Source organism: Phocoena phocoena, chromosome 6 (genome assembly GCF_963924675.1).
Source record: "Phocoena phocoena chromosome 6, mPhoPho1.1, whole genome shotgun sequence".
In the NCBI taxonomy this organism is placed as follows: Eukaryota; Metazoa; Chordata; class Mammalia; order Artiodactyla; family Phocoenidae; genus Phocoena; species Phocoena phocoena.
Window position 1 is genome coordinate 81442645 of NC_089224.1, and position 144179 is coordinate 81586823.

The window sequence follows — 144179 nt, forward strand, 5'->3', positions numbered from 1 at the left end:
AGATATTTCAGTTTTTACAAAATGAAGGTTTGTGGCAACCCTGCATTGTCAGATGATAGTTAGCATTTTTTAGCAATAAATTTTTTAAATTAGGTTATGCACATTGTTTTTTTAGACATAATGCTATTGCACACTTAACAGACTACAGTATAATGTAAGCGTAGGTTTTATATGCACTAAGAAACCAAAAAATTCACGTGACTCACTTCATTGCGGTGGTTTGGAATTGAATCCACAACATCTCCAAGGTACGCCTGGAAATACTGCAGCTTTTGCAGGCCATAATGTCTCTCTTGTAAATACTTAATTCTGCCATAGGTCATATGTAAATGAATGGGTGTGGCTATTCCAATAAAATTTTATTTACAGAAGGAGGTGGGCCAAATGCCATAGTTTTCAGATCCTCGTCTAGTGCTCTGAGGCTAGCAGAGAAGAGAGAAGGGTAGGGGTAGATGGCAGATTGACCTAAGGGGCCTGGTTCCGAGGAGTCCACTTCCAGGGCCACAGCTTTCACATTCTGCCATCAGGATAGACAGGTTTGCTGATGAGAAAAATGACTACTCCCAGCCCTGCTGCATGGCACAGAAAGGGCATGACCTGGTCACCAGGCTCAAGGCTCTCTCCCTCAGCAGCTTTGGGATCCTACACAGCTCACCTTTTTCTGTGCTCTAGCATCTTCTGAGTCAGAATGTCTCCAGTAAGAGGTCAGCACCCAACTCCCTCTTCCCTCCTCTTGTGAAGGACAGGTGGCCAACATGGTGACCAGTTGGCCATGGTGGCTCTGGCAGCACTAGAGTTCCCTGTTTCTCTGCTGGAACAGCCCTAATATTCTCCAATACATGGTCGCCCCAAACCTAGCTCTGTGAAGGATTGGGGAAAGGCAGATGGGGCCGCTCATGTAAGCATGGCCCATCCTCATCATCACCTGGCCTGGGCCCCGGGCTCGCAGGGAGTCGCCCCTGCTGTAAGAGCTCCCTGGGTACGCGTAGCCGTCGGGCTGTACACTCGCATTCCTCTTTAAAGCTGCCCTGGGCTGGGCTTGCAGCCTGCCTGCTCCCTTTGTCTTGACACGTGACACAACAGGCTGTGAATCCTTGTCCTTGGCAGGCAGGGCAGGTCAAGACGAGCTGGCGGCACTGGGGAGTGGAGCACAGTTTATACTGGTCCCATGGGGCCCCACAGTATGAACATTCTGGGAAAGAAAGAAAAGCCTTGTTATAAAGACACATGAGCACACACGTGTACACACAACAGACGTGTACACACACACACATACATACCACATGCACACGCAGACGCAACTCTCCAGTTCCTAAATATAACCCTTAGCTCATCAGCATCTAATGTACCTTTTGGGTCTGAGGAAGGTTTCTAAATAGTGTAAGTCTCCTGTCTTCTAACAGACAAGGTTCCCCCACCCCCACCTTTTTGGGGGGAGGTTGCTTCTGGGAATTGTCTTCTGATTCCAGCATTCACTGACCCATTTTTCTTTTTCTCATTTAGAAAACAGGTAGTAACGTTTCTCTCTTCCATTCACCAGTCCAAAGCTGGCCAAGCACCCTTTGTTGAATGGTCTTTTTCCTTTAGATCATTCCCTTTTGCACTGGGAGACCACACGCCTGAATACAGATAATCCCACATTGACATTTGGCTTCTGCAGTCCACACTCCTCTTCCCCAGGCCTGAGGTTCTCCTGCTTTTGCCAGAGGACACTTGGCCACACAACTCCTAAAACTTATCTACTTTCTCAGCCCCTTTTCCCTGCTGACCTCCTATCACCATGGATAACATCATTCTTCAAGTCTCCTTACCTAGCTTATCTAAGCTACCTTTGGGCCCTCTCTCTCCCCTTTCTGCTCCATCTAGCTCCGTAAGAGATCTGAAGTTGCTTCCAATAAGACACAAATATAAGACCATTAAAATGAATAAAAAGATCAAGAAGAAAGGGGAGAGGAAATCAGACTCCCACCTTATTCATTATCTGAGTGTTAATTCAATCTCAGCCTCTGATCACAGGAGTTCTAGAAAATTCTGACAGCCACTAGGGTTGTCTGCCTGTGATCTTTCCCGTTCAAAATGGTGGCATCCAGGGGGAGGATCCATTTTTCTTAAGGATTATTTCCATCCTTCTCTTACTGACTGCCCTCATCTGGTACCATATGTTAGTGTGGACTCCAAACTACAGTCACAGCACAGGCTTCCTGTAGCCAGCCCTGCCTCCTGCCTTGGCCCTAGGCTCAGCTCCCCCTTGGAATGCCCCACCCACCACTCGAAAGTGCACACCACACGTGTCCACAGACCGTCTAATTAGGGGCTCTTTTACTTGTGCAATGATTTTGACAGTCTAGTGAAGACTATTCTGTCTTAGAAAAATGTTTTTACAATGCATAAAATAAAATACATAGGATCACAAAGGAAACCAATTATATAGAAATACAAAATAACGAAATATTCTTTAAAGTCTGGGATACAGTAAAATACTTGTTAACACATTCTATAACAAGACTTAGTGATGCGCCTAATAACTATTTCCATTTTGAAGCAATGATGGACATAAATGCTATCTTGAAATATTCACAGCAGCTGTAATATATGAAAATACTGTGATTTCTAGTGATAACAAAGTCACAGGTACATCTAATACTACTGATTTGCTGCTTACATTCATAATTGAAGGAAGTACTATATTTAGTGAGGGGTTATGAAACTAAAGATAAAATTATTTTCCATTCCAAATCCTGTCTGCTCCACTGCTGCATCTCCAACTCTGTTAGGAAATGGTGGTACTACGTACTCCTTTTCCCTTGCTTTATTCTTCAAGTAATCAGTACTGGTCTGTCTTCCAGAAGGTTAATACAGAGGGTGTGCCTGATCATGAATGTAGGTTCTGTGTCTGTGCTGACCTACCTGACACTATGTCACTGTTGAAGGATAAGGCATAACGCTCATCAAAAACGAACAACTTCCCTTTGTAAAAACCATCAGGAAACTCCTCCAGGTACTTGTGGATGCCACCCTTGAGCTGGAACACTTCCTTGCACACTCCCTATGTGTGGAAACCCAAGAGGAAATTTGAGGAGACTCGCAGAGACCAGTAGGAAGCTCCACAGAGGAGCAGCATGCTGTAGGAATGCCGAAATGGGGCTCCTGGCTCCCGCTGCGGGACAGTGAAGAACTGCTGACCAAGGGGGCAAGGAACCAACTGGCAGATCTTGCCTACTAGGGTGATGGGAGGGGACAGCAGTCAGGGCCTTCACTCTCTAGAGCCTGGGAAGCCCAACTATTTTTGCTGCTCCCTAAATATAGGAAGACACCTGTTAGGACATGTAATGTTACTGAATTTGCTCTTCTCAGGATCAAGCAAAAGGATTAGGAAAAGGGAGATATCAACTAATCTTTCCCTTTTGTACTTGATGAGTCTCTAAGACTGTTGAGTGCTTTTCACATCTTGAGATTTAAGAACTTCAGAGTTTATACTTAGAAGCTCTATGCTGGGGAGAATAAATCCCTGGCTGGCTGGGTGTGGGAGAAGGAGTGAAGGTGGGGATTGGAAAGTTCCACACATGCTGTGGGTGGAGCCTTCTTCACTTCCATGCCTGCAGTGCCCTAAGGGTGGTGACTCACCTTGGCTTTGAGGTAGGCTGAACCCCGCTCACAACGGATGCCCCCAGTGCAATACATCAGCACCCTCTTCTCTTTGAAAAGTTCTAGATTTTCATCAACATAGCTAGGGAAGTAACTGAATTTCCTGATGTCTGGGGCTAAGCAGCCCTGGAACCGTCCCTACAATATAGGAGCAGCAGAAAGAAAATGATCAGAAAAACATACCTGGTAAGAACAAAGCTGCTTTCTGTGTCAAACACCACTCCCCACCCCTGCCTTGGCAAGGAAGCACTTGCTCCCTGCTGTTTTCATCCCACACGCTAGCCTTTCAAACTTCAAAATCTGGAACTTAGAAACAAGGCTGGTGGGCTGTGGGTCACCCAACCAGAGACCTCAGGGGAACTGGAGAGGCTGCCCAAAGCAAACTTGACAAGATCCTTGACACATGTCAGGGGTAGGCATATGGGAGCCAGAAAGTCCATTATGTGCCAAGATGTCTTTAATCCATATTTTCTTAGACTTTCTCACCAGATTCTGAGTTTGAAGTCTTGGGTTTTCTCTGATGCTGCTAGTAGTGGGAGGAGAGCCACTGATTCAGCCACAGGTGGGCGCACAGCGTCCCCTTCAGAAACATGCTATGCTGTGGGAACTCAGTTCTGGTTCTTACTTACTATTTTGCTTTCATAGAAGTTTCTGCAGTCCAGTAGGATAGTATCACTTTCTTCTTGATTTGCCTGAGACAGAAACTTTTCTACTTCTTTATGAAATTCACCTGGGGATAAATGGATTCCTTAAACCAAACAAAAAAATCAGTTAAAACAAAACAAAAACAAAACCCAGTTACAACTGGCCCAGCCCGATGACTTCCATTTGCTTTGTTTCTCCCCACCTAAACCTTTCCTCTCATAATTACAATTACGTCTGAAAATGACACTATCTGATGATCATAATGGAAGAATTTAGTAATTCCATGTATCCTCACTCTCCCTCCTCCTAAGATGAGCACTGTGGAGACCTGGCAGTTTAGAAACAGAGAATTTTGCATCCTCATACTCGGCCTAACCCAATAATAAAAGCCAGACAGAAGGGATATAAACTGCCATGTGGGTTTTCCGGTCCATGTTATGGCCAGTGTTCTACTGTCACTGTATATGGAGGAGCCTGGGCATGTACATGCTTGACTATAGGCTTTATAAACTGTTCTATACCAACGTCAAGTCCGAGGCTAAGAACCCTGGCACAGGTAGGTGTGAGCATATGGTTATGGAACAAAGTTGGAACAAGTTTTTTAAAAATACAAAAGAGTAAGAAGAATGTGTCTAAGTTTGTGTGCATGAGTAAAAGAGAAAAGGGCGGGAGGGGCTGACAGCAGGAATGAAATATGAGAAAGAAGGCAAGAGAGAGAAAAGGATGAAACGCTAGAAGAAGGAGGAGAGAAAGGAGATGAAGAAGATAGGTAACATGCAAGGAGACTAAAAGGAAAGAACCTGTCCGGTGAGGCCCTCTGCCTCCTCTACTCTCTAGGATAGAAATACTCCTGTATCTTTAGGGTCCAGACATCTCAGTAGTTTGTGAGGAACTTCTGGTGAATTTGGCCACCATACCTCACGTGGTGGCGGGGGGCGCTCTGGTCCTTGAGTCACCACTCATGATACAGCCTGACAGCTCCGCTCAGGGGTGAATCCCAACAACCCCCTGAAACTGCTGGGTACCCAGATCGGGCTGGAGACCCAGAGCACGGCCAAGGAATCTGGACTCCTACCTGCTTAACCTAGGACTAAAGGGAGAATGTAACAAGGCCAGATTTTCTATAAGTTACTGTCACATAATTTACACAGTCACCAAAACAGTGGGGTGGAAAGGGAGGTTCAAAACTGTGATGAGAAGCATGGAAATCTGCTAAGACTTCTCCTTACAGGGAGCTGCAGGGAACCCAGCCTGTTCCTGCTGCTGCTATTACTGTGGCTACTTTCCTGGCCCTGTGGAGGCCTGACCAGAGAGTGACTCACATGAAGTGCTTAAAAGAAGTGCCTCCAAACAACTTGGCTCAAATGAAAGCAGCAAAGCACTGCCTGGAGCCCACTCTCCCCTAAGCTCCGGAGCAAGGTCCTGTAGCGCCAACGAAGAGCTGTTTGTGGTCATCCTGCCTCCTGCCAAGGTAGGGACACTAAGCAGACATGGCCCTTTTTGGCCCTTTTCTCCTCATACATGAGTCTCTTTTCCCAGATGCTTGTATCTTACTCTCATTTCCCTCTGGTTTAACCCTTAGCCTTCTTTTTAAATATTTACAAGTTAAAAAAATGAACATAGAGCCAGCCAGACCTTTCTGTTTCCTGATGAAAGGGGACAATACTACCTATGAAGTAGACTTGGGAAAAAAAAGGAAAGAAAGAAAAAAGGAAATCAAACCTGAACCTGATCAAGTCTAGACATGAGCTATCTAATGTGGTAGCCACTAGCCACATGTGGCTAATAGGCACTTTAAATGTGGCTTGAGATGTGCTGTAATAAGGGTGACATAGATGCAGGATTTCAAGGACTCAGTATACAAAAAAAAGAGTAAAATATCTCATTAATAATTTTTTACACTGGATACAAGTTGAAATAATATTTTGGCTACATTCCATTAAATAAAGCATATTATTGAAATTAATTTCACTTGTTTCCTTTTACTTTTTAAAATGTGGCTACTAGAAAATGTAAAATTCCATTGTAGCTCACATTATATTCCTATTAGACAGCACTATTATAAATCTAACTACAGTTCATAGGAAATACAGAGGACAGAGGAACATCCCATGGAGATGCAATCAGCATTATACTGATTGTGGGAAATGCTATAAGCAAAATGATCTAATTCCTTCAAAAAATAAACTGCAGGGGAAAATAAAAGATGGAAGTGAATCTCTAGATTAAAAGGGACTTTAGGAGACATAGTGATCAATCACAATGAGTGGACCTTACTTGAATCCTCATAGAAACAAACTTAAAAAAGTATGAGATAACTGGGAATTTTAACCACTGGCTGGATATTTGATAACATTAAGAAATTGCTGTTAAGATGTTTTAGATGTGATGATGGTTTTACAATTATTTATTTGTTAAAAAACCTTTATCTTTTAGAGATATCTACTAAAATAGTTATGAATGAAATGACATGACATCAGGATTCTCTTCTAAATGATCCAGGATGGGAGAAGGGGGTGGGGACAGATCAAAGCTGGCCATGAGTTTATAGCTGTTGAAGCTGCGGGAGAGGTACAAGGGAGTTCACTGTACTGTTGTCTCTATTTTTTTTTAATGTTCGAAATTTTTCATAGTAAAAAGTAAAACAAAACCAAAAAACCCAGCCAAACAAATGTCTTTCAACCATCTACGGTACCCGTGAGGGAGGGGCAAAGAGAACATTCTAGAGCACTTGCAAACAAACTGCTTTGGTGTTGAAAGCCACTTGCTTCCTGTAGCAAAAAGCCTGTGTTTTATTCAGTTGGTGAACTATTTACAAGTAATTACACTCTTTCCAAATTGTTATCTTTGGAAAGAAAACAACTTCTTGCCAAACCATCACCAAAAAGAATAACTAAGCCAAGTCATTCTAAGCAGTGAGTCTCCAATCACCGGAGCACCAAAGAGAAGAACCAGTTTAAGCACTGAATGACCCAAGTGTTAGCCACCCCACAGATACTCTGAAGAGAGAACTCATCACAACTCTTGCTGATCAGAATGTCTAGCTTTCACATTTGTCTCTATATTAAGATTTGTCCCTATGAAGAAAAGGAAAATACTTCTTCTTAAAGCAAGCATACCAGGCTTCTTATAGGAGATCCTACTGGGACTGATCCCCATGGGCACAATCTCTGCAAACACACCAACACGCAATTCTGGAAAACAGCAAGCTCCTCCTTTGCTGGTCTAGCCAATGAGAAACAAAACAGAATACAGTCTTTCTGTCCCATTTCCAGGTATAAGATAATTTATTCAGTTAAATTATCTGGAACATTCTATGCTCTAACTCCCTTTTCCCACTGAAACAGTTGTTCCTAATTTGAGGCTTCTTAATACTTCAGCTACCCTATTATTACACAACAGATATAATTCTTATATTTGGCACTTATTTATTGTGTATCTACCATGTGCAAAAATGTCAAATTGAAAAGGTGTTTCTATAGCAATAAGCAATGCAAAAATGTCAAATTGAAAAGGTGTTTCTATAGCAATAAGCATTTAACTATAAAACTGAAATACCACTGAGCAATTTCAACATGTAAGATTACAACCCAGCTTTTAAAGCTACAACCTTTTCTTTTCTTATCATCATCACCAGCACTAACACTAGCGAGGTATTCCCCACTACCTCTATCACCCATGATGCTAGAGCATAAAGTCACTCCAACAAAGCAGCTCTCTTGGGAGAGCAATAGCTTTATTCCCTGTGTGGTGTGAAGTGCAGATCTGATCCCACCAGGTTCACTAAACACGTAGTGATCCTCTGATACAGCCAGGTGGTCTCTCAAATGAACAAACACGGCTCAGTTTGAGAGTTTATAGAAATATATAAGCTGTGACGTCCTTATCCTATAAAAAAGGAGACCGAGGCCCGTGATCACGTGGTGACGTGGTGGACGAACTGGAACGGGCATGCTCCTTCTCCTGCACTGCCTCGGGACCTAGCCAGAAAAGGGTGTTCTGTCCAGCACCGCTTACTTCTCTATAGTGATCCTCTTCATAGCCTGGAGTGCGAAGAGGCACTGAAGCAGAAGCAAATGGCTCTCGATCCATTTTATGTTCAATTTCTCTTACCTTAAAATCGTCCTTACACAGATAATCCTTAAACAATGGGCAGGAAAGCATGACTTCTACATAGAGTCTGGTGGCCAATTTGCTTCCACCCACTGTCCCATTGATTCCTTCTGTAGCAATTCGAACCTGAGACACAAGACAGTGAGAGAAAGGGAATGCAGGCTGTTCTTAGCTCGGTTCAAATCTCTGCCGGGCAGAACAGGTTCATGTGTGTCAATGAGTTTAACAGGAAAAGCAGAAACATTGCTGTGGACATGAAAGTGTTACCACACACAGGATGCTTGTAGTTTTCTAAAATGGCACACTGCCCATAGTTCAGACGAGGTACTCAGTTAACGTGTGCCAAACAAGAGAATGAAATGGATAGAACAACTGGAAAGTCCCATTTGCTATGGAGCTCCAGCTGCCCAGTGGCCAAAACTTAAATTCAGGTCAACAGATGTAGGATCAGGATTCAGCTTTGCCATTTACTTGCTAAGTGACCCTGAGAAAATTAATTCTCCTCTCTGAACCTCAATTTCTTCATCTTGATAAAACATGAAAAAGAATCAACAATGAAAAACTGCTGTCCTCAAGTCCTAAAGCACAGAACACATCTGAGGGCTGGGAATGCACGTGAGCACATCTCGGCACAGTGTTGGAGGTAAAGCCCACCACTGCAAACCCACCCGTTGGAATACAAATTCCACAAGGAGGAGCTTGTGTCTCTTCTGTTCTTTGTTGCATAATCGGTGCCTAGAGTAGTACTTGCCACACAGTAGGCATTTAATATGTATTTGCTGAGCAAATGAATGTGTATCCAAATCTGAGGCTTTTTGGCTTCTCAAACCCTCTATTCTCTTTGAAATGCTTCACTGGTTAGGGGACATTAAAGCCTGGGTTAAGGCCCCTGCCTTAAGAGGCAATCCTCTGGAGGGCCTGCAAAGTTACTTGTTCTGGTACCACAAAATCCTCTGGATAAGTTTAAAGATGGATCATCTCTAGACAGAGCTAGCTTTCTAGGGAAAAGTAAGAAAGTGCAACACTGTATATCATGGTATTCTCTGGAAAGAGATGTAATTTAAGTCAGGGTCTTATATTGTTACCACTTCGTTATATATTGTTATTTATATAGCAATGATACCTACCAATGCATTAGAATTTGAAAAATTTTAAAAGCTCCCCTTTTATTAGGGCCTAGAGAAGATACTTCGTTTGTTGCCTCACTTGATTCAATTCTTTAGGGCATGGATGTAAATGGGATTCATTTCACAAGCCAGGGCCAACTCACTAGTAGTGGCTCTCCAGAGTTCCATGATGAGCATTCTGAGTCACATCCAGGCTCCTTGAGAAAGAGGAGTGCAGTCTATTGAAGCCTGTTCTGGGCTGGGAGAGGAAAGTAGGAAGCATATGCCATCTCTGCTGTACAGACTACTGCACCTATTACCGACTCGTATTTTTTTAAGGGACAACATAGAAAAATAGAGCTGAACCAGCATAAGGGTCAGGAAATCTACCCTAAAACTGTCTCTGACGGGGGCAAATATGATGAAGAGGTACATAGGTCTGTGTACCTGTCTCCTAAGTAGGTCAGAAGACCCTTTCCTATGCTATTTTAATCTCAGAACCCAAATAAAAGACAAGCACAGGCACTCCCTAAATACCTGAGGCAGAGCAACCTCTAAACTCATGCACTAGACTTTCAACTTCTGTTGAAGGATTCTTCAACTGAAACCTTCAAAGTAGCTGCTAGGTGAGGAAGGCCTTATACCTCAGAGATGAAGAGCAATAGTTAGCATTTATTGAGTACCTAGTATGAGACAGGAACTTTACATTATACTCCTGGAAAGTAGATATCAAAATTCCCATTTGACAGAAAAGGAAACAGAAGCTTAAAGAAATCAAGTAACCTGCCCACGGGCACAGAGTTGGTAGGTGGTAGATCTGGGATTCAAAACCATATCTTATTGGGTCCAAATCTTGCAATTTTTCCTTTCTAAAGCCTCTAATGCATCCCCTCAAATTTCTTGAGGCAGTAAGAAATGTATAGCAAAGGGATCAAAAGCTTCTTTCCATAATTCTAGAATTTTCAAGTTCTCCTCTTTCCTTACAAATGCCAACATTCTGCCAAATCTCCTACCAACACAAAACTTGAAAACTTGGCTGAAGCCTTAAAATTTAGAACTAGATCCAGGCAGGTGCTGCCACCTTGTGGGCAGAGGCCCTCACTGCTAGGTCACCTTGGGCTGGGCCAAGAATAAAAATCGGCCCCAAACCAAGGAAACAAATTGATTTCCTATTTTGTAGGCTCAGGTTTACTGTGAGAGAATATCCATCTTTCAAGGTGTTCTCTAAATAGAGATGGTGATAAACATATATACGCCACAAGTGTTTACTGAATTTTTTTTTTACAATGCGCCAGCAATTGTGCTAGGAATTGGGTCATAGTGGTTAAAAAATAAATAGTTTTTGCCCTTTGGGAGCTTACAGACTTAAGGAAGATCACAGATATTCAGACAAAAGTCACACATTGACAAGTGCTATGAAAAATCACTGCAAGAGGCAATGAAAAAGTGTATTTGGAAAACTGAATTTAGATTAAAGGTCAGGAAGGATGTCTTTCAGGAAGTGTCATTAAAATTGAGAACTGAAGATTGATTAAAAATTATGATAGGAGAACCCGAGTGGGTGTGGGAGAGTTCCTTGTAGAGAATTTTCTTACAAAAAGGCCCAAAGGCACCAAAAAACTTTGAGGGCTCCAAGAAACTAAAAGGCTATTTTGCTGGAGTGTAATGAGTAAAGAATGGTATCAGATTAAGTGTAAAAGGCCTAAGGGGCAAAATAATCCAGGAAACTAAGGGCACGTTAAGGATTTGGGTTTTACTCTAAATGCACTGGATAGCTACTGAAAGATTGTGAGGAGGGAGGGAGGGAGATGATTTCATTTACCTTTTAAGATCATTCTGGCTGCTGTGTGGAAAATGATTAAGTGCGGGCAAGGATGGAAGAATGGAGAGCAGTCTGGAAGCTGCTGAAATGAACTAGGTAAGAGAGGGTGGGGCTTGGTTTAAGGTGGTGGAAGCAGAAGACAGAGTGAACGGAATCAAAGGATATTTTAGAGGCAGAAATGGCAGGACTTGGTGATGAACTGAATGAGGTAAAAGAAGCTTTCAGCCACTATCTATAAAACAACATGGGTATGAAAAATATCACTGACTGATCAAATAATTGCCTTAGGGAATTAAAACCTAGGACATGTGTGGGAAACATAGGCCTAAGACAGTACAGCGTCATAACCAGAGGTGATCTCAGAGGGAATCTAGTTCACCTCCTTTTGATTTAAAATACATATACACACATATGTGTGTGTGTGTGTGTGTGTGTATATATATATATATATACACACACATATATATATATATGTAATCATCGAGGATTTGAAAAAAAAAATCCATAGTCCTATCACGTAGAGATAATCACAACTAACATTTTGATATTTACCACTCTCTCCATCTTTTTACACACACACTTGTGGTTTTGTTACAAACATACATTAATCCTTTTACTCAACATTCTCCAAATATTTACCGTCTGCTATGTGCTAAGCCCCGTTCTAGCACTGACAATATATCAATTGATTAACAAAGTTCTGTACTCATGAAGCTTATATTCTACAAGGGAGATAGATTATAACAAATTAAACAAAGATTATACTCTTCAATAGTAGTACATTTTTTGAAATTCTTTGAGCAGAAGGGAATAGAAAGTGATGAGGTTTGGAGAGAGGAATGATGAGGTTTGGAGATTATACTCTCCAATAGTAGTAAACTTTTTGAAATTCTTTCAGCAGAAGGGAATAGAAAAGTTTGGAGAGAGACAGATTAGAATTCTCAGGAGATAACATTTGAGGGGAGATCTAAAGTGAGGAACAAGCCATGTGAAGATCTGGGGGAAAAAACATTCAAGAGGGAAAGGAAACAGCAAATGTCAAAACCACAAAATGGCAAAAGACTGACATGTTCTAAGAAAATTAGGAAGCAACTTGATATCACACCTATATGTACAGTTCTATAAAATGTTTTTCCAGTTAATATATCAAGAACATTTCCCCATGCAAGGGGTCAGCAAATTATGCCTGCTTTTACATAGGTTTTACTGGAATATGGCCATATCTGTTCTTTTATATATTGTCTATGGTTGTTTTCATATTACGACACCAAGTTTGAGCAGCTTTTGTGCAAATCCTAAAATATTTACCATATGGCTCTTTAAGAAAAAGTTTGCTGATCCCTGGTCTATGCCTTTATGTAGTCTTATAAAACACCATTTTTTTTTAATTGAAGTATAGTCGATTTACAATGTTGTGTTAATTTCTGCTATACAGCAAAGTGATTTAGTTATACATACATATACATTCATTTTTTAAATATTTTTTTCCATTATGGTTTATCATAGGATACTAATTATAGTTCTCTGTGTTATACAGAACGTTACTGTTTATCCATTCCATATATAATAGCTTACATCTACTAACCTCAAACTCCCACTCCATGCCTCCCCCAATCCCCTCCCCGTTGGCAACCACGTCTGTTCTCTATGTCTGTGAGTCTGTTTCTGTTTTGTAGATAGGTTCAGCTGTGTCATATTTAGATTCCACATATAAATGAAATACAGTATTTGTCTTTCTGACTTACTTCACTTAGTATGATAATCTCTAGTTGCATCCACATTGCTGCAAGTGGCATTATTTCGTTCTTTTTTATGACTGAGTAGTATTCCTTTGTATGTATGTACCACATTTTCTTTATCCATTCATCTGTTGACGGACATTTAGGTTGTTTCCATGTCTTGGCTATTGTGAACAGTGCTGCTATGAACATCTGGGTGTATCTTTTTGGATTCGGGTTTTGTCTGGATATATGCCCAGGAGTAGGACTGCAGGATCCTATGGTAGGTCTATTTTTAATTTTCTGAGGAACCTCCATACTGTTTTCCATAGTGGCTGTACCAACTTACACTCCCACCAACAGAAAACATCATGTTAATAGCTATTTAGTATTCCACTTAAATGCCTAGCAGGAATTTGCTAATTTCTAAGAACCCAACTGGTGAGGTCTTCAAGCACAGCCTCTGCAAACTAAGTTGGAGGCAAGATGAGTCCAGTGAAGGATAGGGTGTGGGAGAAGGTGTTACCTTGCCCGTGAGGTGCAGGTGCTGACACAGAGTTGTCTGCCAGGCACAGATCCAATCAGGATCCTCCAGGTCACAGTAGCAGTAATAAAGTAGCACCTCCCCTTCACCATTGCTGTGGCCACTATAAAAAGAAAACCACAGGGGAAAAAGCATTTGAGTCACTGGCATAAGGAAAACACAATTCATAAGTGTACCCAGGCAGACTCAGAAGAAAGGCCTAATGGAGCAACTCATGCCTGCCTTTGCTCCTAACTATCATTCTCCCCCTGAAATGAGAAGCAATTCCTGTCTGTATTTGCTCTAAAGAAGACAATACCTGCACTGAACTCCTTCCTTTATAAACAAGTGAGCTTACTTTGATTTCCTTGTTTAATCATCATATCCATGAGATAGGTATTAATAACCCCTTTTCATAAGACAGCTGGAAATTTTAATCCACTCTGGCTTATACTCTAACACAAGGCAGTATCTGTTTTGAATCTCTCTCTGTACAAAAAGGTTTCACTTCCATTTTTTCATGTAATCCTGTTACCCATGAGACAGGTTATTATCATCCCCATTTTATAGCTGAATAAACTGAGCCCAACTCATCCCAGGTGAGACAGCTACAAAGTGACAGTCAGGACTGGAACACCAGTCTTCTGACACTAGAACCCATACTCTTTCTACTGCACTGTGCTGACTTTAACTAACTAGTTATGGGACCTGGGCAGGCGTCTTATCATCCCTGAGCCTTGAATTCCTCATCTGTAAAACTGGAGGACTGAAATAAACTGCATTTCTCAAAGTGTGCTCTGAAGCTGTTCTATGAAATCACATGTCTGAGAAATCCTGCAGATAATATCTCCCCTTTGAGAGTCACAGTGAAAGCCCCTCATTTATTGAAGGCTCTGGGCAGTCCTGCAAAAAAGAACATTTTAACCTAATGCTTCCCAAACTTAATTGTCTTTAGTATCTCTTTTCAACACCTGATAGCATCCTCCAGAGCTAGTGTTATACAGACATATTTTAGAGAATGATATAACAGATGATAATTAAGGTCCCATCCAGCTCTGGAATCTGTGACTGTCTCCTCAGTGCCCTCTTCATATTTCAGGGCCGAGTCTCCGAAACCTGCTTATCTATTTCAGAGCCTATCTATTTCCTGTTCTCTAAATTCCTGTAATGAATTACTGTCTGAGCCATACAACTGTAAGTGATAATTATATAGCCTGTCTCGTACCATCTGCTAAATGTTTCATGTATCCTTTTCTTTGTCTTTCTAACTAAAAAGCAGGGCCATGCAGAAGTGAAGAGACCACATTTGTATAGCACTTTATAGTTCACAAGTGCTCTTACCATCATCATTTTATACAATTCATATAGCAATTCTGTGAGGTAGGCAGAGCAGGCATTATTATTCCAGTTTAGAGGCGAGAACGTAAAGGTACAAAGAATTTTAGTGACTAGCTCAAGTCTGACTCCAAGTTCAATTCTCTTTCTAACTTTCTCTTCCTCTTTCTGATAAACAAAGGGAACTGGCATAACATGGGTGACAAAAATGTATCAAATTTGGGCATTTTCTATTCACCAAATAGTTTAGGAATTGCTTAAAATGAGAAATCTGTCCTCTAGAATTATGTAATATTATGATTTGGTGAGGTTTTCAAAGGCAGATTTAAACTTCTAATCCTATGCCTCAGTTCTAAAACTTAACATAGGGACTTCCCTGGTGGCACAGTGGTTCAGAATCTACCTGCCAATGCAGGGGACACGGGCTCAAGCCCTGGTCCGGGAAGATCCCACATGCCGCGGACCAACTAATCCCATGCACCACAACTACTGAGCCTGTGCCCTAGAGCCTGCACACCGCAACTACTGAGCCCGCATGCTGCAACTACTGAAGCCCATATACCTAGAGCCCATGCTCCGCAACAAGAGAAGCCAGCGCAGTGAGAAGCCCATGCACCGCAATGAAGAGTAGCCCCCGCTTGCCGCAACTAGAGAGAAAGCCCGTGCACAGCAACAAAGACCCAACACAGCCAAAGATAAATTTTTAAAAAATAATAATAAAATAAAATAAAACTTAACATACTTTATAAAACATTCAGCTCAGAAAACCACATTTGGCAACAAAACCCCCTTTTTAAGTTCTGACATTATTCAGGGTACAGGAACCATCAACATTTCTGGGCCTTCTGATTTCTCTTTGAAAAAAATACAATTTTCTGTTCTTTACCTCTGCCTAGAGAAGATAAGATTTAGGATGGCTTCCGAGAAACCCGGAGAACACTGTAAGCTGTGCGGGTATATGCTACCGCATAGGCTATGGTCTTCTATTATACATAGAACATGTTTATCGGCCTAGTTTAGGCGGTAGAGAAATTCTGTGCCTTAAGGATTTGCCATTTTAGTGGATGGGTGGTATCTCACTGTGACTGGAAAAACATTTTTTAAATTAAACGAAAGGTATAGAATGAAATTCTTACCTTAACAGCTCATCAGGGCTAAAGCAGCTTGTATCAGGGAGCCAAGCAGATACTTCATGGTTATGGGTAAGGTCTTCTTTGAAAGGGTTTCTTTTGTCTGCAGATTTAAGAGTCTTTGAGGTGCTTGATGTCACAGTCAGCTGCTTTAAAACAGAAGCAGTCTCATGGTAAATCTCATCAGCATGTTGTGTTGCCACATGTCTGTGGATGCTGGTCTGGTCTGTGAATAGTTGCTGACAGCATTTCCACCATTTTTCTTTATACTCAGAAGGAGGTGCTGGAAGTTCTTTAGTTTTGACAAAAAGGGCAAATGCCTACAATTAAATTTCAAATATGTCACTGTTAAATAACCTTAGGTTTCAGGCTAGAATGAAAGTCTCAGTGAAATCCCTTATCTTTCCACAGGGATTTCTAGTTTTACGTCCTACTGTTCTATAGAAGAACTTCCCGAGAGACTGAACTTCCTCCAAAAAGGAAATGGTCTAGGAAATTATGGAGTATACTTACTATGGAATATTAAGCAGCCAGTTTTAAATTACATGGGAAAATATAATATTAAATGAAAAAAACTGATAAAATTTGCTTATACAATGTAATCTCAACTACATTAAAAAGTACATTTTAAAAGACTGGAAAGACTACCAAAATGTTTTGATTTGTATAAAGAGGATTTAGGCTAATTGTTAAAAAAAATTTAAACAGAAGAGAAAATTATGGATGCACCATAACTCCTTTAACCAATTCTAAATGAGCGAGCTTTTTTTGTTTCCAATATTTGCAGTTATAAGCAATGGTGAACGAACATGCCATGCACATATCTTTCCATACGTCTTTACCCATCTACTTAGAATAACTATTTAGAAGAAAGTTTTGGAGGTGAAGAAGCATGAAATATTAAACTGTGAGAAATAGTGACTACCTGGAAAATCATACCAATTTATACACTCACCAGCAATGCATGAGGGTTCCATTTTATCCACAGCATTTTTAATCAGTATTTAATTTTTGTCAGTATTTTTAATATTGACCCAAATAAAAGGCAAAAGAAATATCCTGTTTTTATTTGTGTATCTTTGATTTAAGGTTGAATATTTTTTCATATTGATTTGATATTCTTTTCTAGCTTACCTGTTAATAGCTGTTGCCTATTTTTCTACTGTGGTATTTATCTTATCTTCTTACTGATTTGTAAGTGGTTTTAGTGACCTTTTGTTGATCATAGTTATCCAAATTTGTTTCCCAGCTTGTCATTCATTTTCAACTTTGTTTATGGTGTTTTTTGATGTATAAATGGAAGTTAAATGGTATCTATGATTATCAGCCTTTTTTCAAGGCTGAAAAAAATGGAAAGGTATTTTTACATATATATATATGTATCTATATATATTTTAAACAATTTTCTTAATGCATCTGAAGACTATAGTACAGCACCCAAAATTGGGCACTCTGAAGAATAACAATTATAAATATGGAGCATCACTTTTGGACTTTCCTCAGTCTGTACACAACCTTATCTGGACTGTCCCAGACTGAATCAGGATGGGGTCGTCTGAAATTACACTGGAGGGCATTTTTTAGCCTCTCCTGCAGTTAATCCTTCTGTATAGGCAAAAAAGAGAGAGAGAGAGAGATGGTGTGTATGTCAACTTAAGTGTTTCTTTGTATTATACTTAGAACTAAGGTGTATGCATCCAAGCCCTCATTATCATCGAGGCCTCAAAAAGTCATGGTCCTTAAAGAAATACTGTATAAAATCTGAATTTTTTCCTTCTTTCCTCCTTCCTTTGTCGAAAAGCCATCAGGCAGGCCTGAGCAAGATGGGAGGCCCAGTGTAAATGTGGCCTGCTGCTGGTCTTTTAGGGCCTCGGAAACAAAGCACTGAGGATCCAGCAGCAGCTTGGCCCGTGTGAGGTCTGTTCAAGAGAGATGCAGGCCAAGGCTTCCCTGGTGGCGCAGCGGTTAAGAATCCGCCTGCCAATGCAGGGGACACAGGTTCAAGCCCTGGTCCGGGAAGACCCCACATGCCACAGAGCAACTAAGCCCGTGTGCCACAAATACTGAGCCTGCGCTCTAGAGCCCACGAACCACAACTACTGAAGCCCACGTGCCTAGAGCCCGTACTCCGCAACAAGAGAAGCCGCCGCAATGAGAAGCCCGCGCACGGCAACGAAGAGTAGCCCTTGCTCGCTGAAACTAGAGAAAGCGCGTGCACAGCAGCGAAGACCCAACGCAGCCAAAAAGAAAATAAATAAATTTTTTAAAACAGAGAGAGAGACAAATTACTTCTCTAAAAAAAAAAGAAAGAGATGCAGGCCAGAGCTAGGAAGGCAGCTCAGAAGTGGGTGAGGCCTGTGTGGGGAAGGCAGGCCCTGGTGGAGGAGGCAGCTTGGCAGAGTGGGAAGACTGCATACAGGGAATAAGCAAGTAAGTCAATATATTGGGACTAAATGGAGCTAGGTTCTCCACCAATATGAAAAGGAGAGAGAGCGAGTTCCCTGGCCGTCCAGTGGTTAGGACTCCACGCTTTCACTGCCGAGGGCATGGGTTCAGTTCCTGGTTAGGGAACTAAGATCCCGCAAGCTGCACAGCACAGCCAAAAAAAAACTGGAGAGAGAATAAACCTTGTGATGTTGGAACGGAACTGAAAGTAATGGTATGAACTCATTTGATTTACACTGATATAAAAGTAAATATAAAAGTATGTGTATGATACATATGGATGTATGTATATTCATCTCTCTATATTCCTAGCTCCGTCCACCAGAGGTCCTGGGAGAAGCAATGAGCTCACCTAGCCCCCAGGTTTTGGTTTTTGACAATTCTCCACTAGAAAGAACCAGGGCTCCTTGAAGAAATGTCTGACTCCAGGGATGAGACAGGGAAAATACAAATGACCCTGAAACATCTTGTTGAATTAGAAAGTAAGGAAATGCTCAAAGAATGATGAGGGCAAGTCAAAAAGACATAGATACTAGCTTGAAGGGGCTCCCAGCCAAATCTGAGATAATCTGAGCATCAAAATAAATAATTATAGTAATGGATTATAGCCCACTGAATAAAACAGAATTCTTGAATGCACACTGATACAAATAAATTGGGAGGAAAGAAAGCTCTTCCTTACAGAAGAATGCCAAGTAAGAAATCTAGAAGGAATGAAGCAATTAGAAAATCACCATTTAGAAACCATCACGGTAATAATTCAGCAAAGAAACATCAATGGATCTAAAACTAGTAGATGAAAGTTGGTTGAGGAACAGGCTATTTACATAGTCTCAAAGTACTTCCCCCCAAATACTGAATAATTAAAAGGGAAAAAATAATTTTATAGCAAAGAAATCCGACAGGCACTTCCTTAATCAAGTACCCAAAATTAACATTGCCAGTAATGGGACAAATTGGCACTGTGACTGCATGACAGAACGCAGCCAGATGAACACAGCATCTTTTGTGGGGCAGTCTTATTAACAAAGCCATAACTTGAATCTAATCACAAGGAAACATGAGTGAAAATCATGAGACGTTCTACACCATAACTCATCTGTAATCTTCAAAAATGTCACAGTCATGATTTCAGGGAAAAAAATGAGAAAGTGGTCCAGATTGAACACTTATGAGACATAACAACTAAAGGTAACATGTGACCTTAGAGTGGATATGTAAAAGCCATTTGAGGCAACTGATGAAACATGAATGGAGCTGCTGGGCAGAGGGGAGTTGGGGGTCCTCTGTACAATTCTGGCAACCTTTCTATAAGTTTGAAATTATTGCAAAGTAACTTAAAAAAAAACCTTTCTGTACCCTTTGGGTTTCATTTTCAAGGAAATCTGTGTGAGATGAGGGTAGAAGGATGGTAGATAGGAAGTTATAAGCAGAGACATCTATTCTTCATTGACATGGAGCCAATATAAGATGATTTTGCAAAAGAGGGACAACAGATTGGAGGTAAGAAAACTAAGTCTCAATTGCACTTCCTCAGTCAAGTCATTTTCCTTTGAGCTTCAGCAGGTTTAGTCAATGATCCCTAAAAAAAGAATAAATGGCATAGAAGAATAGCATCCATACCACCCCTGTAACCCAATCCTCAGTAAGCCTGCAGCATTCCGGGCTGCTCTGTTCCTTCTCCCAACCAACGGAGCCCTGCCAGCTGGACTGGATCAGGAGTCTTAGACAGCAGTTGCCCTAATGCCTGTCTGTTCTCCTTATGACTAGGTTTCCCGGGTTCCTGGGATTCTTCCCATACCCTAGGTGGGAAAAGGAATCCAGCCCGTCTGTCTAGGATCTGTCCTCAAGTACTCCACCATAAATAAGTGTTCCAGAGCCACACCTTGCCTATGATTCTCCTTTGCTTGACACTGAACTAAGATTACTGGCTAATGGCTCTGACTAGACCTTACCTTGAACATGGCATCAGTCTAGTGTCTCACTAGCCCTCCACTCCCTGGAGGAAAACCTTGATGAGTTACTTCTAGGTATATCTACATTAACTATACCTACATGATCCTGAAATATCAACAGCAATTTTACCTTTTTCTTTGCAAATGAGTATTTCTTCTTTGTACTGACATCTAACTCTGCTTTGATACTGCTACTGGGATTGATAAGACTTGTGTCTTTCAAATCCAGGTCTGAAAACCTTAAAACACAGGCCTCCAGGTCATCTCCTTGGTCTGGTGAAGTGGAAGAAGGCATCTGGTTTGGTTCCAGCAGTGAGGCAGACTCCTTTCAGTTAACTATCTCCTAGGAAGTAAGCAAGGGAAAAACAACAATGTCCAAGTCTTTGATTACTACTTGAAGTAAACTTGAAGCTAATCAATCATGCAAATGAGCATGGGTCCAAGTAGCTCAAGCTATCCATCCATTCATTTACTCGTTCATCCAGGAAATATTTATTTAGCACCAATTCTATGCCCAGCACTGTTCGAGGCCCTGGAGATATAGCAGTGAATGAAGCAGAAAAAGTCTCTGTCTTCTTAGACCTCACTTTCCAGTGGGGAGAGAGAGAAGGTAAACAAATGAATAAATTGTTTTTAAAAAATAGTCAGATGGTAAAAAGGGCTATGATGACAACTAAGCAAAGTAAGGAGACAGAGTCACCAAGGGGTTCTTTAAAATTCAGAGGGTAAGTAAAGTCTTTCTGAGGCAGTAGCATTTCAGCAGAAACCTGAATTAAGAGGGCAAGCCATGCAAACATTTAGGGAAAAAGATACCAAAAAAGCACCAGGTGCAACCAAAATCAACCAAGCTTCCTGTTAGTACCTTCAATTATAAATGTTTTGTTCTTTTTTGTCCCCTAATTTTTGAGCTGGGCAAATTCCCTTACTTAGAAGAAATAACTACCAAAAGAGCCTCATTTTAATGAGCCAGAAGAAATATACAAACTGCTATTGTGGCCAAATCTTGTCAAAATGGACACAGTACAACCAACATGGTGTTTTTTGGTAAAGCCAATTTTACAAGTGACAAATGTGAAGAACATGAAAGACTGGGGAAAGCATGGGCTTCGGACTGTGGTGCAGCTGGGTGCAAGTGTGTGAACCTGGGCAGGATATTTAACTTTTCTGAGTTCTAATTCCCAAATGTGTAAAATAGAGATGACAGTATCCTACCTTGCAGGACTATAGTGAGGACTGGAAAGGACTATGTAGCCTTTGACACATATGTAGTTCCCCTACCACTCTAGGCTCATCTAAGACAACACTCTCCCTCCTGTATCCTATCCTGGCCATGCTGGACTTCGCCTAGTTCTGCAAACGAGCCCTGCTCTCTCTTGCCTCAGGGTCTCCACACATGCCTTTCACACCACCCCAAAATGACCTCCCCTCACTCTAAACCCTCTTTCAGTTCTCACTGTAACTTATTTATGTATTCTTAATTATTATTTGTGGGGACTCTGCTATGTGCCTGACAGATAAAATAGTGATGCAGATGCAGGTCTTAATGAAACTGTTAAGGTCCTTGTTAACTTGGAGCTTATGTTATAGTAAGAGAAGAGACACTACGTAAACAAAAAAACATGAAAATATCAGTGATAAGAGCTACTGCTTCTCAGTTTTCTTTGTTGCGGATCCTCCTTATCATCCCAACCTCTAAATGTTCAATCACTCTATCTACACTCACCTTTGAGGTGATCTTCATCTAGTCCCAGGGACTTATAAACTATATTTACTTCAGAATAATCGGGCAAGGGGAGAAAATATAGGTAAAAGTAGATGGGACATTAGTTGGTAATTGCTGAAGCTGGTTGATAAAGTCCATGGGGGTTCATTATATAAATTCCTCTACTTCTGTAAATGTTTGAAGCTTCCATGAAAAAATTAAAAATGGAAACAATCGTAAAGGAAATTTTATGTTTAGAACACTATACGCTAGATGACTCCAAATTTATATCTCCAGGCCAGGCCTCTCCCCTGAACTCCAAATTCATATAACCAATGTCTACTGGATGGCTTCAGCTGGAAGGCTAGGAGGCTGTTCAAATGCAACTGTTAAAACCAAACTCTTAACTTGCTCTTCCTCAGTCTTCCTTACCTCAGTAAACAATTCCGTTCTTCCTGTTACTCAGACAAAAAAACTTTGGGATTCTCATCTCCTTACTTTTTCAGACTATTGAAAAGTCTATCAATTCTGCTTTTGAAATACAATGACATCAGACCACACTGCACCACCTTCACTACCAACCTCATTCAAGCCATCATTTCTTGACTGAATTACTGCAGTTGCCTAACTGCCCTGCTCCTGTAGAAGCCACAGACGTAACTATTAAAAAATAAGTCAGATCGCCCTCCAAAGGCTTCTAAATGTACTAAGATAAAAGTCCAAAGTCCTTACAAAGCCCCTTCCACCACCTCCCTAATATTATCTTCTCCCACTTTTGCTCACTACCTCTGATTGCACTGTTTGCTGGTTCCTGAATGGGTCATCAGCACTGAGAAAGCAGGGGGTTTCCTTTGTTCACCTCTGCATCCTCAGCATCTAGAACACTGCCTGGCACACAATAAATATAACATATTTGTCAAATTAAATAAAGAGTGATTGGGTGGCCAGGGAAGCCTTCACCAAGGGCCTGATGTTTGAGCTGAGACCGAAATGACAAGGAGCCATCCATGCAGACTTAGGAGCAGAGATATTAAGACAAAGGAAATAATAAGTATACATTCCTCAAGTGGGAACGAGCTTGACTTACTGGAGGTACAGAAAGAAAGTCAGAGGGGTTGGAATACAGTGATGAGAGAGTAGAACCCTGTAGGAGAGGTTATGGAGTTTTTTTGCCACGGAAAGCTGTAAACAAAGGAATAACGTGATCTGCTTCTGGATCAGTTCGGAAAGTAGAGTCGGCAGGGTCTACCGATAGATTGTTCCATAGGAACAATCCTACCTACATTTTTGGATTAAGCAATAGAATGGATGGTGCCATTTACTGAAATGGGTAAGACGGAAGGAGGAATAAGTTAGGCCAGGAGAGTGAGACATAAGTTCCATTTCAGACGTGTGAAATTTCAGATGGCCATGGACAAGGCAGTTGGATAAGCAGCTGTGGTGCTCATCAGAGATGTCAGGGCGGGAGATATTCACATACACGTATGGAGATATCCAATAACTACTGAAAATATTACTAAAGCAATCACCCGTTCCTTCCTAAACAACTCGGAGGCGCGAGAGGTCAGATGACAGCCAGAGGGTAGCCCCGGAGTAGCAAGCTCACACTAGGGAGGGTCTTTCTGTCCCCGGGGCGGCTAGAGCGGCGCTGCCTCCCACCCGGGCCCCACCCCGCGCGCCGGGCCTGGCCCAATCTCTCCGCCCAGCTTTCCCAAGCCGGCAAAGGCCCGGAAGTGGGAGAAGGATGAGCACGTACCCGCCTATCCTGATCCTTTCTTAAATCTTTCTTCACGGAAAGGTCTCCGCCTAGCAACTGTCACCGCTCACTGCCCTCGCACCTCCAGCCCCAGCCTGTGTTTAAGTAGGAAGGAACGCCGGGGACCTCACCTAACTCCGGAAGTCTAGGCCGTTAGAGAAAGGGCCGCCGGGAAAACCTCCGAGAGGCCCAGGCGTGGGAGGGTCTGAAGTGGAGGCGGGGACTAGAGCGTCCTTCCTAGACCATTGGCCGCCTGGCGTGGCTCGCGGCCGACGGGCTCGGGCTGGCTGAAAAGGCGGTGCTCTCCGCCTGGCCCCGGAAAGACTTCGAGGGAAGGCGGGCGAAGGAAGCAGCCGAGAGGCGGAGGTAGCCCGAGAGGGCGGTTGGGAGCGGAGCAGACGCCCGCGGCCTGGTGAGCTTCCAGACGCCGGCCCTCGCGGATCCAAGCCCGCATAGCCACCAGGCCACCTCTCCCTCTTGTGCTTCCGGGAGCCGTCGCGAGCGAGTGCGCCTGCGCGACGGCCACTCCGCGCGCCTCACCGCTGTCCTCTCGCCGGCCGGCTGCCCGAAGGTTCCTGCCGCGCTTCCCGCCCGGCGTTTCGGCTCGGCGGCGCACCGGCGTGCGGCATGTCACGGCGACGGCACAGCGACGAGAACGATGGTGAGTGCCTTGGGCTCGGCCGCCGAGGCCGCGCCCAGGAGGGGTCGAGCTTTGGCTTCTTTGGTCTTCGGGTCTCGAGCGAAAGGATGGGAAGCCCTTCCCTCCGGGAGCGTTCGGGGAGCCGCGGAGAGAAGCGGGTGGTACAGCGAGAGTGTGGCCGGGCGACTTCTGAAAAGCCCCTGCTTCTCCCCACCCCGCCTCCTTCAGTCGTCGGCCGAGGAGCGGCCTGGTGGACCCCTGGTCTCTAAGGACTCTTCAAGATTTGGCCCTTAGCACCGCCGAGCAGGGAAGTACACCTGTGTCTGTGCCGCCGCCTCTTAGGGATAGTGACAGGGACCCACTCATCCCCGTGTCTCGTTTTGACCCTCAAACTGCACCTAAAAAGGGCTCCCAGAAGACGAGAGACCTGATGAATCGCAATCTGAGCTCTCTCCTGTACCGGTCATCCGTCGTTTTGCCTTTTTTGAAGCGGCAAGGAAAGAAATCGGTTTCTTATCCACACCCAAGAGGTCTCTAAAAAAAAAAAGATGTACGTAGGTTGTTGTGTTAGATTTTGAACTGGCCGTAAGCATATTTCTCTCGTGTAAGAAAAAGTGCTGGAAGACTGGAGAGCTCGTAGAGATTTAGATCTAAATTCTCATCTCCATTTGCATGGTTGCGCTCGTGGGGATCATGGAGTTGCCATCATAAAAACCAAGAATAATTTTGCTAGTTAAAAATAGAAAAAGTGCTTACATTACAAAAATCAGTCAAGAACACACATCCAAAAAAAGAAAAACTAACAGTAATTCTGTTATTAATATTTTAGGGTATTGTTCTTTGAAAAGAGTGTAGTGTAGTGGTTAAGAGGCCAGACTTTGGAATCAGAGGGCTTAAGTTCAAAGCTGGACCCTGCCATTTACTTTGTGATCTTGCCCAGGTTATATCACCTCTTTAAACCTTAGTCTGTAATATAGAAGTAATGATACATACCTCTCGGTTTTGTGAGGATTAAACGAGGTAACACATGTGACTGATTGCTCATGATGGCGTGTATTTTATCACCTGTTAATGCTTAAGAGGTGATAAACATTAGCAGATGTCGACAATGTAAGAAAAAGTACAGAACAGAACATTTGAATTAATTTTCTCCACTAACATTTTTCTCTCCTTGAATGTTGGGGCACTTTGGGGCAGGAGTAGAATCCCACTAATTTAGTTTTAACAGTGAAATATCAGATTTCTGCTAGGGCATGGCTTGAGAGGATATATTCTAGTTCAGCCTTCTCATCTGACACTTAAGGGTCTAAAATTTTAGTGTAATTAACATGGAGACACCATTAGCAGTGCCCAGGCACCAGTAATACCTGGAATACCCTGGAAAGCAAGTCCAAGGTTCTTGTCACTACACAGGTATTACTATGCTGCATGCTTTGATTTTTTTTTTTTTTTTTTAAACACAGGAGGCTTCTTTGTATAATGTACATACAGGGCACAGAAAATAGTTTTCAGGTGCTTTGCCTTTGATTAATTAAAAACTTAATCTCCTAGAAGTCATCACTTGGGGTTTGGAGAAGTTGAGGCTTTTAAAGTTCTTCCCATTTTCTTTGCTCTTCTCATGCTTTCTCTACTCTTCTTCTTCTCTCTTCTAGGGCATCCCTAAAGGGAGAGAAAATGTTTCCAAGGGGCAGCCTGGAGAAATTGGGTGTGAATATGTAGGAAAACAACTTTGGCTTTGGTTATTGGGATGCTGGCATAACTTTCTTAGGAGTTAGCTTCTGGCAGCTAAATCACTGTCCATTCGGGTCTTGCTGCAGGAACCTCAGAATAAATACGTAAAGAAAACAAAATAAGGAGTTAATTAACCAGAGTTTACTATGAATAATATAGTAGTCGAGGGGCAGTTTATAGTGCCTCTTAGATACTACACCAAGTCTGGAACTTTTGTAAATTGCAGAAGTTTGGGTAATGAACAACTAGGGTTTATCCTAAATGGTGATCTGAATCAAATATTTTAGATACTTTTCTTTTGGTTAAGCATCTACTAATTTTTTTAAAAATCAGAAATATTGGAAGCTTAAATACTGCAGAAAGCTATTTTAAAATAGGCTGAATTATTATTGTTGTATTAAATAGATGCATCTGAGCATTTCTGGATTATTGTCAGCTCTTATCAGTCACTGACTACCATGGCTTTTCATATGGCTTGACTAGATATAATAATTTATTCAACAAATATTTAACAGTGCCAGGCACAGTTCTAACTACTGACAGTACAGCAGTGGACAATATAAAGATGCCCTTTTACAGGCAGACAACAATCAAGTAAATATAGTGTATCATATGGTGTTAAGTGCTATGGAGAAAAAGAAAACTGGGTAAAGAGAGTAGAGGCTGCTGTCGGGGAGGAGTTGCCATTTTGTATTGGTTGGTCAGGGAAGGCCTCACTGAGAATCGCATCTGATCAAAGACCTGCAGGAGGTGAGGGGGCAAACCAGATGGCAGTGTGGGGGAAATGCAGTAGTCTAAGCAAATGGAGCCTGAAGTGCAAAGGCTTTAAGGCGAGAGTATTCCTATCATCCTGAAACAGCAAGGAGGCCAGTGTTGCTGTAGCAGAGTGAGTGAGGGGGAGAGTTGTAGGAGAAAAGAGGATCAGCTCACAGAGGGCAATTTTAAAATTGTATCTCTGTGCTGAGACTAGAGTGTCCTTGATCCAAGGAGATAAGTTCCGGAAGCTATACCAATGAAGTTCACCTAGAGATGGATTTATAGACAAGGAAAGGAAAGTCCTAAATGGAAATTAATGTGTATGGATACTGGTCCAGTGCTAAATCTAACTCATTTCTTAGACGCTTTTTAAGAATGTCTCTGAAGCTTTTCAGTTATTTTGGATATACATACAATAGATGTTCAATATATTGCTTTGTTCTTTTAAAGAAGTTTTTAGATTGTCCATAATCTTGGCCAAAACCCCATATTAGTCCCTTTTAAGCTACTTAGAATTAGGTCCTTACCTTTTAGGTGGTGACTGTTCTTTTACCTAACTATAGAAAATAAAATGAATAGAAGGGGCTTCCCTGGTGGTGCAGTGGTTGAGAATCCGCCTACCAATGCAGGGGACGCAGGTTCATGCCTCGGTACGGGAAGATCCCACATGCCGCGGAGCAGCTGGGCCTGTGAGCCATGGCCGCTGAGCCTGCGCGTCCGGAGCCTGTGCTCCGCAACGGGAGAGGCCACAACAGTGGGAGACCCGCGTACCACAAAAAAACAAAAAAAAAGAAAAAACAAAACAAAACAAAAACGAATAGAAGTGAAGGGATTTGTAATTCTGACAAAAAGTATAGTTTGTTTCAGAAGTGATGGTTACTTCTTTAAATCTGCAGGATCGAGGTGCTTTACTTTTCCCCTTTCCCTTGTTTTTGTTACTTTCTCTTTTACAGAGTTGGTTTTTGTTTCCACTTTGTGGGTCTAAAATTTTTTATAGTACATATAATTCTAAATAAGGATATAAGATGTGTAGTACAGTGTATCCATATAGAATAAGGATCACCTTACAGGCGAAAAATTATTTGGTGTATTAAGATTCTTTCTGATGGCTTTTTTGTTCTGATGGCGTTTTTATTTGGCTGCATTGGATCTTAGTTGCTGAGCATGGGCTTTTTCTAGCTGCGGTGCACGGACTTCTCTTGTTGCAGAGCACAGGCTCTAGGCGCACAGGCTTCAGTAGTTGTGGCACAAGGGCTCAGTAGTTGTGGCTCGTGGGGTCTAGCGTGCAGGCTCAGTAATTGTGGCACACAGGCTTAGTTGCAATCTTCCCAGATCAGGGATCGAACCCGTGTCCCCTGCATTGGCAGGTGGATTCTTAACCACTGTGCCACCAGGGAAGTCCCTTTCTGATGGGTTTTAATAGAGACTTGCTTCTCTCTTCTAGCCAAGGTGTCAGAATGAAGTGCTAATGTATAGCTTTAATTTACATTGTAAAACTTCTACTTAGTTAACATGTTAATATAAAATCTGTTGTTGTTTTGGGAGCTACCTTAGATATGCTTTCTTGAGGGTAGGTGAAAACAGCTCATTCCCAAAATTTTATTCTTCTTTAAAGTGCTTTATTCTACTTCCCCATGCTCTTGCCCACATTCTCTTGAGTTCAGTATCCTGTTACTGTGCATGAGTTCACATTGTGTCTGTACGTCCCCCTCCCACCCCTCTTTATATTCTCTCCAATATCAGGTGAGTGTGGGGCATCTCTTACTTCTTAATACTTTCTGCCTCTTCTCATTCTCCAAGCATAGTAAAAATGAGAAGAAGAAGAGAAAAGAAGAGTTACACTTCAGAGATAGGACTGTATACTGTATTTTCTAGTTTTTCTTCAGAAATCCTACCTTCTCTCCCCACAGCAGTATTTTCTTCTTTTCAGTCTTACAAGAGGGCCTAGGAGGGTTGCTTTAAAGACTGGGGTATAATTCTAAACTGATTTGAGAACAAGCCAGCTGGATGGTTAATTTAGAGAGGGTGTGGAGGTGGGATGTGGGATAAAGGGTTTTGGCATAGTAGATGGGCCAGAAAGAAAGGAACAATGGTTAAAGTTTAAAAAAAAAAAAACTGCTCTCATTCAGCTAGTTTTTTAGCATCTGCATTCTCCCAGCCTTATCAGAATCTGGTTCTGAAGAACATTTAGTATATTCTGCTTTCTAGAACAGAGTTTCTCAACATCAGCACTGTTGCCATTTTGGGCTGGATTATTCTTTGTTGTTGGGAGTTGTCCTGTGCAATGTGGTATGTTTAGTAGAATCTCTGGCCCCTGCCCACTGGATGACAGAGTTGTGACAACTAAAAATGTCTCCAGAGATTGCCAAGTGGCTCCTGGGGGACAAAAATCCAACCCAGTTGAGAACCACTGCTTTTGGAGAAGGCTATTTTAACGTCCTGGCTGATAGCTTATATAAACATCGCATCAAATATGTCATTTTTTTCAATGAATGAATCCTGGAAATAGAAGTCCTTTGTGTCGAATTTGGCTCTTGGGGTGGTGGAACCTTTATAGAGATCCTGTGACTTCAGTTTAATGTATATTTGAGAATCAAGGTCACTGATCCCACAATACCACACATGTCCACAACTTTACACGGACACATATCTCCAGGAATACATCACAGCTGTCATGCTGCATGTGTATTATATTTTTTATGGCATTATCCCTTCAAAACTATCCCTTCAAAATTCAGTGGTTATTTAAACCAGATCCTAATGATAACTAAGGGGCTGGGGGGGGGGTCAAAGCACACAGTGCTTTGCCCTGTGGCCTTTTATAATACTTTGTTTGGCCCTATCTAGAAAGTAATAGATCAGTTTTATTCACCTTGAGTTCAGGTGGTAAGTACCTGAAGATCATTTCAGACATTGGAAAAATTTTTAACACCCCAAGCTTAGAATAGCCAAGTGCTGTGTTTTATGAAAATCATTGTATTTTTCAAGCCAAATGTTCCAGTGGCAAGTAAGTAATTATGAACTCTGTAAAAATGGTTCAGTTCCTTTGGCTGTACAAGTCTGGAGAAGATTAAAAATATAACTTGCTACTGAGTAATCCTATATCTGCAGATTTTCATTATTAATACAGATCTCCAACACAGTTACAGATTATTGCTTCCTTGTTCACATGCCATCCTAATAATCTAATTGGTGGAAGTTAAAAATTGAATTATACTGGGAGACTAGCCAACATTGTGTGTAGCAACAGCATCATGTTCCATATTTAACACCTTATTTGAAATTTTTTCAGCTTTATGTTAGTCCACAAAAGGATATAAGGTGGGTATGTTGAGGTTTTAAACAAAATATTGGTAGTAAGAGATCACTAACAGCAAGACCGAAAATACACAGTCCAGTGCTTAAGGATGATTTGTAGCACAGCTTCATTCAAATTGAACTCTTTAGCGACCAAAATGACAGAGAGAAGACTGCTGATGATTTCAGAATGGTAGTTTTTATTTGTTTGCACAACTCTGAATGACACCGTTTTTGAACATAATAGGATCAGTAAAGTACGGAACCAAGAGCTGGTTAAAGCAGGAAATCATAAAACATATACCTTTTCCCCACTGATTGTTTGATATAGTTAGTACTCAGGACTTTTCTTTGAGTATGTCTGCTGATTGTAATTCTCATTGTTTGGGATGAACTAGACCCTAGTGCTGCAAGGTCTGTAGAACCAAAACCATTAATTGAAGAGTTAAGAGCTCAGACATTTGTAAAAACTAGTGAGGAATCCTAATGTTTTATGCTCCCTTTCCCATCTTTTGAAGTTTTCCTCTTCATACCTTTCTTTTTTAAAAACTTTTTTCCCCCCAATCAAGTCTTTCCACAGCATTCAACTTGGTTTTTACACCCATATTTCATCAGTTTACATAATTTTCATTATTAAAATAATGAGTACTACTGGCACTGACAGGTTTCAGGAACAAGTGACTAAGGATGAATAAACAACTCAAGTTCAAAGAATGGGAGTAGCCATACATGAGTGTTACAGGGAGTCTTCCAACTGCTAGTGGTTAGCATGTTATGGGCACCTTTGCTGCCTATCCATAGAAATGGACAGGGCTGCTGCATTGCGTTGCTTCATGGGGGCACTATAATCACAAAATTTAACATAAATAATGCTTCCTGGAGTTATTATGGTGCCACTGGGTATGGAGACTGTTGGTTGATCTAGCCTTGTCTGAGAAGTGGAGGGTCAGTTAAGCACTTCTACTGTGTGTAAATAGTAGGGCTTCTGGTACAAAAGTGATTATAGCATTAAAAAAGTTAACGTTTTTGATAACAGATTCATCGTGTAATGTTCACTTTTTTACATTGTTGAAACAGGGGGACAGCCTCACAAAAGAAGAAAGACCTCTGATGCAAATGAAACTGAAGATCATTTGGAATCTTTAATATGCAAAGTAGGAGAAAAGGTATGATCAAAATAAGCAGAGACTGTGATGGGCTTAGGGTTGTAGTTAACTGTGCTTGATTAGTTTCTGCATCTGCAAGCTCAATGATCTAAGTTGTGGGCAAAGTTTGTATTGCCATATATCTATATCCCGAAGTAAATGCATATTAAAAGCCTTGGAATGCAGAGAGTTAAATGTTATTAGTAATTTTCACAGGATATGAGTCTTAGAAGGGACCTTAGGGAATAGTCCACTCAATTTAAAAATGAAGACCAGGGGCTTCCCTGGTGGCGCAGTGGTTGGGAATCTGCCTGCCAATGCAGGGGACATGGGTTCGAGCCCTGGTCTGGGAAGATCCCACATGCCGTGGAGCAGCTGGGCCCGTGTGCCACAGCTACTTAGCCTGCCCTCTGGAGCCCGTGAGCCACAACTACTGAAGCCCGCGCACCTAGAGCCCATGCTCCGCAACAGGAGAGGCCACCATAATGAGACGCCCACACACCACGGCGAGGAATAGTCCCCGCTGGCCACAACTAGAGGAAGCCTGTGCACAGCAATGAAGACCCAATGCAGCCAAAAATAAATAAATTAAATAAATAAATTAAAAAAATTTTTTTTAATGTATTAAAAAAAAAATGGAGACCAAGGAAGTTCTGGATAGGTGAGGTAATTTGCCCAGTCATACAGTTAAGTGAATTAGTTAGAGAAGTAGAATAGAGCCCAGAATGTCCTCCCATTTCTAATACTTGTTTTGCTGTCTTAGATTGCTTTTTTAATTTTATTCGTTCTCTTTTCATGGTTTTCTAAGGAATAGTAACAACCTGAATTTATTTATACTAAACTGTCAGTGCCTTATGTGTAACTTTTTTATCGTCACCTAGAAAATTTTAATGCACTAATTGCTGAGTACTTGACAGGTATTTAATATGCTATCCTCTACAGAGTGCCTGCTCTTTGGAGAGCAACCTAGAAGGCTTGGCTGGCGTTTTGGAAGCTGATCTTCCTAACTATAAGAGCAAGATCTTAAGACTTCTTTGTACAGTGTATGTATACAAAAGATTTATGAATCCAGGTGATAATGTATTATCTACTCTTAAATGCTTGTGAATGTTCAGAAGATGTGTTTATGTTTCATATGTCATCTCCTTTCATTCTGTGGGGAATTTGTCAAATGAAATGACCTTTTGCCCTTTGGCGAACTCAGCGATAAATAGGATGAAAATTGAGCATTTTCTTTGTTTCGTTTCTTGTATCCTTAGAATCATTTGAGTTGACTACTTTTAAGTGAGAAAGTAGACAACTTCACATTCACGATTTTCTTTTAAGCACATACAATTAAATATATATAATAGAGTTTAATTTATACTTTAAATCAGTAGTATCAAACATGTTTGAGAACCAGTCACTTGAGTAACAATAGCCCTTCTTAGAAGGCTGAAGATACTTTTGAAGCTATGACATATAATAGGCATAATCTTTCTCTGAATTAGGTTAGCTAGAACGAGTATCAGCATTTAATTTGTAAGGACATTAGAATGGGAAAAGTCTCACATGAAATCATGAAACAGTCTCTCCCAACAGTGGAATTAGCAATCCAGACTTCCTCATCACTCAGGTGGACATTGGTCACTCTAAACTGTATGCTTTGCAAAGGAGGATCTATGACTTCTGGATAAAGGAGTCTTCATTATAAAGGTGCCTTAAAATGTTATTTCAGTTATTTTAAAATAATGGGTTTTTTAAATTGCTTACAGCCCAGTTTTGAAATTTAAAAATGTACACACAAATTGAAGCTATCTGTGGATTTCACTTTAATATCTCATAAAGTACAAATAATTTCAGATACAATTTTTTTAAGGAATCTAGTTAATATTCAAGAAGACATGTCCTTAGACTAAGAAACTTAATACTAAGAAAAGTTATTTGGCTATAGTTATCCGTAGATTCCTTCTGTTCTGAAAGCATTTATTAGAATAGAGTAGATTTATGCTTAAACTCTGATGGAAGCCATGACTTTGAAGCAGGGGAGGGTTGAGGAGGAATTGTTACTGTTAATGCAGTTATTTTTTTAAAACCTAAATTGTCCCTAACACTCTTTGCTAGGAACCTTGGGAAAATGCAAAAAGTATAAGAGAATCTGAACAATCAGGAGTTCCCATTTGCTTTTCTTCTTTGAGCTGATTTCTAAAGGCTGCCTAAAATAGGGATCAACATTTGCTTTTTTCAAAGATTTATTATTGTAATCCTCTTCTCTGCTTTTCAAATAACTTTAATGAAAATTAACACACTTGAGTAAGCAAACTGGATGTAAAGAAATCTTACTCTGTCAGAGTACCATGTTAAAAATTCAACAATTTAACTGACAGGAACTGGTTTTAGTTCTGAATTTTTTCTAAGCAACTAGAATAGTGTTTCTCAAAGTGAAATTCTGATCCCATGACATTTGGTCGGCTAAGTTTAGCAATGTTGATTGCTCCATCTCCCCCTTAATGATTCTGCATTAAAGAACCTTGTTTCACTCAGCAATTGCCAGATATTTTACCATGGAAACCATTTTCTGTAGACCTGCTATTCAATTCCACTAAGCACATTGGAAGAAAAACTGGTTTAGTGTCAGTTATATCTATTTTAGTTTGATTTCACAATTAGAGTGTTTTACTTTCTTAACTCTTGGATTAACTAATTAGAATTAAAATGAAAAAATTGAGGGAGCCATGTCTGCAACTCTTCTCAATATTTTTGCCTTTTCTGACATTGTTTTAAAAACATAGCTAAATGTCATGCTTTTCTAAAGTTAGTAAAACAATTTAAAATTTTATATAGTATAAAATTCAGCAATTTAATGCTGTTGTTTTGGGATCTTCTTATTGTGCTGGGTTCTCAAATCAGTGCACGTCTGTTACCTGAGAAGTTGACAATTTATACAACATTAGTTGGACTACTAAATGCCAGGAATTACAACTTCGGTGGAGAATTTGTAGAAGCCATGATTCGTCAACTTAAAGAATCGTTGAAAGCAAACAATTATAATGAAGCTGTATATTTGGTAAGTTTTTTGTTTTTTTGGCTTTGGGGGAGCTTTTTGGTATGTTATGACTTAGTGTTGGGATGAAGGGGAGAGGTGAGCTACAACCAAATAATTTATTTTTTCTCTTGAAATACAGTTCCCCACTCACCACAACAGCTGTTCTTTTGAAACCATTCTTTTTTTTTTTTAATCTTTATTGGAGTATAATTGCTTCACAATACCGTGTTAGTTTCTGTTGCACAACAAAGCGAATCAGCCATATGCATACACATGTCCCCATATCCCCTCCCTCTTGAGCCTCCCTCCCATCCTCCGTATCCCACCCCTCTAGGTCATCGCAAAGCGCCGAACCCATCTCCCTATGCTATGTTGCTGCTTCCCACCAGCCAACTGCTTTACATTCGGTAGTGTATATATGTTGATGCTACTCTCACTTCGCCCACCCACCCCATGTCACCAAGTCCATTCTCTATGTCTACCTCTTTATTCCTGCCCTGCAACTAGGTTCATCACTACCTTTTTTTTTTTTTTTTTTTTTTTTTTTTTTTTAGATTCCATATATATGCGTTAGCATATGGTATCTGTTTTTCTCTTTCTGACTTACTTCACTCTGTATGACAGACTGGGTCCATCCACCTCACTACAAATAACTCAATTTCGTTTCCTTTTATGGCTGAGTAATATTCCACTGTATATATGTGCCACATCTTCTTTATCCATTCATCTGTCAGTGGACACTTAGGTTGGTTCCATGTCCTGGCTATCGTAAATAGTGCTGCAGTAAACATTGTGGTGCATGTCTCTTTCTGAATTATGGTTTTCTCAGGGTATATGCTGAGTAATGGGATTGCTGGGTCATATGGTAGTTCTATTTTTAGTTTTTTAAGGAACCTCCATACTGTTTTCCATAGTGGTTGTATCAATTTACATTCCCACCAACAGTGTAGAAGGGTTCCCTTTTCACCATACCTTTTCCAGCATTTATTGTTTCTAGCTTTTTTGATAATGGCCATTCTGACTGGCGTGAGGTGATACCTCATTGTAGTTTTGATTTGCATTTCTCTAATAATTAGTGATGTTGAGCATCTTTTTATTTGCCTCTTGGCTATCTGTATGTCTTCCTTGGTGAAATGTCTATTTAGGTCTTCTGCCCAATTTTTAACTGGATTGTTTGTTTTTTTGATTGAGCTCCATGAGCTGTTTGTATATTTTGGAGATTAATCCTTTGTTTCATTTGCAAATATTTTCTCCCATTCTGAGGGTTGTCTTTTTGTCTTGTTTATGGTTTCCTTTGCTGTGCAAAAGCTTTTAAGTTTAATTAAATCCCATTTGTTTATTTTTGTTTTTATTTCTGTTACTCTAGGAGGTGGGTCAAAAAAGATCTTGCTGTGGTTTATGTTTGAGTGTTTTTCCTATGTTTTCCTCTAAAAGTTTTATAGTGTCTGGTCTTAACATTTAACTCTTTAATCCATTTGGAGTTTATTTTTGTGTATGGTGTTAGGTAGTGTTCTAATTTCATTCTTTTACATGTAGCTGTCCAGTTTTCCCAGCACCACTTATTGAAAAGGCTGTCTTTTCTCCATTGTATGTTTGTGCATTGATTTTGTATCCTGCAACCTTACCAAATTCATTGATTAGTTTTCTGGTGGCATCTTTAGGATTTTCTATGTATAGTATCATGTCATCAGCAAACAGTGGCAGTTTTACTTCTTCTTTTCCAATTTGTATTCCTTTTATTTCTTTTTCTTCTCTGATTGTTGTGGCTAGGACTTCCAAAACTATGTTGAATAAGAGTGGCAAGAGTGGACATCCTTGTCTTGTTCCTGATCTTAGTGGAAATGCTTTCAGTTTTTCACCATTGAGTATGATGCTTGCTGTGGGTTTGTCTTATATGGCCTTTTTTATGTTGAGGTAGGTTCCCTCTGTGCCCATTTTCTGGAGAGTTTTTATCATAAATGGGTGTAGAATTTTGTCAAAAGCTTTTTCTGCATCTATTGAGATGATCATATGGTTTTTATTAATTTTTTAATGTGGTGTATCACATTGATTGATGTGCATATATTGAAGGATCCTTGCATCCCTGGGATAAATCCCACTTGATCATGGTGATCCTTTTAATGTGCTGTTGGATTCTGTTTGCTAGTATTTTGTTCAGGATTTTTGTATCTATGTTCATCAGTGATAATTGGTCTATAATTTTCTTTTTTGTGATCTCTTTTTCTGGTTTTGGTATCGGTGATGGTGGCTTCGTAGAATGAATTTGGGAGTGATTCTCCCTCTGCAATGTTTTGGAAGAGTTTGAGAAGGATTGGTGTTAGCTCTTCTCTAAATGTTTGATAGAATTCGCCTGTGAAGCCATCTGGTTCTGGATTTTTGTTTGTTGGAAGATTTTTAATTATGGTTTCAATTTCATTACTTGTGATAGATCTATTTATATTTTCTACTTCTTCCTGGTTCAGTCTTGGAAAATTGCACCTTTCCAAGAGTTTGTCCATTTCTTCATGGTTGTCCATTTTATTGGCATATAGTTTTTTGTAGTAGTCTCTTATAATCCTTTGTATGTCTGCAGTGTCAGTTGTGATTTCTCCTTTTTCATTTCTAATTTTATTGAATTGCGTCCTCTCCCTTTTTTTCTTGATTAGTCTGGCTAAGGGTTTATCAACTTTGTTTATCTTCTCAAAGAACCAGCTTTTAGTTACATTGATCTTGGTATTGTTTTCTTCATTTCTATTTCATTTATTTCTGCTCTGATCTTTATGATTTCTTTCCTTCTACTGACTTTGGGTTTTCTTTGTTCCTCTTTCTCTAGTTGTTTTAAGTGTAGAGTTAGATGTTTATTTGATATTTTTCTTGTTTCTTGAGGTGAGATTGAATTGCTATAAACTTCCCTCTTAGAACTGCTTTTGCTGCATCCCATAGGTTTTGGGTTGTCATGTTTTCGTTGTCATTTGTTTCTATGTATTTTTTTATTTCTTCTTTGATTTCTTCAGTGATCTCTTGGTTATTTAGTAGACCACTGTTTAGCCTCCATGTATTTGTGTTTTTTACAGTTTTTTTCCTGTAATTGATTTCCAGTCTCATAGTGCTGTGGTCAGAAAAGATGCTTGGTAGGATTTCAGTTTGCTTAAGTTTTCCAAGGCTTGATTTGTGAACCAAGATGTGATCTTTCCTGGAGAATGTTCCATGTGCATTTGAGAAGAAAGTGTATTCTGCCACTTTCGGGTGGAATGTTCTATAAATACCAATTAGATCTATCTGGTCTATTGTGTCATTTAAAGCTTGTGTTTCCTTATTTTCTATTTGGATGATCTGTCCATTGGTATAACTGGGGTGTTTAAGTCCCCTACTATTATTGTGTTACTGTCGATTTCTCCTTTCATGGTTGTTAGCATTTGCCTTATGTATTGAGGTGCTCCTCTGTTGGGTACATAAACATTTATAATTGTTATATCATCTTCTTGGATTGATCCTTTGACCATTATGTAGTGTCCCTCCTTATCTGTTGTAGCAGTCTTTATTTTAAAGTCTATCTTATCTGATACGTGTATTGCTATTCCAGCTTTCTTTTGATTTCCATTTGCATGGAATATCTTTTTCGATCCCTTCACTTTCAGTCTGTATATGTCCCTAGGTCTGAAGTGGGTCTCTTGTAGACAGCATATATATGGGTCTTGTTTTTGTATCCATTCAGCCAGTCTGTGTCTTTTGGTTGGGGTGTTTAATCCATGTGCATTCAAGTTTATTGTCGATATGTATGTTCCTATTACCATTTTCTTAATGGTTTGGGGTTTGTTTTCGTGGGTCTTTTTCTTCTCTTGTGTTTCCCGCTTAGAGAAGTTACTTTAGCATTTGTTGTAAAGCTGGTTTGGTGGTGCTGAATTCTCTTAGCTTTTGTTTGTCTGAAAAGCTTTTGACTTCTCCATCAAATCTGAATGAGATCCTTGCTGGGTAGAGTAATCTTGGTTGTACAGTTTTTCTCTTTCATCACTTTAAGTGTATCCTGCTACTCCCTTTTGGCCTGCAGAGTTTCCACTGAAAAATCAGCTGATAACCTTATGGGGATTCCTTTGTATGTTATTTTTTGTTTTTCCTTTGCTGCTCTTAATACTTTTTCTTTGAATTTAAATTTTGTTAGTGATTAATATGTGTCTTGGTGTGTTTTTCCTAGGGTTTATCCTGTATGGGACTCTCTGTGCTTCCTGGACTTGGGTGACTATTTCCTTTCCCATGTTAGGGAAGTTTTCCCCTGTAATCTCTTCAGATATTTTCTCAGACCCTTTCTTTTTCTCTTCTTCTGAGACCCCTATAATTTGAATGTTGGTGTATTTAGTGTTGTCCCAGAGGTCTCTGAGATTGTCTTCAATTCTTTTCATTCTTCTTTCTTTATTCTGCTCCTCAGCAGTTATTTCCACTGTTTTATCTTCCAGCTCACTTATTCATTCTTCTGCCTCCGTTATTCTGTTATTGATTCCTTCTAGTGTATTTTTCATTTCAGTTATTGTATTGTTCATCTCTGTTTGTTTGTTCTTTAGTTCTTCTAGATCTTTGTTAAACATTTTTTGTATTTGTTTTTTGGTATGTTATGACTTAGTGTTGGGATGAAGGGGAGAGGTGAGCTACAACCAAATAATTTATCTTTTCTCTTGAAATACAGTTCCCCACTCACCACAACAGCTGCTCTTTTGGAACCATTCTTTTTTTAAAAAAATTAATTTATTTTATTTATTTATTTTTGGCTGCGTTGGGTCTTCTTTGCTGCATGTGGGCTCTCTCTAGTTGCAGTGAGCAGGGGCTACTCTTTGTTGTAGTGCATGGACTTATCATTGCGGTGACTTCTCTTGTTGCGGACCACAGGATCTAGGTGCACAGGCTTCAGTAGTGTGGCTCACAGGCTCTAGAGCGCAGGCTCAGTAGTTGCGGTGCACAGGCTTAGTTGCTTGCGGCTTGTGGGATCTTCCTGGACCTGGGATCGAACCCGTGTCTCCTGCATTGGCAGGTGGATTTTTAACCACTGCGCCAACAGGGAAGTACCGAAACCATTCTTATTAAAGATGCAGAGCTCATTACCGAGTCCAGTGGCTTCTGTTAACTCAATCCTAGTTGACCTCCCTGTAACATGGGATGCTTTACACTACTTGGTTTCTGCAGTACCACTCTTTTCAGGACCTCCTGCTGCCACCTACCTTCTATTCCTCAGTCTCCTTTTACTGGGTAACCTTCCTTTGCCTTAAATTTTTGTGTTTCCCAGGATTCTGTCCTCACTTCACTTTTTTCCAAACATTCTCTGCTGAAGCATTCTCATTCTCTCTCATAGCTTCATAAACTACCTTTATTTTGATGACCTTCCCCCCTACCAACTCTAATCTGTATCTCCTGCTTCAGCCATTCTCCTGAGCTCCAGACCTTTGGTCCAAATACTACCTGGATAGCCCTAAGTTATCTTGCCTGGAAGTCCCTGAATTAATGCATTCTTTATACCTCCTTTTCTGTACCCTCAGTCCAACCCACACAAGTGGTTGCTATTTACTGGATAGCCCGTCCAGAAACCTGAGCATTAATTTTTGTCTTGCCTTTGCCCTCTCATACTCTAAGCAGTCTCCAAGCCCTGTCTGTCCTACCTCCTAAATTTCTCTCCAGTCTGTCCCTTCTCCTTGTCTCCAGGGCCTCTAGTGTAGTTCATGCCTTCCTCGTAATGTCTTAACAGCTCTTTTTGCATCCAGATTCTCTGCCTTTCACTTTATCTTCTGTAGTGGCACCAGAATGGTCTTCTGTAACTAGGCTCTGTTCATGTTGGTTACAGGTTAAAAACCTCAGTTCCTTCCCATTTTCTACAGTGGATAGTCTTCAAAGCCTGGTGCACAAGATGATGCAGGAAGTAAATATCCGAACTCTTACTTACCTTAAATGGAAATGGAATTAAGCCTTATTAATACATAACACATAGATTGACAGTGGGCCAACTTATATATAAGTAAATATTTATGTGTTGAGGTATGTGATCAAATTCTTTTCTACTGAGTACATAATCAAAAGAGTTTGGACACTCATCAAACTATTAAGTTCAGATTCCATTAAGTCTGATCCTTCATGGTTGCCCCAGTCTGTTTCTCTTTGCCTCCCATATACCCTCCAGCTCCATCTGAATTACTTGCTGGTCCCTGAACACACCTTGTTTTTGAACCTTTCTGCCTAGAAGCCTCTCCTTGCTGTCCACGTGAGGACTACTTTTTTCATCCTTTATGATCTAGCCCGATTGTTACCTCCTATATGATGTTTCCCCTTACTCCCTTTGTCCCTATTTCTAGAACACTTTATTTATCTTTTAGTATAGGATTTATCCATCTGGGTTGAGATTGTGCTTGTCCCACTAGTCTGTGAGCTCCCATGTGAGAGAGACTTTAATAGTGCTCAGCAGTGGCACACAAAGGGCACCCAATAAATATCTGTTCATAAATTTCCATTTCTGTGGTCCAGTGAAAATTTTTTCACAGCCAAACAGAAAAGAAGATTATTGGTTGTAATAGCTAGAATATTAGAGTTTAGGTTCTTAGTTTAGTATAAATGTAAAGCTATAAATGCAGATTCCTGTCCTTCCTACTGTCTCTGTCACAACTATTCAGCTCTGCTGTTATAGCACAAAAGCAGCCACAGACAATATGTAAACAAATAAGCATGGCTGTGTAAAAGTCGATTTGTGGACAATGAAATGTAATTTCATATAATTTGTATGAATCAAAATATTCTTTTGGGTTTTTTTCAAGCATTTAAATATTTAAAAACCATTCTTAGTTTTCAAACTGCTTAAAAAACAGACAGTGGGGGCTTCCCTGGTGGCGCAGTGGTTGAGAGTCCGCCTGCCGATGCAGGGGACACGGGTTCGTGCCCCAGTCCGGATAGATCCCACATGCCACGGAGCAGCTGGGCCCGTGAGCCATGGCCGCTGAGCCTGCACGTCTGGAGCCTGTGCTCCGCAACAGGAGAGGCCACAACAGTGAGAGGCCTGCATACCGCAAAAAAAACAAAAAAATCAAACAAACAAAAAACAAAACAGGCAGTGGGCTAGATTTGGTCCTTGGGCTGTAGTTTTTCAGAACTGTGGTTTCAAACATTACAGAATTGCTTGTTTTATAATTATTATAAAGGACATTTAGATTTCATAGAAATTGTTCTCCCCACCAGGTCCGTTTTTTATCTGATCTTGTGAATTGTCACGTCATTGCTGCCCCATCAATGGTTGCTATGTTTGAAAATTTTGTAAGTGTAACTCAGGAAGAAGATGTGCCTCAGGTAAGAAAACCCCTTGTGCTGAATCTCGTCCATATAGTACCAGGAATTTTTCACTAGTAACCCTTTAGTAATAAAAACAGAAGATTAACAGTAGATTTATCACATTGTAAATTCTTAATGTCTAACAGTTAAGTCAACTGGTATAATGGTGAGTTCTTGTGACATCTGTACATTAGTTAAATGATTCTGTCTAGTAAGATTAAAGCTAATATATCTAAAAATGCTCTAAATGAGCCAAATGTCTTTGTTAAGTCCTACTGAATTGCATCCATAGGATTTCATTCAGGAATAAATATAATATGAATGAAAATTCACTAGCACCTATTTTAAATGTACCTTTTTTAAAAAAAATTCTTCAGGTGCGCCGGGATTGGTACGTGTATGCATTTCTATCATCTTTGCCCTGGGTTGGAAAGGAGTTGTACGAAAAGAAAGATGCAGAGATGGACCGAATCTTTGCCAACACTGAAAGCTATCTTAAGTAAGGGAACAGCAGCTTGGTAATGATTTTGTGTCCCCTTAAGTTTTTTCAGAAGAATTTTGTTATAAGTTTCATTTTCTATTAATAGGTAATTCTTTGGATATTGTTAATATCTACTTAGTTACAATAAAGCTAAAGGAAGTCTAAAGATAAAAATCTGCTTTCTCATTACACTAAGGTACCTTTCAATGATTTTTCAAATGTTTTATATTTTTTAAAAGTTGTACTGTTTTTTAATAATATATAGATGTTTGCAAAAGAATGAAAGTAAGAGTATGAATATGCTAACATTTGAATGTCATTCCCCCTTTTTATACAAATGATAGTCCAGTATACACATTGTTCTTCTATACACACTTGCTTTTTTTCCCCTCTTAATATAGTTTGGATTCGTTGCATAAGATATTTAGCTCTACCTCATTCCTTTTAACAGCTGTATGGTAGTCCAGTCTTTTAATGTACCATAATTCCTTTAACTAGTCTCCTGTTGGTAGACATTGAGGCTATTGCAAGTCTTTGGCTATTTTAAACAGTGTTTCAGTGAATATCCTTGTACATACGTCTTTATGTGCACGTACAAATATGTTTTGGGGTGGCATGTACAAATATGTTTTGGGGTGATGTGAGTTCTTAGAAATGGCATTGCTGGGTTGAAGTGTCTTTAACAATTTTAATTTTGATAGTTAGTCAGATTGCCTTCCAAAGAGATTATACTCTTCCATATGTCGTCTAAAGAGATTATATCAGTTAGCCCTCTTCCAGTGATGTTTTTGAAACCGTGTATTTGCCTACATTTTGGCAATGCAATACATTATCAAAGATTCTAATATCTGCCAATCTGATAGGTTAAAATGTTTCACTCCCTTAATTTGCATTTTATTAATTATGAAAGCAACTGAATATCTTTTCATGTTTTAAGAACCTAAATGTAGATTTTCATTCTTACCTTTAGAAGACGCCAGAAGACTCATGTGCCCATGTTACAAGTATGGACTGCGGAGAAACCGCATCCACAAGAAGAGGTAAATTGATTTCAGTCTCTTGTGATACAAGCACAGAGTAGATTCTTATCTCTGTGACATATTCAAATCATCCCATTTGTATACCTCAGCTGGGTTTTCACATTTCATATCAGGGGTTCAGCTCCTCATAGTCCTAGGCATATAGTGGATTTTTAATAAATGTTAGAATGTCATCAAAACATTCCCTATTCTTTGGGATTCCAGATATCATAGAGTTGATGTATTTTTTATTTAAGTGCCCAATTTGAAAAAATAAGAGGTATCAGCCCCAGACAGACTTTATAAAATAAGTAAAACAAAAACAGAAACTTCGCAGTATTCCTTAGTACTGTATTTAATTGGAAGTTAGCTTGCTTTTGTATCCTGTATTTTAGAAGGCAGTAGATTTTTGGTTTTGTCTAGTCAAAATGTTATTTCATCTAGCCTCCAAATATCTATTAATTGTTAAAAATTAATCTGTCTTTAGTATTTAGATTGCCTCTGGGCCCAGATTCAGAAATTGAAAAAGGATCGCTGGCAGGAGCGGCACATCCTAAGACCTTATCTTGCCTTTGACAGCATCCTGTGTGAAGCACTGCAGCACAACCTGCCTCCTTTCACACCACCTCCTCACACTGAAGATTCGGTGTACCCGATGCCAAGGGTCATCTTCAGAATGTTTGATTACACGGATGATCCTGAGGTACATGCATGACCAACAAAAGTGCCTTTCAAAGCGCCTGTGTTGTGTTGTAATTGTGGTTTAATCTTGTTTGAATTATGCCTATGGGACATTTTAATTTTGAGTTGTTTATTATCTAAGAGGGTCATTGACAGCGAAGTTAACAGTTTAATTCAGTGAATGGTATCACCTCATTATTCAAGAAATCATATTTAGGCAGTGTAAATTGACAGCACGGTGTACAATTGAAGAGTGTAGGTTTGAGAGGCCAAGTAGGTTTGGGTTTTAATCCTGGCTTAGTCATAGCCCAGCTGTGTGATCTTGAGTGAGTTATTTACCTCCCTACCTTAGTTTCCTAATGGAATAATAATAGTATATATCTCATAAAGTTGTAATGAGGATTAAATTATTAACACGCATAAAGTGCATAGAACAGTATGTGACACGTTATGAGTGCTCAATAAAGTGTTTTTAATTTAAAAATCCCAATGATTAGTATAAGCTGACTTTATAGTTCTTAAATATATGTATTTTTTATTATGAGGTCAGGTTGTTGATAGCTGTTATACTTTAGCAATTAAGAAAATGTATAATTTTGATATTAACATTTGATATAAAAATTTACATTTTAACTGTGCTTTAGTTACTTTATACCTTTGCATTTGAATGACTGTTTTTTTGGGTTTTTTTAAAATTTATTTTTGGCAACGTTGGGTCTTCGTTGCTGCGCACAGGCTTTCTCTAGTTGCAGCGAGCGGGATCTACTCTTCCTTGCAGTGTGCGGGCTTCTCATTGCAGTGGCTTCTCTTGTTGTGGAGCACGGGCTCTAGGCACACGGGCTTCAGTAGTTGTGGCACATGGGCTCAGTAGTTGTGGTTCACGGGCTTAGTTGCTCTGCGGCATGTGGGATCTTCCTGGACCAGGGCTTGAACCCGTGTCCTCTGCATTGGCAGGTGGATTCTTAACCACTGTACCACCAGGGAAGCCCATGACTGTCTTAACTTTAATGCCCAGGCAGCAAGCACAGTGATCACTGGGCTGGTTCTGAAAAGAAACTCGCCTGGCTAAAGTACTATCTATACCTGTTGCTTAGTACATTCCAGTCAGCATAGAGCAGAGTTTCTCAGCCTCAGCACAATTGGTGCTTTGGGCTGGATAATCCTTTGTTGTGGGGCTGTCCTGTGAATTGTAGGATGCTTAGGAGCATCCCTGGCCTCTACCTTCTAGGTGCCAGTAGCATGTCAGTTGTGACAACCAAAAATGTCTCCAGAGATTGGCAGATGTCCCCTTAGGGGCAAAATTTCCCCCAGTTGAGAACCACCGGCATAAGAACCAATGTTACCACCTTAGGTCAAACTTGAGTTTTCTTTCCCTATCTTCTCTCTTCTATGGAAAGTTGCTTATGACCAGGGAAATTTTAGTGTATGTATACTCTATCTCAGGGTAACAAGTTGTTGGATAATTGATTATATATACAAAATTATGAACTTGCTACCCACTTGCAATATTGCATATATAATGCTTTTAGTTAACTTTATGTAATGGTCTAATTAGAGTATATATAATTGGAAGTCTAATTTACAGTAAGACTGTTAGAATCTTTGTGATTAGGTATTTATTTGTACAAGGGGAACATTAGAATGGCACCTCAAAATTTGCTTTTCCTGTACTATTTGTACTTAATTGGTGTTGCCTCTGTAATGTGCCCATCATCCTTTGCCAGAAGAGCATAAATATGCAAAATATCTGTTTGAAGAGGATTTGGTTTTTTTGTTCTGGGCTTTCAAAAAATGTTTTGTTTTTAATTAGAAATGATAAAGTAGATTAAAGTAAAAGTCACCATTAAGTAGTAAGTAATAAGTAAATAAACTCATTGAACCTGTTTGCTATGCATTTTTTTTTAATTAAACAATATCATGTAGATAATGTTCTTCAACCTTTTGTAAAACAGCATAGTGTGGATATCTTTCAATGCATACATGATTTTTTTATGTCTACATAGTGTTCGAGACAAAATTTTCCCTCTCTCCATGTTTTTTATAGAAGTAATCCAGTCCCATGGTTTCAAAAAATAAACTGTAATGGCCACAACGGGCGAGAGCAAGCCGCGGCCTGGGCCCCAGGGTGATCTCGGGGGCCTGGGGCCCCGTGCAGCCCGCTCGGTAGCTTTTCCCTCCTGCCCCCCCCCGCACGCGGAGTCCTTCCTCCCCTGGCGGGGTCTCCAGCTTAACCCAGACCAGAGGAGGCTTTTCTTTGGGTGGGGGACACGAAAGTGCATTGAGAATTTCTCAACTCGGGAAGCAGAAGTGCTGCTCCTAGGTTTTACAGGGAGTAAGGGGGGAGCAGTGAGTTCATGGATATTGAGTGATGATAATAGCTAACCTTTTTCCAAGCCCTCGCTGTGTGCCAGGCATTGTGCGGAGCAACTTGTGTGTCTCTTCTTTACTCCCGAAATGCCCCGATGAGGTTGAATTGACCAAAGCAATGGTTATGGAGAAGCCTAGTCCCCTGCTGGTCGGGTGGGAATTTGTGAGACAGTATTACACACTGTTGAACCAGGCCTTAGACATGCTACACAGATTTTGTGGAAAGAACTCTTCTTATGTCCATGGGGGATTGGATTCAAATGGAAAGCCAGCAGATGCGGTCTATGGACAGAAAGAAATCCATAGGAAAGTGATGTCACAAAATTTCACCAATTGCCACACTAAGATCCGTCATGTCGATGCTCATGCCACCCTGAATGATGGTGTGGTGGTCCAGGCTTTGAGGAGATTCATGCAGACCTTTGTCCTTGCTCCTGAGGGCTCTGTTGCAAATAAGTTCTATGTTCATAATGATATCTTCAGATACCAAGATGAGGTCTTTGGTGGCTTTGTCACTGAGCCTCAGGAAGAATCTGAAGAAGTAGAGGAACCTGAAGAAAGACAGCAGACACCTGAGGTGGTACCTGATGATTCTGGAACTTTCTATGATCAAACTGTCAGCAATGACTTAGAAGAACATTTAGAAGAACTTGTTGCTGAACCAGAGCCTGATCCTGAACCAGAGCCAGAGCAGGAACCTGTGTCTGAAGTCCAAGAGGAAAAGTCTGAGCCAGTATTGGAAGAAACTGTTCCTGAGGATGCTCAGAAGAGTTCTTCTCCAGCACCTGCAGACATAGCCCAGACAGTGCAGGAGGACTTGAGAACCTTTTCATGGGCATCTGTGACCAGTAAGAACCTTCCACCCAGTGGAGCTGTTCCAGTTACTGGGATACCACCTCATGTTGTTAAAGTACCAGCTTCACAGCCTCGTCCAGAGTCTAAGCCTGAATCTCACATTCCACCGCAGAGGCCTCAGAGGGATCAAAGGGTGCGAGAACAGCGAATAAATGTTCCTCCCCAGAGGAGACCTAGACCAGTCTGTGAGGCTGGTGAGCAAGGTGACGTTGAACCCCGAAGAATCGTGAGACACCCTGACAGTCACCAACTCTTTATCGGCAACCTGCCTCATGAGGTGGACAAATCAGAGCTTAAAGATTTTTTTCAAAATTATGGGAATGTGGTGGAGCTGCGTATTAACAGCGGTGGGAAATTACCCAATTTTGGGTTCATTGTGTTTGATGATTCTGAGCCTGTTGAGAAGGTGCTTAGCAACAGGCCCATCATGTTCAGAGGTGAGGTCCGTCTGAATGTGGAAGAAAAGAAGACTCAAGCTGCCCGGGAAGGGGATCGCCGAGATAACCACCTTTGGGGACCTGGAGGCCCTCGAGGTGGGCTGGGTGGTGGGATGAGAGGCCCACCCCGTGGAGGCATGGTGCAGAAACCAGGATTTGGAGTGGGAAGGGGCATTGCTCCAAGGCAGTGAATTGCTCTTCACCGATCTTCAGGCAGCAGTACAAACCCTAGCTCCCACAGAATGGTGATTTCTTCAGCCAACCTTTGGTATCTTGGAATCTGATCCTAGTCTATGATAAACTGCTTAAGTTTGTACAGTTCTACTTTTTGTGTTACTGGTGTGTGCTCGTTCCACTCTCACCCCCCCCCCCCCCACCTTTTAGTCCTTCACTTCCAGTTTTGTGGAGTGATATTTTAGGAAAAATTGATTTTTAAAGAAGAAAAAAAAAAGACTGCATTTCCTTGATCTATTTGCATATACAGACTGGATTTTTTTTTAACAGTTTCCCCAAAGGATTGTGTCTTGCTTATTACTGACATTTGGTATGTTTCATTCATTGGAATATTTTTTACTTATTTTCTACATGTTTCAAAAGCCTGTGAGAATTACAGGATTTGATAAACATTTTGAAGGCAGGAAGAACCCAAATTGTCTCTTCTTTGAGAGTCATGACTACCTTCTGGTGTGGAAAAATTGCTGTTAGAAAAATTGACAATTTAGATTCTCTCTGGTATGGTTAAAAACTGAATAAAAGGTGTTAGTAGAGTTTTTCTTTGGATACGTGGTTGCAAAACAGTTCCAAAACCTGTTTTTACCATTGAAACTTAAACTGTGAGATAGGTTTTAAATGTCTAGAATGCAACTGATAAGCTTTTCTTGAACTGTTAGATTTTTTTTTGAAGTAGAGTTTTTTCATGTTTAATTTGTATTTGTAAAAAAAAAAAAAAAACCAAAAAGACCCCAGAAATTTTCAAAAATCTGAATAACACAAAACCGGAGCAAAACTGTTGTGCCTTCTATTTATCTTTGATTCCAGTCTTGGCGATTGTTTAAAGAAAAATAATAAAAAAAATAAACTTAGGTTTGTTCTATTTAAAAAAATAAATAAAAATAAACTGTATAGGACTAATAATACACAAAAATTACTTAGTTTGCTTCATTTAAGACTTGAAGTGGGCAAGGATAGTACAGTGTCAGATGCAGTAGAAAAAACACTATAGCTGACATTCTAATTCTCTTGTAGACATAAGTGAACAAATTTGCTGAAATACAGAGCTTTCACACTTGTGAACTTTTATCCCCAGCATCCAATACAGTGTCTAGAACATAATAAGCTCTGATATATTTGTTGAATAAATGAAAAATAATATTTTGTCTAGGTCTGGAGTATATGTATTTGGTTTTCTTTCCAGGGTCCTGTAATGCCAGGGAGTCATTCAGTGGAAAGATTTGTGATAGAAGAGAATCTTCACTGCATCGTTAAGTCCCACTGGAAGGAAAGGAAGACTTGGTAAGATGCATTTCATGGTACTTTTAGTAGAGTGGAGAAAAAGTAGCAATCTTGATGATTTAGTAAGAGCAAAATGTATGTTAAGAGTAAGAAAATCTTCCTATCTTCCTGATGCCCTGTCTTGCTAAGACCGATCTCTAAAACACTTGATTTGCTTTCTGGAGGCACTTCACCCTCAAATAGTACTTTCCTGGATGCTATATAGTACTGTAGTGCTTTATAGTAATATGCATATGATGCCTGCTCTTTTGTATGGATGTTTGCCATGTGCTCTGGACAACTTAACTTGAATGGCAAGCTGTTTTTGGTATGAATGTTGTGGGAATAAATGAATACTAATGGTTTTGCTGTTTCCTAGCAGTTAGACATCAAGCTTTGGAAAAGTTTATTTTTAATATTTTCTGAAACCTTGGAAAGTTTTGGTTTAGATCTTAAAATGGAAAGGAATATAGTATTTTGGGAATGGTCTACCTTATAAAACATTTTAAGTTAGTAGATCTGAATATACTTACTTACTATTATTACTTATATGCCTTTTTTTTTTTTTTTTTTGCGGTACGAGGGCCTCTCACTGTTGTGGCCTCTCCAGTTGCGGAGCACAGGCTCCAGACGCGCAGGCTCAGCGGCCATGGCTCTCGGGCCCAGCCGCTCCTCAGCATGTGGGATCTTCCCAGATGGGGGCACGAACCCGTGTCCCCTGCATCGGCAGGCGGACTCTCAACCACTGCGCCACCAGGGAAGCCCACTTACACTCCTTTTGATCTTCCAAGGAGTTTTGCATGCATTAAAGAGTTTCCTTATAGTAGACAAAATAATCTGTGCTGTAGTTAAGTAACTGAAATCTAGAACATTTCAGAAAAGATTTCCTTTATATCTACATACACTGTTTTTGAAACTGCTTATTTAGTTTTTCATGTATCTGTGTGTACTCATTAAACTTAAATTATACTTTTTATAGTGCTGCACAGCTAGTGAGTTATCCTGGGAAGAACAAGATCCCCTTGAACTACCACATAGTTGAGGTATGCATTCCAAATGGAGCTTGTTTTTAAGTTTCAGAATCTTTCTGTTGACTGTAAAGTGTAATCTACTCTTGGCCTTTTTGTTGTTCTTGCTACTTGGCAGGTGCTGAAAATTAATAGAGAAGAGAGGAAATTGCTTTCAATTTTGGAGCTCTGTTAGCCATGTTAGTAAAGAGAAAAGAGGAGGTTAAGCCCAGTGTACAAATGGAATTTTGAGTTGCCTATAATTTATTTATATATTCATGAATAGTTATCATGGATAATGTAAGTTACCTCTAACTCTGTCAATACATTGTCCACTTAACAGATGTATAAGAGGCTTAAATATTTTAAAATATTGTATTCTTTAGGCAGATAACCCTTTAACTGTGTTTATCTGGCCTCTTATTACTAGCATACCCCTGACTACTGTATTATTTCCTGTATCACAGGGTAGGGATAAGTAGGAATCCTTATTTATTCTTAGAAATCAAAAGAGCCAGTTGTTTTGGAAGTGGAAAAAAATAGATAATGCTTTTGATTCCATTTGAAGTCATACAGAAGGATGATACTAGTAGCATAGTTGAACACCTTGTAGAGATTTATTTCCCAAAAAACAGTGTTTTCACTTGACCCAAACTGTCAGTTGCATTATTCATTTATGTTAAAATACTCAAAGTGAGCATAATTATGTATCATTTGATTCACTTTTTATTCATACTATACCTATGTACTTCCTTAGAAATGCTGCATCTGTTCTCTTTATAGAACTTGAGAGTGTGGTTAGGCTATGAACTTGACTCACTGACATGTCAGTTGAAATGCAAAACATAAGTCATATTTTTAAATGTGCAAAATGTGTAGAAATTCATACAGAAGTGTGGGAGATGGGAGTGAGAAGAAGGAATGCAGACCAGGCTCTAGAAGTCGAGGTAGATGGTCCACGCATTATATAAAGAGGAAGGAAACAAGTTTGTGAACGAGAGCATGGCAAAAAAGTCTTGGAATACCAAGAATATAGTAACAGTGTAGAATGAGTTAATAACTATCTTCTGTTCCCATCCTCCGAGTCTACAAAGGACTTTTACTTCTTATAGGAATGAAACTCTGGTGGATCTGTGAGTCCCCAGTAAACTGTACCTCCCTGAATTAACTCTGATACTTCCAGAGTTGAAATTGGGCAGTTCTCTGGAAGTATCAACTAAGCATTAATTTTTGCATATTCTTACTTGATTGAGTTATAGAGATAAGAAATCTTCATTACAGTATTCAATTGTAGATCTTTGTGTTTTAAAGAGCATAATTTTAAAGGTTAAAAAGTAATTTTTTTTATTATGAATACCATAGAGTTAGACTTTAGAACATTGAGGTGTTTCTAATAGTAGAAGTGTGTAGATAGCTGTTGAGTTGAGTTCTGACTCGTGATTCCTTTGTAGGTGATCTTTGCAGAGCTGTTTCAACTTCCAGCACCCCCTCACATTGATGTGATGTACACAACACTTCTCATTGAACTGTGTAAACTTCAGCCTGGCTCTCTACCCCAAGTTGTATCCTTTCCTTTGTTTTTAATGTACTCTCCTTGGCCTGACTTTAAGAGATTATTAAATATTTCTGCTTGTGGGTTTAAATCACTTCTTGAAAACAGTTTGGCATTTCTTTAAAAGTTAAACATTACGTGTACTATACAATCCAGCCATTCTGCTCTGGAGTATTTACCCAAGAGAATAAATGTTCATAACTTTATTTGTAATAACCCAAAACTGGAAACAATCCAAATATCCATCAATACAGAATGGATAAGCAAATTTTGTTACAGCTATACAGTGGAATACTACTCAGTAATAAAAAAAAAAAAAGACAAATTTTCAATGCAGGCAGCAACATGAATGAATTGCAAAATAATTATATTGAATAAAAGGTGCCAAACAAATAAGAATTCACACTATATGATACCATTTACACAAAATCCTAGAAAATGCAAAGTAATATAGTGACAGCAGACCAGTATTTGCTTGGGGGCATAAATGAGGGGAAAAAGGGAGAATGGGGAACTTTTGGAGATAATGTAAATGCTCATTATCTCGATTTCATGGGTGTATACAGATCAAATGTACATCACTGATACCTCAAAGATCAATTACTTGAAACGAAGCTCAGCATTATTAGTCATTATATAGACTTCTAAGAAATGTTATTTTTTCTACCACAGCTTACTTTCAAGGAGAGTATAGTTTTCCTTATCCTGAAATTCACAGCTTGCACAGGCAACTGAAATGTTATACATGCGTTTGGACACAATGAATACTACATGTGTAGACAGGTATAGTAATTGCCTTATTTCTGTACTGAGTGTTAGCAGCTTCTGCTCCCTGTACTTTATAAAAGAATTTGATAAGGAAAACAATCGCCTTTTTAAGAATTTCCAAGTTGGTTGTTCTTTCTTGCCTCCCGCAAATAATCCTTTATATAATAAAACTCATAATTGTTATAGCATTACACTTTCTAGTTTAATTTTCAATATGAAATGATGCCCATACTGAGGTTTTCTTTAATTGCATTGTTTAGTTCTTTGGTATGGTTACACTTTTCCCTCTGTAATTGGGTAGGTAAGCTTTTAAAATAGGTTTTATGCTAACCCATGTGTAGAAGCAGAGTCTAATACTGTATATTTATGTTTATATAATATGTATTTTTGTTTATGAATAGTATCTGCTTCTAAAATAATTAGCTACTATGTAACTACAGCTCCAAGACTCAGTTTATACAAAAGCCCATATTGGATTTTTATAGCTGTGGTAATTTCATGCCTGTTGTCGTCTTCTGGGTGAGGTCTATATACTACCTTTATTAGCTGGTGTTCTCTGTTCTGTCAGTTTTCCAAAGTAGATCAGGACAGATATTGAACATTTCCACAATCTGTCATGTCTACTGTTCAAATGCGATATTTGAAAATTATCAGTAAAGGCTATCCTGTGTTGTTGACCTATTATCTTGAGTAATTTTAATGACTGAAATTATAGATACATAAGGGATGTGCTTTAAGAAGGTGTCTGCTGAGATTTTTTTCCCAGTCTAATTAATAAACCATCAGTTGTGCTGGGCATCCCTATTATGCCATTCATTCAGCAAGTGTTCATTGGGCTCTTAAAAATTTCACAGTGTTATACAGTCTACTAAGATGATCCCTATCTAGTCAGATCAGATGTGTTTTTAAGAGAAAAGGGGGCTTTGATGGTATATTTTGTTGTTTGTGGTGAAAGGGTGTGGTATGATGATGAGAGACTACTTTGGCTCGTCCGTTTATAAAACGTTTTTAATCTTTTTTATTTTTACACCTCACACCTCTGTTTCGTTGTCAGTTAAATGGGGAAAATAATACATTCCTCAGAAGTTATTGTGAGAATTAAATTATATAAACATATATAAGGTACTTGATATAAAACAGGCACTTGAATCATATCAATTATTCACTTAAAAAGGATAGCACTGTTAGGAGGAGTGAGATGGGGGACTGTTACTTTTTGAAGTAGAAGGTGAGTTACAGGATTTGCACAGAAAAGGGTAACTGGTAGGAGAAAATACAGCTGTAGGTAGGGGTAAATCGGGTTTTGTCTGAAGGATTATGTAAGTTCCTGTTATAAATTGCAAGCATTCATCCTTTTCTGTCCCCCCCACCCCACTTCTCTGTATAGGTTTATTAATTGGTTTTCCCATCATCTAAGTAACTTCCAGTTCCGTTGGAGCTGGGAAGATTGGTAAGCAGTGTTGTGTATATTATATCTTTCTTCTCTCTACAGTCTGCCATTTTTTTAAAAAAGTTAATATTTAAAACTATAATATCTTCTTCACGGTCTGAAAGATTTAGGGTTTTTTTGGTATGTATATAAATGTAATAATTTAGGTAGAAGGGAACTATTTGTAGCTAAGTACAAGTTAGGTATAGGTGCAGATCATGTGTAAGAACTTACAAAACTATATTTCCTCATTAGGTCAGATTGTCTTACTCAAGATCCAGAAAGTCCCAAACCAAAGTTTGTAAGAGAAGTTCTAGAAAAATGTATGAGGTAAGTTCTTTGTGTTTTCTCCTTGGCTTAGGTCTTCTAATTTCTGTGGGGGTATTTTTCCCTTCTCTGCATTTGTGATATATGTCTAGAATATTATTTTTAAAATCCAAGTACCTACCTCTCTTCCCTTTCAGTTTGTAATCAAGATTTAGGCTGAAAAACTTGGGCAACCATGCCATCTGGATTCTATGTGAATTAAGCCAATAAGGTTTTTTTGTCAAACAGACTTTGAAATCATTTCAAATTTCAGGAAAATTGCCAAAATAGGGCTCTGTATAGTGTTCATCTAGATTCCCTAGTTAACATTTTACTACATTTGTTCTAATGTCCTAGTCCTTTTTCCCTCTCTGTGTATGTAATCTACCCTTTATATTGGTCTTTTTCTGAACCCTTTGAAAACAAGTTGCAGATGTGATGTCCAAGCATCCTTTAATGGTCGGTTGTATATTTCCTCAAAACAAAAACACTCTCCTACATGACCAGCATACAGCTCTCCAAATCAGGAAATGAGCTCTGATACAGTAATACCACTATACGATCCACAGATGCTGCTGAAATTTTGCTAACCATCCCAACAATGTCTTTTCCCTTTCTGGTCCAGAATTCTTGGATAGAACGTGTGTAGCATTTAGTTGTCATTTTCTTCAGTCAATCTTTTTTTTTTTTTTTGGCGGTACGCGGGCCTGTCACTGTTCTGGCCTCTCCCGTTGCGGAGCACAGGCTCCAGACACGCAGGCTCAGTGGCCATGGCTCACGGGCCCAGCCGCTCCGTGGCATATGGGATCTTCCCAGACCAGGGCACGAACCCATGTCCCCTGCATTGGCAGGCGGACTCTAAACCACTGCGCCACCAGGGAAGCCCTCTTCAGTCAGTCTTGAACAGCTATTCTTTATCTTTCATGTCCTTGTCAGTTTTAAAGAATGTAGGCCTTACTTTGTTGTGTTGCCTTGATGGCGCCCTCATGACTCAAGTCTTGCATTGTCCCACCACTAGAGATGTTAACCTTGATTACATGGCCATGTCAGGCCTCTCTAACTTAAATTCACCATTTTTCCCCTTTGTAGTTAATATTTTGTGGGAAATACTCTGAGGTTACATCCTGTTCTTCATCAGACCTCCACTGACAACTTGTACTTTTATCTATCACCACTGTGGTAATTGCCAAGTGATGATTCTCTTTGTCTATTATTTTTTCTACATTTATTAGTTGGCATTCTACTGTAAGAAAGAGCTTTCCTTTTTCACCCATTTATTAATTCCTGTTTATATATCAGTAGGGACTATTTCATTCAGTGGGTTCTAATTCATTACTGTCTTTATTAATTATGATGCTCAGATTGTCCCTGATTTGTCCATTGGGAGTCCCTTGTGGCTCCTGTGTCCTTTTTTTTCTTCTTTAATGTCCCCCTCCATTCACTGAGCATTTCCTTATTTCTGGCACAAGATATTCCAGGCTTATCTTGTGTTTCCTTGCCCCTTTCCTGAAATCATCTATTTATTCAAGGAGTCCGAGTTTCTTTTAGTGGAGCATGGCACTTAGGAAGCAAGGTCTGGACACTTGATGTGCTTGTTGCTATTGGGGTGTCATTGGTTCTAGGCCCTCTGGATGGACAAGGGTAGTGAATGTATTTCTACACACACACACACACACATCTGTAACTATTTTTATATCCACTTAGATGTGTGTATCCCTCCAATTCCAACCAAACATCTCATTTTTTTCTTAGCCTTCCCCTTTGCCATGATTTGTAAATACCTTTGCAGGCATTAAGAAACCTGGTTCCCATTAGCCTCAATAAGTATTTATTTGCTGCAATATAACCAGTCTCCCAACCATACAAACGGTTTCCTCTACCTCATCCCACCCCACCATCACCACCCCACATACCTGGCCTCCAGGCTTGTGGACCCAGTGGCCCACATCTCAGTGCAAACCAGTAAGTTTTGAAGAAGGCCTGAGTTCTCGTGCTGGCCTAGACAACAGTTTAAAAGACTTGTTGTCCTCTTTTATTTCTTGGTTGTCAGCTGAGTCCGGGGTGTTGGGAGATTGTGACCTTCTGGGTAAGTTGGATGTTACTGAAGAATGGAACTGATGAATGATATTTTCTGAGGCTCTTATTTGTATTGTAGGTTGTCTTACCATCAGCGTATATTAGATATTGTCCCTCCTACCTTCTCAGCTCTATGTCCTGCAAACCCAACCTGCATTTACAAGTATGGAGATGAAAGTAGCAGTAAGTAATAAAACAAATCCTGTTTTTAAAAGGTACTAATGCAAGTATTCTCTTAAGTCAGTTATCTAAGGTGGAGAAAGTGAACTATTTCTCTTCTTGGGTTTATATTTTCTGTTTGAAAGGTGATTTCTCACTAACCTCTATTGTTTTATTTGCTGTCATTTTGAAGGTTTATTATGATTTACTTAGTTATTACTGGCTTGTTACTTTTTTCTTTTAATATTGTTTATAATGTTATATCCATGACATTATTTTAAATGTTGCTAAGTATAGCAAGATGAATTTATAGACAGAACTTAATAGAATGAAAATACATTTGTCATGGCAATGGAGATTACTCGAACTGATTGATATCTGGTAACAGTTCAGGTGCACATAGACTGTATTTTGACCAGCAGTATGCCGCTAGAAGTAAATTCTTAAACATGCTTTTCTTACTTTTTGGTCACATCATTTCTGAGGTTGCACTATAAATCGGGGGGGGGCTACATAATTTGATATGCCATTTTGTGCTTCACACTTATTGGTAAGCACTGGTAGAGAGTTAGGTGTGGAGTTTCCAAGTTAGTCTTTTCACATGGCACTGAACACAGCTCCTCCAGAAGCCTTCCAGTTCGTGTTGTGTAGCAGTTCTTTGCATCTTGAAACTCACTCCTCTCCCTTGCCTTCTCATATTGTACCCCTGGTTCTCCACCTGCACCTCAGACTACACCTGTTTTCCTTGAAATAAACTCAGTTGGTTCCAATGCTAAGTACATTTCCTATGTTACTATGTCACGTATTCCTTAAAACAACTCTGAGAAATAGGTATGTTTATTTTACAAATTTTACAATGAGGAAATGGCTTCAAAGAGAGTGAGATTGCTTTGAGTGGTAAAGCCCAGAGTCAGATACTGAGCAGCCCTGCTCTTGACCACTGTCTTTTCCTGAAAAAGCAAAGCTTGATGTGGTACTTGTAAGTGCCAAGTTTTGATTTCTGCTTTGTACTGGCTCAGAGAACCATAAGGTACAGTCTTTGATATCAAAGAGTTCAGACTTTTGTTGAACACTGAGCTTTCTTTTTTTCCATAGAAATAACTCAGCCTAACACTTAAGGCCCTCCTGTCATTCCTACTTTATGATTTGTCAGTTCTTCTCAAACGAACCTCCACTCCAGCCAGGCCCACTTCTTTATTTTTTCTATGCTTTCTTGCGTTTGCCTTTGTGCCATTATCCCATTCTAGAAAGCCCTTTCTCTTCTGATTCCTGTTCTCTTTCCAGGGTCTGGCCCAAGCTCCAGTCTTTTAAATATTTTTTAACGCAAGCCAGTTTTGTGTTGCTCTCTGGCTACTTCTTATGTGAATATCTTGGTTTTCCACCTAGAATGTAGACGTCACAGTGGCAGAGGATTCTTTTTTTCTTCACTATTTTCTCTCCCACTTTCAAGAAAAGCACACAGCACATGTGACCTGTTGTAATTGACTTTATTCATTCCAAGTGCTTAGTAACTCATGTTCTATGTCAGAATTGATTTTTTGTTACCTCTTTGTCTACCTTACATTAAAAGTAGTTGTTCTGGTGACGCCATACAGTATATCAGTATATACTAGTACAATATAATACAGTAAGGACTCAACAGGTATTAACCACCAGTAAACATGTGGAGTCAAAGCACATGAGCATCTGGCTTACACAGATTCAAGTGTGTGGACTCAGCAGAAGAGAAAAGCAAAAAATCTGTCTTAAGTTGGCAGCCTTCACGTTGTTCAAACCCAAATTTAGTTTCCACTGTCTTAGGGAAAGGGAGGAGGAAGGGTACATTGACCAAAATCAAAGAGAATACATTGATTCTCAGCTTACGGAGGCCTAGGGATTTGAGGACTGTCAAAGGACAGCTGCAGCTGTGTCCCCTCACCCTCATCCCTGAGGAAGATCAGTACCCCTCATACTCTGAATTTCAGTTAGCTCCGTGTTAAGGAAGTATCAGGGCAAGAATTACCTCTTATGCTTTATTTTAGGTGAAAAAACCATTGCCCTATTAAATGAAACTTTCACATGTGGTTATCTTTATACAGAATATTGATCTTAGGATAAAGAGTACTCTATTTTAAAAGAAAAGAATTTTTTTTTAAAGTTTCTCAGTTATTTAACTAATTGCAACAATAGTCTTAAAACCTGGTCTACTCTCCTCCCCATTCTGTGCTTAGACTCTCTTCCTGGACATTCGGTTGCCCTCTGTTTAGCTGTTGCTTTTAAAAGTAAAGCAACCAATGATGAAATCTTCAGCATTCTGAAAGATGTACCAAATCCTAACCAGGATGACGATGATGGTAAGGGAATTAAATATTTCTTGAATGGAACTCTGTATGGGCCATGTTAAAAGTATAAACATAATTTTCTTAAATCTCATGGGATACTCATAAAGCAATATATTTGTTTGGCCTGTCCAGCCTGACCATTGTTCCCAGAACCCAGCTATCTTCTCCCTTAAACGTTCCCTCTTTTCACTTTAGAGAGTTTCCTGCCCAGAAAGACTTGGTATATTATAAAGTTGGATTTTCTCTCCAAATTAAACTATAAGTTTATCATCAACAGATAGATAAGACAAAAAGAATGAGAGGGACTTGCTTTATGTTGTATTAAAACATCTTGAAAATTACAATAACTAAAACAAAAAAATCAGTAAAAGAGATGAAAAGTCTACTGGGACAACTAGGTTAACCATTTGTTGGGGGGCAGATTTTGTTGTTAGATGTGTTACATAATGACGTGCACAGAAAAATGACACAGTCAAAACATTAATGGTGTTTGGGTTATTTATTATTGGGATTTTGTTTGTTTAGATTTTTTAAGAAACTTGTATTATGATGTTAAAGAAAATGTATTTAGAAAGTATAATTCAAAATGTTAAATTTAGACATTCTCAAACATCTTAGGACATAGACCTAACTGTTAAGGGCTTACTGTATTTTTTTCTTTTACTATATTTATTATCTTGCCACTATGTAGAGAGATAAGAACAAGGAAATCTATGTGGTATTTGTAAAAAGAAATGGATCATATAGAATTAGGGAAACAATCCCCAAAAATTTAAGAATTAAGATTATGCTTAGTTTTATATTTTGAGTATTTGAAATCAGTGATAGTCTTTTATCATCTATTAGTACTCAAAGACATTTGCTTGAATGTCTCACTTGGTATTTGGATGTGAGTGTGCCATCTGTTTAGCGATTCAGGCAAGGGACCAAAAAATTGCTATACGTAAGACATTTTCCTAACTCTCTTACTGTGGGCTATTTTTCAGATGAAGGATTCAGCTTTAACCCATTGAAAATAGAGGTCTTTGTACAGACTCTGCTACACTTAGCAGCCAAGTCATTCAGCCACTCCTTCAGTGCTCTTGCAAAGTAAGTACAACAAGAACACACATGCTGTCTTGAGGGTTTAGGACTTTGTTTGGTGAACATCAATGGCATCCTGATTTTTACCTAAAATTATTGACTGTGAAGATCTTAATAACAGTATTATCATATAATTTGATACAATGGGTTTTGGTTTGTGGTAGCTAAAATCCCCATCCTATGGCTCCTAGTCTGTTAGCACAGTTTGCATGTATATATATTCAATACATTTTTTCATATAAACCTTTAGAGAAACAAGTGAAAAACCTGGGTCCATAGGACAGTCATATATACAGTCAAGAAGTTGCCACCTGGGGACTTCCCTGATGGCACAGTGGTTAAGAATCCACCTACCAATGCAGGAGATGCAGGGACTTCCCTGATGGCACAGTGGTTAAGAATCCACCTACCAATGCAGGAGATGCAGGTTCGATCCCTGGTCTGGGAAGATCTCACATGCCGCAGAGCAACTAAGCCCATGTGCCACAACTACTGAGCCTGCAAGCCACAGCTACTGAGCCTGTGTTCCACAACAAGAGAAGCCACCACAATGAGAAGCCCACTCGCTACAACTAGAGAAAGCACACACACAGCAACACAGCCATCCATCCATCCATACATCAATAAATAAATATATTTCTTTAAAAAAAAAAAGTTGCCACCTTGTCTAAGCATCTTCCTAAAAAAAGGTTAGCAGAATTGAGAGCCAGCTACATTTTTAGGAGCCACCCAAAGGTTGGCATCTAAAGACAGAACTTTCTAACTCGTCCCACAGTTCCAAATGAAGAAAGAACATACAGATATTCCTTCAGTTGAGCAGAGAAACTAGACTCCTCACCCCATCTCAACTTCCAAGTCTGTATATGACTTGCAGGATTCTCACAGAAGGCACAGTCAGAATACTGCACCTGTGTTTGGAGACAGTTCCTTAGCCCTCATCTATAGATACACAGTAAACTATAGTCCTAGGCTAATGATAGTATAATTTTCCTAAGATTTTATGACAAATTCCATACAAACTGAAATCCTAGTCATACCTTTTATATCCTTAATGGTTAACGTTTTGTTATTTTGCATTTATATATTGTGCTGTAAACTGAGTAGCACTGTAAAGGCTTTGAAAATATTAAAATGTTTAATAAGTTTGTATGTGGTGTTTTTCCCCCCACTGTCAAAAGGTTTCATGAAGTCTTCAAAACCCTAGCTGAAAGTGATGAAGGAAAATTACATGTTCTAAGAGTCATGTTTGAGGTCTGGCGGAACCATCCACAGGTAAATTAAGACATATTGAGGTGCTGATTGTACAGGTATAAAAATAAGGCAGTTAATACCGTCGCTTCAGTTTGCAGAACATGAAATTTGACTCTTGCCTATAGAACAGTTTTTAAATCTGTAATTTTAGTGCTATGAAAAAGTAATGATGTTTGAGTCATTCTTTAAAGAGCAAGTGTTATGATTTGGTTTGGTATTGTAATATCTCAGTGCATTTTAAGTACTTAATGAGAATGCTTATTTCTTGGACGTTCTCCAGTTGGGTAGGAAAGAGTTATCTAGTCTAGCCAGTTTCTAAAAAACAAGCTCCAGATTTGTCAAATCTCGATACACTATTATCATACCATGTATTATAAACAGGCATTAAAATAAATTTCAGAGTTATATTAAGACTTTTGTGATAAAACTATCTTGTATTTCTAAATTTTAAGATTCGATGGAAATTATATATTTTGTATATATCATCTGAAATTTAAAGAAACATTGTTAATATTCAGAGTTTTTCTTTTTGCTCAATCTTTGTGTTCTTGTATTCTTAAAATAAGTACCAGAGCCAAGCAGAAGGCAAAATAAATCTTAAGACCTAATGGTTAAATTGTTCAGTTCCATAGCCACTGAAAATGAACTTCAGTTTTGCAGCAGTGGGATTATCGTGGCCTACATATAAGTGTGATTTACCCTAATAATTTATTTTCTCTGATTGTAGATGATTGCTGTACTAGTAGATAAGATGATTCGTACACAGATTGTTGACTGTGCTGCAGTAGCAAATTGGATCTTCTCTTCAGAACTATCTCGTGACTTTACTAGGTAATACGGATTATTTTACAAAGTTCCTGTTCTCTAAGAATTAGTTTACATGTGGTCCCTTATACATGAGCTCCAAATTCTGATCCAAACCAGGTTGATATTAATATAATGGTCCAATCTGGTAGGATTGGACTTGGCAAAGATTCTTGCACAATGGAAATCCACACAGCCAGTCCGGCTGCAGTGTCTCTTAGGGATATACGTAAGTTGAATTAGGACTCAGCCAATCAAGGAGAAATGCTTATAAAGGATCCAAACTATTGGGAGGGAAGATCAGGCTGTATGTCAGGGTCTCAACTAGACAATGGGACATGGGCAGGAGTTCCAGCTCCACTGGGGACCTGAAATGCACCCCCGGAACTGGTAGAAATCACAGTCTGTCATAGATTACACATCATGGAGGGACTGAGGAAAGCCTGGTGGGCACCTGAATGCCCCTGGGGAAGGGAGGTCTCACCTCAGTCATAAAAGTCCTTGATTTAATACACAGAAGATTCATTCTAGACTCATTTCTCCTAAAGGAAAGAGGCTTTTCATTAAGTTTGGTTCTTATACATGAAGTTGAGTCCATAGGCTTTATAACTGATCAGGACTGGGACAGCAAGAGCTGACACAAAACAGGAAACAAAGGAAAATTACTTGCAAAGACATAAATATCCATCACAACCTTTATCCTCTTCATTGTATGTTATTGGCAGAGGACACTAGTCTGAAATAAACTGAATCCTTAGGGTGAAAGAATGTGGTCTGAGGTTATCATACCAGCCAAGTAGGTACTCACAAATGAAGGCAACATCAGACCATTCTCAGATTTGCAAAATCTCAGAAAACTGACAACTCAAGTAGGTGTTAGCCATTATCCTGAATGATTTACATCTGCAACTCTAACTCTGCAAAGCCTTCCTTGACCACCCCTTCCAGAGTTAAAGTACTGTGCTCTTTTATCCTATCTGCTAACATTCTAGACCTTGAGTTTTATGAAATGATTGGTTTATTACCTTCCACTTCAACTGTCATTGTCCAGATCAAAATCTGTAGAAAAAAGTACTCTTCTGTACTCTTCTGTGCTGTATATCCTGGGGTTAGGAGACCAAATGTATAGACATACAAGCAGTTAAGAAGCTACTTAAAAAGCACATGCATATTTATGCAACAAACATTTAAAGCACTTACAGGTGATCCTGGTATTTGAGCAAGTAGTTGACATAAATATCTCATTCTTAAAAGCCTAGCAGTTGATAGCTATTATCAACTAATGAGATTCTTAAATGTGTCAAGAGAATTGGCTGAGTTTGTGCTAGTTAAATATCAACAGTATAAACCATGCAAATGAGCCTGATTGTTTCCATTTCAAGCTGCAATAGTGTTTACATTTAGAAGAGAGAAAATGTATTTTTGTTCCTAACCTGTTTTTTCTGGTTTGCCATTTCATTGAATATGTACACATACCTTCTATGTGTGTCTAGTAGGGGATGGAAATAAGAAAAATGACAAGGACCCAATATTGCCTTCAGGAAGCTCACCTGAGTGGAGCTAGATGTTCTGCACAGTTGACAATACAAGAAAAATCGTAATTGTTGCTGGAGAGATATGCCTTATTCTGCCTTATTCTGTCTGCCTAAATAACAGAAGGCTAGGGCTTCCCTGGTGGCGCAGTGGTTGAGAGTCCGCCTGCCGATGCAGGGGACACAGGTTCGTGCCCCGGTCCGGGAAGATCCCACATGCCGTGGAGTGGCTTGGGCCCGTGAGCCATGGCCGCTGAGCCTGTGCTCTGCAACAGGGAGAGGCCACAACAGTAAGAGGCCCGCGTACCGCAAAAAAAAAAAAAAACAAAACAGAAGGCTATATAAAACCTGAAGAATGAGTAGGTTATAAAAGTTGAGAGGTCTTATTTTCTATGAGTAGAGTTTAACATATAGTAATCAAATGCCTTATTACTTTAAGATTGTTTGTTTGGGAAATCTTGCACTCCACAATTCGTAAGATGAACAAACACGTTCTTAAGATCCAGAAGGAGCTAGAAGAGGCTAAAGAAAAACTCGCAAGGCAACATAAACGGGTAAGTTTTGTGTTGATTGTAAATGGTCAAAGAAAGTATACCAGAAACTTTTGCGAATATTCATTACCTTGATGGGAACTTACTTTTTCGAGACCAAATCATGCAGAGCTGTTTGTAGAAGTGGAGGAAGGGACAGACCTGGGGTCTGCTGTTCTCTCGTTCTGCACGGTGAACCTGTTTAGGAAGCCACAAACCTCACTTCTCCATAGTTCACCATCTCTGGATCAGTTTCATGTTTGCCTTCCCAAAAAGGGAGGAGAAGGAAGGAGGACACTTGTGTTTCTATAAGAGTTTCTGATGCAAGAGGGGAAGAGGGAGAAGATTGTCCGTGTTCACCACTCCCCCGGTAAGGTTGGGGGTAGTGGGGGGGGTCACTCCCAGGCCTATAAGATACTTCTCATATTAATAAGAAGTATTTTAGCTATTTGGCAGAAACAGTGAGTTGGCTGTATCCTGTGATTTAGCAAACAGTGCTGGTATTGTTCATGACAGAATTTTCCAGTTATGCACATTTATCAGAGTAGAGGGTAAAAGCAAGTTTAATGATTTATATGAACTAGAGCAGGTTCAAGTGCTAGTCTCCATCTAGACATTCATATATACCTGAGTGTAGGTATGTAAACACACAGATCTAAAATACTGTAAGGTAAATGGTATCATCCCCATTTTATACATGTACAAAAACTCTAGAGACTTGACTTCACACCACTCTGTTCTCTAGATATGTGGTGTCCAATATGGTGACCACCAGCCACATGTAACTAGTTATAAGCTAATTAAATCTGAATACAATTTAAAAGTCAGTTCTTCAGTCACACCACATTTCAAGTGCTCAGGTGTCATGCGCGGCTGGTGGCTATTGTGAGGGCAGCGCAGATCTACGGTGATGAAAGTGTTGTGATGAGAGGCTCCCAAGACCCTAACCCTGTATTTCCCCTAGGAGCAGCAGTTCAGTGTTCACAAACTCAGGGTTCCCAGCAATTTCATAAAACAGACTATGGTGAATAACAAAAATCAGCTGTATATTTTCCTTGGAGCTCAAAGCTGTTTTCATTTTGAATGGAGGAAAAATGTGACACATATTTCCTCCTTGAGTGGGCTGTCTTATAAAAGGCATAACTTACTTCTGCTTTATAGCAAATCTACCACGATTGCCCAAGTGCCACTGAATTTCCCTGGCCTAGATAAGAGGTACTCATAGGACTTGGGACATTTTGCCTGTATGTTTGGGACACTGGAGTACTTTTACTATAGAATACAAGTCTTCAAATAGCATTTGACCAGACATAGTAAAAATCCTTAGATTTGCTTGATGGGATTCAATACACTGCCATCCTAAATGGTGTTTTCCCTTTGTTCCTTTGCATTCGGTAGCGAAGTGACGATGATGACAGAAGCAGTGACAGGAAAGATGGGGCTCTTGAGGAACAAATAGAAAGACTGCAGGAGAAAGTGGAATCTGCTCAGAGTGAACAAAAGAATCTCTTCCTTGTCATATTTCAGGTATCTTGGCTTGGGACACTGATATGTTCAAAGAAACAGTACATTTCTTTAGTTTTAAAAAATGTTTTTATCACAGAAGTAATACATATTCATTTATAAGATCTTAAATATATAAAAGTTTACAAGGGAAAAATAAAAGTTCACTAACTGGAGGTAATTCTGTTATTTACTTAATGAGCATCTTGCATGAGCATTTCTCCTTGCTTTAAAAAAAATGGATACTACTGTTAAATACCTCTTTCATATTTAATTATTCCCAATTGTTGATCTATTTATTGATAGATTGTTTTCCTTCCTGAAGATTTTTGTGTATACACTCCTGTTAACATTTCTGATTATGTCCTTAGAACAGGTTCTAAGAAAAATTACTAGCATAAGTTAATCTAGACATTAAAGGTCTTCGGGTATGGCCAAAAACGATGTACTACCTCATTATCACTGCTTTTCTACACTGACAGTATTTATTGAATTATGAAAGTTATGGATACACACCACAAAGGGTGAAACAAGCAATACCTTTGAGGTCTCTTGGTCAAAAATTTGATTGTTTCCGAAGTATAAGAATTTTTTCTGACACCTCTGCAACTTTGTACCCCATTTCCAGCGTTTTATCATGATCTTGACTGAGCACTTGGTACGATGTGAAACTGACGGGACCAGTGTATTAACACCGTGGTATAAGAACTGTATAGAGAGGCTCCAGCAGATCTTCCTACAGGTTTGTGGAAAACTGACTGTATAATAAACATCATTATTCTCAGCCACAGGGATTTTCCATTTCAAAAAGTCATCAAATCTGTCAGGAGGTTACGTAGTACCTGTAAGCCCCTTAGTGTCCATTTGTTCCTACTGCTGCTCATCACAATATTTAGGCTTAAATTGGCTCTGTATCATTCAGACTCCTAATTGCCATTCTCTTTGGAGAGCCTAGCTGTAATACAACATATAGAGGAAAAAATGCTAAGGGAAGAGTAATCAGATTTTAAGAATCTCTGTAAATTCAATGTGCAGATGATAACCTTGTTTCTGGAGGCACTATTTAAGTTCTCTGAGGTCCTTATAGAAAGCAAAATGCAACACCTACTCTCTGCTAGATTTAAAGATCTGTAAGAAAAAAAAAAAAAAGATCTGTAAGAGAGTGAAACTAATCCTTTGTATCTTCAGATACTAACACCCCAAATCCTCATGTTTGTTCTAGAAAAGAGTGATTAAAGCAGAAGGCATAAAAGGCGGGGTGGGGGGGGGAGTTCTTTACGGCTCCAAACAAAAATTTATTCTAGATTTTTTAGTTACTGTCAAATTAAAAAGCTTTAACAGCCCCTAGTTAGTCCTATAGGAATCTGAGTATAATAAAGTTCATATTTGTACACATAGAAGAAACTATTTCATTTTCTGACATTTTTTTTCCCAGTTAGGCTCAACAAGTCACTGATTTTCAGTAAGACAGATGACCTCTTTATTTTTAAAAGATTTAAAAAAATGAGGTTTTCCTATTTTGTGGAATACTTCACAGATCACTGGCTAATATCACTGGCTAATTCTCTTAATATTTTTTTCTTTTGCAAAGAGATACGTTAAAGCCCTAACCAAAAAAAGGAAATGATTCCAAATTTTTATGTTTCAGGGACCATGGTTAAAACCATGGTTACTTAGTAACAGTGCTATTCTTATTTGTAATGTATACCACCTCCCCCTCAATACCCCCCCTTTTTTTAAAAATCTTCCTAGATCAGTCCCTGTCCTGACAGCTTTTAAAAAGTCATACTGTATTTTGTCCTGATTAAGGAAGAGACGCATTTGAACCTCATCTAGAATAGTAGCAGGTGCTGCTGCCACTGCCTTGAAGTATGAATTGCATTTACACAGAAGCAGGCCAGAACTGGATTTTTTAAATTATTGAACGTCGTTTTTGTTTTGTTTTGTTTTGGAACTCGTTTACTCCTACATTTTCTTAATGTTGAGGCTTTTCAGGGGCCTATTATTCCTACCAGCAAAACCACTTTTTTTTTCCTGTTCTTTCCCATCATTCCAGTGTGGATGGGCTGCTGAGGAAAATGTTCTGTAAGCTTGCTTATGTGCGTTTTCTCCTGACCTAAAACACTTATCCCCTTTTCTGTGTCCACAGCATCACCAAATAATCCAGCAGTACATGGTGACCCTGGAGAACCTGCTCTTCACTGCTGAATTAGACCCTCATATCCTGGCTGTGTTCCAGCAGTTCTGTGCCCTGCAGGCCTAAGGGTCATTTTTTTTCCCCTCCTGTCAAGATTTTTTTAAGATCTCAAAATAATGTCTTATTTTTGATGGTTTGAATGCTTGCTTTCTTGTAGCATCCTTTCTTGAAGCAGAGGGGGAGGACAGGACAGTGAAGAATATGGTATTAATTACCTTTAACTGCCCCCTAAAAAGCAGATATTCCCTAGTGACAATAATGTGACAATGACCATAGGATGGATGTATTATATATGTGACAGATACAACTTTTCTCTGATATTTTTTCTCCTTAAGGCACAAAAGATAACTGATTTGAGGTATGTGCAACACTAGAGGTCAAGCTTACAAAGTAGTATATAGAACTGATGGGTTTATTATCAAGTAGCATAGCTTTTCACAGCTCATGGGTAACCTAACATGGCTGAAATAAAACTGAAAATATGTTTTTTAAACCTTGGTATTTCATGATTTATCATCTCAGTCTACTTTAAAATTAGTGGTTTCTTACTAAAAGTGAGGTTTCTTACCTCCATCTGAAATTTTCTCTCCAAAGTATTTTAAGACACTACTGTTATTAAAAGATGTTACTAGAGTAGAAGTTCCCAAATTCATCTGAACATAAATCACCTGGGGCTCTTCTAAAGTTTTTTTCTTTTTTTTTAATTAAACCACACTCTCTGGGGGTGGAACACAGACATTGGTAGTTCCTTAAAGCTCCCGGGTAATTCCAATGTGCAGATAAGTTTTGAGCTATCATCATCTTAGAACATCTGGTCATTTCCTCAAATCTGAGACATCTGTCAGGTCATACAGTGAATTACATGCTAAAGTGGGATTTAGAAGTAGCTAGATTGGCTAAAACTATACTTGGCATTAGATGTAGGTTTGGATTTTTTTTCTATGGAGTCTGGGTGGGCCAAGTAATTACTAATTCCGGAGCCTGTTTCTTAAGATGATAAAAGTACACTGTTAAATAACACACAAGGGATTATCTGACATTCCAAATCCTAGCAATTTTAGACTTTTTTCATTAAACCTTCAGAAAAATTTACCAGTAATCTCACAACTGTAAGCACCTTTGTGCATTTGTACAGTCTTTTTCTTAGCTTAGTACATCGTAAGTTTATGATGCATCAGGTATTCTCCATATTAATATATGGGGGTCTCTTTGGTTTATCATAACATTTAGTGGCTACAGAATATAGTCTACTCAATAGATGGAAATTCCCAGGATTTTTAAATACCATACCATTTAACAAATAGTCACAGGATTAAGGTTGCATGGCAAGTTACTGGCAGAAAGGGAACTAAAAACCCAGGTTCTTTGCTAAATGTTCTTTTGTTTACACTGTTCCTCCTTCCCACAAACTACGTAATTAGAAAAAGCTCCTATCCTCAAGAAGCTAAAGGATAACCATTTAAGGCTTTGGTTAACTTTGATCCTAAACTGCTTTGTAATCCTTTCATAATGTATTGCAAAGTTTGGCTAGTTATACTTACTTGATCCAAATCCTAGAGGAATTTCTAGGTTTTCACCTCCTTTGTCTTGGACCCTCTCTTCATGTGTAATGGTTGCTTCTAACAGTTGCTCACTGATGTAACCCTGCTCTGACCCAGTCTGGCAGCTAGGTATATGAAAAAACTGAATCAGAGACTGAATTTTGAAGAAGTAAAGGTACAAGAGCAAACATTCAACAGTTGCTCTCCCCACTAATGAAGCTCACACAGACAAAAGAATGGCATGTCACTGTAACTGTACGTCGTACCTTGCAATAAATCAATATTCTATTAAACTGTGCTGATGCCATTTAACATGCTTTTGTCAAAGTGAACATATACTTTTCCTTAACTCTCAATCTCCCAGGAATTATTCAGAAAGCAGTTCATATGAAGATAAGTTTGTTTGCTTTTTCTGGAAAGTATTTAGCAGTGATTTGTATTAACTTACTAATCTGCATTTATACCTGAAAATGAAAGATGAGGACAGAACTTGGCAACCAAAAGCAGATCTGGCTGTCAATGATAGCTGGATACCAGGATTGTCCTAAATTGATGAAGGTGAAGAGTGACTACAAGCCCACCTCAACTGGACAAGTCTATTAACTACACTGGTCTTGATGATATGATGTGCTCATTAACAACTGGCTGTTACGTGCCAGATGCTATAGATTCACCGTATTTAATCGTCATGAGAGTCCTTACATTATTATACCCATCTGATAGATAAAAACAGGCCCATGGTAACTTACCCAAGGTCCACAGGTAGTAAGTGGAATCTGAAACTATGTCCATGTGGTGGTTTTAGGGCTTCTTGTCTCCCAGTAGTAATGCTGTTGTCAGCAGCCTGAACCCCTAGTTACTTGCTGGGAAGGTGTTTTTTTTTTTTCCCCCAAGAAGTTCTTGCCGCCCATTTGGAATCGCTTTTTAGTGAGCTGTAATATTCAGCATAACACATTAAAAAAAATCAACACTCGATAAATATATTAAACATTTCTGTATTGAATACTTATATAGAGAACAATTAGTAATTATAGTCTCAGGTCTTTGGATTTGACTTGTTTTGACTTTTGCCCTTCTTCAAGCATAATCTCCAAGAGCTGATCTAGAGAGAGAAATGAAAATGTACAAAAACTTCCTATTTATTTGTAGCAGTAGGATAAAAAGTCCTGTCAAAGAACCTGAAAATATCTAGTTTATCATAACTTGTATTTGTTTTTATCAGGAAAAGAATGCATAGACCCTGTAATCAAGCACTCGGGATCAAATGCTCTTACTAGATATAACTACCTTGTAATCCTTTTGACAAGATAAGAGGAATATTTGACTACCTAAACTTGATCAAGATGTCTGGGGTGATGTCAGGTTGTAGGTTACCCCTCCTTTAGAAGTGTTAAAACAAGCACAACAAGCTGTCTTCCCTCCCAGGATTAAATGAGAATACCTGTAAGGCACTTAACATAGTGTCTGCATGGCACGTGGTAAATGCTCAGTAAATGTTAACAAGTTATGATAAACTTATTACTACCTTTGATCAACAAACAATATAGCTGTTTTTCCATTTTAATCCAGATTTGAAAAGGGCTATCTGGAAACTAATATTAAGATCTATAGTAGTAAACCCTAAGGGTGCAGAAAACTTATCCCAGCAATAGCTCCCTGCTCCCTGACTTGCAGACAGTAGTAGTCTAGAAGACCTGGCCCAGCCTCTGGGGTGCAGTGGTCTACCACCATCCCTGCTGTTTCTTGGGATAAGAATCCAGTTCAGCCAGTTTTTGCCTTTACTACTAAAAGCTCTTCCTCCTACCCCAATCTAGGGTTTGTCTTGGTTGCTTCTCAATTTTAGCTCTAACCTAACATTTTTGAACCTATCACTCAGCTCCCATCCCTATTGTAGAAAAAATGGTCACAGACCCAATATTTTGCCCACAACCAGACCTGCTGGACCTTAACTGAAACTTGTTCTTAAGCCATAACATACATAATTATTTAAGCATTATTTATACAAGTGTTTCATTCATCTATGAAGACTTTACATTTTGATGAATTTTGAACAAGACCAATCTAAATTTCCACACTATAAAACATATCACTTAACTAAAAATCACATTTTCTCGTATGTCAGTTCATGGCCACACACAGTACAAGTCTTCCGGTACACATCATCCTCTAGGTTTTCTTCTGGTCCATACTCATGTTGATGAGCAACTGTCTCCTTTTTCCATAGACTGCTTCTTACTGCTCGCCGTAATTCTAAGAGAAAAATAAAAGCCAGTTTTTCAGTGGTGCTATTTCAGCTGTGTGTGTTTAAACCAAATGTGTTTTACACCGTAATTTTATAACAAATCAAAACTGCTGATACAGATTTGGCAAGCTTACTTACCTCACTTCACTGGTTTGGCCTGTGAAATCATTCATGTGATTGTTGGAGTTAGTGTGAAACAGGAGATTCAGAATTGAGGTATATGGACTAGAGGAACCGCAAAAGACTAGATTCAGAAGACAAGCGAAAGAACAGGGTTTGTTCGAGCAGCTGGCTACAGAAAACAAGATGCCACAGCAGGAAAGGGCAATCAGCTGGGATGACTGAGCATAAAGAGCATTTTAAATTCCTTGTAAGTCAGGAGCTACTTCTCTAAGAGGCAAGTCAAACTTTGCTTGCAAGAAAACTAGAAAGCCAAGAACCCCGCCACTAGTTCATGGCTGATGTTAGAAAAGCTGCTCATGCAACTGACCTTATGTCTATTATTATTTATCCTATAAAATGAGAGCAACAGTTTAGGACATAAATTGCTAGTAATCATGCAAAGTACAACATAAATAAAAGAATCGCTGACTATTAAGACCCGGAAAGAACCATGGAGTTATTTTACTTCATTTTACTTTGCAGGTAAGGAAACTGAGCAAAGATAGCATGGGAACCCAGGTCATTTATTCCAATGTTTAGAACTTTTCCCGCTACATCACGTTAAGATGTCATTTTCACAAAGAAAAGTTACGTTGGATGCTCTGAAAAGCGACTAGGACATTCTAAAGTTCACACTGCATGTTACCTGAAGAAACCAAATGCTTTGTGTTAATCAGAAATTAACAAGCTAATAACATCTGTTTCTAGTTTAATGAATAAAAAGCAACACGAATTGTTTTCATTTTTCTATTCTGACCAATGATCCATCAAGCCCTGCACTTCTGACAGCAGCACTACCTAAGGGAGGGTATGATCATTATCTTCTATAATCTCAACCTTAAAAATCAAAGTACACCAAGTAATCACACACATTTTGTTTAATCCATTTTACTATGATAAGTACTATCAAAATAATACTTGAATCTTTGTATTTTCAGCCTTTATTTGTACCATGAGGATAAGCAAGCAAACAGGGCTATGTATCAGGCACTGTTCTAAGCACTTTATAAACATTTAATCCTCACAACACTTTGCAATAAGTACAACTATCAACCCAGTTTTACAGATGAGAAAACTAAGGCTCAGAGAAGTTACGTAAGTTGTGCCTAAGATCAGGCAGAGGCACAGTCTAGCTCAGGCCATGTTCTTAACCACTAAGCTGTGATGGCTTTTCATACACCTCCAACATGAAGAGCACTTTATCTGAGGCATTTTCAAGCTTCAGTGTACATACCTCTAGACAGTTTCCAAACTAGGGAGAAAATCATGTTCATCCAAACTCTAACCTTTATTCCTATATCCTCTCATATTCTGAAGAACCCTAATTTTTCTAAACATACCTGGAATGCCCTTTATCCTTTTATTTTTCTACCTTGGGATATTTTTAAAATAAAAAATAAATGATATGCTGACCAGAACTGCACAGATGCCTCATGGTTTCAGATAATGACAGGAAGATGTCTCCTGTCCAAGTTCCAATACCTACTTTTCAACTTTGCTCTGATATAAGGTATCCTGGCCACTTTCCCTTTACTACCCCACGAGGAAAATCTCTCAAAATCTGACTGCATCCCAGTCGCTAAGCTAACTGCCCAGTTTGTGCATTATGTGAACTTAGTAAGAGAGAGAAGAAAATTTTCTTAACACTAGAAGAATACTTAAGAAAAATCCAGCTTACTAGCCATAATTGTCACAACTGAACATACGGTTTTATACTGACTTTATGGCTTTTCTTCCCATCCTTCAGCTAACCTATCAAGATGTATAATGACAATAAAGCCGTATCTTTAGTATTTACTAGACATTCCTGGAAAAACTTGTGCTAGGAGGCACTAAAACAAAACAAAACAAAACTGGTATATCTGTCATTTTCTTGCCCTTCTTTCCCCACACGACCGATCTAGTCTTAAAGCCATGAGGTGGAGCAAGTGGGCATGGGGGTGGGGGGAGCCCAAGATAGATAAGGAGGGTCTCCTAGAGAGGAGGCAGCAACAGTGAAGGGAAATTAGGTACATTCAGGGGCACTAATCAAATAACTATATATTATAAAGGATAATGGGAATCAGGTTTCTCACTGTCAAAGAAGGAAATTACAAATAAGGAAGAAAACCAGAATAAACCCTAAAATTTTGGATTAGAACTCGGTATAGTGTAAACTCAAGGATTTAATTATGTATTAGATACACACGTGTTTTAAGCTAGAAAGAAGTGGTCAAAGATTGATGAAGACATGTCAAAAGGACACAAGACCTAGCCTGAAGATACTCCTATGGGCCCAAATCTGAAACAATTTGAGCACCAAAATAATTGAGGACAGAAATGAACCAAAAGCCACTGAGAAGAATAGGAATTAATGAATCCATACCAGTAATAAACAAATGGGGGAATGATGCTATAGAATGCCGATTTCCAACTGGTTAAATGTGGAGTGAGCGCTGAAGGTAGAAAACAATTTTTGCAACCATCATACTAAATACTGATTCAGGCAAGAACCATCCACGGATGAATGTTAAATTTAGGGTGAAGTGTTGAGGAGAAGCAGGACATTTACGTGGTCTTACAGGGTTTTTTTTGCTTATCAAAAATAATTATTAACATCACCATTGATAGCAGATGGATATCACATGCCTCCAGATGTGATGCCCTAGAAAAGTCACTTCATTTATGTTCTATCCAACCTGAAATGAATAACCCGAATCTAACCACCAGGAAACATCAGAAAAACCCCAAATGAAAAACATATTACTGCAAAAAAGGCAGGCAGGGGAAGAGAAAAGACTTCTTCAAAAATGTCAGTGTCGTAAACGATAAAGGCTGTGGAAATATTCCAGAATAAAGTAGTTTAGGAAGACTTGGTACCTAAAGCCAATACCTGATCCTAGACTGGATTCTGTACTAGAATAAAAAAACTACACAGGACATGACTGGGTCAACTAACGGAATATGGATGACAGATTAGATAAAAATATCAGTAGTATACTTCTGTTAGAGAATATTCCTATTCTTAGGAAATACACACTGTAGTATTTAGGGGTAAAAAAAAGGGTGGCAATGTATACAACCTACTCTTAAATGGCTCAGAAATAAATGTATGTGTAGAGAGAATGAAAATGACATAAAGTTGTTAATAGGTAAATCTGGGTGAAGAATCTGGGTGTCCCTTGTACCATCCTTATCCTTGCAATTTTATGTAAGTTTGAAATTATTTCCAAATAAAAACATTTTTAAAAGACAGTAGCTAGATTGAAGGGGCTTCCAATGGCCAAATTTGGGCATCAAAATGAATAATCAGGAATGGACAGACTGTAACAGTTACTTGAGAATAAGAATCCATGAATCCAACTAGTACTAAAAAAAAAGCTCTTCTTTCCAAAAGAAGCCAAATAGTAATTGTAGAAATAACAGAAAAAGAAAGTCACCATTTATATCCACCCTAATAATAACTGACTCAGGCAAGATTCAACCTGGGTGCTAAAACCACTGAGTGAAACTTAAGGAATGAGATGTTCACATAGTGTCAGTCACCCCATAGATTTCTTATTAATTACAAAGGGGAAAGGGTACCTTTACAATGGAGAAATCTGGCAGACACTACCTTACCTAAGCGATACAATGTGTCTCCTGAGGTAACCGATCAGAATCTAATTGTGAGACAACTGCTAATAAACCAGAGACGATGGATATGCATCATCCTTGATTGGCCCCCGGATCCAACAACTAAAAAGCTATAAAGGGACACTGGAACAACTGGGGAAAGACAAATAATATAGATTATATACTAGGTAAAAGCATTATATTAATGTTGTTTATTGAGTGTGACTATTTTTTGGTTAGCAGAAACATCCTTATTTATAGTAGATAAATGCTTACGTATTAATAAGAATCACAATGTCTGCAAGTAACTCTTAAATGGCTCAGCAAAATATGTGTGTGTGAATGAGGGAGAAAAAAGCAAATGTGGCAAAATATCAACATCTGGTGAAATAAAAAATTTGTTTAAATAAGGATTAGAAAGTTTTTCACATTACTTCATTTAAGCAACTTAAAACTTTGGAAAGTAGAGGTCAACTACCTACTGCTGAGAATGAGAAGAAAAGGTGGAAAGATCAGAGACTTTAGAAGGGTGAGAAAAGGTCTGCTAGGCCTTGGGAAAACTAAGGAAACCTTGGGAGTGGAGCGGGGACATACCAAGCAGCCCAGAAAGCCTAACCGAGGCTGGAGAACAGGACAGCGGTTACCGCGTTCCAACCTCCTGGCCCCACTGGCCTAGGATTTCACAACACAAAAAGCTGTAGACTACTTCTCTGGGAAGGTTATAAAACTGTTCGTGATAACCATCAGTCTTGCTACTGATTATCTTCAGGGACTGTTTCTATTTTTTACCCAAAGAAGTTTTCCCCTAAATCTTTGTTTCAATGAAAAATGTATTTTATACCACTCTAAAACTTGTATTTTATCCAGCTTAATATCTTAATTTTACAAAAGAGGCAGCCTGTATTCAAAGAAGCCCAATGCTGTTTACCAGGTAAACTTATAAAAGAACTAGTGGAGAGAGACCAGATACTTCTGAATACCTGATGGGAGGGCAGGAAGTTTTGACATAGGGTGCCCACTGGTAACGAGAGGGAAAAAAAATCACAAGGAAATAACATATGAAGCTTTGATCTTACTTTGTCCTCCAAAACTAAGGATAGGAAACTGTGTCCTTCAAACTCCCCTGAGAGAAGCCCAAAAATAGTCATAAATATAACCACAGGCCCAGAATGTAAAATGTTCACAAACTTACAAGGAGCCTCCAAATGGGATTTTCTCACCCACCTCTTTTGGGGAAAAAAGTGCATACTAACAAACAATGAAGATTAATTGTTCTTTGTTTTTAGAAGGCTATAACCTCTACCAGTATTAAGAGAAAGCTGAGTATAACTTTAAAGAAAAGCCTTACAGCCACCTTATCTGTGGAAAGGAGCCACGCAAACCCAAAATGTTCTGTGTATTTGCACCAATTCAAAGTTCCCATCCAATATCCAGGCCAACACACACTGCCTTTTTAAAAATCTAGTTAAACTAAGCACAGTGATGCCATCCTTTCTACTTCTGCCTTCTTGGATCTAAGAGATCTGTAACAATTTGAACTTGCCGACAAGGAAATTCTTTGTCTTTCACCTTGTCTAAATTTATATATACACCTTACACTATCTATAATTTCCTTCTCTAGTAAGATCAATTCTTTCTCAAACTGATGAAGTAGAAGATCATATTCTAAAAACAGGTAAATGTAATCTCGTACCTTTCCATAGAAGTAAACTTTGTGTCAGCTTCTTTGTGGATCAAAATCAGAAGACCAAGAGGAACCAGGTTCCAATTTCTTTTGAACTAAAAAAACTTTTAGACTTGCTTTTATTCCTCTCTGTTCTGAGCCTTCTGAGCAAAGTGCATAGTAAGCTCCTTGTTTCTAATTTCTACAGTGTCTGCTCCACTCTCAGCCCTTTGTGGCCTAGTCAGGAGAACAGGAACATATCCACCAACCTCTAAAGTAAATCAACAAGAAGAAGCCATAATTAAAGAAGGCATGGCACTGACCTCTGCACATTAAAGACCAGAAGACAATGGAGTAATGTTTATACAACTGAGAGAGAACTCAGGTTTTCATATGCAAGAGAAACAGAAAAACATTCTTAGATTCGTAACAGGGTCTTAGAAAATAAACCATTCTTGTAACCACTTGGAAAATTTCCTCAAAAAACATGCTTCACCCAAACAAGAAATAAACTGAATTAAAGAAACCAGTCTTAAGAGGTCCAAGAAAAAATTTAGGGCAAATTCAAACTCTTCAAGGATGAGGAAAATCCACAGTAGTTTATCTGGTGGATAATAGCAGCAATTTAACATAGCGAGAAAAACAGCCAATTATGTTTGAGTTTATACTTCTTTAAAAAAAATACCCATATGAACTGTGTAAATCTTAAAAGAAATGTTCTATTCATGCTAATATTTAAATAGATATGACTATTTTAATAGAATTGTACAGAAAAAAGCATGAAAAAATTAAACAGATGCCATCATCTGTTATTGTCAGTCAAATTATAGAATTTAGTCCCCTTTAGATGACATCTTGACCAAACTACAGAAATATTATAGTATCTAATAAAACTACAGATAGACCCTCTTTTTAAAATATTTCATCACTTTGAAGGTGTAAGTTTCTAATTCCTTTATCCATATATTATTATCTACAGCAAAATACCATCAGGAGAGTGGTTTGAGGAGGCAGCAGAAAGGGAAGAGCTGAGGTGATTCAGGGAGCTGGGGCTGACAAAAACTCTAGGCTGGTATGTGATTAGTCTATAAATGTGCCCTCCTCTTTCACACCCCTTAAGGTGCCTTCTGTTACCTGATCCCTCAAGGCTTTCCTTGATGTTGGAAGAGAAGAAGGGTCGGGGTAAAACATGGAAGAGATTAAAGAAAGGACCAAATTCAAAAGAGTCTTTCCAAATCCTCTCAACTGGCCCTTGCAGGTGATTCTGGAAGACTGTGGTACAGAAGTGGCTAATCTGGGGACGAATCTTCAATGAAATGCTCTTACATGGCATAGTTTGCTATAGGAAACCTCTCTACAAAGGCATATATATATATGTGTGCTTATTACCCTCTGATTCAGGAAATGATATGTTAAGTAATTATAATTTATATAAAGATGTATATAAGGATGTTTATCATGGGGTTGTCTGTCTTTGATAAATTTTTTTTATTAAACTTTGATTTTTATTCCTTACTGTTAAGTTGATCAATTTTATATATCAAAATTTTCATTTGTAATCAGAATTAAGAAAGCTGAATTAGAAATTTGAAATATGCTCAACTATTATTCTCTTCCTGTAATTAAAGAATAAAGCAATCATTGACAAATATTTGAACATTTACACCCAAGTCCAAGGATATATAAGTGGATCTTTTACCTGCCTTCATTATATAATATCTACAGGGGAAAAAAATAAAACTTTTCTCTAAAGAGTATCCTTGTACAGCAACACATGCAGAACTGCCATATTCTTATAATAGGTACATAATATGCCATAGTAATACTACAATCTATGGAATGTCACTCTGCCCTAGTTCTCATCTAAGCAACTTACGTGTAATGTCTCACTGATTCCTTACTAAACTTTTATAAGGTGGGTGGTATTATCATCATTTTTATAGTTGAAGAAACTGAAATACAGAGAAGTTTTTTTTCTTTTTTTTTTGTTTTACAGAGAAGTTTTGATAAACTTCATTAATGTCCAACTGTGCTCCCATTTTTATAAAAATTTTTTAAGGGTCTATGCATAGAAAAGAACTGGAAAAATAGACATTAAACTGTTACTGACAATTGTCTCTGGGTAGTATAATTATGGGATAGAAGTTCTTTATAGTTTTCTAACTTCTCTGCACTTCACATGAATTACTCTTGTACTGAAAAGGGGGAAAGAATTCCCTCACAATAAGAAGGAACAAGGTAGGCTGACATTCAATTTTTTTTTTTTGCTCTTTTGTTTTTAAGACACCTGAACTATCTTCATTCACCCTCCAAAACCTCTTCTAAATCCTAAACACATAAGCAAAATTACTTATTATGGCTACGATACTCATTTTAAATGGATCAATTTATTATATGTATAACCCTGTGTATACAGAGAATACATGTTATCTATATACACTTGACACCACACTGGCACTCTACTGTATGAAGAACATTTATGCCTACTTTTTAAGATTCTCTGTAGGGAATCTGTGATACAGCCAACAAGTGTCCTTTGTGCTCCTATAACACCCTATGTTCGTCACTGTCACGGTACTTATCACACTCGATTATGACTAAGTTTACCAGTCTTTCTCTTCTGACAAAATGCTGACGCCAGCATTTGTGTTAGCACAGAGAGTGGTACACAGCTGACACTTAGCAACTGTTGGATACACTGGACGGACAGACAGACTTCTGCACATATGCATACATGGATGAATGCATGGACAAATGAATACAGAGATAGATGGACAAAAGAATGGATAGTTACATGGATAGACAGATGTATGGACAGAGGAATGAATGTACCAATGCAGACTTTCGGTCATGAAATCCTGGCTCCAGTCCCAACTCTCTAGCACCTATGTAACAAGTCACTCTACCTTTCCAGGTCTTTTATTCATATATAAAAGTGATTAGACTATCTGACATTAGAAGGTTCCTTCTAGCTGCTAAATTAGATCACTGAGACTTAGGCATTATTTTTTCATTTTAGGCAATTAGAGAGGTTTGCTGGTGGAAAACTTCACTTTTGATAACCGTGTGGGTCACATTTAAGATTGCATTGAGGCCAAACCCTTAACCAGGGGTACATTCCTGACCCTACCACCGTTCCTATAAAAAACATGACTCACTTGAAGACGAGGGCTTACATGCTTTTTTAGAATTGCAGTGAGGTTTGGACTAAGAGTCTCAAACACCAACTTACTGAGGGCAAACTTTAAGTCTTTTGTTCTTCAATTTATGGAAAAAAAAATTTCCAATCCAACAGTGACACTGTATCTTTAAAGTGGAAGAACTTAGCTAAAGGCTCTTTGCAAAGCAGTAGAGCACAGTCCTTCATGATATAAATGTAGCCACTTACCTTTTACTTTTTTATCAAACTTCTTCTGTTTCATTTTTTCTCGGTTTTTCTGTTGAACTTCCTTCGCTTCTTCTAATGCTTCCTGACTACCCCAAACTTCAAGAGACCTCTTCACAATCTGAAATACAGAATCCATAAATTAGTTGTGATTCATTGTTGTAAAATAGTTATAATTATTAAATCCATAGGTGCCAAAGAGTGATCTAACTTAAGTGCAATTTTATAAGTATTTATTTGAAATTTAAAAGTTTTTAAATATTGATAAGAAACAACTCTAGGGCTTTCCTGGTGGCACAGTGGTTGAGAGTCTGCCTGCCAATGCAGGGGACACGGGTTCGTGCCCCGTGCTGCGTCTGCACGTCCGGAGCCTGTGCTCCGCAACGGGAGAGGCCACAACGGTGAGAGGCCTGCATACCGCAAAAAAAAAAAAAAGAGAGAAAAAGAAACAACTCTAATAATATCTCTATCTATAAACCTATGAAACCGTCAGTGAATGTATGATGAATGAGATTACGTATTTGCAAAGCACAATAAAACTAGGTGTACCTGTGTAAATAGAAAAGCTGTCCTCTGACTGCAATCACTTCTCTGCTGTTTTCACGTGAATCAAGAGAACTACATGTAGTCAGTGGGTTTGATCGAGTTTTGGCAGGATCACCAAAAAAAGTCTGCTGACCAATTAGCCGTATCAGATCTAAATATGAGGTCATCTCCAGAAATCTCCCATCACAGGAAATCAATCACTACTACTCTTCTCCTGAATCAATAACAGTTTCCATCTACTTGACTAATTTCTGATCTTAAAAATATGAATTTTCTTTAAAAACTTTGGTAGCTGAATGACCTAACAAGTCTTTATTCTAGTTTAAAAACCTTGGAATATATATATATATATGTACTCTTTATAATATTTATTTACATGTAGGGAAATAATATACACACTGAGAATTATGCTCGGGATATCTCTCACAATATGTTACAGGGACCAAAATATCAATCAATAAAGCCAAACTGAAATTTCTTAACATAAAGTAATACAGTGTTACTTCATAAATTCTAAAACATCACATTTTCCACAATTTAACATCCCTGAAAATGCTGCATTACTAATGTAACTTAATGGTACTTTAACAACCCTGAGTCGAGAAGCGGTTCAGAAGAATTGGGCTCTGAATGTAAGGAAGTTTAGGAATACCTTAATAAATCTGTGGTACTTGCATTTTCCTTGTTATGTACACACAAGCATGATTTATAGCAAAAAAAACTATAGTAAGTCTAATGGCACTATTTCAATAAAATAAAAGCACCAAGTGATAAGGCAGCACTGGGTCAGTTTAATTAGCAGCATTTTTTCATTTTTAATAGTACATAAAATTATGGTGAATCTTTTAATCAATAGTGTATTATGTTTAGTGAAAATTCAATATATGTCTGCTTTTACAATGTGGTTTATTAGAAGATACTAGGATCTTCTAGTATATTCCAATCAAACTGTGCTCTAAAGCAATGCCTCCCAATATTTTTTATATAATGGCACAAAAAAGAATATTATGATATTTGTACCATTCTTGGGTAGATACAGGAAGCTGGAGTTAGATTCTGGGCATCTGTGAAATTCCCCAATTTTTTTTTATGATTTTATTTGGGGGGGGTAGGTGGGCAAGGGCTGACTCCTATTTCAAGCATTTTTGTTTCCAAATTGTACTCCTAACATCACCCAGTAGTAATATATTTGCTTCAAAGTGCCACATCAAAAAGCAAAATAAGTAAACATGTTATTAAATGTCATTATGTACGACTATGGCTCATGTAAAACAATAAAAAGGATCTTTTTAACTTTCTGTAAGTAAAAACTGATTATAACTAGTTCATTGTTAAAACTTCACCTGACCCAGGGTTTAACATGACTGATTATAACTTATTAGAGACCTGTAATTTTAAGTAGAGTTTCATATCACCCCATTGTGCATGATGAGGATTCTTCTTCACAATAAATTTAAGAGCTGGTTCTCTTTTTTCTAAATCACAGTCTTTCAGAAGGTATTCTTGTTTTGCTTCTGTTTTAGTTATAAGCTTGTGTTTATCATCAGCATCTCTGAAAACAGATTAAGTCCATTATATAAAGTAGTTGTTTTAAACAAATTAAGATTTTTCAAACAGTCCCCAAACCTAGGGGCATACATGCCAAAAGAAACATATAAAATACTTTTTCCTGAAACTCTCATGGTCAAATTAGCAGCCTAAGAATTCCAACAGAAAAGTACTTTCTTTTACTAATTCTGAGAAGCTATTTATATTAGCAGCAGATCCGTGTTATTTAACATGTTAAGAATTTCTTTTTACTAAGTCCCTCTTTTCCACAAAGTATTTGAAATAACTTACATGAACACAGCAAATATAAATGAGAACTAAGACTCAATGAGTAAGAAAATATAAGGCTTAAAGTCAGGAGAGGCAGGATATAAGGAATATAAACATGCAAGGTCCAAAGGCACCAAGCACAGCTGAGTTTCCAGTTGGCTCTGAGCTTTTTCAAAGCCCAGGTAAAAATGGAGACATAGTCAATTACATAGCTCTTCTCATTCATTTGTTCTCCATCTACATGCTAGGTATTGTTCAAGGTACTAGGAATACTGCAAAGAATAAAACAAAGCCTTGTTTTCAGGAAGCTTACATTCTAGTTAGGAGAAGACAGTCAATAAGCAAACATGATGATTGATAAAAGTGCTATAAAGGAATACAAAGCATGGTAAAGGAACAGAAATTTTCAGAGAGATTGGGAAATCAAGAGAATGCCACTGATGAGGAAACATTTGAGCAGGGCCCTTTAGAAGTCAGAAAACATTCTGAATAGCTAGAGAAAGAACATTCATAGCAGAAAGAAGAGAAAGTGCAAAGACTCTACGACAGGAGTGTGCTTTGCAAATGGAGTTCACAACAAGCGAGCCAGTGTGACCAGAATGCTTAAAGTAAGTGATGGTGAGGAGTGATGGAAAATAAAGTCAGAGACAGGCAAGGGTCTTGTAAGAAATGGTGAAGACAATTTTATTCTAAATGGATTAGAAACCATTAAAGAGTTTTGAGTAAAATGCTATATGGAAAAGAGACTAACCGTGCAAAAGTGGGGGAAGAGGCCAGTTACAAGAGTACTACTGCAGTGGTCCAGGCAAGAGCTGATAGGTGCCCAGTCTAAGGCAGTAATAGTACAGAGGATGAGAAACGGATGGATTCAGGACATGGTTTAAATATAGACCCAAATGGATTTGGAATTAAACATGGGATAGAGAAACAGCCAGTGAATGAAGTTGGCCTTTACTGAAATGGTGAACACTTAGGAGGAGGTATAGGACAGGCGGTGGGGGGAGGGGGAGAGGAGTTATAATTGGGAATAACTTTAAGAAGACTAAATAATTTGGAAGTATACACCAAAGGAGGGGACAGGTAAAGTACATTGTACTAATCTATAATCGTCAAAGATGTTGGAAAAAACAAATAGAATGGAGGGCTATATTCCTAATTATGTTTACATAACTTTCTTTAAATTGATAATTCGGTTGCTTCCATTTTCTCATGGAAGTAAGGTTATATGTGGTAATTTAGTTCCTGAACACTATCTGTACTTTAAGGAGAGTGATAACACTGTGGGCCTTAACCACTGTGTGCATTAATGATACTGTTACATCACTGGGAATAGAGTTAATAATTCCAGTGGGTACCAGAACATTTCCCATCACAGATCTGATCATGAGACCAGAAACATCTCCCGTTCTATCTTCTAGGGATCTACTTAGCAACAAGTCAGTGGTGATGGCTCTAGATGTCTGCAGCAGGGACTCTGAAAAGGCAGGTCCACCAGGCGTGTGAGCAGTTGATCTGGGACTGTACGTACAAGAAGTGGGGACAGGGAACAGATAAGAGGGCTAAGTAAGAATCCAAGGTGGAATCTGTAGGTGTGAAAGACACCAACACAGGACTTGGCTGAGACAACCAGTAGGGACAGGAGAACCAAGTGGAGTGAGTAATATTCCGTGGTGATACAAAAAGAGATAAAGGCTAGGAGAAGAATAAGAATGACAGAAGAATGTGATTTTTCCTCATTTAATCTCTTCCCTGCCAATTCAGGAGAGTAGAAAATGAATGGAAAGAGGTGTTCTGAGTACCAGAAGAGTAGCTGGAGGCGTTATAACTTCCCTCCTCTCATTGAAGGTGCCAGTCCTCTGACCAAGGTATCAACAACACACACTAATCAAACAAAGAAAGAAACAAAGGGATCCTTAGGGGCTGGGGGGAGAGAACGGTTAGGAACCTGCTACTGAGAGATGGTTAACGCCCCCCGCAACCCCCCAGCAGAAAGGAAAAGGACATATTTATGGCAGAACCAGGGACATCCTTCCTATTTATGTGGCATAACGTTGATAAGCACAGTCTTCCTGTAATTCTTTAGCAAAATGGAAAATACAGAAATTTTAGGAAACTCCCAAAATAAAAAACATATTTATGAAGAAAATATTAAATCCAAATGGATCTAATTATTGTTTTGCCCTAAACCTACAAGCAAACATTAAATTTTAGTAATTTAGAACATGCTCTGAAATAAAAATAAGTACCTGCAGTTATCACAAGTTGCCAAATCAAAGTGGTTCATTAGATAAGAATCCATAAATTCTTTACCACATTCTTCACATATAACATAATCAAATTCCATTACAGGTCCTAAAGAAAGGAAGATTAATTCTCTAAGTTGCCTTTTTTTTGTGATTAGAATAGAGCCTCCGCTATTTTATTAGCTTACCAGCATGTATTTTATGCCTGATACAAACATATTTATGTAAAAGACAACATAAAACCTTGATTAAGTAATCTTACATTTATCTTAAAAAATTTTTTTAAGGAAAAAAGGAAATAACATAAAGGAAAAAATTATGGACTCACCCAGTATTTTTGAACTCAAACAACATGGAAAGTACTTGTATTACTTTTGTATTGCTGGTATAACAAATTACCACAAATTTAGTGGCTAAAATAACACAAATTTATTTTCTCACAGATCTGTAGTTTATATGTCTGACACAGGTCACAGTGGGCTAAAGTCAAGGTGATGGCAGGGTTGCACTCCTTTCTGGAGGTTTTGAGGGACAACCTATTACCAGCCATTTCCAGCTTCTAGAGGCCACCTGCATTCCTTGACTCACGACTCCCTTTCTCCAGGGATGTAAGCTGGAGCCAGCAACTGCAGCTTCTTACATCACTATGGCTTCTTCCATAATCACACCTACCCCTGACTCTCTCCTGCCTCTCTTCTACTCTTAAGGATCCTTGCGATTACACTGGGCCCAGCTGGATAACCCAGAATAATCTCCCCATCTCAAAGTCTTTAACCTTAATCATATCTGCAAAGTCCCTTTGGCTCTGCAAGGTAATAAATGCATAGGTTCCGGGATGGTTAGGATGTGGACATCTTTGGGGGCCATTACTTGGCCTACCACAGTACTGTTGAGAGTACAAAGATTAGTCTCAAGGCCAGAGGGAGGTGGGGGAGCTGCTTACAGATAAGGGAGATGGGCACCAACATGTAACACAGAAAACAGAGGCAACAAAGAATTCACTTTCAAATGGGAAACTTTTTCTCTCCCTCACCCCCAACAACAGAGTAAACAGCTTCCTCTTCATCTGTCTCAACCACTAGATTGGAAATCTCCTGAAGGCAGAGATTGTATTTAGTTTAGCTATATATCCTCAATGCCCAGCACGGAAACTACTCTAGGCAGATTAAGGCCGGATTCTTTTTTTTTTCAAGATTTCAAATACCTAGCTAAGAATCTTTATCCTACAGAATTTTTTTTTCCAGCAAGTCTGAAGGTTTTACCCCTAAGTCTTTAGGATGATTGCTACTGCCAAGCCCCAACTCTGAGAACTGCCACAAGTCCCAGCAGGAAGAAAAATGGAGTTGCCATTTGTTCAACGTATTCCTATCACTGCCTTCCCTTACCTACTTCCAACACAAGAAGGTCAGTCAGTATTCTAGCACTCCTCAATATTACTAATCTCCACTCTTAACAAAAAAAATCACTCTTCTTTCTAAAATATTACAGGGGCATAGCTATGGACAAAAGGAAACACTGAAAATATAGTCAAAGTGGCATCTTCAAAAAACTGGTTACTGGAATGTGTTTGGATGGAGAGAAATGACAGTCAGAAATACCAATCAGGAGGCTACTGCACAGTATTATTAATCAAAAGCCATAAAATGTGCATACGTTTTCCTAATGTTAAAAATGCCTTATAATGGAAATTTTTAAATATACATAAGGATGATTTTTCAACTCCATCACTCCCTTTACATTTACCATTTGGAAATTGCCAGTCTACTGTAATCAAGAGCCTTCCCCTCCCCCCTTCAGTCCTTCATTCACTAACACATTTATTATCCATATGGACTCATGGATTCCTATTATTTCAATGGTGTCCTTCATTATTTTAGCATTCAAATTGCCTGAAATTTGGCCAGTGGAAGCCCCTTCAAGCTGACACTTATGCCTCTGTAACATGCTTCTATCACTTTCTGAACACTTACATATTTTCTGGCATTACAAAATGTCCCAAGTTCATCTTGTAGCCATCCTGCCCCAACCCTGGAATCAGCTATTTCTCTGAAGGGCCCTGGTTCCTTTTAGTGGAGAACAGTATCAGCATCCAAGATCTGGACACCAGCTGCGCTCATTGCTACTGGGCTACCTCTGCTTCACGGCCATTTCTGTGAACAGAGCTAGGAAATATATGTATATATAGACACACACACAAATACTCATACATGTACTGTACACTTTTTTTGTTGAGATATAACTGACATAACATTATATTAGTTTCAGGTGTACAACATAATGAGTCAACAATTGTATATATTACATAATGATCACCACAGTAAGTCTAGTTAACATTCGTCACCATACGGTTACATTTCTTATCATAAGAACTTTTAAGATCTAGTCTCTTAGCAACTTTCAAATATGTAATACAGTATTACTGTTACCATGCTGTACATTACTTTCCCATGACTAACTGGAAGTTTGTACCTTTTGACTCACTTCAAACATTTCACCTACCTCCCTCCTCCTCCCCCCTCTGGCAATCATCAATCTGTTCTCTGTATCTATGAGTTTGGGGGGGGGGGGTTGTTTTTAGATTCCACATATAAGTGAGATCATATGGTATTTAACTTTCTCTGACTTACTTCACTTAGCATAATGCCCTCAAGGTCCATCCATGTCGTCACAAATGGCAAGATTTCATTCTTTCTTGTGGCTGAATAATATTCCACTGTATGTATACACACACACACACACTTCACACTTTCTTTATCCATTCATCCATCGATGGACACTTAGATTGTTTCCTCATCTAGTTATTGTAAATAATGCTGCAATGAACATGGGGGTGCATGTATATTTTCGAGTTACTGTTTACATTTTCTTTGGATAAATACCCAGAAGTGGGATTGCTGGATTATATGGTAGTTCTAAGTTTTTGAGGCACTTGCATACTGTTTTCCATAGTAGTTGCACTGATTTACATTTACAAGGGTTCCTTTTATCCACATGCTCACCAACACTTATTTTTTGTCTCTTTGATAACCACCATTCTAACAGGTGTTAGGTGGTAGCTCACCGTTGTTTGATTTGCATTTCCCTGATGATTAGTGATGTTGAGCATCTTTCCATGTACATACTGGCCGTCTGTATGTCTTCTCTGGAAAAATTTCTATTCAGATCTTCTGCCCATTTTTTAATCGGATTGTTTGGTTTTTTGCTATTGAGTTGTAGGAGTTCTTTATGTATTTTGGATACTAACCCCTCATCAGATGTATGATTTGCAAATATTTTCCCCCATTCAGTTGGTGGGCTTTTCAAAGGTTTGCTTTGCTGTGCAGAAGCATTTTAGTTTGATGTAGTCCCACTTGTTTAACAGTTTTGCTTTTGTTGCTTCTGCTTTTGGTATCATAACCAAAAATATCATTGCCAAGACCAATGTCAAGGAGCTTTTCATCTATTTTCTTTTTTGTTTGTTTTTTATTTATTTGGTTGCGTTGAGTCTTAGTTGCAGCTCACAGGCTCCTTGGTTACGGCTCCAAGCTCCTTACTTGCGGCATGCAAACTCTTAGTTGTGGCATGCATGTGGGATCTAGTTCCCAGACTAGGGTTCAAACCTGGGCCCCATGCATTGGGAGCAGAGTCTTAACCACTGTGCCACCAGGGAAGTCCCCATCGGTTTTCTTCTAAGAGTATTACGGTTTGTCTTACACTTAAAACTTTAATCCATTTTGAATTATTCTGTGTGTATGATGTAAGACAGTGGCCCAGTTTCAATCTTTTGCATGTGACTGTCCAGTTCTCCCAACACCTTTTATTGAAAAAACTGTCCTTTCCCCTTGTATATTCTTGGCTCCTCTGTCATAAATTAACTGACCATATGTGTAGGTATATTTCTGGGCTCTCTCTTCTGTTCCATTGATCTATGTGTCGTTTTTATGCCAATACCATACTGTTTTCATTACAATGGCTTTGAAATATAATTTGAAATCAGGGAGCATGAGGTCTCCAGCTCTGTTCTTTTTCTCAAGATTGCTCTGGCCATTCAGGGTTTTTCATGGTTCCATGTGAATTTTAGGATTGTTTGTCCTATTTCTGTGGGAAATTGCCATTGGAATTCTGATAGGGACTGCACTGATTCTATAGATTGCTTTAGGTACTATGGACATTTTAAAAATATTAGTTCTTCCAACCCAGGAGCACAGAATGTTTTTCTATTTATTTGTGTCTTCTTCCATTTCTTTCATCCATGTCTTATAGTTTTCAGTCTACAAGTATTTCACCTCCTTGGTTAAATTTATTCCTAGGTATTTTATTCTTTCTGATAAATGGGCAACTGTAAACAGGACTGTTTTCTTAATTTCTCTTTCTGATAGTTCATTAGTAGTGTACAAAAATGCAACAGATTTCTATATATTGATTTTGTTTCCTGCAACTTTGCTGAATTCACTTTTTAGTTTACATGTACACTTCTACATGCATACACATATACATGTTTTAGAAATCATGAGTTCACACTGATACTGGCAATTTTAATCCATCCCCACAGGGTTCTTTCTTGCCTTCTCCCATTCCATATTTGTATGTCCTTTCTTCTACAATGAGAACCTTGGCTCCCAACAACATCAAGAAATACATTCATCTGCATGAGCCAATAATACATCTAAACTAGTTTCAAAATTTCTTCACTCATACCACTCTATGAGTTCAAGAATTCTGTGGTTTTCCCCTTACCCCACCCACCTCAAATTGAGGATATACTGTCAAATACTGTCCTCATAAATCATTTGGACTAGTTCTTTCTGTCCTCCCCCTCTTCAACATGATCATGTTATTTCATTTGGAAAAATACATCCATTTGTTTATTTGCTTTTAGGTTGTTTACTCCTTCTATCAATGTTAATTTAACTTTTTTTAAGTATGTAAACTTTACCAGAAATTTACATACTTTTGGGTCAGTTACCCTACTGCTATGAATCAGATCGCTGGACAAAAGTTTACCTCCAAATATATTCACTGCAATAATAATTATTAGAATAGAGAAAAGAAATAAACAAAAGAGCTGCATTTAAATGAATCATGGTGCAGCCATCAAATGGAGTATTATGTAGCCATTAAAAAGAAAGTTCTGAAAGAATATTTAAGAAATGGGGAGGACTTCCCTGGTGGTGCAGTGGTTGAAAGTCTGCCTGCCAATGCAGGGGACATGGGTTCAAGCCCTGGTCTGGGAGGATCCCACATGCCGTGGAGCAACTGGGCCCATGAGCCACAACTACTCAGCCTAAGCGTCTGGAGCCTGTGCTCCGCAACAAGAAGCCACGACAGTGAGTAGCCCCTGCTCGCCACAACTGGAGAAAGCCCTCGCATAGAAACAAAGACCCAACACAGCCAAAAATAAATTAATTAATTAATTAAAAAAAGAAATGGGGAAATTCTCTTAACGACATTTTTATAAAAGAAAAATATTACATTCTCATTCACATATCAAAAACAGTCTCAAAGATAATACATCAAAATGTTTGTACAGGAAGTTACTGTTTAATGGGACAAAGTTTCAGTTTTGGGATGATGAAAAAACTCTGGAGATGGATGGTGGTGACTGTTACAAAACAATGTGAAAGTATAGTACTTAATGCCACTAAACATACTAAACATACGCTTTAAAAGGTTACAATTATAGGGCTTCCCTGGTGGCGCAGTGGCTGGGAGTCCGCCTGCCGATGCAGGGGACACAGGTTTGATCCCTGGTCAAGGAACCAAATTCCCACATGCCGTGGGGGCAACTAAGCCCGCATGCCACAACTACTGAGCTTGCAAGCCTCAACGAGAGAGCCGGTGTGCTGCAAACTACAGAGCCCACGCACCCTGGGGCCTGCACACCACAACCAGAGAGAGAAAACCCCAAGCCACAACCAGAGAGAAGCCTGAGCACTGCAACGAAGAGCCTGTGAACCGCAACAAAAGATCCCGCATGCTGCAACTAAATCCCAACACAGCCAAACGAAGAAAGGAAGGAGGGAAAGGAAGGAGGGAGGGAAAGGAAGGAAAGGAAGGAAAGGAAGGAAAGGAAAAGGAAGGAAAGGAAGGAAAGGAAGGAAAGGAAGGAAGGAAGGAAGAAAACAGAGGAGGAACCAAGATGGCAAAGTAGAAGGACATGCTCTCACTCCCTCTTGCGAAAACACCAGAATCACAACTAACTGCTGGACAATCATCAACAGGAAGACACTGGAACTCACAAAAAAAGATACCCCACATCCAAAGACAAAGGAGAAGCCACAGTGAGATGGTAGGAGGGGCGCAATCACAGTAAAATCAAATCCCGTAACTGCTGGGTGGGTGACTCACAGACTGGAGAACACTTATACCACAGAAGTCCACCCACTGGAGTGAAGGTTCTGAGCCCCACGTCAGGCTTCCCAACCTGGGGGTCCGGCAACAGGAGGAGGAACTCCTAGAGAATCAGACTTTGAAGCCTAGTGGGAATTGACTGCATGACTTCAACAGGACTGGGGGAAACAGACACTCCACTCTTGGAGGGCACACACAAAGTAGTGTGCACATCAGGACCCAGGGAGAAGGAGCAGTGACCCCATAGGAGACTGAACCAGACCTACCTGCTAGTGTTGGGGGGTCTCCTGCAGAGGCGGGGGCGGGGGGCGCGTGGCTGTGGCTCACCGTGGGGACAGAGACACGGGCAGCAGAAGTTCTGGGAAGTACTCCTTGGTGTGAGCCCTTCCAGAGTCTGTCATTAGCCTCACCAAAGAGCCCGGGTAGGCTCCACAGTTGGGTTGCCTCAGGACAAACAACCAACAGGGAGGGAACCCAGCCCCACCCATAAACCATCAAGTGGATTAAAGTTTTACTGAGCTCTGCCCACCAGAGCAACAGTCAGCTCTACCTACTACCAGTCCCTCCCATGAGGAAGCTTGCACAAGCCTCTTAGACAGCCTTATCCACCAGAGGGCAGACAGCAGAAGCAAGAAGAACTACAATCCTGCAGCCTGTGGAACAAAAACCACATTCACAGAAAGACAGACAAGATAAAGGCAGAGGGCTGAGGGCTACATACCAGATGAAGGAACAAGATAAAACCCCAGAAAAACAACTAAATGAAGTGGAGATAGGCAACCTTCTAGAAAAAGAATTCAGAATAACGATAGTGAAGATGATCCAGGACCTCGGAAAAAGAATGGAGGCAAAGATCGAGAAGATGCAAGAAGTTAAACAAAGACCTAGAAGAATTAAAGAACAAAGAAACAGAGATGAACAATACAATAACTGAAATGAAAAATATACTAGAAGGAATCAATAGCAGAATAACTGAGGCAGAAGAATGGATAAGTGACCTAGAAGACAGAATGGTGGAATTCACTGCTGCAGAAAAGAATAAAGAAAAAAGAATGAAAAGAAATGAAGACAGCCTAAGAGACCTCTGAGACATTAAACGCAACAACATTCGCATTACAGGGGTCTCAGAAGGAGAAGAGAAAGGACCAGAGAAAATATTGGAAGAGATTACAGTCGAAAAATTCCCTAACATGGGAAAGGAAATAGCCACCCAAGTCCAGGAGGCGCAGCAAGTCCCATACAGGATAAAACCAAGGAGAAACACGCTGAGACACACAGTAATCAAATTGGCAAAAATTAAAGACAAAGAAAAATTACTGAAAGCAGCAAGGGAAAAATGACAAATAACATACAAGGGAACTCCCAGAAGGTTAACAGCTGATTTCTCACCAGAAACTCTACAAGCCAGAAGGGAGTGAGTGACATGATATACTTAAAATGATGAAACGGAAGAATATACAACCAAGATTACTCTACCTGGCAAGAATCTCATTCAGATTCAATGGAGAAATCAAAAGCTTTACAGACAAGCAAAAGCAAAGAGAATTCAGCACCACCAAACCAGCTCTACAACAAATGCTAAAGGAACTTCTCTAAGTGGGAAACACAGGAGAAGAAAAGGACCTACAAAAACAAACCCAAAACAATTAAGAAAATGGTCATAGGAACATACATATCAATAATTACCTTAAACATGAATGGATTTAATGCTCCAACCAAAAGACACAGGCTTGCTGAATGGATACAGAAACAAGACCCATATATACACTGTCTACAAGAGACCCACTTCAGACCTAGGCACACATACAGACTAAAAGTGAGAGGATGGAAAAAGATATTCCATGCAAAGGGAAATCAAAAGAAAGCTGGAGTAGCAATACTCTTATCAGATAAAATACTTTAAAATAAAGAATGTTACAAGAGACAAGGACACTACATAATGATCAAGGGATCAATCCAAGAAGAAGATATAACAATTATAAATATATATGCACCCAACATAGGAGCACCTCAATACATAATACAACTGCTAACAGCTATAAAAGAGGAAATCGACAGTAACACAGTAATAGTGGGGGACTTTAACACCTCACTTACACCAATGGACAGATCATCCAAAATGAAAATAAATAAGAAAACAGAAACTTTAAATGACACAACAGACCACATAGATTTAACTGATATTTATAGGACATTCCATCCAAAAACAGCAGATTACACTTTCTTCTCAAGTGCGCACGGAACATTCTCCAGGATAGGTCACATCTTGGGTCACAAATTGAGCCTCAGTAAATTTAAGAAAACTGAAATCACATCAAGTATCTTTTCTGACCACAACGCTATGAGATTAGAAATGAATTACAGGGAAAAAAACATAAAAAACACAAACACATGGAGGCTAAACAATACGTTACTAAATAACCAAGAGATCACTGAAGAAATCAAAGAGGAAATCAAAATATACCTAGAGACAAATGACAATGAAAACACGATGATCCAAAACCTATGGGATGCAGCAAAGGCAGTTCTAAGAGGGAAGTTTATAGCTATACAAGCCTACCTCAAGAAACAAGAAAAATCTCAAATAAACAATCTAACCTTACACCTAAAGGAACTAGAGAAAGATGAACAAACAAAACCCAAAGTTAGCAGAAGGAAAGAAATCATAAAGATCAGAGCAGAAATAAATGAAATAGAAACAAAGAAAACAATAGCAAAGATCAATAAAACTAAAAGTTGGTTCTTTGAGAAGGTAAACAAAATTGATAAACCATTAGCCACACTCATCAAGAAAAAGAGGGAGAGGACTCAAATCAATAAAATTAGAAATGAAAAAGGAGAAGTTACAAAAGACACTGCAGAAATACAAAGCATCCTAAGAGACTACTACAAGCAACTCTATGCCAATAAAATGGACAACCTGGAAGAAATGGACAAATTCTTAGAAAGGAATAACCTTCCAAGACTGAACCAGGAAGAAACATTAAATATGAACAGAACAATCACAAGTAATGAAATTGAAACTGTGATTAAAAAACTTCCAACAAACAAACATCCAGGACCAGATGGCTTCATAGGTAAATTCTATCAAACATTTAGAGAAGAGCTAACCTAACACCCATCCTTCTCAAACTCTTCCAAAAAACTGCAGAGGAAGGAACACTCCCAAATTCATTCTATGAGGCCACCATCACCCTGATACCAAAACCAGACAAAGATACTACAAAAAAAAAATATTACAGACCAATACCACTGCTAAATATAGATGCAAAAATCCTCAACAAAATACTAGCAAACAGAATCCAACAACACATTAAAAGGATCATACACCACAATCAAGTGGGATTTATCCCAGGGATGCAAGGATTCTTCAAAATACGCAATCAATCAACGTGATACACCATATTAACAAACTGAAGCAGAAAAACCATATGATCATCTCAATAGATGCAGAAAAAGTTTTTGACAAAATTCAACACCCATTTATGATAAAAACTCTCCAGAAAGTGGGCATAGAGGGAAACTAACTCAACATAATAAAGGCCATATATGACAAACCCACAGCAAACAGCATTTCCTCTAAGATCAGGAACGAGACAAGGATGTCCACTCTCACCACTATTACTCAACACAGTTTTGGAACTCCTAGCCACGGAAATCAGAGAAGAAAAAGAAATAAAAGGAATACAAATTGGAAAAGAAGTAAAACTGTCACTGTTTGCAGAGGACATGATACTATACATAGAGAATCCTAAAAATGCCACCAGAAAACTACTAAAGCTAATCAATGAATTTGGTAAAGTTGCAGGATACAAAATTAGGTAAAGTTGCAGGATACAAAATTAATGCACAGAAATCTCTTGCATTCCTATATACTAATGATGAAAAATCTGAAAGAGAAATTAAGGAAACACTCCCATTTACCATTGCAACAAAAAGAATAAAAAACCTAGGAATAAACCTACCTAGGGAGACAAAAGACATGTATGCAGAAAACTATAAGACACTGATGAAAGAAATTAAAGATGATACCAACAGATGAAGAGATATACCATGTTCTTGGATTGGAAGAATATTGTGAAAATGACTATACTACTCAAAGCAATCTACAGATACAATGCAATCCCTATCAAATTACCAATGGCAGGCTTCCCGGGTGGCGCAGTGGTTGAGAGTCCGCCTGTTGATGCAGGGGACACGGATTCGTGCCCCGGTCCGGGAGGATCCCACGTGCCACGGAGCAGCTGGACCCGTGAGCCATGGCCACTGAGCCTGCGCGTCCGGAGCCTGTGCTCCACAACGGGAGAGGCCACAACAGTGAGAGGCCCGCGTACCACAAAAAAAAAAAAAAAAAAATTACCAATGGCATTTTTTATGGAACTAGAACAAATCATCTTACAATTTGTATGGAGACACAAAAAATCCCGAATAGCCAAAGCAGTCTTGAGGGGAAAAAAACGGAGCTGGAGGAATCAGACTCCCTAACTTCAGACTATACAACAAAGCTACAGTAATCAAGACAAGATGGTACTGGCACAAAAACAGAAACATAGATCAATGGAACAAGATAGAAAGCCCAGAGATAAACCCACGCACCTATGGTCAACTAATCTATAACAAAGGAGGCAAAGATATACAATGGAGAAAAGACAGTCTATTCAATAAGTGGTGCTGGGAAAACTGGACAGCTATATGTAAAAGAATGAAATTAGAACACTCCCTAACACCATACACAAAAATAAACTCAAAATGGATTCCAGACCTAAATGTAAGACCGGACACTATAAAACTCTTAGAGGAAAACATAGGAAGAAAACTCTTTTGACATAAATCACAGCAAGATCTTTTTTGATCCACCTCCTAGAGTAATGGAAATAAAAACAAAAACAAAGGGGACCTAATGAAACTTCAAAGCTTTTGCACAGCAAAGGAAACCATAAACAAGACGAAAAGACAACCCTCAGAATGGGAGAAAATATTTGCAAATGAATCAACGGACAAAGGATTAATCTCCGAAATATATAAACAGCTCATACAGCTCAATATTAAAGAAACAAACCCAACCCAAAAATGGGCAGAAGACCTAAATAGACATTTCTCCAAAGAAGATATACAGATGGCCAAGAGGCACATGAAAAGCTGCTCAACATCACTAAGTATTAGAGAAATGCAAATCAAAACTACAATGAGGTTATCATCTCACACCAGTTAGAATGGGCATCATCAGAAAATCTACAAACAACAAATGCTGGAGAGGGCGTGGAGAAAAGGGAACCCTCTTGCACTGTTGGTGGGAATGTAAATTGATACAGCCACTATGGAGAACAGCATGGAGTTTCCTTAAAAAACTAAAAATAGAATTACCATAAGATCCAGCAATCCCACTACTGGGGATATACCCAGAGAAAACCATAATTCAAAAAGACACATGCACCCCAATGCTCATTGCAGCATTACTTACAATAGCCAGGTCATGGAAGCAACCTAAATGCTCATCGACAGACGAATGGATAAAGAAGTTGTGGTACATATATACAATGGAATATTACTCAGCCATAAAAAGGAACAAAATTGAGCCATTTGTTGAGACGTGGATGGATCTAGAGACTGTCATACAGAGTGAAGTAAGTCAGAAAGAGAAAAACAAATACCGTATATTAACGCATGTATGTGGAACCTAGAAAAATGGTACAGATGAACCGGTTTGCAGGGCAGAAGTTGAGATACAGATGTAGAGAACAAACGTATGGACACCAAGGGGGGAAAACCGCGGTGGGGTGGGGATGGTGGTGTGATGAAGTGGGCGATTGGGACTGACATGTATACACGGATGAGTATAAAATTGATGACTAATAAGAACCTGCAGTATAAAAAAACAAACAAACAAAAAACCAACTAATACTAAACTTTCTTTGGGTTATTTGTATGGAAGTATGTTAATATAAATGTTTTAGACATTACCTGAAATTTCTAAAAATCTTATATGTTCTGGTATAATGTTATAAGTCATAATTCTAGTTATTACTTTAAAATGTATATCTCAGAAATAACTAAAAAAAAAAAGAAAAGAAAGAGCTTTTAAGCTGCACCAATTGTAAGTAACTTAAAACATTAAAAAAAAAAGAGTCCTAGGAAGCAGAAAAGCACAGAGAAGCAACCAGCCTCTTCTCCATAGGCATCTAGCTTTTTACCAAAGGAGAGGTTCCATTGCTCCCTGAGTCAAGAGTTGCAGAAGCTCCACCCCAACCCCCCTTTCTGAGATCTCCCTTTGCAGTGTCCTAATCCACGGGGCCCCTCTCCAGTATGTATGGAGACATCTAAACTTTTATAAACCTAGTGAAGCCCATTTCCTTTCCTTTTCAAGCCCTTTCATCATTGTGACTGTCTGAAATTCTGCCAAGTACAGAAATTAGTGTCTGACTATAAAAAAAAAAGTGATAGAAAATATTAATTGCTCTCCCTGTTTTCTTCTACCCATAGAGGTCAACCACATAAAGTCATAAAAGTAGGCTCCTTGTGCAAAGGCACCTGCCCAAGGGGGCAAACAGGTGTCAAAATGCAGCCCATGATCACTTTTTAAGCCATGAGCCCTGGCCCAGGCTAAGTCAGCCCAGAGAAAGAGGGTCTTTTTCTAATTTCTCTCCCAAAGATGACACTGCGGAAGAGGTAATCAAGGATGTGACCACCGGTTAAACTGTGAGCTGGACCTGGGCAATCAGAGGCTCCTCACTCTCTCTTCTTCTCTCCTTGGGATGTACATTCTGCCCCATGTTCCCACAGTGGGAGCTGTTTCAAGGACACAGCCTTGAGAGCGTACGGTGTTGTTGAGACCATGTGGACTGAATATGCAACTGAACCCAGTGAAAGCTTCTACATATACTTTAAGATTTGGCGAGCGGGTGCGGAGATCTACTCAATTCACAGCCACCCAAGACAAGCCTCGTAAGAAAGTTCCCTTGCTTATTAAAACTGCCACCTACCAATCTGGAGTGCTCTGACTCTTTCTTTAGCCTCTCCCTGCTTTCCCTGTATGGGGCCAGCTTGTGAATAAGAGACACCTTTTCTAACCTGCACAAATTCGTTACCAGAGTGCTAACTGCAAGCAGCAGCCCTACCGTCCATAACAGTATATGACACATGCCACATACGTACCTCAGTCAAGCAGAAAGGCACTATAGTAGGTTCTCAATTAATGTTTGTTGCATGACCTGTTAAATGAACAGGGCTTTATAAGCCCGTGGTGGATTCAGGAATCTACAGAAAAAGTTACAGTGAATCTTCATATCCATAGAATCATAAGGACTTTACAGGTCACTGAATTCAAGGCATTCCCTCCTGATACAGGGTTTTTCTACAATATCCTGCTCAAGTGGTCTCTCAATCTCTGAACCCCTCCAATGCTTTGCTATTTAGAGGCAGCACTCCACATGGTTTGGCTCACATGATGTATGTGCCAACACCCTATTTAGTGCAAAGTACAAGTTCATTATACTGGGTTGGAATCTCCCGCACTGTAACTGCTATCCACTGTTCCAATTCTCCCCTCCAGAGCAAATCACAGTAAGTATAATCTGTCTTCCACAGAGGAATACTTCTTGCATTTGCAGGCAGCTGAAGTGTTTCTAAGTTAAACGTATCCAGTTTTGACAACTGTTCCTCACATGCCAATTTCAATATTTCCATTTTGACCACCCTGTTTTGGACATATACACTTGTCAGTAGCCCTCATAAAATATGGCACCCAATATATACAGTGGAATATTACTCAGTCATAAAAGAAACGAAACTGAGTTATTTGTAGTGAGGTATATGGACCTAGAGTCTGTGATACAGAGTGAAGTAAGTCAGAAGGAGAAAAACAAATACCATATGCTAACACATATATATGGAATCTAAAAAAAAAAAAAAAAAGGTTCTGAAGAACCTAGGGACAGGACAAGAATAGAGACGCAGACATAGAGAATGGACTTGAGGACACGGGGAGGGAGATGGGTAAGCTGGGACGAAGTGAGAGAGTGGCATGGACATATATACACTACGAAATGTAAAATAGATAGCTAGTGGGAAGCAGCCACATAGCACAGGGAGATCAGCTCGGTGCTTTGTGACCACCTAGAGGGGTGGGATAGGGAGGGTGGGAGGGAGATGCAAGAGGGAGGAGATATGGGGATATATGCATATATATAGCTGATTCACTTTGTTATAAAGCAGAAACTAACACACCATTGTAAAACAATTATACTCCAATAAAGATGGTAAAAAAAAAATAAGGCACCCAAACTGAAAATAAGTATTTTAATCCTTCAGGTGTCAGCTTCTGAAAACAATAGTTTAGACACACACAGAAGAGAACAGGATTATTACCTACCTTGATGAATACACAACACTTCTAATGCTACAACCAAAACTGGAATAGCTTTTTTAAGCTGTTATATTCCACTACTGGCTTCAAACTTATGATCAAGTAAAACTATCTTTTTCAAAGAGTGTGAAAGTACCCTCATCCAGAGGATGCATGGATATAGATATATGTGATTTACCAGAACTTTAACCTTAGATAATAGTTATTTTATTATTTTTTTTATGCCAGACCTATCTTGTACTTTACAGACCACTTTTTTTCCTCTAAACATAAAGAAAAGACCTAAATTTTATGTCTTGCATTCAAGTCCCTCATTTCAGCCTTTCAAGATACTTTTAAGTATTTATTCTATCAGCCTACCTATTATAAAACAGGGAGCATCAAGTCTAAGTACACAAACCACATGTTAAATGAATCATTGCCAAATTTGTTTCATTTTTAATCTACTAGCAAAACTGCCATATTTTATCACTCTTATAAAGCCATTTTCTAGCATCACTTTGCAAAGAATTATGCATGTTACTCAAAATGACCAACCTAGGTATCTATTTTCTATTTTCTGAAAACACACTTTACCTGGTTGATGAACAACCTTTCCAGTTGTATGTTCTTCTTCCTCCTCCTCTTCCAGAATGAAGCCTCCTCCTGTGTCAATTATCTTCGGGGCTGCTTTTACATTAGCCACGCCTACAAAAAGTAAGAGTGGTCAACAAATGAACTAGGTAAGCCCTTATGTTCCCTTGTGCATAAACAGGAACTTTTAAAAATTTAATATATATCAAACAAGACAAGGATGTCCACTATTATCACTTCTATTCAACATTATAATGAAGGTCCCAACCACTGTACTACGGCAAGAAAACAAGACGAGCAAAAAGGCTGGAAAGAATTAAAACAGTATTCACAGATGATGTGATTATGTATACAGAATATCCAAAAGAATCAAGAAATAATACCTAGGAACAGGTGTGTAAAACCTCTATACTGAAAACACCACTAAGAGAAATCTAAGTCAATTCTCCCCAGATTTACCTAAAGATTCAATGTGATTCCATTCAAAACCCCAGCAGTGGCGGGGGGTGGGGGGGGGGGGGTGGGGGGGGGTGGGAACGCACGTGTGTGTGCGGGAGGAGTAATGGGAGCTGACAAGCTGATCTAACATTTGTATGTAAATACAAAGAATACACAATAGCCAAGATAATCCTGAACAAAACTGGAGGATTTACACTACCAGATTTGAAGATTTACTACAAAGCTTCAGTAATTATGACAGTATAGTACTAAAACAAAGGGGCCAATGTATTGATAGTAGAAGAGAGAGTCCTGAAATAGACCTACACATATCTGGTCACTTAACTTACAGCAAAGGCTCCAAGACAATTCAGTGAGAAAAAGATAATATTTGCAATAAATGATGCTAGGATTTATGACAAAGGTACTACAAAACAGTGAGGAAAAGATGGTTATTTCAATAAATGAACTTTGACTCTACCTCATACAATATACACAAAACAATTTTTAAATGGATCATAGTCTTGAATGTAAAGGGTAAAAGGTAAAACAATAAAGCTTCTAGAAGAGAATATTGGAGAATAACTCAATGAACTTGAGGTATCCAAAAACTTCTTCAACATGACACAAACGTATTAACCGTAAGAGAAAAACTGCAAATTGAACTTGATTAAAACTAAGAACCTGGGCTTCCCTGGTGGCGCAGTGGTTGAGAGTCCGCCTGCCGATGCAGGGGACAAGGGTTCGTGCCCCCGGTCCGGGAACATCCCACATGCCGAGCAGCGGCTGGGCCCGTGAGCCATGGCTGCTGAGCCTGCCTGTCCGGAGCCTGTCCTCCACAACGGGAGAGGCCACAACAGTGAGAGGCCCGCGTACAGCAAAAAAAAAAAAAAAAACTAAGAACCTCTATTCATCAAAAGACACTATTATGAGAGTAAAAAGACAAGATACAAATCGGGAGAAGCTATTTGCAATATGTATATCTGACAAAAGACTCATCCAGAATACATAATGAAATCCTATAAACCAGTGAAAGACAAATAGCCTAACTTAAAAAAAGGGAAAAGACCTGAAGAGAAACTTCACAAGTGAAGATATGCAAACAGCTAGTAACCACATGAAAAAGGTCTCATCATCATAAGTAATTAGGAAAATACAAATTAAAACCATATTGAAATATCACCATTCCCACCAGAATACTCAAAATGAAGAAGACTGACAATACCAGGTGATGAGGGTGTGGAGCACCTGGGACTATCACACACGGCTAGTAAGATTTTAAATTCATATAATCATTGTTCGGCAATGCCTGCTAAAGTTAAAATATACATCTCCCCTATAACCCAGAATTCCATCTCTAGGCATGTACACAATAGAAATGAGTGCATATGTCTACCATATCAAAAATGCTCACAAATGTTTTCCTCATAACAGCCCCAAACTGGAAACAACCCAAATTTCCATCGAAAGGAAAATGGAAAAACTATGGTATTAACAACCTAAAAGAGTACTACAGAACATATAAATGAACCAACTACCAACACATGCAACAACACGGATGAATCTCTCAGGTATTATGTTAAGCAAAAGAAGCCAGTTACTGTATGATTCCATTTATATGATGTTCAAAAACAGACAGTACTAATCAAATGGTCGGAACGATAGTTACTTCTGAGGGTGAATGGTTGACTAAGAACTGCCATTAGGGAAACTTCTAAGGTTCTGGAAGTGTCTGTACAGTATATTGATTGCTGTGGTATTGACATGAGTATTCACATAGGTAAAATTCAGATGAGTGCATTTTACAGTAATGTATGAATGTTATAACTAATTTTTTAAGATAAATTTAGTAGGTATTATCTTGCTTAAGTCTAAACTCCCCTTCTCTGGCCTCAATTTATTAAATAAAGGAATTAGAGTATAAGCCTGTTTCTACAGTTAACAGCAATTCTCATATTCTACTGCATTGTCTGTCCATCTCTACATCCCTTCATTAGACTGAGTGCTTTCATCTCCGTAATTCTGAAAAATAGTTAAGCATTCCACGAACATTTACTGACTGGATAGAAATCAATGAATGTATCAGAATATGATTCTGATTTCATGAATAGTGTAGCAAATGATTAGAATGATCATTCATGAGTGCAGTAAGAATTAAGAAGGGAAGCTGGAGTCATCAAGACCATAATCTGAGCAGGATACTGAACAATGGTAAATCATGCCAAAAACAAAGCCCAATTTCTTTCTACTGCTATGCCTTGCTTTTTCCCCAGGCCCTTAGCACTACTCTTAGCAACACATTCTACTCAAGTTCTTCTCAGTTTTTTCATGGCATGTCATAGCACACACAGAAAATGAAAACTGTACAGTACGCTGAAATAAAAGTACTACAAAGATTAAAAATCTCAGCACCTACCCAACTCTTGAAGCACAGCAGGTTGTATACAATGCTGTAACACAGTTCAGTTCTTTGGCAAATACTAAGAATTCTAACAAAATATTCATGCTACCTTGCTTTCCGTTATCAGACATTTAGTTTAATACCACTTTATGCTCTATTTTGCACCCGTGTTCCACGGTCTTTTAGTACAGATCTAGAAACCTTTATGGAATAATGAATATGAATTAATCAATGCAGATGGACAACTTTTTGTCCTGACCCTAGAATGATTCAACTTGGGAAAGGAATAAAAGAAAACCACTATAAAGCAGAAAGGATGAGACCAGAACCATTAAAACTGGTTGCAATTTGCAGGTTCACTGTCAGTATGAATATCAAGACACGCAGCTCGCTCTTTTCACTCTTCCTTACTTCTGGCTGATGAAAAAGGGTAGTGGATGACACAGCTCTGACCGTGCTCAACTGCTCACGCAGTATGGATATAGATTTAGGAACACCTGTGCTTCACATTATAGAGGTGGTCCTGAAGAACCACATGTCAACCAAACTGTATTTCCCTGAGGAAAATTATTAGTTGACCCCACTGGAGAATTACATGATAGACACATACATGATAGGCAAAGAGAGAAATATAAGCCGCCAAGGGCTGCCCTAAGAAAAGGGAAAGATGAAATCCAAACAAGAATAACAGCCTTTCTTCCTATGGGTGAGAGAGATGCCTAGTATAGCAGAGGCAGCTGGAGAACAAGGAAAGGCCCCGAATCCAGGGTCAGATGACCCGAGTTCTAGTCCTGATTAACCTTTGCACTTACTGGGATGCACCTGAGCAAACCCCCTTTCCTTTTCTGATCCTCAGTTACCACCTCAGTAAAACACGGATACCAAACCCTGTCCTAATTATTTTCTCACATATCAGCCAATTTGAAAAACGTGAAGAATCAAATCAGCCAATTTGAAAAACGTGAAGCACAACAGGTGCCACTCTGTTAGCCCCACGAAGGCAGCAGCTAACGTCTGTTTGCTCCCAGCACGGAGCAAGCACTGCGCCGGTTACGGAATATGCACTCAATCACCCTGTGTTAAATGGATGACTGAGGGAAGCTGGTGCAGGACCACTAGTTAAATAAGTTACAAGGTCTAAAAGCTTTACACAAAAACCACCCCTGGGACCGGTGGAAGCTGCAGGAAGAGAGCAGAAAGGGAGAACTGAGGCACTGGCTGGCATTTCCCGACGGCGAGGGCGGCTGCATTCCCAAGCTAAGGACCGCCCAGGAGCAGGGAGGAAAGGCCAGGGCTGGGAGTCAGGAGTCGCCCTGTGGCCTCGGACAGCCCGCTGTGACAAGGCCCGCTGAGCGGATCCCACCCCCACCCCCCGCACCTGGGACTGCGGGAGGGTCTGGGCGGAAACGCGAAGGGAGTGCACGCCACACCCAAGACGCTGCCCCGGGTCCGCAAGGAAAGAGAAGGGGCAGACGCCGCCCGGGCCCAAACCTCCGGTAGCCGCAGCCGCCGTCGCCGGGTAAGGCCGGGCCGCCAGCCGGGCCTGGCGCAGCATCAGCGCCCGCTGCCGCTTCCGCTCGATGCTCGCCCGCACCGCGGCAGATAGCTCCGCCGGCTGTTCTGAAACCGCCGGCTCAGACGAAGCTCCCCCGGCGGCCGCCATCTCTGTGCTCCCCCAAGGTCTGTGGCTCTAGCCCCGCGCACGCGCATTGGCTACCCGAAGCGTGCCCAAGGCCCCGCCAGCGCCGACACCACCTCCGCGCCTGCTCCACGGCTCAGCCTCCGACAAGAAGAGAGCCTGCGCAATTTGAGAAGCACGTGGGAAAGGGAGGGGCGGCGGGCGGAGTCTGCGCACGCGTCGGCGCGGGGAATATTGGCCGGCTTGTAACCCAGGGGGAGGGCCGTGGCGGAGATCGGTGATAGTCATCTTTAAAATAATAGTTTCGCTTGGTGGTTCAGAATATGGACTTTGGAGTCAGACTTGGGTTAAATCCTATCTCTGACACTTGCCATCTGCGTGACTTCAGCAAGTTATTTAACCTGAGTCCAGTTTCTTCAGTAGTAAAATGAGGATAATTACGGAACCACTTCCATGGTTGTTGGGAAGATTGGATGTAGCCTTTCAGCACAATGCCTGGCACATAAAAAGCTTTCAAAAATGATGGCAGGACTTCCCTTGCAGTCCAGAGGTTAAGACTCGGTGCTTCCAATGCAGGGGGCGCGAGTTCCAAACCTGGTTGGGGAACTAAGATCCCGCATGCCAGCAGCACAGACAAAAAATGTAAAATGAAATAATAAAATAAAATGGCAGCTAGTAGTAATAGTAGTGCCAATCAAGAGTGATCAATAGATGATTGGTCTGACTACTTACAACACCTGGCCTAGATTCGAAATGAGAGCGCCTGGGTTTAAACTCTCACTTGCTGTGACATCAGGCAAATGCAGCACCAGGTTCCCAAGGCTGGTATGCTTGAGCTCGGCTCTCTTCTTTTCCTTGGAATATTTCTTCAGTGTGGATGAGCTGCCACCAGGTAGACAGTGGGTTTGCATTTGGGCCAAATCCTGACTTCCCAAACGTGTGGCAAATGAAGCAAAAGAAACACTGCATGATTTTCTAAAAATATATGCTTTTTCTTTATTACAAATAAAACCTAACTGAAGCCAGAAAACATTAAGTTCTAATTACTACACATACCATTTGGGATTAGTTTTTAGAGCAAGCTGCCACACTGAGGTTTCCCACTAACATTCAATGATAAAAGTTTGAGAAGCACAAACTAGTGGCTCTAATCTATCAAATATATGTATATTTAAACTGGAGGACCTTATATAAAGCAGAGAAATGCTGAGCTCTTCTGGTTGAACTGGAGACAGAGACCTCAAGCCATCCCTACTCCCTTTCTCCTCAGATTCTTCTTGCTCCCCATCCTTTGATCTTGTCCAGGTGATAAAATCTCAAATTCTATATGACACCTAAAGCACAAGCAAGAAAAGAAAAAATTAGAGAAATTTAACTTCATCAAAATGGAAAACTTTTGTTCATCAAAGGACACTATCAAGAAAATGAAAAGACAGCTCACAGAATGGGAGAAAATATTTGGAAATCATAAACAGGTTTCCATGTTCCCTATCCAAAGGTAGAGCATTCCTAAGAAACCTTTTCTAAGCCAAAATGGCATAAAGCAAAGAAGCAATTACCTTAGGACACATCTTGCTAACGAATGCACACGCACAAAATAAATCGAGATAAAGCACAGATGCTCACAGACACAGTTCAAAGCTATGGCAGCTGGATGCTAAGATGCTGAGGGTAGTTCCCCGGGAAGGAGCTTGGTGGTGTCATTCTCTCAAAGCAAGCTGCCTCTATACTGCCTCATGCAAAACAAACTCGAACACTATTTTTGCTTTTCCCCTTTTCTCCTGAAAGCGGAAATCCTCTTCACATTTCTTTCTGTTAGCGAAAACAGGTACTAATGAAGGTCTTTTGTAAAAGCAAATTGAGATAAAGCAAACTTGAAAAGCGAGGGATACCTGTATCTGAAAAGGGAACTCTTACAACTAAATAACAAAAAGGCAAATAACAGTTTTTAAATGAGCTAAAGACTTAAATAGATATTTTTCTAAAGAAGATATACAAGTGGCCAAACAAGCACATGAAAAGAATTCATCATTAGTGAAATGCAAATGAAAAGCATCAGATCAAAAGTGAAGTGCGATACCATTTCACACCCATTACTATGACTAGAATTAAAAGGAAAAAAAACCCAGAAAATAACAAGTGTTGGCAAGGATGTGGAGAAATTGGAATCCTCATACATTGCTAGTGGGAATGTAAAACAATGCTGCCCATGGCAAACAGTTTGGCTATTCTCCAAAAAGTTAAACATATAGAATTACCATATAAGTCAGCAGTCTCACTCCCAGGTAGAATTCAAGTCCTGAAAGGTTGAAAACAGGTGTTCAAACAAAAACTTGCATACAAATGTTCATAGCAGCACTATTCACAATAACCAAAAGACTGGAACTACCCAAATGTCCATCAAATGATGAATGGATAAACAAAATGTGGCGTATCCAAACAAGGAATATAATTCAGCCATAAAAGGGAAGTACTGACACATGCTCCAACATGGATGAACCTTGAAAACATTACAGGGACTTCCCTGGTGGCACAGTGCTTAAGAATCCGCCTGCAAATGCAGGGGACACGGGTTTGATCCCTAGTCCTGGAAGATCCCACATGCCGCAGAGCAACTAAGCCCGTGCACCACAACTATTGAGCCTGCGCATTAGAGCCCACGTGTCACAACTACTGAAGCCGCCGCACCTACAGCCTGTGCTCCTCAACAAGAGAAGCCACCGCAATGAGAAGCCCGCGCACCGCAACGAAGAGTAGCCCCTGCTCGCCACAATTAGGGAAAGCCCGCACACAGCAACAAAGACCCAACACAGCCCAAAATAAATAAATTAAAAAATTTGTTTTTTAAAAAAGAAAAGATAACATTATACATTTCTTTGAAATGAAACATTTGAAATAAGCAAACCCATAGGAACAAAAAAGCAAATTAGTGGTTGCCAGGGACTGAGGGGAGATGGGACTGAGGGGAGAGGGAAATGAGAAGCGACTGCTTAATAAGTATGGGACTTCCTTTTGGGGTAATAAAAATGTTCTGTTGTAACGGCTTCACAACACTGTGAATGTACTATGTGTTACTAATGGTCAATTTTATTTTATAATAAGGTTTTTAAAAATTCCAATTCTAACTGGGCCCAGGCAGGTAATGGAAGTTAATGAATCCATCCAGGTGTGGGGCTCTGGCAAATTGGAGTGTGAGGGCCCCGCTAAAGGAAAAGCTACTGCACAGCTCCAGTGGGTAGACAGAATTTGGGCCCATTGTTGCCAACTGCCCAATGTTTGAAGAAAAGTTACTACTTCTCAAATTGCAAATACAAGTCACATGGTGATCTTGTTAAAATGAGCATTCTCATTCAGTAGGTCCCTGGTGGGACTCGAGAATACGCATCTCTAATGAGCTCCCTGATGGGGCTGCAGCTCCACAAACCACAGACCCAACAGTAAGGGTCCGGCCTACAGGTTCTCAAACTTGGCTGCATGTTGGAAGCACCTGGGGAGCTTAAAAACCACAAACAGAGTTTGATATCATTATCATTGGTCAGAGGTGGGATCTGGGCATTAGGATTTTATAAAGCAACCTCTCCCCCACCCCCATGATTCTAATGGGCAGCAAACTTTGAGAGGCAGCACCCTTAAATGACCCCTCTAGACGCTACACAGCTCTAGGAGCATCTAAGGCTGTGCAATATTCCCATAGGACAAGGTAACAGTTCTCCCCCAACGTAAAATTTGACAATTAGCCACTAGAAACTCCTCCCCAGAAAAGCATTCCAAGCTTGAACATTGCAGGACATGGACCATAGCTCAGATGCTGCACCAGCCCTGGTATTTTGTTAACTCTTGACAAACTGTTGGATTTCCTTTTACCGGTAACTCCCTCTCCTTGGGCTTCCTGACCTTTGTTAGCAAGTTTCATGTAATTGGGTCTGAATTGTTAGCTGAGGCCTCAACCAAGGTAAACCAAGACTCCTCCTTTAGAGAAAAGAAGAGTACATGCCCTGATCTGTGCGTCCCACACAGTGACAGAGGCTGCAGGGCTTGCCTGGAGCACAGGGGCATGAGTCATCTTGGTGGGGGCACAAAAGGAAAACAGGCAAGGAGAATAGACCAGTGGATGTGTTCTTGCTTCTTCCCATTCACAATGGGAAAAACCTGCAACTACATCTATCTTCCTGCTTTGTACCTCTCACCTCCCAGACCAACTGTGATCCTGGCTGAAAGAGGGGTAATTAACAAAGCACAGGAAGAACTGAAAGCCCTTAATGGAGGCTGAAAAAGAGCAGGCAGGTAAGAATGGAAGCCAGGAAGGGGAATGAGAAACTTGGCAGTGTTTCCTGACAGGGCCTCCCCTCTGAGAGCATTTCTGGGGTTATTCATGCCTGAGATGACAGGATGTGAACATATTTGTCTTTATTATCTAGTAAATAGTACATGTGTGTGTCTTTCTTTTTTACTTTCATTTTTCCCCTGATTCCTGGGGCTTTACCCCCTTAATGTGGTTACTTTGAACATCGTTGGCATAAATTCACAATAGGAGAACATCTGTGGTAAGGAGCATGCCAAGGGGGGAAACTGTCTGGGACGAGGATACAGCAACACAGAAATTAGCCCGATCCTATAGACCTAAGCTGTATTGATTTAGTAACCAGGAAATGCAGTCTCTTTTGGCTGTGATTGACGCTCCTTCTGGAAAAACTTAGATTTCAACCTCCCTGAACTAAAAGATAAAGGGATTGAGGCAAAAACATCATATTGGAACCTTGATCAATAAAATGTGTGTGCAAAGGGATTTAGAAAACATCTTAAAGACTCACAAAAATTTTCTTTCCAGAAGCAATAAGAAGTAGGAGGGTCCAAACATTCAACTAAGGACAGGACCTAGGAAAAATGATTATCAGCACTGGAAGCCAAAATCCAGTCACCCACTGACCAGCAAGGGCAGATCTTCCCAACTCTGCATTCCCCAGGTCCTGAATGTGGCCCAAGGGACCTTGCTTCTTACTACTTCTTCCGGGAAACTTGCCTGTCTCCTTCCTCAGGCTCCTATGAACCTCGTGTGTGCTGGTGTTGTGGCTCTTCCACACCAGAGGTGATACGTACCTGCCGTCCTTAACTAGATTATCAGGTCCTCGAGAGCTGGGACCGTCTGGTTCATCCCAGTATCACCAGCACAATGTCTGGCACAGAGTAGCTGCTCATTAAATGTTTGTGAAATTAAATAAACAGAATGAATAATACTGAATAAACCTAGTCGGATGTCTCACCAGCACCGAAAACTCAGTGTCCAAAGCTGAACCTGACAACCACCTCAGCTCTGCTTATATACCTGTGGTGACAGGGAACACTCTACTTCAGAACAGCCTGCTCCATTGTTGTCTAGCTTTGGTCAGTGTTTTTTGCAATAATAATAATAATAGTAAACACTTACATGGTGCTTAGTATATGATATAGTAGGTGTTTTTAAGCATTTAAAATTTATTAATTAATCTAATTTTCATAACTACTCAATGAGTATATTCACTAGTGCCAGTTTATAGATGAGATAACTAAGGCACAGAGATGTTAAATAACTTGTTCAAGGTCAAGGTGACAGAGCTGAGTTCAACCAGGCACAGCCCAGCCCCAGTATCAATATTCTCAACCACTAAACTCTTAAATCTCGAAATTAGAATGTTTTCCTCTTACTTCTCCACTAGTATTTGTTCTGCCTGAGTTAATGCAGAGCTGGGATCAGAAACCATATCCTTGTAATACCCTACATGCTAACCAAGTGGCTTGAAACAGACTGGACTGTCTTTGTCTTAAGCCTGATCTGAGAGTTATTATTGCCAGTCTTAGATAGGGCCAAGGGAGGATGAATGTGGTCCAGGGCTCATAAATTACATGGAACTCCAATCTACATAATGGGGTCATAATTTTGTGGTTCCCTGTTTTCTTACTATCCCCAGTTGGGGTTTTTGTTTTCCTTTCAATTACCTTTATAGAAAGTGTGGTTGAAACTTTTATTCCAACTTTTTTATTGGCAAGTACTTCCTCTAATAGTTGGAGTTCTGTTGAATAGGTGAACTGTTTGTCACCAGATGTACTTGCTTTTACAGTTTTTATAATGCTTGGAAATTGGCTGAATGTCTCTGGCTTCCATCCCTTCTCTGGTCCCACTACTACTGGCCTAGTTTAGCCCCCAGCATCTTTTGCCTGACCAGCCTCTAAGGTGGTCTCCCAGCCTCCAGGCTGACCCCTTCTGACCCATCTTCCACTTGGCCTTACAGCATCTTTCTAAAGTACAACTTTAAGGAATTCCCTGGCAGTCCAGTGGTTAGGACTGGACTGTGCGCTTTCACTGTGCGCTTTCACTGCCAAAGGCCTGGGTTCAATCCCTGATCAGGGAACTAAGATCCCACAAGCTGTGTAGCGTGGCCAAAAAAAAAAAAAAAAAGTACAGGTTTAACCATTTGCTCAAAAGTCATTTGACCCCAAGTCTATAGCTAATCCCCATCATCTGGTTTCAGCCGCCTTTTGCGGGGACTTACCTTCCGTGAATCCTCATTGAACTTTATGCTTTAGCCAAACTGGTCTAACTTCTAGGCCGGTCCTGCATTCCTCTTGCTTCTGAACTATTTCTCTCCCTGCAATTCTTTTGTTCAAACACTCACTCACTCATTCTTTCATTTGTATATTCACTCAGTCAGCAACTTTATGACACCATGACACCGTGTTCCAAGCCAGGTCCTGTGCTGAGGACCAGGAATACAGCAATGAATTAATGGTCCTCCTCTCAAGGAGCTTCAAGTCTAATCTGGATTCTTTCTGATCACATCCATCACCATCTGTCACAATCTTATCTGAAAGAATACTATTCCCCTCTCCTTGAAGCCTTTTCCCAATGTTTCAGCTACAAGTAACCTCTTCCCTTCTCTGAGGCTACTCCATTACCCTCCACCTCCATCTCCCAAGCACCCCCATCTTCCAACCTTGCATCCTGTATTATAATCATGCAGCTGCCTTATTTCCCCTGGATGATACAAGATGCACTTCAGCTTCTTAAGGCAGAATCCCTCTGCATCCAGGGACCATCAGAGGAGCTAGTCCAAGGTGGACACCTATCCAGCCAGGGCTGCTGAGAGACACTGTATCCACCATGAGTCAGGCAGAACACATCTCAGAGAGGTTCCACAAAGCACTCACAAAAGGCAGTGTCGTACAGCTTTATTAAGATTTAAGTCACATACCATACAATTTACCCATTTAAAGTGTGCAATCAAATCATTTTCAGTATATTCAGAGTTATGCAACTATCACCACCATCTATTTTAGAACATTCTCATCACCCCAGAAACAAGCACCATACCCATTAGCAGTCACTCCCCATGTCCTCTCAAACCCTCTCAGTCCTAAGCAACCACTAATTTGTTTTCTGTCTCCATAAATTTGACTGTTCTGGACATTTCACATGAATGGAATCATACAATATGTGACCTTTTGTGTCTGGCTTCTTTCACCTAGCATAACGTCTTCAAGGTTCATCTATGTTGCAGCATGTAACAATATTTCACTTTTTAATTGCCAAATAACATTCCATTTTATGGATATACCACATTTTATTTAATCCATTCATCAGCTGATAGACATTGAGTTGTTTCCACTTTTCGGCTATTATGAATAATGATACTCTGAATGTCTGTTTACAAGTTTTTGTGTGGTTATGTGTTACCACTTCTCTTGAGTAGACACCTAGGAGTGGAACTGCTCAGTCCTACGGTAATTCTACGTTTACTAGTCTGAGGAATCGCCAGACTGCTTTTCCAACGTGACTGCATTATTTCATATTCCTACCAGCAATGTATAAGGGTTTCAATTTCTCCACATCTTTGCCAATATTTATTATCTCCTTTTTTACTATAACAGCCTAGTGGATATGAAGTGGTTTCTCATCATGGTTTTGATTTGCAGTTCCTTAAAGATTAATTATGTTGAGTATCTTTTCATGTGCATATGGGCCATTTGTATTATCTTCTTTGGAGAAATGTCTATTCAAGCCCTTCGCCTGTTTCAAAATTGGATTATTTGCCTTTTTATTGTTGAATTGTAAGTGTTCTTTATATACTGTAGATATCCCAGAGTCTTTCATTGTTTTCCTTATGCTTTTTGTATTTTCTAAGTCTTCTACAATGGTAATGAGTTACTCTGGTAAGCAGAATATCTAATATGTGACACTAACCTACCTGAAAATATAGAAATTGTACTAATCAAACTTATGAAGGAGATTAAGCTAGAAAGGGTGATTAATGTGTTTGGGGTTGTTTGTTTGTTTTACAAAATCAAGATCCATTCCTGGAGGAGTGGAGCTGTGGGTAAAACAGTACTAAGTATGTTAGTGTGAACTTCGTCATTTCGGTTCAACAATTTTGTCAGGGTGTCTGATGAAGTGGTCTCTTTCTGCCTATGTGGGAGGTGACATTAGATTATCTCCAGGACCATGTTCAACATTCACTGTCTATGATTTTCAGTTAAAGCAGGGGTAGAACTCTCTTCTCTTGAGAAGGGTTCCTGGTCAGAGCACTGTCCATGTGGCCAGGATGGAGAGGGAAGGGCTGGGAAGAAAGTGTTAGGAGGGAGGCCAATTCAGAAAAGTCGTGATCAAGGCACTACATCTCCAAAGGGCTTTCCTGGGCAGAAGCATCGATGTGGTCTGCCAGGCCTTTATCATCTCACTTAACTGGAAATTCATAGCAGCCTCACTGGGCACGATTCCTTCCTATCTCAGACCACAAGACCCAGTACTACACTCATGGCCAGCTCCAGTGGTCCCTCATCTCAGGAGCTGAAGACCCAAGTGGCAAGATGGTGAAAGTCTGACCTGAGGTCCACACAGCAGGGATGAGAAGACACGAAAGACCCTATAGGGCAGCAAATTCAAGTTGTCATGGGGTCCAAGCTAGCAATGAAAACCAATGGAGCCAGTTGAACACTTGCCTTTTAAATGTATAGAAATTTCTTCACTTCCACAGATAAATATGTCGTACACTATTTTTCTTAAAACAAATGACTTGGTTTTTAATTTTTCCTCTTTTCAGAAAGAACTAAAAGATGTTTTTACTTTTGTTTTTGCAATAAGAAAAACAACAGCACATGTGCAATAAGAAACGGCATCCCAGTCATCCTTGTTGCTGGGGCAACAATAGGGAACCGAGAGGACAGCTGTGACAGGACTGCAGCAGGCCCAGTGAAGCCAGGCCTTCTACTTTGTTAAAGAAGAGCTAAAACTTGGTAATTTTATGTGAAATCTTCCAATTTCTAAATCTTGATGTTTTTGTTTAGAAAATATCATACAGGCTTGAAATCCCTCTACAACATCTCTTCTGTGGTCTTCTTAACTCTGCTTGCATATCCAGGGATTGGAGCCCAAGCCTACGAATTCAGCCATCTCTGTCTGTGGACTGCTGTGATGGATAGGAATGGACTCTTCAAATTAAACTGAAATCAACCCCTTTACAGTACACTGGGCCAACCACCCCACAACCTGCACAGCCTCTGCCATTAGTCCTAACCTTCACCTCTCAGCCACTCCATCCATTCATTCACTCATTTACACACATACACCAGGGGCCCAGTTTCACAGCATCTGTTGAATCCAGTGGATGGGAGTCCCCCACAAGTTGAATACGTGTTTTCTTTATCTCTGAGTCCCTTGGGGCCTAGAATAGAAGGAGGTCCCCTGGGTGGGAACATGGTCTCCCAATCCCTCTCCTGAATGAAGGCTGCCGCCCCAGGAAGAAGTTCCCTTGTGGACCTTGTGTGTGGCTCTCCTGGGCAGTAGCCTGGCATTGAGCAGGAACTCAGGGTTTATTGGATCTGGACCCTGGGCAAGTCACTGATGTCCCAGCCCAGGCCTCCCCCTTGTGTAAACAGGGGCATTAACACCCAATTCCTGGCATATTTTGAGGTAGGTAGAAGTCGTTTCAAGGGGAACGTCCTACACACAGCATCAGGATTGTGACAAGTGGTATTGACATGGAAGCGTAGAAGGAACTTGGGGTCCCACAAGGCTGGGTTTGAATCCAGGCTCAGCCATTTTGGGCAGAACATCTAAGGTCTAAGAGCCCCTACTTCCTCATCTATAAAATATGGATAAAACTGCCTAATCTACAGACCTGTTCTTTGGATTCAAAATTAGCAGTAATGGCACACGTTGAACGTCCTGCACAGTAGGCACAGTAAGGGATAGCTGTTGTTGCTGCCATAACTGGTAACCAGTAGAGGGCACCAAACTACTCCATAAATGAACCCGGCCTGGTGTACTCACCACAGGTGCCAGAAAGCCTTTACCTATGTGAAGGCTGCGGGAGATAGATACATACACACACACACACACACACACACACACACACACACACCTTTTACATTGGAAAGTTAGAAATTACATTTTACATTGTACTATTGGGCAGGGGGTTCATTTAATAACAAAAGCAGCCTGGAGTAATGGAAAGAGCACCCCAGAGAGGAAGGCTTCCAGGACGTGGGTTCTTGTCCTTGTGCTGTGTGACCTTGGGAAAGTCTGGACCCCTTTTTGTAGCCCGAGAGGGTCAAACCGTAATCTCTAAGGGACCTTCTAGATGTCTATGACTAAGATTCTGGGACAAATACGTTTCATGAAGCGTGCAGGTGGTCAGGGTCACGATGGGGGGAATGGACTAAACGACCCCTGGATGCCCTCCTGGGGCTGGGATTTGATGGTTTGTACACAGTCACGGGGAGCCTCGTACGGGCTAATCCTGGCCTTACAAAGGAGTGCGGTTAGAGTCGTTGGGTGGTGGCGAGGTTTTTCTGCAAGCACACACGATGCTTATCATCTTTTGTGCAGGTTGATGCCAAAGCCCCAGAGACCACCCAGCCTGACAAAGAAAGGAATTCTTGTCTGCAGTTGACAGCCTTCAGGTTGAAGGCTTTCCATTTGCCCCGGAGGCTGTCACTCGCAGAACAATGGCGACGAGCAGGGTGGCTCTCACCTGAGACTGGCGCTGCTGCGGGGGAGGGGGAGTGACTGCTGCCTCTCCTCCCAGGACGTGGAGGTGGTAAGATCTCTCAGCCAGCAGTAGGCACTCAGCGGCAGACGTGCCTGGAGAGGCTGTGGAGGATTATTTTCTGCGTGGATGGGGTCTCACTCTACAGATCAGAAAGCAGTAAGTGCTTAGGACATCGCTCTTCATTTTAAAAAGTTATAATGAATTATTGATACACACAAAACATAAATCAATCTCAAATCATTATGTTGGGCGAAAGAAGTCAGACACAAGAGATTACATGCTGAATAATCCCATTTCTATGACCTTCTGTAGAAGACAAAACTAAGCTATGGTGCTAGAAATTAGATCAATGGCTGCTTCCTTAGGAGAGGGAAAGGTTGACTGCAAAGGGACAGGGAGGAACATCCTAGGGGGTAGAAACTCTGTCTTGACTGAGTGATGATGAGATGGGTGCACCTTTGTGAAACTCTGAACTGTACACATAAAATCACTGCATTTTATTGTATGCAATTATATTTCAATAACTGATAAAAACTAAACTGTAAAAACAAGTTTAGGGAATTCCCTGGTGGCCCAGTGGTTAAGACTCAGTGCTTTCACTGCCGTGGGCCTGGGTTAAACCCCTGGTCGGGGAACTAAGATCCCACAAACCGCATGGCACGGCCGAAAAAACAAACAAACCAAAAAACAAGTTTAATGACTTTCTCATTCTCAAAAGAAATACTTGTTGGGAGTTCTCTGGTAGCCTAGTTGTTAGGATTCCGGGCTTTCACTGTAGGGGAACTGAGATCCTGCAAGCCACATGGCACAGCCAAAAAAAAAAAAAAAAAGTTCACATTAGAAGACTGAGAAGATACAGATATGGTGAAAAATAAAGAAAAATCATCCATAATCCCATCACCCAGAGGTAAACATTGTTATCTCATTTTGATATGGGTAGTGCCAGACCTTTATTTTCACAAAAATGAAATCATAATCTGCATTATCATTAATCTATTTATGCATTAAATTGGCAATATAGGTACATAAGTAAAACTTCAAAAGGTACGAAAGGTCATAAAGTGAAAAATAAATCTCTCTCCCAGTCCCCCCTCCCTAGAAGCAATTACTCATATCATTTACTTGTATATTCTCCTGGAGATATGTTATGCATTTACAAGCATATATGCGTGATGATCCTTAAGGAAAAAAAATGGTAGCATACTCTATACACAATTTGTACCTGTATTAACCCATATATTTTAATATAACATGAAAGGAATATCTTTCCATGTTATTGAAATTTTTCTACAGTGTCATTTTTAAGCAACCTTTGATTCAAGTAGAACATAAAAACCAAAATATGCAAAAATTATAAGTGTAAAGTTCAAAGTGTTTTTCATAAATTGAATCTACTTTTATATCCAGTACAAATATAAAACAATAGATCATTACCAGCATTCCAAAAAACCTTTTGGATCTTCTCCTAGTCACTGTCTCCTCTCCTGCAAAAGAAGCCACTATCCTGACTTCTAATTTCTAATGAGTTTTGCCTGCTTTTTGAACTTTATACAGTATTTATGTACTGATAATAGAATTATACAGTATTTATTCTTATGTCTGTATGCTTTCACTCAACAGTATATGAATGAGATTAATTCATGTCACTGCATATAGCAACATTTCATTCACATTTAACTGCCATATAGTATTCCTTTGTATAAATATATCACAATTTATTTATCCATTCTGCTGTTGAGGGACATGGGGGTTGTTTTCAGGTTTTACCTGTTATAGATGCTATGGACATTCAGTAGATGTCTTTTGGTGAACATATGTATACATTTCTGTTGCATATATGCTTAGGAGTGCAACTGCTAGGTCATAGATATGCATATATTCAGCATTAGCAGAAAAAAAAAAAGTCTCCAAAATGGTTGCACCAATTTACACTCTCTCCTGCAGTGTATGAGAGTTCCAATTGCTCTACATCCCACCTACAAAATCAACTTTAATGGCTATGTAGCATTTCATTATACAGACGTGCCATACTTTATTTTACCTGTTTCCTGTAATTCAGGGATTCCTAACTCTTTGAGCCACAGACACACTGGCGTTCTGATAAAGCTTGAGGACCCCTTCTCAGAATATGGCATAGTAAAATATGAGTTTTATTATGAACATACTAAAGGATAACATCTAGCAGCAGGTCTAAAATCACAGTAACATCGAAATTTCAAAATGAGTATAAATATTAAAGTGCTTACTCCCCTTTTGTGCTGCTTTTCCTGTGAAATGTGTATCTTAGCTTTTGCCAATTTTTAATGGCCTATTTATTTTCTAATTTTTATATAAGCACCCCTTGTGTGTTATAGATATTACCCATCTATGTGAAATGTTGCAATTTTTTTCATTTGTCATTAGCTTTGCCATTACATTTGTTTTTTATTATTTATTTATTTATTTATTTATATATTTTTTGCCGTACGTGGGCCTCTCACTGTTGTGGCCTCTCCCGTTGCAGAGCACAGGCTCCGGACACGCAGGCTCAGCGCCCATGGCTCACGGGCCCAGCCGCTCTGCGGCATGTGGGATCTTCCCGGACCAGGGCATGAACCCGTGTCCCCTGCATTGGCAGGCGGACTCTCAACCACTGCGCCACCAGGGAAGCCCAACGTTTGTTTTTTAAATAACAGCTTTACTGATAAAAAAAACCTCACATACCATAAAACTCACTCTTTTCAAGTATACAATTTGGTGGCTTTTAGTATACATCAGCATGTTTTCAGGGCTTATCCATGTTGTAGTAGGTGTCAGTACTTCATTCCTTTTTATGGTGGAATAATACTCCATTGTATGGTATGGTAGACCAAATTTTTATTTATCAGTTGATAGCCAGGTGGGTTGTTTCTACTTTATAGCTATTATAAAGTACAAGTTTGTATGTAACAAGTTTTTGTGCAGACATATATTTTCATTTATCTTGGGTATATACCTAGGAGTGGAATTTCTGGGTCATATAACTCTATGTTTAACATTTTGAGGAACTGCCAGACTATTTTCCAAAGTCGCTGCGTCATTTAAAAACCTCACTAGCCATGTATGAGATGTTTATGGTTTTTTAATACATAAAAATTTTTAATTTTACATAGAAAAATAAATCAAATCAATGTTTTTCTTTATGGTTTCTGTCTTTGAGTCATTCTTAGAAAGGCTTTCACCATTCCAAAATTATAGAAATAGCCATATATATATATTTATACACACACACACACTATGTACTTCTATGTTTTTCATTTTTGTAATTAGAAACTTTAAACAACCACTTGGAATCTACATTATGCAATGCCAGGTCTTCCTACTCTCTCTGCCATTTTGATGGACTTCTGAATCCATTTTTGTCTGCCTTATAATTAATGGCAATTTTCCCCAGATTCAGAGGTGTGGTGAATTGCTATTGGACTCTTTTCTTGTTTCTTCAGTTTTTATGGCTGTTTCAGATACTTCTAACCATAAGCCTTTTTTCTTTTTGGCATATGATTTTTAAATAAAGTGCTCAGCTGAATGTATTTTTCAGTGGTATAAACATTTTATCAGAATTGGGAAAAAAAAAAAAGGCTATGGGACTTCCCTGGTGGCGCAGTGAGAATCCGCCTGTCAATGCAGGGGACATGGGTTCGAGCTCTGGTCCGGGAAGATCCCACTTGCCGCAGGACAACTAAGCCCATGCACCACAACTTCTGAGCCTGCGCTCTAGAGCCCACGAGCCACAACTACTGAGCCCAGGTGCCACAACTACTGAGCCTGTGCTCTAGAGCCCGAGAGTCACAACTACTGAAGCCCACGCGCCTAGAGCCCGTGCTCCGCAACAAGAGAAGCCACCGCAATGAGAAGCCTGCGTACCACAACGAAGAGTAGCCCCCGCTCACCGCAACTAGAAAAAGCCCGTGCGCAGCAACGAAGACCCAATGCAGCCAAAAACAAATAAAATTAAAAAAAAAAAAAAGGCTATGGATGGTGTTCTAGACACACTTTATTTCATGTGTCCTGTCTTTCCCTGCTTTCATTGTCTTTAGAGTGAATGGAAGCCCTGTGTTTGGTAAGAAGACAAAGATTGGCTGAATAAGTAGCGAAGGGACTAGCAGGGCTGAGAGAAGTTTGGGAGTCTTTGGGGAACATTCACTAGGTTTTCCAGCCTGTCCTGTTTTTTCTCACTCTACCCACCACCTCACAAACAGAAAGTTGACTGTTTCCACTTGTAATAGTGTAACAAAGCCTCACATTTCCAACTTTTCATATCATTTTTATTCTGTTTTTTTTTGTTGTTGTTGTTGTTTTTGTGGTACATGGGCCTCTCACGGTTGTGGCCTCTCCCGCTGCAGAGCACAGGCTCCAGACACGCAGGCTCAGTGCCCATGGCTCACGGGCCTAGCCGCTCAGCGGTATATGGGATCTTCCCGGACTGGGGCATGAACCCACATCCCCTGCATCGGCAGGCGGACTCTCAACCACTTCGCCACCAGGTGTTTTATCCTTACTGCAATCCTAGGAGGTTAGACGGGACCAGGGTTCATTAGCCCCATTTTACAGGTGAAGAAACAAAGCCCCCAAGAAGGGAAACGCTGAAACCATAAGGCTGGGGCCTGGTAAAGTGGCATCTTAACAGTCTAGGACTCCTGACTTAAAGCCTCAAAAACCCCTGTTCAGCAGGGAAAGAGGGTCAAAGGTCCAGGGTGTGTACACATACAGCCCTCAAAAGGAATGTGGGGTTTTGTGGTTTGAGTTTTTCTTTTCCTTTCTAAGCACGCTTTGCATGCCAGCAAAGGGCGTGCGTATGTGTGTTGGGGGATGGGAGGGGTAAGTCTCAGAATTGCATGTCATTCCTAAGCCATTTTATAAAGGACATCAAAGCATGGAACGTGTCATGAAGTTCACAAGTCCCTTCTGGCCTTCTGGTGTCTCATCAGAGCCCAGCTTCTGCAAGAGAATGACGGAATGAGTGGAAACTAGGCTTCAGTTCCATGTGACATGACTATTACATGGTTTACTGTGATCTGTACCTGTGCTTCAAATTCATAAAACACCCCTTTTGTGACAATACAGAGAGACAAACTCTGCTTCGTGGGTTCAAAAATAAAAGTTGAAAAGGTAAAGTCTTTGCATGCCTGTGACACTGCATATACCAATGTGAAGCGTCCTTTGGGGGAGGGGGGAGATTTTCTGGTCAAATGCTTTGAGCAAATGCCACATATTGCACACCCCTCTTGGAGATTCACAGTGAAAATCAATATATTTGAGGCTCCAAGAAGTCAAGCAATGATGAGGCGTATTGAATTCCGTACCCTGGGGTTTACCGAGCATCTCTAACCACTGAGCTCTTTCCTCAGGTGACATCCAAGACTTCTTGCCCAATAACGGTTCCACAGAACCTAAGTTTGCATAGCGCTGCTATAGAACATACGTTTCTACTACATCTGTGTAAATATTAATACATTCCTCCATTAATTCCAATCTATGACTCTGAACAAGCTGACAGTGTTTTTTGAGGCTAAATATAGGTTAAATTCTATTACAACAAACCCCAAGAGGCTGCCCCAATTCTTTTACATTTGTGCTGTGCTTCTAAATGTATCAAATATTCCTTCTTATAAATATACGATTTTCAGAAACTGAATGCATTTTTGATTGTGCAGATATTTTTATTGTGTAAGAAATTTATTATAATATACTTTCATCTGTATTGTACTTACTGAGTGGTTGAACTTGATATCTCTATCTAGTATTCATAAAATATCTTATTTTCAAAATTGTCCATATTATATCATCATCAATTTTTATTGAAGCTGTATATGTAATTTTCATGAAAATATTTAAGTAGATTTTCCTTTTGGGGTATTAAAGTATATCTGAATAGAATCTTTGTTATTACAGGAATAATTGATGAGCCCTTTTAAGTTTTTACAAAATACAGAAAAGCAGAAAAAAGACCGTTATCTATTCTCTCAAATACAACCACTATTAGCATTTTCACCTATGCATATATAGTTTTTACATAGTGGAGATCCCACTTTGCAATGTTGTCTCTTACTTATTGACTTAATATTATACCAAGAGCATGAGCATTTATTTCCATATTTGATGAATGTATAAACAAAGAAAACAATTTAAGATGAGATTCTGCCTTCCAAGAGACATTGGTGGTTTCAATTATGTGGAGCCCAGGAGTAATGAAGAGGTTCCTCACAGGATGCAGAGAAGTGCAGGGCTGCTTAGATGACCCTGAGTGTCAGTGAGGTAGCATCTTGGCCCCCAGCAGTGCCCCCTCCCTATAGCTAAGTCCTCTTGGGTCCCCCTGGAAGTTCCTCCAACCCCAGGTCCTAGGACCATCCCCTCCCTCCCTCAGACTTAAGTCGAAGAACCACGGTCAGGAAAGACAGGTGAATTCACACTTTACGTTATAGAGAAAATCGAGATAAACAACCTTCCCTCAACGACCAAGTTTTGCGTTTCCCTTTCTCCCACATTGGCTGTAATATGAACAATTGCACAATACCTTATAGTTTAAAATCCTGATAATTGTAAATATTCTAATATTACATATTCTAATGTAGTCCTGGTGAGAGCCTTTTACAGATGAGGTAGTTGAGACTCAGGGGGCTTAAGTGATTTGGCCAAGACCCCTTTCAGCAGGTAAGTAATAGCTCCAGAATCCCAGTCCCGGTCTCTGGAGTCCCAGTCTCTGGCAGAGACTATGCAGACCTGCACCCCTGCTTTCAGGCAGGCATAAAATGCCATATAAAATGTCAAACCAAAGTACAGCTGTCCTTGGCTGTGGGGAATTGGAAGGTATTTCAATCCGACAGAAAGAATGGGCTTATTACAAAATCCTTCTAATTCCTCAGTCAGCTTGTCTGAGCCACAGTTCTGGGCCCTCCGTTGCTGGGTATTCATCTATGGCTGACAGACACTGCACATTCCAAATAAAAAGCATGCAGGGCTAGGAGGTGGCTTTGGTTCTCATAATGGCCACAGGTGTGGTCAGATGACAAAGATGATGGCAAAGACTGACCTGCCTTTCTGAGGTTTTACACAGCTAGGAGGATATGTTGTGTGGGGCAGCTTTCATTTGCCTGCCTGTGTTTTCCCTGGGAAAGGAGGACACTCAAAAACATCTCCAAAACTTTGAATCTGGAGGGCAGTTCAGGCTCAAAACTGAGTAAGAAAGGGTTAGAAAAAAATTAGAGTGAAGTTTAAAGAGCATTCTAACCAGGCCATGTGCGAGACTAGGGTTGGAATTTGCTGGTGACGGCCAGAGAATAGTAAGAAAGGAACAAAACTGTACTTGTTTCTTTAAAACAGATAAACTTCACCACGAAATGCATGCTCCTTGCCATTTGACACCATTACAAATAAATACAGTTTCCCAAATATAGGGCCCCAAATGGAACCTTTCAATTTTTTATTCTAATCCTTCAAGTTTTCCTGAAAGACTGGGCCTGAAGATGTAATTTCCCAGTCTGGGTCTTACTTCCCCTGTCTGTAAAATGAAGGATTTTGAACACACAACCACTTAGGCTCCTTCTAGTATAGTTTCTATTATTTTTATATAAATTCAACTTAACAAACACCATTGAGCACTTATCCTGTGGCATTTCTTGTTCCTGGCTCTGACAATGCATAAGATGCTCATTTCCTGCCCACAAAGAGCCACTATTCGCTAGGGGGGGATGAGACTAGTGGAGAGGCTTGTGGTACAAAGCCAAGCCTGGTGTGTGTACATATGCGTGTGTGTGTGTGTGTGTGTGTGTGTTACATGAGATGCAGTGGGCCAAAAGAGTGACAGAAGTAGAGAATCTGGCCTTGAATGCTAAGGCAAGGCGTGGGCAGTTCATTTGGTGGGTACTGGGGAGCCACTGAAGGCCTGAAGGAAGAGATGTAATGTCATCAGAATTGTACTTTAGAAATATTAATCTGGCAAAATGGGCCTATTGGTTTTCTTAAAGGCCTCCCAGGTGGCAAATGGAGGAGTTGAAATTAGAACCCACCCAGGCTGACTCCCAAGCTTGGGCATATAACTCTCCAAGAAGGCCACAGAAACACTCTAGATGAGCTTCAAATTGACAACCGCTTAGACTGTTTAGACACCAGCGTCCTACCCGGAGGGATACACTGGGGGAAAATAACATCTGACAGGAAGGGGTGAAGATTTACTTGCTAATTCCTACGTATTGAAAGCTGACCCCTAAAAGACATGTCCACATCCTAATCCCTGGACCTGTGAATATTACCTTGCATATAGCAAAAGACTGAATATTACCTTGTAGAGCAAAAGATGTGAATAAATTAAGGATCTTGAGAGGAGGAACTTATTCTGGACTATTCAGACAGCCTTACATGCAATCACATGTATCCTTATAAGACAGACACACAGAGAAGAGGAAGAAGCAATGTGACCACAGAGACTGGAGTGATGTGGCCACAAGTTAAGGAAAGCCTGAGGCCACCAGAAGCTGGAAGAGGCAAGGCATGGATTCTCCTGAGAACCTCGTAGAAGAGAGTGACCTTGCGACACCTTGATTACAGACTTCTGGCCTCCAGAACTGTGAGAGAATAGATGTCTGCTGTTTTAAGCCAACAAGTTTGTGGTACTGTGTTACAGCAGCCACAGGAAACTAACATATGAAGCCACTTTTTGTTAAATTTAATTAATTCATTTCAACTGGTAATACATACATATGGGTCAACATTTTGAAAGGGTAAAGAATATATACTGAAAAGGAAATCTTCCTCCTTTCCACACCCACCAGCCACCATTTCCTCCCATTAAATCTTGTATGTGTGTGTGTGTGTGTGTGTGTGTGTGTGTGTGTGTGTCTGTGTGCATGTGTGCAACTACAGATTTGCACATTTTCCCAAAATAATCTGGAAGGTAGCCTGTGGTCATGCGGTAGCAAAAACAGACCTTATCTGGGCATCCCTGGGTGCGCAGTGGTTAAGAATCCGCCTGCCAGTGCAGGGGACACGGGTTCGAGCCCTGGTCCGGGAAGATCCCACGTGCGGCGGAGCAACTAAGCCTGCGCCCCACAACTACTGAGCCTGCGTACTGCAACTACTGAAGTCCGCGCTCCTAGAGCCCTGCTCTGCAACAAGAGAAGCCACCACAATGAGAAGCCCGTGCACCATAACGAAGATGAGCCCCCGCTCGCTGCGACTAGAGAAAGCCCGCATGTAGCAACGAAGACCCAACGCATATATGGAGACTCTCTGGACAAGCTCCCTAACCTCAGAGGGCCTTGGTGTTCCCCTCTGTCAAGGGGGGATGATGATGTTTCCCACCTCTAGGACTACGGTGAGGATTAAATGAGATGACGTGGGTGAAGCTCTCAGCAGAGACTGGTATGTGGCTGCATAGAAAGTTCCCACCTTGTGAACTACTGTCGCTGCTGCTTATGTGGCCTGTTGGGGGCGCTTCTCAGCTCAACACTTCTCCACTTGCAATCAGCCAGCACATCTTTTGCTGACAAGCCTAAAAGAGATGGCCGCATTCTTGTCATTCCAGGGTTACTTCTGTCTGTCTGTGGGCTCTTCTTTCAGTGTTGATGGAAAACAAAGGTTACATAACATCAATAAGCCAATTCTTAAAACCCATACAGAGAAAGTAAGGTGCATGAGAGGAAAGCAGATGTGCCTGGGTTACAAAGACAGGATTCTGGGTCTTCACCCACACTGTTCCTTCACCTGCAATGCCCTTTGGAGTACAAAAATTCTAATGGCAACCCTGCATTGCGGTCTTCAATGTAACAGAAAGAACACAGGAGTTAGGGAATTCAAACCCACTTACACTGCAACTTTGGCCAACACGCTTCCACTCGGTGAGCCTCAGTCATTTTAATCTACCTATCTCAGAGTTGTCATGTGGGTTACAAAGGCGGAGCCAGGGACCAGCTTAGACATTAGCTACTCCATTGCTTATTTTACAAATGAGGAAATCGGGATCCAGAAAAGAAAAGTTGCCTGCCCAAGATTACCCAAGGAGTCAGTAGCTGAGCTGGGGCTGGAACTCAGCCTTCAAGAAACGCCCCTTTTCTCTTTAGCAGGCTGATGAGACATATGTGATGAACCATCATATACTACATAAATGTCATTTGAGGTCACTGGTCTTAATGATGGCTACACCTTGGTCTACCTGTTTCTTTTTCTAAAGTTCTATCCAAAATGGACACAAGTCCCAAGCCTCTGCTTTTCAGCCTTTTGAAGGAATGGTATGGGGTATCTGAATTGCCCCTACAACTATGGGCCTCTCCTCCTGACCCCACCCCTGTGTGCCCCTTGATCAGGAATGCAGGGAATGAGCCTGTGCATAAGGCCACTTGACCTTCTGCAGGGGGACATGGTGATGGGGACAGGGCACGGGGAACCTTTTAGTGGCAAATGATTCTTACCTGGACTGGGTAAACATTCTTTAAACCCACACATAACTCTCAAATATTTGTCTCCCTGATTTGGACTTCGTTCTTTCCAAATTGTATGAAACTGGAAAACAAGTTGGGAGGTTTCTAATAAACGTTTACCACCATCCAACATGAAATGTCTTCTTTCTTTTTACTTATCATTAAAAATAAAACAACAGACTATACTATCTGGAGAGACAAGGCTGTTTACATTGTGTTTGTGGGAAACTGCTATTCGCATTAGCAGGTATGGGCAGAAAGGTGATTGGTCACCTTACCCTACAACAACTAGAGACATCCAACACTATGTTTCCCTTCTCTCATATCTAGAGACACCAGAAATAAACAAACTCAGTAGAATTTAAAAGAATCAATCAGTTTTCAATGATAACAAATTAGATGGTCTAGAATGAACACAGAGTGGTCTCCTGGGAACCACCAGTGTATCTTAAACTTTCATTTGTTTTTCATGTTACTAAGTGCATCCTTTCATTTCAGCTTGAAGAGCTCTGTCAGCATGATGATTCTTATTACAACCAAGCTTTACCATGATGGTTGCAAAATGATAATCTTCCAACCCTAGCACTCCCTTCACATTTATTGGTTGGCATTTTACTGTAAGCAAGAGCCCTTGCCTCTTCCCTATGTAGTCACCCATTTATTATCAGTACAGATTCATAGATTCCTATTTTTTCAATGGTTTATTATTCCTTATTTTATTAATTATTTTGATGTTCAAATTATCCCAGATTTGGCTGGTGGGCTCCTCTTCAAGATGATTCTTGTGTCATTTTGACTTGCCCCCACCATTTGTTATTTTTTTAAGCACTACCTTACTTTCCAGCACAAGATGGACCAAGCTCATCTTGTGAAAGAAAAGCATGAAGATTAGAAAAAAAGAAAGTGGCACTTACATATCAATAAAGATGACTGCGCATTATCAAAGTATGGGTATTAACCAAGAATAATTATTCTAAGTATTTAACACACAAAGAAATAATTATGCATAGAAAAAAGAAAGGGCTAGAAGAAAATGATAGAAGACTAGAAGAAACTCTGTTGGAATTATGAGAATTTTTTCATATTGCTCTTTTTTTCTGTATATCCCAGATTTTATGTGGTGAGAATAAATTATACTTATAATGGGAAATTTTATGTAAAAGTTTTTTTTCTTAAGAATAATGGAGTAGGGGACTTCCCTGGCGGTCCAGTGATTAAGACTCTGCACTTCCAGTGTAGTGGGGGCAGGTCTGATCCCTGGCTGGGGAACTAAGTTCTCACATGCCCTGCGGCCCAGCACCACCCCCCCCACCCCCAAAAAAAGAAGAATGGAGTGGGCCAGCTCTGAGGACATTACATAAGGATTTATAAGTATGTTAACAAACACTATTAAAAATCACTGAAAACACTTCATCAACTACACTATCAAAACAAAGCCCTGTGGCACACACTGGTACTGAACTAAGACATAGAAAACTTGGGCTGCTACACCTGGTTCTGCCATGTATAATACGTCTGGGTAACTTTAGGCAAAATCATTTCACCCATTTGGGCCTCAATTTCCTCATCTGAAAAAAGGAGATACCAATTTCTTCCTATATCAGCAGTGTAATGAGGCTCAAATGAAACCATGAGTATGAAAACTCCTTTAAAGTGCTACAAAGGTAAATGGTTTTTTTTTTTAAGAGCTTTTAAAAAAGTTTGCTTAATGCTTTATTGAAAGGTTAAATTTTTAGTGGTTTCCCTTTTTTTTGGTATTTTTTTCTTCCAGTTTTATTGAGATATAATTGACCTACAGCACTACATAAGTTTAAAGTATACAGCATAATGATTTGACTTACATATGTAATGAAATGATTACCACAATAAGTTTAGTGAATATGCAGCATTCATGTAGATACAAAATAAAAGAAAAAGAAAAAAAATTTTCTTCCTTGCAATGAGAACTCTTAGGATTTACTCTCTTAACAATTTAAATATATAATATACAGCAGTGCTAATTATATTAATCACGTTGTACGTTATAACCCTAGTACTTATTTATCCTATAACTGAAAGTTTGTACCTTCTGACTGCCTTTATCCAGTTCCTCCTCCCCCACAATCCCCTAGCAGGTTCCTTTTCTAAGTGAGTGGCAGAAAAGCCCTCTAGGAGTTTCTGTGAGCTTGCTTGAGTTCCATCTTACAGCCAAGGCAGCAGCATCTCTACTGCTGCCTCTTAAATCAGGCTCCCCAGAAGCAACCTCGGTAGGAGGAGTCATGTGCAAGTTATTTACTAGCAAGTGCCCCCAAGAAAATTAGTAAGGAAGTAGGGAAGTAGGATCAGAAAGGAAAGGGGGCCCAGCAAAGGTACATTATCAAACAAGTCATTCGGAAGATACCTTTGGCTCACCCCTCAAGGAAACTCTGATGAAAGTCACACCTCAGAGCCATCCTGTTTAGGGGCAAGGGAGCTGGAGTATTTACACCTCTGTACCCATGGTTACAGGAAAAGGGGGAGGAGTGGGCAATCTCCCACCACTTCCAGGTCTCCTGGGTGCAGGCAAAGCAGAGAAGTTGAGTGACTTGCCCAGGGTCACACAGGTGGCAGGCAAGATTCCAGCCTTGAGCTGTCTGGGAGAAGTCCCTGTGGTTTGTCCACAGCCCGGGCACCTTCTTCTATGCTGTGTTCTCACTACACTGGGACTAATATCTTTTCTATGGAGGGCTACCCATAGGGAATCCTTCATGTTCCACAGAATCTCACAGACTACCCTGCCTTCAGAAATCCCAGAGTCCCCATGGGTGTCACCATGATGGCATTAGTGGCTCTTTCCCCATAGTCACCCCTCTCTTCTTGAATTTGTCTAACACAAGGCACCAGGATGGATTTAATCATGACTTTATGAATTCCAAAAAGAGACGCCCATGTCTCAAATACAGGTGGCCCGTCTCCTGGCTGCAAAGACATTATTAGTGATTTGGGGAAGAGTCGTATAAACAGGTACCATCCCAAACAAAAGACCTTGTGAGCACACCCACTTGGTTCTCCCTTGTTGTACTTAAGGGCAATTTCCCCACATCCTGCGTTCTGAACATGAGTGAACATGTGAAGGAGCAGACATACAGGAGCTCAAGTCACGGAGACCTTGCATGTAGCTGGGGAGCAATGGTCCGGATCCCCAGGTCCACGACCAGCCCCACCACACACTAGCTGAGGGATCTTGGGTAAGACGTAGAATCTTGTCAGGTCTGAGCATCCTTGTTCATAAAGTGGTTAAAGCCACGTCTACCCTATAAGGGTATCACGAGGCTCTATGACAGATCTAGAGGACTTCATGAAGTGTCAAGCTCAATGCACATGTATAGATATTGCTACCCACATTTGTCCTACCAGCATGATTTTTAAAAACCAAATGCAGCCACTCCCCTTTCTGGGGATCACTGATCCAACATCCTCAGACATCAAGAGTCAGCCAAGAGTTAGGATATAAGCCTGTAAGGCCTCTGGGTGGCTGTACCATGTGACAGCCACCTTCTTCACAATGAAGCAACTGGGCTCCAATGCCCAGTGTGTTCTCTTCCAGGCAGTTCTAACAAGCTTCGTTATTGTGTCTGGTTTTTTAGAGTAGAAGCAAACAAAGACTCAAGAAGTTGGCCTACTGACCCTAGCAAAAAGCAATAATTAACAGCCTGACAGGAGAAATGTCCAAAAGAGTATAAATGACAGCTGTATTCACTCAGAATCATAGTCTGGATTGAAAGTCTACACATTCCAGAGCTCCTGGTGCTGGTAATGACTCAAAACACTAAGAATCAAGTTGCTTTGTGATCTGTGCTCTCTATTTAAGAGTGCAGGATTTTGTAATAACCATAAATGGACTGTAATCTTTAAAAATTGTATAAAAAATAAAAATGAAAAAGACACAAAAAAAGAGTGCAGGGACAACTAGTAGAAAAGTTGACAGAAAAATGTCCAATAGCACTGGGAATTAAAGCAAAAGCACATTAAACAATAATAAAGTCTATGATGTTTACATTAGCATATATTTTCTGAAATGAAAACACTCAATGCTGGTGATGATGAGGTAAAACTGGTTCCAGAAAACCAAAAACTATATAAATGTCTCAAAGGAAAGTTCGAATGAATTTTAATTAAACAAAATATGACATTATGCATTCACTAATAGTGAAAAATTTGAAAACTATACAGGAATATAGAAAATTGCTTATGATATTACATGAGAAACCACAAGACACTAAATAGCATGTCCAAGCTGAATAGAACAGCCCACAACTACAGGCCTAAGAAAAAAAAGACTGGAAGGTATATCACTGTGCTTTCCTTCTTTCCATCCCCTCCTTCCTTATCACTTTACAGATAGGGAGACTGAGGTCGAGTGGCTGCCCTGTTGTTGAGAACCTGTTCCTACAGCTTCCATGGGGTCTGCAGGGATACCTGAAAGGGCAGAGTGGAGGAGTGGTTACCATGCACCAGCAGGGTCAGGTCATGGAAGGCATCTGGGGCTGGGGTGGAGAGGCTGTTTCAACGCGTGGCTTTGGCACACGCTTCCTCAGTGACACGGCCGTCAGGGACAGAGGCAGATCAGACCTGGTGCCCGCCCTCATAAAGCACCTGGGAGAGAGAGAGGCCTCTGCCTGGATTAATCAGGGAGAACACATGGCATGCTGGAGCCAGTGTGTGCCAGCTCATGAGAGCTGACTGCTAAATTTTCAGGAATCTCGCATGTCAGTGCTTAGACATAGCCATTAATAAAAATAAATTATATGGGACTTCCCTGGTGGTCCAGTGGTTAAGACTCCACACTCCCAATGCAGGGGGCCTGGGTTCAATCCCTGGTCAGGGAACTAGATCGCGCATGTCACAACTAAAGATCCTGCATCCCGTAACTAATAAGATTCTGCATGTCTCAACTAAAATCAGGTGTGGCCAAATAAATAAATAAATATTTAAAGAAAAAAAAAAAGGAAAGGGGAGAAGTCCACAGTTTTAATAAATAAATAAATTATATGAACTTACAATTTCATAAATAATATTTGAAACAAAGGTAACACTCCAAACTCATCACTTCCTAATTATTTTACTATGACCTATGAGGTTGAGGTTTTTCACATCTACTGTACCTGTATGGTGGGAATAATATGCAATGGTCTGCTCCCATGCATCTCTCCCCAACTCCATGCTGATAGTGACATCATGTCAATAGCTTGAAACTGGCAGTGGTGGGAGTATTTACACCATGGAAATGGGCAAATGCTACAAATCAGGACTTGGTTTAATGCTTTGTTGCTTGTCTAGAGGTTGGATTCTGGACTTTAAAAAGTGATGGAGAAAATGTTAATAATGCAGATTAAATTTAAAAGTCTGTCATGTCTACAGTTTTTTTTAATATTATGAATAGCACCAAAATATGAGGAAATACTTCTAATACTTGAAAACCATTATCTGATTCAGCAAAAAAGTTATCTTTGTCATTAATGACTGAGTGAAGTTCCATTATATGTCTTCATTATTTCACTTTTGTCTTAACGCATTAGTGTAAATGAATATATTAGCCAACATTTATGAAAGAACTTCACTCAGTGACATGAGTGACTTCTTGGCTGAATCCTATGATAACCAAGCATTTGTTCATAGTTTGATTTTGTAATGCTATTGTTGTTGATAGAATTATAAAAACCAATAGTGGATTTCACAAGGAATAGCAGAACTGAAGTTAAAGGTGTATGGAATTTACAATAAAGAGTATTTCATATTATTATTTGTAAATTCTGTGCCACACATTCTTTGTATCAGGAAAAGGTATAGCAAACTTACGTACAGATATATATGCATACATATTTTTTTAAGAGAGCCTTTGTTAAACATTTACCAACACACCACTGGTAGGACTCAGGAAAAGACAGGGCAGGTGTGGGTAGAGAAGGGTGTACAGTAGGGATTGTAAAATGGGTTCTGTAGCAGAGTGACACTGTAGGAGATGATGTGCCTGCTATCTCTCAACAGGGAACCAGCGTTCTCACTGCTCTAGATTCCCCCGGCCCGGGTCCCTGACCCAGACAGCTTTCAGGAGAGAGGAGGAGTTCTGCGTGGGGTGGCTCCCCACCTCCCAGTGAGTAAGCCTGGCTGGAGGTATGCTGAACCCGACCACCCCAGGAGGAAATGCCTTGGGGTGGTTGGAGAGAGGGGCCCTGCACAAAGCATCCTAGAGGTGAAGCAGCCAGGAGTGGGAGGGCCCAGAGATACCCTCATGTAGTGCCAGCCCTCTTGAGGTCAAAGAGGAAACAAGTGCAAGTAGGGGAAGTTGGGGCAGAGATGGGAGGTCTAGACTGGCTGAGCTGTCTCCAGGGGACTCTGCATACCCAATCTGGGACCTGTGCTTCTGCCCTTCAAGGACACACACTGCAACTCTTGATGGCATTGGTTTTTGCCTGATTCTGCCATTGCTTTGTTCTGTTTTTGTTTTTGTATTGGGGGTAGATAAACGAAACTTCATCTAATGCAAACCAAAGCTTGTGTTTTGTTTTTTATAACTGAAGTATAGTTGACATACAAAATTATATTAGTTTCAGACATACAACATAGTGGCTGGAAACTTATATACAAAACAAATTGATTGCCACAATAAGTCTAGTAATCATCTGGCACCATACAAAGTAATTACAATGTTATTGACTAAATTCCCTATGTTGTACATTACATTCCCATGACTCATTTATTTTATAAATGGAAATTTTCCTCTTAATCCCCTTCACCTATTTCACCCAACCTCCCACCCCACTTCTGCCATTACTCTCAATCTTAGTGAGACAGGCAACTCCAGGAAGCTCTCTGCCCTTCATTGTGTATGCCTGTCCTTACTTTCCTCACTACTTACTTTTCTTCTATAGTTTTAAATCTCTGTGTCTGTAGTCAGATTCCGCTTTTAACCCCTGCCCTTATTTTTGTTCTTGATGTTGTTTGTGTCTCTTTTTTCCCTTAATTATTCCTAAGACCAGGCTATTTTATCAGCTTTTCAAAGAACTGGCTTTTCGTTTTGTTGATCATTTGTATTGGGTTTTTTGCTTGATTTGGCTGTTTCTATTTCAATAATTTCTCATTTTAACTATACCTGTTTCTTCCGTATTTTATTTTATTTTACTGTTTATTTTATTGTTTTCTAGCCTTTTGGATTGAAATTTTAGTGATCCCACTCCTTATTATTAAAGTTTTCTCTTTTGATAGTGAGGACAGTTAAAGTTATACCTTTCCCTCTGAGTATTGCTTTGGCAACATCTCACAGATCTGATATCCAATCATTCAACAACTATTTGTTAAGTACCTACTATGTACTAAGAACTAAGAAATGGTGCTCCCATCATACAGTTCTAAATAGTGTAATTTCCATTTGGATTTCTCTTTAACCCAAGAATTATTTACAAGGGTTTTTTATTTCCAGGTGTATGGAATTGCAAGGGGGAGCTATCTTTCAATAACTTAATTCTAGTTTTGCATTCTGGTCAGGGAATATAATTCCTTGATGGCAGCATTTTGGAGTTCACTGAGATTTCCACTACCTACTACTTTTTCTTAACATTAAAAAAATTGCTGTAGGGACTTCCCTGGTGTCACAGTGGTTAAGAATCCACCTGCCAATGCAGGGGACACGGGTTTGATCACTGTTCCAGGAAGATCCCACATGCCACGGAGCAACTAAGCCCGTGCACCACAACTACTGAGCCTGCGATCTAGAGCCTGCGAGCCACAACTACTGAGCCCACGTGCCATAACTACTGAAGCCCACGTGCCTAGAGCCTGTGATCCGCAAGAAGAGAAGCCACTGCAATGAGAAGCCTGAGCACCGCAACGACGAGTAGCCCCCACTCACTGCAACTAGAGAAAGCCCGCGTGCAGCAACGAAGATCCAACGCAGCCAGAAGTAAATAAATAAATAAATTTAACAAAAAAAATTTTTGACGTAAAATAGACACTCGGTAAAGTGCATAGATGAATTTTCACAAACATATATAATGTCTGTGTCATGTGGATTAACATAAAGAAAATTACCTAGACCACAGAAGACTTCTTGCCCCCTCCGAGTCAATACCCCTCAGAGTTCCTCAAAAAACTAAAAACAGAACTACCATATGATCCAGCAATTCTACTCCTGGGTATATATCCAAAGAAAGTGAAAACACTAATTTGAAAAGATACATGCACCCCATTGTTCACAGCAGCAGCAGCAGCAGCATTATTTACAATAGCGACGACATGGAAGCAACCTAAGCGCCCATCAACAGATGAATGGATAAGGAAGATGTAATATATATATAAATACATACGATTCTTTTTGCTTCTTGATATTTTCTCTTTTGTATTTAGATATCTAGGATTGAGGCGTTTTCTTTCATTTGGCTTTATCCTCTCTTAAAGAGCTGTTCTAAAATTCCTGATTTACCTGGCTGCTTCAGGATCAGCTCACAGAATCTTGTTTTTAGGTTAGATACAAACAAAATTAATCATACTTGGTGTAATATATATATATATATATATATATATATATATATACACACATGTATATGTATATACACACACACACACATATATATCAATCTCTTATTGAAATACCTATATATATATATATATATATATATATATATATAATGGATTACTACTCAGCCATAAAAAAAAATATGAAATTTTGCCATTTGCAACAACACTGATGGACCTGGAGAGTATTATGTTTAGTGGAATAAGTCAGACAAAGAAAGAAAAATAATGTATGTTATCAATTATATGTAGGATCTAAAAAATAAAACAAATGAATGAATATAACAAAACAGAAACAGACTCACAGACATAGAGAACTAGTGTTTACCAATGGGGAGAGGGAAGGGGGAGGGGTAAAATAGGGGTAGGGTATTAAGAGATACAAACTACTATGTATAAAATAAATAAGCTACGAGGATACATTGTATAGCGCAGGGAATATAGCCAATATTTTATAATTATTTTAAAAGGAGTATAGTCTATAAAAATTTTGAATCACTATGTTGTACACCTGAAACTAATATTGTAAATCAACTATACCTCAGTTTTAAAAAAGCCAGATACACACACACACACACACACACACACACAATACTCCTGAGAGATATTATCCTGATTAGTTTTTTCATTTCTAAGTTTTAAAAATCCTTATAAATTGAATCATACAATATGTATTCTTTTGTGTCTAGTTTCTTTCACTCTACATTACGTCTGTAAGAGTCATCATGTTTTTGAGTGTAGCAATGGTTTATTTCATTTTCACTGAGGCATAGTAGTCCATTGTACAAATACATTACAATTTATCCACTCTCCTATTGAAAGACACTTAGGTTGGCCAATGTCTGGCTATTAAAAATAGTGCTGCTATGAACATCATGTGGAGTACTTGTCAGAAATGCACAATCCTGTATCCCATGCTCTTGGATTGGAAGAATTAATATTGTTAAAATGGCCATACTACCCAAGGCAATCTACAGATTTAATGCAATTCCTATCAAATTACCCATGACATTTTTCACAGAACTAGAACAAATAATCCTAAAAGTTATATGGAACCATAAAATACCCAGAATTGTCAAAGCAATCCTGTGGAAAATGAACAAAGCAGGAGGCATAACCCTCCCAGACTTCAGACAATACCACAAAGCTATAGTAATCAAAACAAGAAGGTATTGGCACAAAACAAACATATGGACCAATGGAACAGAATAAAGAACCCAAAAATAATGGACAATTAATCTTCGACAAAGGAGGCAAGAATATACAATGGGGAAAAGACAGTCTCTTCAGCAAGTAGTGTTGGATAAGTTGGACAGCCTCATGTAAATCAATTAAGTTATTAGAACATACCCTCACACCATACACAAAAATAAACTCAAAATGGCTTAAAGACTTAAATATAAGACATGACACCATAAAACTCCTAGAAGAGAACATAGGCAAAACATTCTGACATAAATCATACCAATGTTTTCTTTTTTTCTTTTCATATGAATGTTTTCTTAGGTCAGCCTCCAAGGCAATAGAAAGAAAAGCAAAAATAAACAAATAGGACATAATCAAACTTACAAGATTCTGTAGAGCAAAAGAAACCAAAACAAAACAAAAAGACAACCTACGAACTGGGAGAAAATATTTGCAAATGACGCAACCGACACGGGCTTAATTTCCAAAATATACAAACAGCTCATACAACTCAATAACAAAAAAACAAACAACCCAATTGAAAGATGGGCAGAAGACCTAAATAGACATTTTTCCAAAGAAGACATACAGATGGCCAATAGGCACATGAAAAGATGCTCAACATTGCTAATTATTAGACGAATGCAAATCAAAACTATGAGGTACCACCTCACACCAGTCAGAATGGCCATCATTAAAAAGTCTACAAATAATAAATATTGGAGAGGGTGTGGCGAAAAGGGAACCTTCCTCCACTGTTGGTGGGAATGTAAATTGGTGCAGCCATTATCGAAAACAGCATGGAAGTTTCTCAAAAAACTAAAAATAGAGTTGCCATATGATCCAGCAATTTCAATCCTGGCCATATATCTGGACAAAACTGTAATTGGAAAAGATACATGCATCCCTATGTTCATAGCAGCACTATTTACAATAGCCAAGACATGGAAACAACCTAAATATCCATCGACAGATGAATGGATGAAGATGTGATTATATATATATATATATATATATATATATATATATATATACACACAATGGAATATTACTCAGCCATAAAAAGAATGAAATAATGCCATTTGCAGCTATATGGATGCACTTAGAGATTATCATACTAAGCAAAGTGAGTCAGAAAGAGAAAGACAAATGCCATATGATATCACTTATATGTGGAATCTAAAATACGACACAAAGCAACATATCTATGAAACAGAAACAGACTCACAGACATAGAGAACAGACTTGTGGTTGCCAAGGGGGCAGGGTGTGGGGGAGGGAAGGATTGGGAGTTTGGGATCAGCAGATGCAAACTAGTATATATAGGATGGATAAACAAGGTCCTACTGTGTAGCACAGGGAGCTATATTCAATATTCTGCGATAAACCAAAATGGAAAGGAATATGTAAAAGAATATATATATATGTATAACTGAGTCACTTTGCTGTACAGCAAAAATTAATGCAACATTGTAAATAACTATACTTCAATAAAATTTTTTTAAAAAGAAACAGAAATGATCAGAAAAAAAAATGCACAATCCTATCCCTGCCCCAAACCTATCACCCTGGTCCTCCAGGAGCTGTACCCAGGAATCTGCATATTAGCAAATATCCCCAGGTGATTCTACTCCTCATCAGATGTGAAAACCTTCCTGGATTCCATGTTTCCATGGGCTATGGACCAGTGAGATGAATTATCACCATCCCAGGCAGCCTGGGTCCTTCCCTGTCCCCTTCTGAGAACAGCATTTACAACTGGGTCCTCCCCTTGCCCCACTGTCCCCTCATCTTTGCTCCTAAAAGCCCAAGCAAAGAATGTGGATGATCTGTCAGAACTACCAATAAGTTTGGGTGGATCTGGTCCCTTTCCTCACTGTACCCGTAGGAAAACTAAGGTCAGAGGATGAAGGAGGCAGGGTCCAGGAAGAGCCTGTCCTCCCTACCTCTACAATAAGAAGAAAGTCCTGCAGAAGGAAATCCCTTAGTCCCAAGTCTCCTGGGAGTATCAGAGTTCAGGAAGGGGCCTATGTTGTCATAAAATAAGCATGGCCTTGGGAATCAGACAGACCTGAGGTCAGATTCTAACTCCTCTCCTTGAAGCAAATAAATGGGGGTTTCTGAGCTTTGGGTCCCAATCTTGAAAATGGGATTAGAGCTGACTAGGATTAGAAGTAACATATATGAAGTGCCTGGCACATGGTATGTGCAGAATAAACAGATGTGATGATTAATAGGAGACTCTGTATCAACCAGGAAGTCCTGTCACACTGTCTAGAATGTTACACAGTTTGGGTAGCAGGAGTCGAGGGAGAAAGGAATGCTGGCTTTCCCAATGCTTCACCTACTGTCTTTAGGTTCTTCCTTCCTCTTGTGACCTACATGCCTGAACTCCAAGTTCACCTGGGAGCTGTCCCATTTCCTGAGCAGCGACTGTGGGCTGGGTCCTGTGAAGGGCACTGGGGTTTCAGTTCCTGCCCGGAGGAGCACCCAAGCTGACAGACAGGCAGGCGTGTGTATGGAGAGCTGCGGTAAGAGGGCAAAGTGAGAGTCCAGGGGAGGAAGTGGAGTTTGGGGCGGGTCCCAGGGCCCAGGGCAGGCAGGGGCCAAGATGAATGCAAGCCTGGCAGTCTACAGACGGGTAAGCGCAGGGTCAGGGACTTGGGCAAACACTCCTGGTGGCCCTAAAACCAGGCTGCCTTGCCTCTCCTTCTATCTTGGAGCTTATCTTTTAGGGAAAGCTGAATTGATACACTGTCAATAAAGAGCCCAGCAGATATGTAAGAGCTTAGTATGAACTTGTAGGCAGAAAGCTAATCAAATATGTTAAGCAAACAGATTCACAAAGTCTTTTGTATGCCTATGTGAGCTAATATCTCAGAAGGAAAGAGGGCACCCCTTCCCCCCCAACCTTGGCACAGTACACGTGAATTTGCGTTAATAAATACTGTTTACAAAGCATTTTGGTCTCAAAATCACCTCCACGTGGATGTTCAGATGCAAGAGCAAGAACTCGCCTTAAACAGCACTTTGCTCTTTTCAGGGCCACTCTTGGTGTGTGAGTCCTGCCTGGGAGTCCAGAGGCCTGTGTTCTAGGCAATCTGTGCTTGACTTGCTCTGTGTCCCTCTCTAGGCCTCAGCAGCTCTGTCTGTGAAATGTGAGCATTAGGCTAATTGCCTCCCAGGACTCCTGCAGATCCAGAGTTCTGGGACCCTGCCATCTTTTTCTGGATATTTGTAACCCTGGGAGGCAGACATCATCATGCCCATTATACAGATGGAGAGTCAAGGCTCCGAGGTCACCAGAGACTCAGAGGCTGAGCCAGACCAGAACCCAGAGCCCCAGACCTTTCCTGAGTATTCCTTCTAGAAATCCACGTGTGTACACATCCATGGATATCAGGGTGCGTGTTTCCACATGTGCCCCAGAGCTGCCCTGCAGTTGTTCCTGGATGCTGCGTGTGCAGACCCATAGGCTGGGCCAGGCCGGTTCCAGGCAGTTCCACCCTGTGGGAGGTGGGGGAGAAGGAAGGAGTGGAGAGGGAGCTACACCTACATTTTTGTGCTGCCCACTGATTTCAGCTGCTGCATCTCAGGCTCCTGACTGCTGTGTACTTAGCTAAGTCTGAGTGACTCCATACACGGGCAGTGAGCTGGAACGCTCCCCTCCAAGCATCACAACTGTGAGTTCCTCTCACAGCTGGGACCCAGGCCTGCGGGAGCATCCATGGATCTGCACACAGAAACAAACGCACACACGCACATACACATGCACACACAAACATGCACGCATGCACACACACGTGGCAATTTTTTTTCCCCACTCTGGTCCCAGTTTTCTCATCAGTAAAATGGGAGACAATTCTCTTTGCCTTGCCAGAGGATCCTTTGAGCTCAGAGACATTGCAGTTAACTTCGCAAACTGTAAAGAACTGGGAAAGACCCTGCTGAGATAACGCTCATCCACATGAATGGCAGAGAATGGGACTTTTTTCCTTTTTCTCAAATAATAAAAGAAGCCACGTGAGCTGCCTTTAAAGAAGACTAGATAAGTTTACAAAACTGGTGTAAACTGTTTTGTTTTATCTTAATACAAAACTGGTGATTTCAACCTCAGAATCACACTATCCAGTGTGCCCTTCTCCTGCCAAATCTGGAATGGTTTGATTGCAGAGAATACCCTGACTCACAATTCAAAAGGAAGCTGATACAGTGAAGTGGTTAACAGAATGGACTCTGGAATCAGACTGCCTGGCTTCTAATCCCAGTTCTGCCACTTGCTAATTGTGTCACGTTGCCTCGGACATGTTATTAACTGCCTTGTGCCTCAGATTCCCCATCTGTCAGGTGGGATTTCACTGGATAGCTATGAGTATCTAGCTATCATTCAAAACTGTTCCATAAGAGTGGCTATTTTTGATGGACATATTCAAGGTCACTCAGAGATTCATTGCCAGTGCCAAGGCTAACCCAGAGCTCTCCTGTGTCCCCTCCATTCTACACTGGCTTTGAGAGAACCCTGTTTTCGGAGGGAAGGCAGTTACTCTGCCCCAACTCCCTGCCCACAGCTTTGTCTAAGGTCCCATGTGAGGTTTTAATGAGGGAAACTCAAACTCTCACTGGTTAAAGGCAAAAAGGTGGGGCTTTCTGCTCCACCCTCTACCAGTGATAGCATCAATATCACCGTCATCTGTGCCTGGACACCAATGTCTTGTGGCAGAGGGTTTGAAACCCTGAGGGCTGTAAGGACTCGAAAATTTATTGGAAAAGGAATAAACTAAATGAAGAGTTGGGCTCCAATTTCTGCTCTGCCCAGACAAGCTGGATGACCTAGGCAAGTCACTTCACCTCTCTAAGCCTTTGGAGAGAACAACATTGGTTGCAGTTCTTAAGGCTAGGATTTGATAGGATCAGAAATGTCACACTCCCAAGGATGTTGATTAAAAACCATTTGCTCAGCTTGGTGAAAGTGTGAGGAGAAATCAAACATGGAGACTGACTCTAACCTGCTAAGCTGCCAAGAGCCATCATAAGACCTCATTATTGAAAAATTACTTATGACGGTAATTTTATTCGCAATTCAATCACAACACAAGAAGCCAAGACACAAAAGATCAAGTCATGGAAGCTGTCTCTTCTGAAGGCGGCTGCCCAGAGGGTGAAAACTGGTGAGGCTTCAGGCTGTGAGTGAGCACTGTGGTAAAAGGGCTAAGCACGTGGCTTTTGGTGTTAGCCAAACCTGGGCTTGAATCCCTGCTTGGTCACTTACTAACAGCTGATTGACCTTACATAAGTCCCTCAACCCTCTGCATCTCAGCTTCCTCATCTGTAAAATGGGCATGATAATCATGGCCCACATGGCTGTGTGCAGGATTACACAAGGTGAGGCAGTGGAAAGCTCCCAACACATAGTAAGCTCAATAAATGGAAGATGTTGGTCTCATTTCAGATTCTCTTGCCTTGGTGTGAAAGAAATAAAACTCAAGTCGTTTTATTTCTTAACAAAGAAAGCTTAAGCAAAGAAGGCATTTTATTGTTTTAAGTAACCAAGAAGGGCAAGGGTGGAGCTGGCCTCAGGGAGGTCTGGTACCAGGGACTCGGACACCAAGACACTTTCTTCTCAGCTTCTCATCTCTAACTGTTGGCTTCATTTCATCCTGCCACAGACAGGCTTCTCCATGGGTGTGGATTCGGCTTCCACAAGCTCTCCATCACATCAGGAGAGGATTCTTTCCCACCAGCTAAAAGAAACCCCAAGAAAGGACTCCAATTGGCCTGGTTTGGGTCACATGATCATCCTTGGACCAATCACAGTAGCCAGGAGGTTGGCACCCTCTGATTGGCTCAGGCTGGGTCATGTGCCTAAGGCCTCAAGGGGTGTTTCTTCCTAGAATAAACAGAGGAAGGGGGTGCTATGCAATTTTCTCCTTAGAGACACCAACATGTGGGTGGAGTTGGCGAACCGTTCTCTGCACCAGCTGCTGGGGATGGCAGGAAGCCACTTCTTACAAGGGCTGCATCCTCTTAGCGTGTCTCTGGTGCCATGTTTATGGTGCCACTTAATACAGCTTAATGCTGCCCAAGTCCACCATCTTCAGCTGCTGTTTGCAGAGCTTATGCAGTGCTCACAGCAGATGGAGCCCAGGCATGATGGCAGTCTCCCTGGAGGGCAGAGTGAATATTTCCCTGACTCTACTCACCATCTCCAGACAGTGGGACCCTTGCCTCTGGTTCTGCCACTGATCCCGGGCTGCAGATCTCAAGGAGACTGGGAGTTCTGTACTTAAAGTAAAAAATGATAGCACTAGAAGGGACCCCATTTCACAGGTGGGGAGACTGAAGGCACAAGAGGACAAGGGGCCTGCCTATCCAAGGACACAGAGCTCCTTTGGGAACTGTGTAATCATCAAGCACCCTCAGCCCGTGGATATGGTAGGTCCTCAATAAAGGAATATTCCTGGCCTCCTGATTCCCAAGCCCATATCATTCTGCTTCCTCTTGAGCTTAAAAAATCTTAATTTCTAGATCTAAAGTCCTTTCCCATTCTAAGGGGGATGGGTCCTTGGCCAGGAAGGGTAGGAATGACCAAAATGTTCACAATCCTAGCTGAAGTGACTGAGAAGTGGTGTGTGGTATTAGGGACAGGCAGATGGCGAGGAACAGATGGGAGCAAGGTGAATATACTCATCATCTTTTTACAATTTATGATTTGGTCCTGTGTGTGATAGGCAGGGCAGGGGTTCCATTCCCATCTGCTGGATCAGAAGACTGAAGCTCCAAGAGGGCAAGTGACTTACTCAGCCTTCCTTCCCTTCCAGCAAATTGTGGAGGCACTCAGACCCCTTCTCAAGTTTTGGAGTTTCAGCTTCTGGCTCACCAGCCCTCTGTAGCATACACTTTGGTAGCTCACCCACATGCGCTCAGCCCCTGCCGCTCTGCCTGGGGGCTCTACCTGCTGGTCATTCCCAGCACAGGCCAGACATGCTAGGGAATTGAGTCCCCTCCCTGGCCGCAGTTTTCCACTGGTGGCTGACACGAGTTGGAGGATACATACCCCAGCTGCCTGGCCCCTCAGGTGGGTCAATGCCAAGGCTGTACACACCGGTTCCCAGAGCCCCCAGCATAATCAAGCTCCAGTTACTAACAGGGGCCACTTGCTTGATAATGTGCCATTCACCGTGCTCTTCCCCTTCCCTGCTTTACTTCCAGGCTCCCTGGCAGCATTTCCTGGGAACCCCTCCCAAATAAACTACTTGCACTTGAATCTTTGTCTTACAGCCTCCTTCTAAAGTCACCCAAACTAAGAAAATCACCTTCTTTTGAAAAAAAGAGGGTGGACCGATCGGCTAAATAATGACAGATACAGACTATAAAAAGTAAATTCAAGTCAGGTCTAGAATGCCACAATGCCTGCCTGCCCCTTTCCCGGCTCCACCCTCACCAGTCCTGCAAGTTTCTCCACCACCCATAAAGGAGGTCATTACGTGTGAGGGCATCACAGGTCATGCTACCAGTACCATGCAGGGCTGACTCTATCCCTGAGCCCTGGGTGACAGTTTCCCATGGCTCTGACAAGGTGTCAGGAGTGAGTCGGCACACGCTCTGCCTTCTCAGGCAGGCGGCTGGTCTGTCCTGATGCCACACATGAACCCAGCCTCATGTCACCCCGTTCCAGGACTGACCCTCTCCCTAGGATGACCTATGCCTGGGCCTGAGAACTAGAGTCGTGGAGTGGGTCATGGAATGCCGGAGCAGGAGACAGTCACAGGGACTGGGCTCCGCGTCAACCCACCCATGGCAGGGGGAGGAGCTGAGACCTGGGGCACAAGGTCTGTCCAAGGTCACACAATGCATCAGGAGTGGAACAGCATATGAACCCAGGCTTTCTTCCTTTTATTTCCAGTTTGATGCATTTGCTTCTCATCATCAGACTGTAGGGAAAGAGGAGAGGGGAGCAGGGCAGAAGAACAGGAGCACTGGATTGAAGGCAGGCGGACCTCGGCTTAAAACCTGCTTTCGCCAACTGTTGGCTGTGTGACCTTAAGCGAGTTACTCAGTTTCATGTGCGTCAGTTTCCATGATTGTAAAGTCAAGGTTCCATTACCTTTCCAACAGTGCTCTTGGGAGGCTCAGCAGAGATAACCGAGGTGGAAAGCACCTGGTAATAAGAGATGCTCAATAAACACCAGGTGACTCTGAGTCTAAAAGGAGATTCCTCCCATGGTACAGGATCTCACGTGGGTTAAACTCCACAGAGAGTTTATATAGAAGTGTCCTCACCACCTTCATCATCACTTCTAGAAAGTCTATAGCACAGTCTAGTCCAGAATTTCCGGATGGTGTCCTTTAGAGTTAAGTGCTACTGCTGTGTGAGAAAAGGTGCCACGTGAAAAAAGAACTGCACTGCCAAGTACGTTTGGAAAGGGTGGCATTAACGTCGACCAAGTTCACAGGCTGCAGGACCTGT

At 40.1% G+C, this 144179-nt stretch overlaps 3 protein-coding genes and 1 pseudogene across 3 annotated transcripts; 2 read left to right on the forward strand and 2 right to left on the reverse strand.

The window, feature by feature from the left end:
* Positions 1-854: 854 nt before the first annotated feature.
* Positions 855-20732, reverse strand: TSTD2 (thiosulfate sulfurtransferase like domain containing 2). Its single transcript, XM_065879919.1, has 9 exons — positions 20568-20732; positions 16044-16357; positions 13576-13696; positions 8404-8529; positions 7410-7515; positions 4275-4393; positions 3625-3783; positions 2908-3046; positions 855-1192 (listed from the first exon to the last, which is right to left on the reverse strand). The coding sequence occupies exons 1-9, from the start codon at positions 20730-20732 to the stop codon at positions 855-857; spliced, it is 1587 nt and encodes a 528-aa protein (XP_065735991.1).
* A 3790-nt stretch (positions 20733-24522) lies between these two features.
* NCBP1 (nuclear cap binding protein subunit 1) lies at positions 24523-67676 on the forward strand. Its single transcript, XM_065879134.1, has 23 exons — positions 24523-24556; positions 31397-31485; positions 32407-32507; positions 34354-34510; positions 41672-41779; positions 42139-42260; positions 43213-43282; positions 43749-43964; positions 49016-49113; positions 50072-50135; positions 51551-51661; positions 52370-52434; positions 53807-53869; positions 54104-54178; positions 56310-56413; positions 58600-58722; positions 59697-59799; positions 60972-61065; positions 61772-61875; positions 63820-63934; positions 65309-65437; positions 66042-66155; positions 67563-67676. The coding sequence occupies exons 1-23, from the start codon at positions 24523-24525 to the stop codon at positions 67674-67676; spliced, it is 2373 nt and encodes a 790-aa protein (XP_065735206.1).
* LOC136124559 (ras GTPase-activating protein-binding protein 1 pseudogene) lies at positions 46428-47792 on the forward strand (annotated as a pseudogene).
* Positions 67677-70130: 2454 nt separating the features above from the next.
* XPA (XPA, DNA damage recognition and repair factor) lies at positions 70131-104591 on the reverse strand. The gene is made up of 7 exons (XM_065879539.1): positions 104400-104591; positions 100073-100183; positions 84808-84913; positions 82130-82295; positions 80201-80318; positions 70558-71401; positions 70131-70498 (listed from the first exon to the last, which is right to left on the reverse strand). Exons 1-6 carry the CDS (start codon positions 104569-104571, stop codon positions 71253-71255), a joined length of 822 nt encoding a protein of 273 aa, XP_065735611.1. The 5' UTR covers positions 104572-104591; the 3' UTR covers positions 70131-70498; positions 70558-71252.
* Positions 104592-144179: the final 39588 nt, after the last annotated feature.

Bases quoted from the DNA above. Each gene is read 5' to 3' on its own strand.
- XPA (XM_065879539.1), bottom strand. From the start codon at position 104,571: ATGGCGGCCGCCGGGGGAGCTTCGTCTGAGCCGGCGGTTTCAGAACAG. The intron at 100,184-104,399 runs GTTTGGGCCCGG...TACTTTTTGTAG, and splicing joins GGCGGCTGCGGCTACCGGAG to GCGTGGCTAATGTAAAAGCA. The intron at 71,402-80,200 runs GTAAGTGGCTAC...TTTTTCTCTTAG, and splicing joins GTTTGATAAAAAAGTAAAAG to AATTACGGCGAGCAGTAAGA.
- TSTD2 (XM_065879919.1), bottom strand. From the start codon at position 20,732: ATGCCTTCTTCCACTTCACCAGACCAAGGAGATGACCTGGAGGCCTGT. The intron at 16,358-20,567 runs GTAAAATTGCTG...ATTTAATTGTAG, and splicing joins ACTCATTTGCAAAGAAAAAG to GCATTTGCCCTTTTTGTCAA. The intron at 8,530-13,575 runs GTAACACCTTCT...CTTGTGTCTCAG, and splicing joins ACCTGCACCTCACGGGCAAG to GTTCGAATTGCTACAGAAGG.
- NCBP1 (XM_065879134.1), top strand. From the start codon at position 24,523: ATGTCACGGCGACGGCACAGCGACGAGAACGATG. The intron at 49,114-50,071 runs GTAAGATGCATT...TACTTTTTATAG, and splicing joins TGGAAGGAAAGGAAGACTTG to TGCTGCACAGCTAGTGAGTT. The intron at 54,179-56,309 runs GTAAGTTCTTTG...TTTGTATTGTAG, and splicing joins GTTCTAGAAAAATGTATGAG to GTTGTCTTACCATCAGCGTA.